Source organism: Pongo pygmaeus, chromosome 15, assembly GCF_028885625.2.
Source record: "Pongo pygmaeus isolate AG05252 chromosome 15, NHGRI_mPonPyg2-v2.0_pri, whole genome shotgun sequence".
Taxonomy (NCBI): domain Eukaryota; kingdom Metazoa; phylum Chordata; class Mammalia; order Primates; family Hominidae; genus Pongo; species Pongo pygmaeus.
This window is the reverse complement of record NC_072388.2, coordinates 87,447,396-87,562,012: the sequence shown is the minus strand read 5'-3', so window position 1 is coordinate 87,562,012 and position 114,617 is coordinate 87,447,396. Positions and strand designations below refer to the sequence as shown.

Below are 114,617 nucleotides of genomic sequence, written 5' to 3'. Positions count from 1 at the left end.
CTCATCTGGAGGCTTGACTGAGGAAGAATCTATGTTCAGGCTCATTCAGGTTGTTAGCAAGAATTCATTTCCGGCTGAGTGCGGTGGCTCATGCCTGTAATCCCAGCAGTTTGGGAGGCTGAGGCTGGCGGATCACTTGAGACCAGGAGTTCGTGACCAGCCTGGGCAACATGGCAAAAACATGTCTCTTCAAAAGTACAAAAAATTAGCTGGGCGTGGTAGCATGCACTTCTAGTCTCAGCTAGTTGGGAAGCTGAGAGGGGAGGATTGCTTGAGCCTGGGAGGCAGAGGTTGCAGTGAGCCAAGATCATGCCACTATACTCCAGCCTTGATGACAGAGTGAGACCCTGTCTCAAAAAAAAAAAAAAAAAAAAAATTAATTTCCTTGTGGCTTTATGAGTAAGGACCCAGATTTTTTTCTGGCTATCATCTGGAAGCCACCCTCAAGTTATAGAGGCTGCCCACAGTTCTTTGCCAAAGGGTTCACTAACATGTCTGTTCACTTAAGCCAGTAAAGGCCAGGCACAGTGGCTCATGCCTGTAATTTCAACTCAGTGAAGTAGAGGTGGGAGGATCACTTGAGGTCAGAAGTTTGAGACCAGCCAAGGGCTTTCATTTAATTAAGTTAGGCCCACCCAGGACCTGACCCCAAAATCAGCTGATTCACGACCTCAATTACATCTGCCAAACCTCTTATTTTTGCCATGATCCACACTAGGGGTCAGGAGTGGGTTGTGGGGACAGCAGGAGCAGGAGTTGTGGGGCTACCTAGGGTCTGTCATATGGTCCTTTAATAATCTCATATAATCCTTTCTTGTGAATTCCTATGACATCTATATGGAAGCTATTAGTATAATAATATGTTCTGTGCAATGTTATTTCGTGTGTGTGTGTCTTCTCTAACAAAATTATAAACTCTCTGTAGGGCTTTATATTTCTCCAACCTTTCAGGATGCTGGACACATAGTAAGCACTCATTAAATATTTATAGGGTAAAAGAAATTAAAGACCTAATTTACAAAAGCATTCCTCAAGGATAAATCCAGTGATCATACACTCATTCAACATTGATGACAGGCAGCAGAGCAGAATGACACAGAACAAGGGCACTGCAGCCAGACCGTCTGGGTCTGAATCCTGGCTCTGCCACTCCCTCTGAGACCTTTGGCAAATTGCTTCTCATCTCTGTGCCTCAGTTTCCTTACCTGTGATATAGGTATGATACTAGTTTTACCTACAAAGGGTTACTATAAAGATGAAATAAGTTAATATTTGTGAAGCATATTGAACTGTGCCTGGCTTATAGCAGTACTATGCTTGCTGATTAAAAATTAAGTACCTACACTGGGATACAGTGCTAGGAGCCAGAGCGCAAGGAGGAGCAAGACCAACTCCCTGCTTTCATGACACTCAATCCAAAAGACAGATGAATTACTTTTATTCCTTTACCAACCATTTCAGAACTAAGAACAAAAACATGTTTTACCATTACTGGGTACCCAATTCTCAGTCAATATTTACATAATATTGAAAATAACATTTAATAAAAAGTAATGTTTTCATTAAAACACATTCAGAGTAGGGAAACTTATTAAAATATATTCAAGAAAGCGTTAACTTTTAGGACAATGAGCTAACTTTTAGGACAACTATGGAAAAGAGACTAAAAGACTGCTTGAGACCTCCCACCTTTAGATCTAAGATGTTACGATGTCTAGATCACAGGAGGGGCAAACCCGCTAAACCAATGGTTCATTTGGTGTTCCAGTGCAGTTCCAGGCACTTCCCTGTAAACTGCAGCTTCACAAACTACATCACATCTCGAAGAAGATGTTCATGATCATGCCCTAAGAGAAGCCATTAGAGGGAGTAGGAGTGCTGGGCTTGAAAAAGACTATACTGGACAGTTTTTTTGTTTTGTTTTTTTTTTTTGGGTTTTTTTTCCCCAGCTTGGAAATGTTCTCTGATTCAGGGGAAACAACATGTTTTCCTCTAGTGATAGTGTGAAGACCAGATTTCAACAAACCCAAAGTGCCAGCTAAGAGGGCTCTGGGCTGTCTTCCAAAAAGAGAAGATGACTGAAAAGAGCATTGGCTTTGAAGTCAGAAGGGCTGAGTACCAACCCCATCTCCATGGAGCCATGAGTCTTCTAACATTGCCCCCCAACCATGTCTGCAATCTCTTCTCAGGTTGTATTTCAGCTGGATGTTGCACATCCTTTGCACGTGTGCGCCTGTGTGTGAGTGTGTAGAAGCACTAGGGGGTGGGGGTGGGGGTGTCCTCCTGCTTGAAAAGCTTTTCTTTCTTTTTTTTTTTTGAGACAGAATCTGGCGCTTGTCCCCCAGGCTGGAGTGCAATGGCGCGATCTCGGCTCACTGCAACCTCCACCTCCCAGGTTCAGGCGATTCTCCTGCTTCAGCCTCCCAAGTAGCTGGGACCCTCCACCACGCCCGACTAAATTTTGTATTTTTAGTAGAGACAGGGTTTCATCATGTTGGCCAGGCTGGTCTCAAACTCCTGACCTCGTGATCCGCCCACCTCGGCCTCCCAAAGTGCTGGGATTACAGGCATGAGCCACCGCGCCCGGCCACACATTTCTAGTTCTAGCCCTCACTGTCCCCTTCCTCAGGGATCATTATCTTTTTTTTTTTTTTTTTTTTTTTTGAGACAGAGTCTCACTCTATCGCCCAGGCTGGAGTGCAGTGGTGCGATCTCGGCTCACTGCAACCTCCGCCTCCCGGGTTCAAGCGATTCTCCTGCCTCAGCCTCCTGAGTAGCTGGGACTACAGGCATGTGCCACCTGCCCGGCTAATTTTTTTTTTTTTTTTGAGACGGAGTCTCGCTCTGTCGCCCAGGCTGGAGTGCAGTGGTGCGATCTCCGCTCACTGCAAGCTCTGCCTCCTGGGTTCACGCCATTCTCTTGCCTCAGCCTCCCAAGTAGCTGGGACTACAGGCGCCCACCACCATGCCTGGCTGATTTTTTATATTTTTAGTAGAGGCGGGGTTTCACCGTGTTAGCCAGCATGGTCTCAATCTCCTGACCTTGTGATCCGCCCACCTCGGCCTCTCAAAGTGCTGGAATTACAGGTGTGAGTCACCGTGCCGGGCGTAATTTTTGTATTTTTTTAGTAGAGACGGGGTTTCATCATATTGGCCAGACTGGTCCCAAACTCCTGACCTTGTAATCCACCCACCTCGGCCTCCCAAAGTGCTGGGATTGCAGGCGTGAGCCACCATGCCGGGCATGATTTTTGTATTTTTTTAGTAGAGACGGGGTTTCACCATTTTGGCCAGGCTGGTCCCGAACTCCTGACCTCGTGATCCACCCGCCTCGGCCTCCCAAAGTGCTGGGATTACAGGCGTTAGCCATCGCGCCCAGCCAGGAATCATTATCTTTGCGTGGCAGGGCATTCATTCAATTTGGATTTTTGCAGATGATGATAATTTATACAGTGGGTATTCACCATGCTATCAAAACAGATTAACTTTTGAACTTCTAAGAAAACACTAGTCAGTGCACCCACCAAACCACAATTTCCTTTCCTTTTTTTTTCGAGACAGAGTCTTGCTCTGTCACCCAGGCTGGAGTGCAGTGGCGTGATCTTGGCTCGCCACAACCTGTGCCTCCTGCGCTCAAGCGATTCTCATGCCTCAACCTCCCCAGTAGCTGGGACTACAGGCATGCTCTACCATGCCCAGCTAATTTTTGTATTTTTAGTAGAGACGGGGTTTCTTCATGTTGGCTAGGCTGATCTCGAAATCCTGACCTCAGGTGATCTGCCCTCCTAGGCTTCCCAAAGTGCTGGAATTACAGGCGTAAGCTACTGCGCGCGGCCTCCTTTCATCTTTTTGTCTTTCATCATTTTATGTGCTGGGCTTTCTTTTTACATTTTATTTATTTTAGTAAGAAATAACTTCCAGTGTAAAAGTATGTGTAAGTATGCCACCTTCTGGATAACAAGAGGGGGTAAAGATACTTGTATGTAGTTGCTTGTAACTCTGCAGAACATCTCTGTAAGGATACAGAGGAATGAGGGAACACTGGTTACCCGCCAGGAGAAGAGCTGGGTGTCTAGCAGGCAGGGTGAGAAGGGGACTTTTTACTTACACCCTTTTGTATCTTTGGGGGTGGCACCATATAAATTATCTCACTTCCTTAGATATGCAACACAAGCTAATAATTTTATGTCTAATATTTTGAAGGCGTTATTCAAGTGCCTTCCCATGAATGTTCCTGCCAAATTAACATAGCTGAGGGAAAATAGGGCTTAGGTACTTGGTCAGTAAATGACATCTGTGGACTGTGAGGGAGGAAGTTCAACTCAGTTGTCTAACATCTCTTGGGTTTTACGGTCATTTTCTATTTTTAAAATTCTTTTATTTTCTTCCTGATTCAATTAACAAGTTTTTATTTAGTGCCTACTCTTTGCCCAGTACTGTCCTAGGAATCCTAGGAGATATAAAAGAAGCCGTCATGAAACAACTTTTACAGTTCTTGCCAAGTGTGGAGATCACTGTGGAATGGTGTGGCTAGAAAGTCATCCTGGAAGCAGAGTCTTACTTGCAGAGAAGCAGAAGGCTTAGACAAGTGGAAGGAGGGCAGAAGGGGCTGCTGACCAGGGGCAAAGCTTGACAGGGGCAGAAAGCGATATGGGTGGTCAGAGAGGCCCATCTGGAAAGTCCCTATAGGTCAGGCAGAAGAACTTAACCTTGGGAGTCCATTAGGAGTGATAAGAGAAGGAAGCCTGGTATTAGCAAGGAAATAAGAGAGAACTGAGAAACCAGATGCCAGGAGACCACCCTTGTTGCAATAATCCGGATGTAAAATGATGAGGGTTTGGATTTAGAATGTTCCAGGGGGAACAGAAACAAAGAATTCATGAGACATTTCAAAGGAGGAAATACCAGGTCTTGATGACAGGCTGGAGATGATAATGGGAGAAGTCACACATGATTCCAATTTTTCTACCTTGGGAAGCCAGCAAAGTGACTTCTTTTTAGATCTCTTTTCTTTCCTCACACACAAATTGACCCCCTCATAGAGTTCAGTTGAAATCTCAATTACAAACAGAATTGATCCTTTTTTTTTCCCTTAGAAACACAGGTAATCTTATTTGCCTTTAGCTAAACGACCCAAGATGCACCTTGCTGGGCTTTGCTCTTGGATAGCACTCATACCTCTATGACAATGCTCCCCACTTTGGCCTTGTACTGCGTGTGTGGTGTGCAGGTGCGTTTATCACCCACTAAACCAAAAGTCCGTGTTGTGCAGGGACCACATCTCATGCATAGTTAAGTATTCAAAAGTTTTTGTTAATTGTTTAAGAAAATGAGATTTACATGAAACAATACTTTAAAAAGCTTTCCAGAAACAACAGCATTAAAACAAAATCACTGAAATTAAAATTTACATAAATTAAAAGGTTCTCTGTTCCACATGCCAAGATCTGACACTATTGTAATAGTGGTAGGGTCACACAGTTTTATTCCTCAGCTTAAGTGCTGCAATACAGTAATAATAATGCAGTACAAGAATACTGTGTAATAAATGTTAAACGAAACACTTCCTATATACTTTACACAAGTTATCGGATATTTCTTAGTATTTATTTCCCCCACCCCTGCGGTGCAAAGATATTAATATCCCTGTTTTATAGGAGAGGAAACAGGTAAAGAGAAGTTAAGAAATTTGCACAAGATCATCCAGCTAGTAAATGTTGGAGCTGGGATTTGAACCCAGACAACTTTGTCAAGTCTCCATCCTTAACAGTTCTGCTCTGTATTGCATAAGCAGACAGCTCCCTTTTGGGGATTGACAGGTTATTTGAGGCATATGAACCATTTTTGGTGGGGGGGCTTTCCCACCCAGTACTGGAAGTGTCCAGTTATATGGGGCATAACCTTAGGAGCAAGCAGGAAAAGAAGAAATGTATTCCAGTAGTGTTCAGAAATATACCAGAATAAACGAATAACCATCAATAACAGCATTTTACAGCCTACCTAATAACACAAGAATAAAACCCTTTATCTGGAACCTAAATAATACCCCCTCCACTCATTTTATTAAAAGCCTTGCTTTATTTGGAAACTCTTAAAATAAGTGATCATACGATTAAAAAAAGCAGCGGCGCGCCCCCTCCCCGGCGGCCGGGCGCAGCTGTCCGCGCCTCCCCCGCGCGGCTGCCCGCATTCCAACTCTCTGAGGTCACGGGCCGCCGCCGCCTCCCCGGATCCGCCCGCCCGGCTCAGGGGGAGGGACGCCCGGGCCCGGCCGCCCCGCTGCTCCGGCCGCGCGTCCCGCGTCGGTCCGACGGTCTGTCTGTCCTCCTGCCACCCCCCGCCCCCACGGGGCTTCTTTGTGCGGCGCTCCTCGCCGGCCGGTCCCACCTGCAGGCCTCGCCCCTCGCCATCGCCACTGCCGGACTCTGCCCAGGGGAATGGTCTGCGAGCCGGGTTTTTGGAGACAGGAAGTGAGGCGTGCGAGCCCCATGAACGCGCCGCGGCCCGGGCTGGCGTGCGGGTGCGGCTGCGGCGGCCGCGCGGCGGGGCCCCGGGAGGCGGGTCGCTGAGCGGGGCGCGCGGCCCCGAGGATGCGGGAGCGGGAGCAGGTGAGGGCGAGGTCCCCGGCCGGCGGGAGGGGCGGGCGCCGGCCCGAGCGGTGGGGTGTGTGCGCTCGCCCGGACCCCGGAGCGCGCCCGTGGCCCCGGAGTCCCGGAGAATGGGGCGCGGCGGCCAGACCCGTAGCGGGAGCGTAACAAAGAGAAAAGTCTTGCTTTTCCAGGTTCGCTCTCATGTACTTGAGTAATTTCTAAAAGGAGTCTTGAACTTCTATTCTGAACGCTCTGGCCGATTGTTGCGGGTTAATTCTGGATCAGGGTTTTAAATGTGTTAGGCATATTTGTGCCTCTCAGAATATGTAAACGTGAAATTCGCCAGATAACTTTGGCGAGAAGGGGCGCAGGGAAGGACTGTTTGGTAACGCCTGGGTTTGTTTTTGGAGCAGAGTATTTACTCTGGAAACAAGAATTCTTGGATCTGCAAATTCCGACTTGTGATTTCTGCAAATCCTGATTAGATTGGACGCTCTTGGCATGCTCCTCCTATTTTCTTTTTTGCTGAGAAAGCCTTATAATAATAGCGTATGCTCACAAACACATTCAAAACATTCGTGTGCTCCAAGTGACAACTGCTGTATGCCTAATAGTTGCTGACAGTTTATTTATTTATTTTTTTAAGTTTGGGACACGACAGTAATTTTACTCTCAATATAGCCCGTTTTGTTTCTAGGGCATTTTATTCTGGAGCATCTATGCACAGATGTTTTCTCCGTGAGAAACATGGGTTTAATGCTATAGCTATAGATATTACTCTAAAAATGTCACATACTCTCTCCTTTTAGTGCTTATTTTATTTTAAAGCAACGTTGGCAACATTACATGTGGTGAGGACCTTAATAGGAAGGGGGAAACGCTGTAAGATTGAGAGGTAAAGTGTATTTGAGGAACTTTTGGAAAGGGATGTAGAGAGGGAAAATTAAAATGAATTCACAAATAGTTCAGACTGCCTTTTGTAAACTTGTACTGAAGCAGAATCTAGTATGTATCTGTTTACTTACCACAAAACGGAAAGATTTTGTAGAGAAATAATTATCTCCTAGTTTTCCTTTAATAGCTATTTATAAATTATGTTTACTTTAGTAAATTATAATTCCAGACCCAATCACTTTCATATTATTGCGTATTATTTTATACCTGAAACAGACCTCCCCAAAGAACTCTTAAATTTCTACTCATCTTGGTTTTATTATCTTCAGACATTCATAATTGTATTACACCATTTGGCAACAAATACTGCATATTACTGAAAATTAAGATGTGTAAATCATTGATACATTTGTAAATTATTAAACAAAATCATTGTTTTAACAGTGGGTTTTATATAAATAAGCAAAAAGCAAGCCATTCTTATGGATAGATCTTGGGGGGATGCACCATGTACACACACACTGCAACTTTTTCAATTTCATCTACCAAAATAAGAGATAACTTTGACTTTTCCTTTATCCCTAATGCAGTAATACATTTCAAGTCTCTGGGACAATTGAAAGTTTTACTGAGTTTGCTTAATCAGAGCTTAAGTTAATAATTAAGTTATACAGTGTAGTATCTATTGCTTTCAAGGCATAGTTCTATGTAGTGAAAAGACTACCATATTTGAATGGCACCTAATACAAATATTTATCTTTCCTCTACACATATGCAATATCTTGTCTGTTCGTCTACACTACTTAATCCGCCCAGTTTCCAGTTACCATAATTTTTATATAAAATTGAAACCCACCATCTGTTCTCATGAAAGGGTGTTTAGTATGCATATTTATAATCCTTAAATATTTACACTCTTGGTTTATCAATTTTCTAGTTAAAAGCTTATTAAAGTTGTCATTTGCTAATTTTTTTTCCATCTTGCTTTACTTATTTAGTTTATACCCCTGAAACAGCAAAGAGCATTGAAAACTACTGGAAGTGGAAACCATATCTTTTAATATTTATTTTCTGTTTCCCTCCATAGTATGGTGCTTTTACCTACAGAAGGCACTCAGCAAATGCTGTTAATTAACACAGTACTTTAGGTAGTTGCAGCGTTGTTTTTTTCTTCTGGCCTTCCCCTATCCCTTGTTTTTAATATTTTGATTTTCCTGGCTATGGGGAATAACCAGAGCTCAAAACAAACAAAAAAACTAGCCAGATAAAACCGTGGTTGGGTCCTTATTAGAGATACAGCTCTGTATGTAATTATAGCATGGTTGTAATCTCTTTAAAGACAGCGACGGCTTAGGGATTCGTCGTAGATTTCTCATGATGCTCATTACGCTGTCTTGTTCCCAGAGACGCAATACACATTTGTGGAATGGAATTTCAAAATGTTAAGTTTGGCAAAGCCGAGGGTAGTAGCGGAACCCTTTTCTCCAGGTCTGCCATTCCCTAACCCTGAGTGCCCCATCACCTCTGGGCCTGAGACGCAGTCAGGAGAGCAGGACCCAGCAGAGGACTGGGAGTATGGAATTTGGGATCGATTCCCAGCTCAGCCCATCCTAGCGTGAAACTGCGAAAGCCGCTTCTCTTCCTGAAGCCTGGGTTCTGTCTGCCAGATGAGAGGGTCGGGAGTAGATCCTGCCTCTACGCGCGGTCCCGGGCCGGAACTCAGCGTAGCCAGCTATGGCTGGGTCTCGCTAAGCGATTCATCCCCAACAGGCAATCTCTGCGGAAGGTAGGGAACCATCTCAGGACCCTGGAAATGTCCGGGATTTTGTAGACTCGTTTAGGGGGAAAAAACTAATCCAGCTGATATAAAAATCCCCAGCTGGTGCTCGCCCCCATTTGCCTCGGCCCAGAAGTTACCATCAACAGGTCTGGTTAAAAACTGTTAGAGCCTGGCTTGGTGGCGCGCACCTGTGGTCCCAGCTACTCGGGAGGCTGAGGCGGGAGGATCGCTTGAGCCCAGGTGTTCGAGGCTGCGGTGAGCTACGATGGCGCCACTGCACTTCAGCCTGGGTGGCATAGCGAGACCTCGCTCATATAAAACACGTTGTAAGGAGCGTATTTTGAGGTCCTATGGCTCCAAAGCGGGCATCCTATGGGGCCCGCCCAACCTCTCCACCGCCAGTAGGGCTCGCGCTGGTCCCTTTAAATGTTCCCTTCGTGAGCCGAGGGACCGGTCCTTTTAGAGCGCGTCCGTCCAGAAACGCGGCTGCAGAAAGAGGGTTCCGGGGCTTCCGAGTCTACTGGTTGGCCTGGCAACGCCGCGTGCTCTTCCCAAGGGGAGGACGCGGGAGAAGTCGGGGCCTGAGTGCTCCAAGGCCCCGTGGGCTTCTTGGGTTTGTTGCCTCCGGCCGCTCATTAACTCAGGATGGCGTGGAAGGCCTCGCCCGCCTCCCCTTCTGGGCCGCGGCTCCGCTTAAGTGAAGGCCTGTTTGGGCGTCCCCACCCTGGAGAGGGGCCGGGGTCTGGATTTTCATAACTGCCACTCTTCTAGTGGTAAATGGATAACGATAAATCGGTCTTTTATGATGTTTATCAGTAAATCAATTTGATGACGTAAATACTTCCACAAGCGCTTGTTAGGCACCTCACCGCGTTTGAACCACACACCTGCCATTCTTAGTGGGGATTATTCCTCCCGTTTGCCTTCAGGGTTAATTTTCTAAAGGGATTGGGACTGAAACCTAGCTCTTTTGGGGGTATTTTGCACTTTTCTCACTTAAGGACTGAAGAACTCTGACATTTGGAGTATTACAACCTGAAAGAGTTACTATGAAAAAACAACACCTTATCCAAAGTAGGAAGAGGATCACAAATACTAACTACAAAATTTGGGATTATAGTAGTGCTGGCTATTATCTCATTTAATCCTGACGATGGCCCAGTTTGCTATCCCTATTTGTAGGATACAGTGAAGGGTGGAGTCTGACCCTGAGCCTAGCACAACTCTGAGATAAAATTCCACCCTGCCTCCCGGGTCCTGTTAGTGCCTTTTTTCCAGCGGAGAGGGGCGGCTTGTTCTTTGGACACAGCTTGACTGGCTTTTCTTTATATAAGCAAAGCCCAGCTTTACCTTTGCTTAACTAACGGGCGTTCCTCTTTCCCCAGCGCTGGCGTCGATGCTCCCTTCCTCGGGCCCTTGGAGACTCCGTTGCTTTTTAATGGCGGCAGCGGCTGCTGGGTGAGCAGCTGGAGGCCGGACAGTGTTCGTCCCATCCGGAGAGGATCGCTTTCTCCTGGCGTCACCAGCGCTGGGTTGGTGGGGGTAGCTTTTCCCTCTTTGCTCCTCCATTCTTGAAGAAAGAAGAAGATGCCACTGCCATTTGGGTTGAAACTGAAACGCACCCGGCGCTACACGGTGTCCAGCAAGAGTTGCCTGGTTGCCCGGATCCAACTGCTTAATAACGAGTTTGTGGAGTTCACCCTGTCCGTGGAGAGCACTGGCCAGGAAAGCCTCGAGGCCGTGGCCCAGAGGCTGGAGCTGCGGGAGGTAAGCCACCTAAAGACACTGCAGGCCGGGCACGGGTGGCTCACGCCTGTAATCCCAGCACTTTGAGAGGCCGAGGCTGGTGGATCATCTGAAGTCAAGAGTTCGAGACTAGCTTGGCCAATATGGTGAAACCCTGTCTCTACTAAAAATAGAAGGCCGGGCGCGGTGGCTCACGCCTGTAATCCCAGCACTTTGGGAGGCCGAGGCCGGCGAATCACAAGGTCAGGAGTTCGAGACCATCCTGGCCAATATGGTGAAACCCCATCTCTACTAAAAATACAAAAACTAGCCGGACGTGGTGGTGGGCGCCTGTAGGGTGTGGTGGCGGGCACCTGTAGTCCTAGCTACTCGGGAGGCTGAGGCAGGAGAATCGCTTGAATGTGGGAGGCAGAGGCTGCAGTGAGCTGAGATCGCTCCACTGCACTCCAGCCTGGGCTACAGAGCGAGACACCAGCTCAAAAAAAAAAAAAAAAAAAAAAAATTGGCTGGGCGTGGCGGTGGGCGCCTGTAATCCCAGCTACTGGGGAGGCTGAGGCAGGAGAATCACTTGTACCCAGGAGGTGGAGGTGCAGTGAGCTGAGATCACACCACTGCACTCCAGCCTGGGCAACAAACTCTGTCTCAAAAAAATTAAAAATAAATAAATAAATAAAACACAGCAGGCTTCTCTGGCCCGCGTGCTGGCTGTGTGTTCTGGCCCACTGGCCACTCACTGTGTGTCCCTGGCTGGGATGTCTGAGTTGAGCCTGTAGTCCCCTCCTCATGAAGCAGGAATAGATTAGAGCAAGAAGTCTTCCCTTGGGGTACCCTATAAGAACTAATGGTTCTTATTTTGAATATGTTTATATTCCCCCCCAAGGTAATCCAGAATCAAATGTGAATACACTTTGGGTTGTTCAAATTTCCATTTTCTAATATACCCCCAAGGGTCATCCTGATCTCTAGTACAGTTTACTGACTTCATTCTTTCTTTTTTGTTCATTTTAATTTTTTTAGAGACAAGGTCTAGCTATGTTGCCCAGGTTGGTCTCAAATTCCTAGGCTCAAGCGATCCTCCCGCGATAGGCATGTGCCACCATGTCCGGCTCTTGACTTCATTCTTTCAACATTCATTGAGTAAAATTCACTGACTATATTCTTACAGGCCAGATCAAGGTTCTAGAAACATATTGCCTGAACTCAGTTTGAGTTCTAGTTTCCTCACCATCTGCTTCTGTTACCTTGGGCAAGTTATGTGATATCTCTGAGCCCCAGTTCTCCATCTGAACCATGGGGATGACTGTGACACCTAATTCTCAGAGTAGCATAAGGTCGTAAGCTCTGCTAACTAGTCTATTAGAGTACCGATTGGGAGGTTTGCTCAGGAAACCCCTAATCTAGTTGGTAGGAAGTTATGGAGTACTCATGTATCCATACAATGTCTTAAATTTAAAATGTTATGCAAGGCCTGTGAAGAAAGGTCTCTAATTAAACCTAGGACCCTCCCTACCTTTGGCTACCTGGTTCTGGGGTAAGAGAAAGTTAGAGAAACTGGTTATTCCACCTAAAAAGTCAGGAATAGATGAACTTTGCTCATGGTGACCATCCAGTCACTTATATGATCACTCAGTATTGAAGATGCGTAAGTGCCAAGCACATACTTACTTGGAAGCTCACCCTAGTGTTGTTGCCAGTAAGAAAACAGGCATGATGCATGCTGTGATAAGGGAAGTAGAGGGTGTGCTATAGGCCAGAGGGAGGTGCAGCAAAGGGAAGGCTGCTCAGGGAAGTTGATTCTGAGCTGTGACCTGAGGATGGGGCAAGGGAGTCCTATCAAGGGCTGGAGGAATTCCAACAAAGAGAACTGCACAGGGCCAAAGATGCAGAGGCAGCTGGTCTGCCTGAAACCTGAAGTGCGTGGAGGAAAGGCTGACTGTAAGGGCCACACAATGACGATTTTTTGTGAAAGGATTTGGATTTATCCTGAGGGTAGTGGGGAAGTTAATGAAGGGTGTAAACAGGTGTGGTATGATTGTTTCTGTGAAGAGTGAGCCCTTTGGAGAATGATTTGAGGGGAGTGGTTCAGGTACAGATGGTAGCCACCTGGAGTTGGATAGGGTTGGAGAGAGGTGGTTGGAATCTGGAGATATTCAGGACCTACCGAGTAATAGAGAAGGGTTAGTATGGGTCCTGGTTGATATTCAGGTTTTCAGTAGATGGTGGGGCTATAACAGAGAGGAAACGTGAAAGGAAGTGCAGATCTATTAGGGGCAAGGAGGAGCGTGTGGTGAGTTCGGTTTTAGAAATACTGAGTTTGACGTGCCAGTTGGAGGTTTTGAATAGACAGATGGATCTGCTGATCTGGAGTTCAGGCATGAGATCCAGGTTGGAGGGAAGATATTGGGAAGTATCAGCCTAAGTGAGTTCATTAAAGCCAGAAGATGGTATGAGGCTCTCCAGGGGAGAAAAAGAGGACATCACAGACCCCTCATGGTAGATTAGAGGAGGAGAAAGTGTTGGAAGGAAACTGAGATGAAACTGCCCAAGAAGAAGAAAGAAAACCAGAACAGCAGGCCTCAGTAACCAGTCCCTGCTTACTTGCATTTATTCTTTTTTAGGGATGGGGTCTCACTCCATCACCCAGGCTGGAGTACAGTGGCACCGTCATAGCTCAATGCATCCTCAAACACCTAGGCTCAAGTGATCCTTTTGCCTTAGCCTGCCAAGAGCTGGGACTACAGGTACACTCCACCACACCCAGCTAATTTTTTTTTTAACTTGTATTTTTGAGATGGAGTCTTGCTATGTTGCCCAGGCTGGTCTGGTAGTTGTTTCCTCTAGTTATCTTCCTGCCTTAACCTCGTGAGTAGGTGGGATTACAGGCGTGTGCCACCTTGCCTGGCTTAGTGGCTTATATTCTATTTATTTATTTATTTACTTTGGTTGCTTTGACTTTTTTTTTTTCCTATTATGGTTTCTTCTTCCTGTAATTGTCTTCCTCGTGCACCAGGTCTGTCTATAACGCCTAGAGAGTCAGCTTCTTGAGGAACTGTGGTTTATTTATTTTTATACCAGGTGTGGAATGTGTTCAGTAAATACAGGGAGAACTGAACCCACAGGCATTGCCTTCATTCTGTTAATAAGTCCAGGGAAATTGCCATCCCTTGTTAGAAGTTATCAGTCTCAGGGAACAAGTAACTTTATATAGCTGTGGGTATATTTTGAGCCTGATTTTTAACAGAAGAGGAAACAGGCATGGTCCCTAGAAAATGTTTTGCCTTTGGAGAGTCTGTCCCACAATTTCCGACATAAATGTAACAGGCATGGGTAGAAAGTTTGTATAGCAAACTTTTCCTCTGAAAGCCCCAGGAGCTCTGCTCTGTAGCATATAAACATATGGCTCAGGCATCAGGCCTAATCTTAACAAATGACTGTTCAGAAATAATCTGAGTGGGGTCACACCTGTTTCTAGTTTGTACATATAGTCTCTGTGTGATTCATACCAAGAAATATCGGTATGTTGGTTTCTTGCACTGTTCTCCCACTAAGCAAATCTGGAATTATCGCATATAGATTTGGGTGAAAAACTTTGCTACTGTCCAAATATAAATGGAGGGAAAATCTTTACTCTTGCTTAATTGAATACCATTTCACTTCTATAATGACTTTTTTTTCTTTTTTTTTTTTTGAGATGGAGTTTCACTCTTTTGCCCAGGCTGGAGTGCAATGGCGCGATCTCGGTTCACTGCAACCTCTGCCTCCCAGGTCCAAGCGATTCTCCTGCCTCAGCCTCCCCAGTAGCTGGGATTACAGGTGCCTACCACCATGCCCGGCTAATTTTTGTTATTTTTGTATTTTTTTTTTTAAGTAGAGACGGGGTTTTATCATGTTGGCCAGACTGGTCTTGAACTCCTGACCTCAGGTGATCTGTCCACCTTGGCCTCCCAAAGTGCTGGGATTACAGGAGTGAGCCACCGTGCCCGGGCCTATAATGACAGTTACAAGGGCCACACAATAGTATAACACTATACCCAGGGGTTTCAGCTATATCAGTAGTGTTTCTTACACTGGGTATATGGGTATTTTTTTTTTGTTTGTGTTTTTAGCTGTCATATTTTTACAAGTGTCTAAGATATTTTATATTAAATTAAAAGCAACATGGTTAATATACATGTATCCAATGTAGTTAACTTAGGTTGCTAACTTTCTTCTAAATTCACCATATTTGAACTACAGAAAGTAACTTCTTTTTTTTTTTTTTTTTTGAGACAGAGTCTCACTCTGTCGCCCAGGCTGGAGTGCAGTGGCATGATCTCGGCTCACTGCAACCTCCGTCTCCCAGGTTCATGCCATTCTCCTATCTCAGTCTGCCAGGTTCATGCCATTCTCCTGTCTCAGTCTCCCAGGTTCATGCCATTCTCCTGTCTCAGCCTCCCAAGTAACTGGGACTACAGGCGCACGCCACCACGCCCGGCTAATTTTTTGTATTTTTAGTAGAGACGGGGTTTCACCGTGTTAGCCAGGATGGTCTCGATCTCCTGACCTCGTGATCCGTCTGCCTCGGCCTCCCAAAGTGCTGGGAATACAGGCGTGAGCCAAAGTAACTTTTAAAAATGGGAAAATGAATTATTCCCTTAGGAAAATATTGCTGTTCGTTATAGCAGTAGTTTCTCAAAGCTGTTGAAATTCCCTGCCTATCATTCTTCTGAGTTTCAAAACATTTTTTCAAGAGAGGCTGTGAGTCCTTATGGAATTTAAGGGGAGCTAGAAAATTCTCTCCAATTTTAAAAGTATATGCTGTAGAGGCTTGAAGGAGGTGGTGAGACAAGTGGACACCTGGGCATGGCCACTGCCTGGGGCATCACCTTGATGGAATCAGCACAGTCCAGAGTGCAAGAGTCAGGCTCAAAAATCTCATGTCATGGGAAGACCTGATTTAATCTAGCTCGCTAAAAATGATGTGTAAAACCAGGACCCAAGTTTAGTAATTTATAAGCAGTAAGGAACTGCCAAGGGTCCCAGGTATGTGTGCCCTCTGCCTAGGCCAAGATTTTCCTATAGTTAGGGCACATGGGAACCAGAACAAACCAGAAATTTCTTGGTGAACATGGAATTAGAAGAGGTGTTGCCTTGAAAAAGTAGATATTTTCATAAGTCGGCCAGGCGCGGTGGCTCACGCGTGTAATCCCAGCACTTTGGGAGGCCGAGGTGGGCAGATCACCTGAGGTCAGGAGTTCAAGACCAGCCTGGCCTGGCCAACATGGTGAAACCCCATCTCTACTAAAAATACAAAAAAATTACCCAGGCGTGGTGGTGTATGCCTGTAGTCCCAACTACTTAGGAGGCTGAGACAGGAGGATCACTTGAATCTGAGAGACGGAGGTTGCAATGAGCCGAGACTGCGCCACTGTACTCCAGCCTGGGCGACAGAGTGAGACTCTGTCTCAAAAAAAAAAAGAAAAGAAAAGAAAAAGTACGTATTTTTATAAGCAGAGAATTGCTGCCTCCAGGACCAGACAAATACCTTTGAGTCAGGGCACCCTTTCCTCTGGGCGGTGCTTCAGTGGTGCTTCAGTGCCTGTCTGCCTCTTGAGATGGCTGCTTAGTAAAGTGGTTAAGACAGTCTGCAGTAGTCAGAAACACCTAGGTTGCATCCAAGTGCTGTCATTTAAGTAATTATTAAATCACTTAATTTCCCAAGTCCATTGATTTTTCATTTGTAAGTTGGGGATAATAATAGTACCTACTTGATAGTGGTTATGAGGATTCGGTGTTAAATGTAAAACATTTAGCAAAGGACCTGGTATTTGGGAAACTCTCAATAAGCATTCTTCTTTATTACCATTGTTGTTGATGTTATATTATTGTTATTAGTGACTACTATCCCCGTGTTGTAGTAACTGACCAAATTCTCTTCATAGGAATTCTTTTCTTTTCTTTTTTTTTGGTGAGATGGAGTCTTGCTCTGTTGCCCAGGCTGGAGTGCAAATGGCACGATCTCGGCTCACTGCAACTTCCGCCTCCCGGGTTCAAGCGATTCTCTCACCTCAGCCTCCCAAGTAGCTGGGATTACAGGCACCTGCCACCACTCCTGGCTAATTTTTGTATTCTTAGTAGAGATGGGGTTTCATTATGTTGGCCAAGCTGGTCTTGAACTCCTGACCTCAGGTGATCCACCCACCTTGGCCTCCCAAAGTGCTGGGATTGCAGGCAGGAGCCACCGCACCTGGCCTAAAAAGTTTTTTAATCCTCAGGATATGGGGAAGTTCTGAAACCATGGAAGTCTCTTCAAGGTTATTTTTTTCATGTTTGCTATGGTGTATTGTGTTAGTTTTATAACTTAGAGGACAGTTTTCTTTCACCTGTTTCTGAGGGGGGTGTGTGCATGCTGGGGCGTCTTTATTGTTGTTCCCGTATATGGCCTTCATACATAACTATTGTTTTGAAGTTGAGTTAAATACTGAGCCACTGCTAAAAATTATCTCCAGGGTATTTTGTTGAAGATGAAAGTCCAGCAAAATGTATATAGTGGCCTCTCATTTCTTAATTGTAGGCTTTGGTTTATCATAGATCTTTATGAAATGTTTTTTAAATTGTGTGTTTAGTGTGTTACACACAATGTCAAGTTTTTGTTCCATAGAATGTAAGCTCCATCAAAGTAGGACTCTTGTTGACTGGAGCATTGCCAGGGTCTGGGATAGCACCTTGCACCTTACAGTATGTTGTTGCTGAATAAATGTTTACTTAGTTTAAAAATTAAGAGTTTAGTTTTGAATTTAGATTGATAAAAATGGACAGCAGTACAATTAAGTCAGCCTTTGTTTGCTGTGATTTTATTTCCTGGAGAGAGTTAAACATTTCCAAAGTTTTGTATACAGATAGAAAAGCACCATTTTCTTTAGACTCTTCCTTTTCACTTTGGGGCTTCTTCTGAAACACTTAGAAAGTGATCTAGTTGTAGTGGCTCCCTGATGTAAGATTGCTGTGTCAAGGGAGTGTCAGCTTCCTCACTGGACTTTGAACAGATACTTCTTATAGCACCTTATGGTAGATGGGGATTTTTTTTGCTAGGGGATTTGTTAGAATAGAGAGGAATCAAGCATATAACGCAAACCGTAACCCTCAAGCACAACTTTAGAAAGTGTTCTTGGCCATCAAAGTGTTTTATTTTAAATTAGTGTCTTAGGTATTCCAAATATCCACTGACCTTATCTTGACTGTTATCTGAGTAGACATCAAGAATTTCATGCTTATTTCCTTGTGTACTAGCTGTTTTCATTTGGACTCTAAAAATAGCTGATATATTTGTAAAGTAAAAGTCTAGTACCCAGAAACTTTTTTACCTTTTGGGCCAAGTAGTTATTCATTTAGTATGTATGTTATAAAACAAGTAAGACTGAGGTAGAGACAAGAATCTGTGAATATTTTCAGTTAGAGCTATTGGACCATCTGAAGTGAATATAATGTTAGGTTGGTTGGCCTCTCACCTAGATAGAGAAAGCTTTCCCAATTCTAACACCAATTATAAATGATCAGGGATTTTTCTTGATGTTTAGGTTTTCTGTTACTTTTCTTCTTTGGTCTAGGTAATTAAGAATTAGCCATATAAATAAGTATGGAAATTACACTTACAAACATGGAGGATATGCATTTTAAAGTCTATTCTATAATCACAAGTTATTGCAGAATTTGGAAACCTGTTTATTTGAAGAATGGAGTATTATTCAACCTAGACTTGGTGCCTAATAAACTTAAAGGCTAATAACCTAAGATGTTTTCCTTTCAGTATTGGATTTTTCCCTTGAGATACCAGGTGTCCTTATTTTCTTACCATCAGTCTGTCATAGTAGTGTAGTCTCAGGACCATGTGGAATTAAGCATGAATTTACTCATTCGAGATTTGTAAGGTGAGTTACACAATGGTGGACATGAGGGAACTGATGGTGTTTTGGGGGCTGTAAGTGCTGTCACTGTCTTTGGTGTACAGAATCAGATTCCATTCCTTCTAATATCTCTAGAAGCTTTGACTTTCTGCGGTCTCCATTTGGGTAAATGAGCATTATTGTGCTGGAAGCTTAATTTGCCTCATTTAATCTTCACAATGAGTTAGGCGTTGCATTATCTTTTCCATTTTCAAATTAGGAAACTAAACTTATGAAAAGTTTGAGTGATTACATAGCTAATAAGCAAAAGACCCAGGATTTGAGATTTTATGTCAGACTTCTGCTTGAACTTTGACCTTTAAATTTATGGTGGTCATGGACCCCTTTGAGATCTGATGAAAACACAGAATTTTGTATACAATTTCAGGTGGTTCATAGCCACTCTCTCCCCCAAGTCCATCCATGGGCCTAGGCTGTGGGCCTGGAGGCTTCCTGGCGGTCTTTCCCTTTCTCTCCCCTTGTCACAGAGCAGGATCTTTATTCCCTGGTCTTCTACTTCCCAGAGTGAAAGATGCTGGAAGGATGGAATATTTGTGAACAATTCAAGACCTTCATAATTAAAAAATAATAATTTGCCTCTGAATATAGTTCCTCCCCTTGCTGACCCTTCTACTACAAATCCCCTTTTTTTCTTTGGCCTTAATCTTTAGGTCTCAGGAAGGGCCATTCATTCCTCGGTGGGACAACTTACTATTAAGGAAAAAGCCCCTCTCAGGGGGACAGAGGGGAGGTCATGAGTGGGAATTTCCCCACTGTCCTGCTGATGGTAGATCCATGTCTGTCTTCCCTGCTAGGCAGCAGGTATGTGATGCATCTTCAGGAATTGAATGGATGATTCATTCTTCCTTTATACATTAATCAAGTTCCCAGGCCAATTGTTGAGTCCTCTGTATCATTCTTCTTGTCAGATACACACCTTATGTGAATATGGCATTTTCTTTTCTATTAACAAGGATTCATCGTTCTTTTAACAGTATGCCAATTTAGCAAATATTTTCCTATTCAGTTCTCTGAGCAATTTGTTCATAAACAAATGTCACTTAGATTTCCTTTATCTTTTAATGAATTGACAGAACATACAGAGGCAATTTAAATTTTTGCCTAAGATGCTAACATTACTAGAAGAAACTACGTATGTCACAAATCCTTCATGAGGATTGGCAGCATGTAGTAGAAATAACTTCCTATCAAGGGTTTTTACCACTTTCTATAGTAGATTACCAAAATATGATCATTAAAAGGTATATAGTGTTGAGATTTATATATGGGACAGAATAGTTTTGTTATTTTAAATAAGTTTTGACCTATTTAGCCTACTCAGGCTAAGAAAATATACGGGTAATCTCATGCTGAGTGGCAAGCTCATGTGAATCTAAAAACAATTTATTGGCCAGGCAAGGTGGCTCATGCCTGTAATCATAGCACTTTGACAGGCTGAGGCAGTAAGATTTCTTCAGTCCAGGAGTTCAAAAAATTAGCTGGGCATGGTGTCATACACCTGTAGTTCCAGCTACTCTAGAGGCTGAGGTGGGAGGATCACTTGAGCCCAGGAAGGCAAGGCTGCAGTGAGCCCTGATCATGCCACTGCAATCTAACCTGGGTGGCAGAGCAAGACCCTGTCTCCAGAAAAAATAAAAATAAAAACAACTTGTTATGTTACAGTTACTTAGATGGCTCAGACTTCGTTGACTTTTCAAATGAACCTCAATGTCATCAGCACATTGAACTTTATACCATTCGATTCAACTACATTTGGCAAAGTGGGATTTTGGAAGCAAAGAGGTAAAGTTTTGGTGCTCAGTGGACTTGGGTTCAAATCCCTGCAGACTACCTGTGTGAACTAAGGAAACCAACTTCCCTGGGATTTGTTTCTTTTGTATGTGATATGGCTGCATGTAATAGTAAGAATGATAGCTATGCATTGGGTACTGACCATATGCCATGCCCTATGCTTGTTGCTTTACGTATGTTTAACCCTGTGTATAATCAACTTTGTTTCCTCCCACCGTCTCGTTGACGGAGTGGACCAAAGACCAATAGCATCCATAGGACACTCATTAACTGGCAGCTCTTTTTTAGTATTCTTTAGCCATTTCCACTTTCTGTTTCATCATGTAAATTTGTTAGTTGGAATAATATACGGAGGGATAATAACGGGTTGGAGAAAAATCACTGGAGAGGTATTATTGTTAAGTCAGGTAACTGAGTTCAGAGCTACACTGCTGAGAATTAAGATATTCACCATAACATCCTTTCTCTTCCTGCAAGTTTGGTATGAAATATTTAGAAAATAACCTTCTCAGTCCCTTGTATTTTGCACTTAGAAATAATATGTAGACACTTGCATACTTGACTCGCCTGTGTTTTTATGATTGACACCTATTTTGAAGTCAAATTTATGTTTAGTTACTTAAGGAAATAACACTTAAACTATACAGTATGATAACAGAAAAATGAAGCATGTTTAATAGTGAATATGTCTAAAATTGTATTATTATTATTTGTATAATGTCTGCCACCCTTCAACAGAATGCAGATTTCTCTGTATGATGCTATACAACTAATGCCTGGCTAGGGCAGCCAGTTGGTGACAGCCTCCTGCTAGAATTCAGGTATTCCAGCTCTTGTTTTAGCACTTTTCTCTCAATATACTGCTTTTCAATGGAGCCATTGCCATTTTCCTAAAAGAAAAGCAATCCAAGTGTTGATATTGTCTATTTACTTTAAAAGGAAATAAAGGGAAAGAACGCCAGGCGTGGTGGCTCATGCCTGTAATCCCAGCACTTTGGGAGGCCAAGGTGGGCAGATCACTTGAGGTCGGGAATTCGAGACCAGCCTGACCAACATGGAGAAACCCCGTCTCTACTAAAAATACAATATTGCTGGCCATGGTGGTGCATGCCTGTAATCCCAGCTACTTAGGAGGCTGAGGCAGGAGAATCACTTGAACCTGGGAGGCGGAGGTTACAGTGAGTAAAGATCATGCCATTGCACTCCAGCCTGGGCAACAAGAGCAAAACTCTGTCTAAAAAAAAAAAAAAAAAAAATTAACCGGGCGTGGTGGCAGTCGCCTGTAATCTCAGCTACTCGGGAAGCTGAGGCAGGAGAATTGCTTGAACCCAGGAGGTGAAGGTTGCAGTGAGCTGAGATTGTGCCATTGCACTCCAGCCTCGGCAATAGAGTGAGACTCCATCTCAAAAAAAAAAAAAAGGAAAGAAAAGGAAAAGTTCCCAAAGATAGAATCCTATTAGTGAAGGAAGTATTTAAGTGTAGAATCTCCTCTACTAAATAAATGTAATATGAAATTTTATACTGTTTAAAGGGACTAGAAAACCATGATAAGAAGATCTCATATTACTTGAGCACTTGTTTGCATGAGACATTTTTGTAAGTGCTTTAAATGTTTTTGCTTATTTTGATTTTCACAAAAATCCTGTATATGAGGCACTGTTATGCTCATCTCTATTTTACTGATGGGAAAACTGAGACATAAAGGTATTAAGTGACTTGCTCACGGTTACATGGCGGAAACCGCAGCTAGAGTAGTTCTGACTCCGTGAACAGCATCTTTCTTCCTGGTTTATAACCTTTGACAAGTGACAGGTGGCCTGCTCTGGAACTCATGCCGTTAATGACAGCCTGACTCAGAGTGGCCTCCTAAATGTGACAGTAGTTTTTGTAAGTACTCTGGAGATATTTGTTATCATTTAATTTTTTTATTTTTACAATTATCTTGCTTAAGATAGGTTTTTGCACTCACGTCAGGCAAAGAAAGGTAAGCATGGGAAGGAACATGAGTGTCATTAGGCCAGCAAGACACTGTTGGGGAATCCCCAAGGTGTTTAGGGCAGAGCTATTTGATGAGAAGCCTTTGGTGAGCTTGTTCCCTGGCAGAGTTGGAAGTATCAGACTGATGAAATACATCCCAAGAGTGTTCTCTGCTGAGATATTTTCCAAAGCAATATCTGCTTGCACTACTGTTAGATAAATTTGGTGGGCTTCTAGATTCAGATTCTTCATCCAAGCAAGGAGAAAGGTAGAGGCAGTGAGTCCATTGAAGTGCCGGCTGCCTTTCTTGATGAGCCCAGGCTGTGATTGAAGAATAAGAAGTTCTGGTTTATCTTTGGTTATGTGGGTCATAAACTAAACAACCTTTTATATGGTAGCACATAAAGCACGTTAGCTTTTGCCTGTATTGAAACTTTGTGCAGTAACATCTCAATTATCCCTGTCATTCTTGTTGGATATATATATATACATATATATATATACACACACACACACATACAGTCATGTGCTGCATATGACATTTTTGGTCAATGACAGACTGCTTGTAAGATGGTGGTCCCATAAGATTATAATACTGTATTTTTACTGTACCTTTCCTATGTTTACGTAAGTGTAGATACACAAATACCATTGTGTTTCAGTTGCCTACAATATTCACTACAGTAACATGCTGTACAGGTTTGTAGCCTAGCAGCAATAGGCTATGTCACATGCCCTAAATGTGTAGGAGGCTATACCATCTAGGTTTGTGTAAGTACACTCCATAATATTCACACAATGAAATAGCCTAATGATGCATTCCCACATCGTTAAGGGACACGTGACTACTAAAATTTCCCCTTTAATCCTAGTTTACTCTTTAAAAACATGTTGATATTGTCTTAATCTTATAATTCAAGATCTTTCTCCATAGTACTTATCAGTATCTGGCATAATATATATTTTGCTTATTGGTCTGTTTTTCCCTATTGGAATTAAGTTACGTGAGGGCAGGAATTTTGTTCTCTTGTTCAATGCTGTATTCCTAGTTCCAAGAACAGTGATTGACATGTAGTAGGTATTCAGTCAATATTCATTGAATGAATAGATGAATCTTTCTAAACATTAGTCCAGTTAAAAATAGAGTATATTTATTTGTGTTTCAGAGGCATCATATTCATAGCATCTCATTGTCCAGGATAGTAAATAGAAAAGAGATAAGCAGTTCATCCACGGGGACAGTGATCTCAGTTTGTGCCTCCTACTGTCTTTCAATCCTGAAATTGGCTTATCATTTGACTTTTCCTGAAAGTTAAATGCTACAGCAACAACAAAAATCTAGCCACACGAGGAGTTCAGTTACTTGGACTTCAGTATAATTTCAGAATAATTTAGAAGGTCAAGATGTACTCTTGATTATTTTCTTGAGTCTTCATTTAGTTGTAATAGAGTATAATGATATTGCATATTACCACTTTGGCTGTAAAATATATATTATTTGATCAAGTATAGAAGAAAACTGATTAAAATTAAACAGAAAAGGAAGAAATGCTGCCTGCTTTGAGGCAATGTGACCGCCACTGTCTGTCACGAGGAAGAAGTACGATACTTCATTATTTATGGCAGACTCTGTAAAGGTAAGCTCCAGGCTTGAATTAGGTTAATACTTGTTAACTACCCTTGTTAGATGATCTCTTCCTGGGATAGACTTTATCTAGTGCTATCTTCTGTCATCTCTTTCCTGATGAAAAGTCTTCTGACTTCTGCCTAGTCTAAGAAAGGCATCAGGATAAAATTATATTTGCAATTTTAGATGGGATTAACTTTTATCAACCCAATGCATCAGTGGCTTTAAAAACCCTTCAGCTAATTTGTGTCCCTCTGCTCTACTTTAAAAATAGTACAACCAAAAAGACTCTTAAAATAATTAGACGAGAAATGACTTAGGGATTAGGAAAGGGTTTACATTCTGACAGGATTTGGACCTGCTTTTAATAGCTGACGTCTCCTTAGAGGACTGTGATTTGGGTGCTGCACATTTTTTCCCCAGCTCAAATTTGTAAACTCTCTTTTGCTTTGAACAAAAAACTTGGTTATCAAATCACTTTGTTCTCAGTCAACATCAGTTCATGTAAAGTAAGTCAACCATACTGTGCTGAAAAGAAGCCAAGTTTGTTTTAACTTTTATTTTTACTGTAGTTTACAAAGCAGGCACAGTTATTTGTACAATTTTAGAAGAGTAGCTATGAAAAAATTTTAAACAACTATGAAGAAATCATTGAATAACTTTTTGAAAACTATCCTGATATGTTTGTTCATAACAAAATAGGAAAGGAAGGGAGAATGTAAACACACCTGACAAAGTTTCACAAAATTCTCTGCAGTGACCATTGAGAATGATCTAGGGGATGCTAGAAGATTCAGTGATTTAACAACTTCTGCTGGAATGAGTTTCCCACAGGTCAAGTCAATTTGCTGTGATCACCAGTGAGAGTGGATGCAGCTGTGGAGAAAGAGAAGCCACGTGGATGTAAAGTTTCTTATCAGGAAAAGCACTGGGAAGTTATATAACAAAGTGTGGCAGGAGTCATGAACTGAACGCCAATAACTAAAGGCTAGTCTGCTGGAAAACTTCTGTTATAATTAAACGAACTCCATTAACAGGACATGCATAGTCCAGAAGATTTGGACTCAAGGAAGAGAGGATGTGTGCTTCTGGGAAGATATCCTAGACCAAGGCAGTAGTTGAAATTTCAGGCAAAGTTTTTGCCTTTCTTTTAGTAAAAGTCCTGGTGTATTCAGACTTTAAAGGAAGAAATTAGTTTGACTGTTATTTGAATAGTGATATTTTCAAGGAAGAAGCATACTTGATTCAAGTTTTATTCTATTTTCTATCATACCTGAAGCGATCCTATCTGCTAAATGTATGTACCGTGACAAAGATAAGAGTGCTTTTCAGCATTATCAGTATGATTAGAACTTACAAAGTTCTTCACCACAATTTTGAGGAAGGAAGGGTACATGTTAAATTCCCTATTAAGAAACAGACTCAGGAAGTGAGATACTCCAGAGCTGGCGAGTGGTAAAGCCAGGACTCAAAGGCTGAGCCTTTTGCCTGCAAATCTAGTGCTCTTTGTACCACACCATGCTAGTGGCAGCTATTGGAATCTCAGGCATTGTCACCCGGAGGAAATACAGCCATGTGTCACTTAAGGACAGGGAAATGTTCTAAGAAATTCGTTAGGCAATTTCATTGTTGTGTGAACATCACAGGGAGTACTTAAACCTACATGGTATAGCCTACTGCACACCTGCTATATGCTGTGGCCTAGTCCTGGTAGGCTATAAACCTGTCCAACATACTGTACTGAATACTGTAGGTAATTATAACAATGGTGAGTATTTGTGTACTTAAACATATCTAAGCGTAGAAAAGGTGCAGTAAAAATGTGATGTAAAAGATTAAAAAGATACACCTGTATAGGGTACTTACCGTGAATGGCGCTTGCAGAACTGAAAGTTGCTCTGGGTGAGTCAGTGAATATGAAGGCCTAGGAAGTTGCACTATAGTAGTAGGACACTATTGTAGCCTCTAGAAACACTGTACAGCTAGGCTACATTAAATATATCACAATTTTTAAATTTTTTTTTTTTTTTCTTAAGACAGAGTCTCACTCTGTTGCCCAGGTTGGAGTGCAGTGATGCAATCATGGCTCACTGCAGCCTCGACTTCCAGGCTCAAGCATTCTCCCGAGTAGCCTCAGCCTCCCAAGTAGCTGGAATTATAGGCATGCACCACCACACCTGGCTAATTTTTGTAGTTTTAGTAGAGATGGGGTTTCAACGTGTTGGCCAGGCTTGTCTTGAACTCCTGACCTCAGGTGATCCTCCCACCTCAGCCTCCTAAAGTGCTGGGATTACAGGCATGAGCCACCACACCTGGCCTTCGATAATAAATTAACCTTAGCTTACTATAACGTTTTTGCTTTACAAACTTTTAAATTTTTAACTTTTGACTCTTATAATAACGTAGTTTAAAACACAGACACATTTACAGCTATACAAAAATATTTATATCCTTACCCTATAAGCTTTTTTCTATTTTAAAGTGTTTTTTTGTTTTTTACTTTTTAAACTGTTTTTTTTTTTCTTTTGAGACAGTCTTACTTTGTTGCCCGGGCTGGGGTACAGTTGTGTGATCTTGGCTTACTGCAACCTCCGTGTCCTGGGTTCAAGCCATTTTTGTGCTTCAGCCTCCCAAGTAGCTGGGATTACAGATGTGCACCACCAAGCGCCCCCCGCTTTTTTTTTTTTTTTTAAATTTTTTAGCAGAGGTGGGTTTTTGCCGTGTTGGCCAGGCTGATCTTGAACTCTCCTCCCCACAAGTGATCCACTCACCTTGGCCTCCCAAAATGCTGAGATTACAGGTGTGAGCCACCGTGCCTGGCCACTTTTTAAACTTCTGTGTTAAAAACTAAGACACACATATTAGCCTAGTCCTAAACAGGGTCAGGATCATCAATATCACTTTCTTTCACCTCCACATCTTGTCCTCCCGGACAGTTTTCAGGGGCAGTAACATGCATGGCTCTGTCATCTCCTATGATAACAATGCCTTCTTGTGGAAACCTCCTGAGGGTGATTTCCAGTTCACTGTTTTTTTTTTTTTGAAAGAGTGTCTCATTCTGTCACCCAGGCTGGAGTGCAGTGGCTCAATCACAGCTCACTGCAGCCTCGAACTTCTGGGCTCAAGCAGTCCTCCTGCCTCAGCCTCCTAGTTAGGTCTACACCACCACACCTGGCTGATTTTTGTATTTTTTGTTGTGATGGGGGTCTCACTGTGTTGCCCAGGCTGTTCTTGAACTCCTTGGCTCAAGTGATCCTCCGGCCTCAGTCTCCCAAAGCGCTGGGATTACAGGTGGGAGCTACCGCACCTGGCCTACAGTTAACTTTTTTATAAATAGGAGTACACTCTAAATAAAAAGTATAATAAATGCATAAATCAGTAACATAGTCATTTATTATCATCCAGTGTTATGTACTGTACATAGTTGTATGTGCTGTGCTTTTGTACAATTGGTAGCACGATAGGTTTGTTTATACCAGCATCACTACAGACATGTGAGTAATGCATTGCACTGCAACTTAACAACTACAACATCACTATGTGATAGGAATTTTTCAGCTCTGTTACAGTCTTAGGGGACCACCATCGCATTTGTGGTCTGTCGTTGACTAAAACATTGTTATGTGGCACATGACTGTAATTAGCTTCTATGCTACTAGTTAAACCTTTCAAAAAACAAATAACAGCAGGTACCAAAACAGCAGAAATGGAAACAGCTTTCATATTTGGCTTTGGAAAATATGCTTGTACTTGTAAGTGAAGTAATGAAACCACAATTAAATTGGCTAGAGTACTGTAAAGCTTTATATAAAATAAGTTATTTTCCAATTATCTTTGGGAAATGAAGCACTTCATAACTAACTTTGCCTGATAAACAAGGCTGACTCCTTTGTCCAAACTATTTGGAGTGCTAAGTTTTGGAAACAATTTATAAACTTCTATCTGTCTTAAATAAAGGATACTAACTCTGCTTTTAGGAACAGTGATTGTTGTTGAATACATGACTAATTAATGTTTGGAGTTATTTGTTTCTTTAGTAAGTAACTCCAGACTCCCATATATTTGTAATTCTTTGTAAATTCTATTTAAGGGGTTTTTGTTTGTATGTACGCGTTCTCCTTTGCTAAAAAGAATGTTGCCCATCACTTCCCTCTACTGCCAACTTGCTATTATTAAATAAGCCCTTTTCCTTTAATTTGTCATCTTTTAATCTGCTTTGGATTGGATTACCAAATCGCTGAACTCATTAAAAGTATGTATAAAATAAGAAAAAAAATCCATAAAAGAGGAGAAATTTCTTCTTTGTCAAGGGCATACACTTTATAACATTGACTTTAACATGTATTTTTGATTGCTCAAACACATTTTTCCCTATTCTCTGTTCTTCAATTATGTTCACATGAGGTTGCCAGTTAACTGTCAAACGGCACAAAATCTTGACGTAAGTATAGATATTAGAAAATAGAAATTGTAATGAACTCATAGTTAGGCTCGACTATTTCTGGCTCATTTTTTTCCTTAGAATTAATGAACTGAATTTGTTGTATTTAAACATTTTAAAATAGAGCTGAAAATATCTGTACTTGTTATGTCCTTTCCTGGTTTTGGTATTAGGGTAATGCTGGCTTCATAGAATGATTTAGGGAGGATTCCCTCTTTATCTTTTGGAATAGTTTCAGTAGGATTAGTACCAATTCTTCTTTGAATGTGTGATAGAATTCAGCTGTGAATCCATCTGGTCCTGGACTTGTTTTTTGTTAGCAGTTTTTTTTTTATTACCGTTTCAGCCTCAATACTTGTTATTGGTCTGTCCACAGTTTCTGTTTCTTCCTGGTTTAATCTAGGAGAGTTGTCTATTTCCAGAATTTTATCCATCTCCCTTAGGTTTTCTAGTTTATGCGCGCAAAGGCGTTCATAGTAGACTTGAATGATCTTTTGTATTTCTGTGGTATTGGTGGTAATATCTCCCAGTTCATTTCTAATTGAGCTTACTTAGATATTCTCTTTTCTTGGTTAATCTCGCTAATGGTCAATCAATTTTGTTTATCTTTTCAAGGAACCAGCTTTTTGTTTGTTTTTGTTTTGTTTTGTTTCAATTTCATTTGGTTCTGCTCTGATCTTTGTTATTTCTTTTCTTCTGCTGGGTTTGGGTTTGGTTGGTTCTTGTTTCTCTAGTTCCTTGAGGTGTGAGCATAGATTGTCTGTTTGTGTGCTCTTTCAGACTTTTTGATATAGGCATTTAATGCTATGAATTAATATATATTTAATGGTCTTAGAGCTGCTTTTGCTGTATCACAGAGGTTTTTTGTTTATTTGTTTGTTTTTTTGAGATGGAGTCTCACTCTGTTGTCCAGGCTGGAGTGCAGTGGCGCAATCTCGGCTTACCACAACCCCCGTCTCCCTGGTTTAAGCAATTCTCCTGCCTCAGCCTCCCGAGTAGCTGGGACTACAGGCATGCACCACCATGCCTGGCTAATTTTTGTAATTTTAGTAGAGATGGGGTTTCACTATGTTGGCCAGGCTGGTCTTGAACTCCTGATCTCGTGATCTGCCAGCCTCAGCCTCCCAAAATGTTGGGATTACAGGCGTGAGCCACCGTGCCCGGCCGTATCCCGGAGGCTTTATAGGTTGTGTCACTATTATCGTTCAGTTCAAAGAAGTTTTGAATTTCCGTCTTTATTTTGTTGTTGATTCAAAATTATTCAGGAGCATATTATTTAATTTCCATTTATTTGTATAGTTTTGAGGGTTACTTTTGGAGTTAATTTCCAGTTTTATTCCATTGAGGTCTGAGAGAGTACTTGATGTAATTTTGATTTTTTAAAAATTTGTTGAGCCTTGTTTTGTGGCCTATCATATGGTCTATCTTGGAGAATGTTCCATGTTTTGATGAAAATAATGTATATCCTGCAGTTGTTGGGTAGAATGTTCTGTAAATATCTGTTAAGTCCATTTGTTCTAGGGTATAGTTTAAGTCCATTGTTTCTTTGTTGACTTTCTGTCTTGATGACCTGTCTACTGCTGTCAGTGGAGTATTGAAGTCCCCCACTATTACTGTGTTGCCATCTATCTCATTTTTTTGGTCTAGTAGTAATTGTTTTGTAAATTTGGGAACTCCAGTGTTAGGTGCATATATATCTAGGATGGTGATATTTTCCTGTTGGACTAGACCGTTTATTATTCCATAATGTCCCTCTTTGTCTTTTTTAAGTGTCATTGCTTTAAAGCCCGATTTGCCCAATATAAGAATAGCTACTCCTGCTTGCTTTTGGTTTCCATTTACATGGAGTATCTTTCCACTCCTTTACCTTAAGTTTATGTGAGTTCTTATGTGTTAGATGAATCTCTTGAACACAGCAGATACTTGGTTGGTGGATTTTTATCCATTCTGCCATTCTGTATCTTTTAAGGGGAGCATTTAGGACCATCTACATTCAAGGTTAGTACTGAGATGTGAGGTACTGCTCTATTCATCGTGCTAGTTCTGAATAATTTGTTTTTTTTCCCCCATTGTGTTACTGTTTTATAGGCCCTGTGAGATTTATGCTTTAAGGAGGTTCTATTTTGGTGTATTTTGAGGTTTTGTTTCAAGATTAAGAGCTCCTTTCAGCAATTTTTGTAGTGCTGGCTTGGTAGTGGCAAATTGTTTCAGCATTTGTTTGTCTGAAAAAGACTTTATCTCTCCTTCATTTATGAAGCTTGGTTTTGCTGGGTACAAAATTCTTGGCTGATAATTGTTTTGTTTAAGGAGGCTAGTATAGGACCCCAATCCCTTCTGGCTTGTAGAGTTTCTGCTGAGAAATCTGCTGTTAATCTGATAGGTTTTCCTTTATAGGTTACCTGGTGCTTTTGCCTCACAGCTCTTAAGATTCTTCTTTTTCTTTTTTTTTTTTTTTCTTGAGATGGTGTCTGACTCTGTTGCCCAGACTGAAGTGTATGGCGTGATTTTGGCTCACTGCAACCTCCACCTCCTGGGTTCAAGCAATTCTCTGGCCTCAGCCTTCCAAGTAGCTGGGATTATAGGTTCCTGCCACCATGCCCGGCTGATTTTTATATTTTTGGTAGAGGTGGGGCTTCACCATGTTGGCCAGGCTGGTCTCAAACTCCTTGCCTCAAGTGATCTGCCCACCTTGGCCTCCTAAAGTGCTGGGATTACAGGAGTGAGCCACCGCACCTGACCTTTAAGATTCTTTCCTCTGTCTTGACTTTAGATAATCTGATGACTGTGTGCCTAGGGGATGATCTTTTTGTGATATATTTCCTGGGTGTTCTTTGAGCTTCTTGTATTTGGATGTCTAAATCCCTAGCAAGACCAGGGAAATTTTTCTTGATTATTCCCTGAAATAAGTTTCCCCAACTTTTAGATTTCTCTTCTTCCTCAGGAATACCAATTATTCTTATGTTTGGTCATTTAACATAATCTAAAATTTCTTGGAGGCTTTGTTCCAAAAAAGGCTACAGACCAGTATCCCTGATGAACATAGATGCAAAAATTCTCAACAAAATACTAGCTATTTGAATCTAACACCATATCAAAAAGATAATACACCATGATCAAGTGGGTTTCATACCAGGGATGTAGGGTTGGTTTAATATCCTCAAGTCAATAAATGTGATAGACCACAAAAACAGGATTAAAAACAATATGATCATCTCAGTAGATGCAGAAAAGGCATTTAACAAAATCCAGCATTCCTTTATGCTTAAAACCCTCAGTAAAATTGGCATAGAAGGGACATACCTTAAGGTAATAAAAGCCATCTATGACAAACCCACAGCTAACATTATACTGAATGGGGAAAAGTTGAAAGCATTCCCCCTGAAAACTGGAACAAGACAAGGATGTCAACTTTCACCACTTCTCTTCAACGTAGTACTGGAAGTCCTATCCAGAGCAATCAGACAAGAGAAAGAAAGGGCATCCAGATCGGTAAAGAGGAAGTCAAACTGTCGCTATTCACTGATGATATGAACGTATACCTAGAAAACCCCTAAGACTCATCCAAAAAACTCCTAGATCGATAAATGAATTCAGTAAATGTTTTAGTCTGTTTTCACGCTGCTGATAGTCATAGCCGAGACTGGGCAACTTACAAAAGAAAGATTTAATGGACTTACAGTTCCACATGGTTGGGAAGGCCTCACAATCATGGTGGAAGATGAAAGGCACGTCTCACATGGTGGCAGACAAGAGAAGAGAGTTTGTGTAGGGGAACTCCCATTTTTAAAACCATCAGACCTCATGAGACTTATTCACTATCACCAGAAAGAGCTGCCCCCATGATTCAGTTACCTCTCACCAGGTCCCTCCTACAACATGTGGGAATTCAAGATGAGATTTGGGTGAGGACACAGCCAAACCATATCAGTAAAGTTTTAGGATACAAAATTCATGTACACAAATCAGTAGCACTGCTATACACCAACAGTGATGAGGCTGAGAATGAAATCAAGAACTCAACTTCTTTTATAACAGCTGGAAAAAGAATTAAAATACTTAGGAATATACCCAGCCAAGGAGGTGAAAGATCTCTACAAGGAAAACTACAAAACACTGCTGAAAGAAATAATAGATAACAGAAACAAATAGAAACACATCCCATGCTCAGGGATGGGTAGAATCAGTATTGTGAAAATGACCATATTGCCAAAAGCAATATATAAATTCAATGCAATTCCCATCAAAATACCATCATCTTTCTTCACAGAACTAGAAAAAACAGTCCTAAAATTTATATGGAACCAAAAAAGAGCCCCCATAGCCAAAGCAAGACTAAGTAGAAAGAACAAATCTGGAGGCATCACATTACCCGACTTCCAACTGGACTACAAGCCTATAGTTACCAAAACAGCATGGTACTGGTATAAAAACATAGGTCAATGGAACAGAATAGAGAACCCAGAAATAAAGCCAAATACTCACAGCCAACTGATCTTTAGCAAAGGAAACAAAAACATAAAGTGGGGAAAGGACACCCTATTCAGCAAATTGTGCTGGGATAATTGACAAGCCACATGTAGAATAATGAAACTGGATCCTCATTTCTCACCTTATACAAAAATCAACTCAAGTGGGATCAAAGACTTATACCTAAGACCAGAAACTATTAAAATTCTAAATGATAACATCAGAAAAATCCTTCTAGACATTGGCCTGGGCAAAGAGTTTGTGACCAAAAACCCAAAAACAAATGCAACAAAAACAAAAATAGATGAGATTTAATTAAACTAAAAGGCTTCTGCACAGCAAAAGAAGTAATCAGTAGAGTAAACAGACATCCCACAGAGTGGGAGAAAATACTTGCAAACGATGCATCTGACAAAGGACTAATATCCAGAATCCACAAGGAACTCAGACAAAGCAGTGAGAAAAGAACAAATAATCACATCAAAACATGGGCTAAAGACATGAGTAGACAATTCTCAAAAGAAGATGTACAAATGGCCAAGAAACGTATGGAAAACTGCTCAACATCACTAATTATGAGGAAAATGCAAATCAAACCACAATGCTATACCACCTTACTCCTGCAATAATGGCCATAATAAAAAAATCAAAGAATAATAGATGTTGATGTAAATGTGGTGAGAAGGGAACACTTTTACACTGCTGGTGGGAATGTAAACTAGTACAACCACTATGGAAAAACAATGTGGAGCTTCCTTAAAGAACTAAAAGTAGAACTACCATTTGATCCAGCAATCCCACTACTGGGTATCTACTAGGAGGAAAAGAAGTCATTGTATGAAAAAGACATTTGCACACCCATGTTTATAGTAGCACAATTCACAATTGCAAAAATATGGAACCAGCCTAAATGTCCATTAACCAACTAGTGGATAAGGAAAATGTGACACACACAAACACACACACACCATGGAATACTACTCAGGAATGAAATAATGGCATTTGCAGCAACCGAGATGGAGTTGGAGACCATTATTCTAAGTGAATAACTCAGGAATGGAAAATCAAACATCGTATGTTCTCGTTTATAAGTGGGAGCTAAGCTGTGGGGATGCAAAGGCATGAGAATGATGTAATGGACTTTGGGGTTTCCAGGGGAAGGATGGGAATGGGGTGAGTGATAAAAGACTACATATTGGGTACAGTGTACACTACTCACGTGATGGGTGCACCAAAATCTTAGAAATCACCACTAAAGAATTTATTCATGTAACCAAACACCACCTGTTCCCCAAAAATTATTGTAATAAAAATAAAATTATTTACTTTATTATGAATATTTCTGATCTTTAAAAACATTTTTTTACTGAGATGAAATTCACATAATGTACAACTAACCATTTTTTTTTTTTTTTTTTTTGAGATCATCTCGCTCTATTGCCCAGGCTGAAGGGCAGTGGTGTGATCTTGGCTCACTGCAACCTCTGCCTCCCAGGTTCAAGCGATTCTCCTGCCTCAGCCTCCCGAGTAGCTGGGATTACAGGTGCACACCACCATGCCCAGCTAATTTTTTTGTATTTTTAGTAGAAATGGGGTTTCACCATGTTGGTCAGGCTGGTCTTGAACTCCTGACCTCATGATCTGCCTGCCTCAGCCTCCCAAAGTGCTGGGATTACAGATGTGAGCCACTGCGCCTGGCCACAACTAACCATTTTAAAGTAAACAACTCATTGGCATTTAGTATGTTTACCATACTATCTATTTCTAAAACATTTTCATCACCCCCAAAGGAAATTCTGTATCCCATAGGCAGTCATTCTCTATTCTTCCCTGCCCCTAGCAACCACCAATTTACTTTCTGTCTGTCTCTGTGGATTTATATATTCTAGTCTTGAACTCCTGGCCTCAAGCAATTCTCCCACCTTGGCCTTCCAGTGCCTTGGGATTACAGGTATGAGCCACCACACCTCTGGGACTTATTCAGATGTTTCATATAAACAGAATTATACAATATTTGACCTTTTGTCTTCTGGCTGCTTTTGCTTAGCATAATATTTTTGAATGTCATCCATATTGTAGCATGAACCAGTACATCATTGTGTTTTATGGCTGAATATTCATTGTATGTATACACCACAAACTTGTTTATCCATTCATCTATTGATGGACATTTGGCTTGTTTCCACCTTTTGGTTATTTCAGATAGTCCTGCTGTGCATATGCATATACATGTGTTTCTTGAGCACCTGTTTTACAGTTCTTTTGGGTATGTACCTAGAAGTGGAATTGCTGGATGATATGGTGATTCTATATTTAGTGTTTTGAGGATCCACCAAACTTTTCCACAGCAGCTGAACCATTTTCTGCTTCTACTAGCAATGTATAAGGGTTCCAATTTCTCCTCACCAATGTTTACTTCCTATTTTTTAAATTATAGCCATCCTAGTTGGTGTGAAGTGGTATCTCTTTATGGTTCTGAGTTGCATTTCCCTAATGACTAATAATGTTGAGCATCTTTTCATGTGCTTGTTAGCCATTCATATCTTTTTTTCAAAAAGTGTGTAAGTCCTTTGCCCATTTTAATATTGGGTTGTTTCTTTTTGTATGTAAGAGTCATTTTATACGTTTCAAATAGTAGACCTTTATCAGATACATAATTTGCAAATATTTCCTCCTTTTCTTCTGTTCTGTAGGTTGTTTTTTTACTTTCTTCATTTATTATTATTATTTTTTGAGACAGGGTCTTGCTCTGTTGCCCAGGTTGAAGTGCAGTGGCACAATCATGGCTCACTGCAGCCTTGATCTGTTGGGCTTAAAGTGATCCTTCCACCTCAGCCACCTGAATAGCTGGGGCTACAGGTGTGTGCCACTGTACTCAGCTAATTTTATTTTTTTGTAGAGGCAAAGTTTCACTATGTTGTCCAGGATTGTCTCAAACTTCTGAGCTCAAGCAATCCTCCTGCCTCAGCCTCCCAAAATGTTAGGTTTACAGCTGTAAGTGACCATTCCTATCCTGATACGGTTTTTTTGCATGAAAGTTCTAAATTTTGTGCGTGTGTGTGTGTGTGTGTGTGTGTGTGTGTTTAAGAGGGTCTTGCTCTGTCGCCCAGGCTGGAATGCAGTGGTACAATTATAGCTCACTGAAGCCTTGGTCTCCTGTGCCCAAGTGAGCCTCCCACTTTAGCCTCTTGAGTAGCTGGGACTACAGGTGTGTGCCACCACACCCAGCTAACTTTAAAATTTTTTGTAAAGACAGGGTCTTGCTTTGTTGCCCAGGCTGGTCTTGAACTCTTGGCCTCAAGTTTCTCCCACTTTGGCCTCCTAAAGTGCTAGGATTACAGGCATCAGCCACTGTGCCTGGCAAGTTTTGTAATTTTGAAATAAGTTTATCTATTTTTTTCTTTGTTGCTCATATTTTTGGTGTTATATTCAAGCATTTATTCCCAAATTCAGGATCACAGAGATTTACCCTAATGTTTTCTTCTAAACTATTTTACAGGTCGCTTCTTATATTTACTTAATTTTTATATATGTTATGGAGTAGGGATCCAACTTCATTCTTTCGTATGTGGATCTTCAGTTGCCCCAGCACCATTTGCTGAAGAGAGTATTCTTTTCCCCACTAACTGGTCTTGGCACCCTTATTTAAAATCAGTTGACTGTAGATGCATAGGTTCATTTCTGGACTCTCTATTCTATTTGTCTATATGTCTCTCCTTATGCCAGTACCACACTGTTTGGATTACTATACTCTTGTAATAAGTTTTGAAACAAGGAAGTGTGAGTCTTCCAATTTTGTTATTCTTTTTCAGTATTATTTTGGCTATTTGGAGCCCCTTGCAGGCCCATGTGAATTTGAGGACTGGCTTTTCATCTCTATGAAAAAGCATATTGGGATTGTGATAGGTATTGCATTTGAATTTGAAGATTACTTTGGGTAGTACTGCACCTTAACAATATTAAGTATTTCAGTCTATGAACATGGGATATCTTCCTATTTATTTAGATTTTCCTTAATTTCTTTTAGCACTGTTGAGTTGTGTTCAGCATATGCCTTTTCACCTTCTTGGTCAAATTTATTCCTACATATTTTATTCTTTTGGATATTACCATAAATGGAATTGTTTTCTTTTTTTGACATGTACATTGCTGGTATATAGCAGCTGATTTTTGCATGTTGATCTTGTACCCTGCAAACTTCACTGAATGTATTACCTCGAGTAGGGGTGTGTGTGTGTGTGTGTGTGTGTGTGTGTGTGTCACGGTTGGGGGGCGGATTTGGAGGATTTTCTATGTCTAGGATTATGTCATCTGTGCATAGAGATAGTTTTACTACTTCTTTCCAGTTTAAATGTCTTTTATTTTTCTTGCCTAATTGCTCTGGTTAGAACCTTCAGTACAATGTCAAATGGCAGTGGTGAACATGGGCATCCTTGTCTTGTTACTGATCTTAGGGGGAAAGCTTTCAGTCTTTCTCCATGGAGTATGATATTAGCTGTGGGTTTTTCCTAAATGTTCATTGTCATGTTAAGAAGCTCTTCTCTATTCTTCTATTCCTAGTTTTCTAGGTGTTTTTTATCATTAAGGATGTTGAATTTTGTCAAATGCTTTTTCTGCATCAATTGAGATGATCATGTGTGTTTTTTTTCTTTTGTCTTAGTAATATGGTATAATGATTTTGGGGGGTATGTTTTACCACCCTTGCAGTCCTGGGATGAATCCCACTTAGTCGTGGTGTATAATCCTTTTAGTGTGCTGTCAGACTCAGTTTTTTAATATTTGCTTAGGATTCTTGCATCTATATTTATAAGGGATGTCGATCTATAGTTTTCTTGTGGTTATCTTTTGTCTGGCTTTGGTATTGGGGTAATGCTGGCCTATAGATTGAGTTAGAAAGTATTCTCTCCTTTTCCTTGGTTTTTGTGCTCACTCCCCACCTTGTTTGTTTTTTGAGTGGATTTTAAATTATTTTGGAAAGTTAATTATTCACATTCTTAAGGTTGTTATTCAAGACGAGCCAAAAAAAAAAAAAAAAAGGTCTTACCCAGGAAAAATCTTTGCCTGATGAGAATTTAATCACAATACTTTGTTGCTCAAGCTCCACCTACCTATTTTAGAAACAGATGATATTGTAGTCATAAAATCTCATGGAATCAGATGTTGTAACTTGATTATGTATGTGTAGAAATTCTAAGAGAGCATTCAATCCCAGGATTATAATGTTACAATAATTTAGTTACCCATATGTATATAAACATTTCTAGCAGCAATTTTAGAAATATAATACCTCCTTGGAGGTATTTAAGAAGATATAAATTTGATTTTTGGCTAGCTTTCACTACTTCTTAAGATAAAACTTGAACATTGGGGCAGGTCCCAAAGCAAATACTTTAACTACAATAGTTATGCACGAGAAAGTCATGTAAACAATCTATCCTTGACAAGCTACAAAGTCAATATTCAGATGTCCCAAATCTTAGACTCCTTTATTTAAAAGAGCTAACCAACAAATAATTTACTAAGCCCACCATTCTTTTTTTTTTTTTTTTTTGGAGACAGTTTTGCTCTGTCGCCCAGGCTGGAGTGCAGTGGTACAGTGGCATGCTTTCGGCTCACTTCCGCCTCCTGGGTTCAAGCAATTCTCTTGTCTCAGCCTCCTGAATAGCTGGGATTACAGGCACCCTCCATCATACCCGGCTAATTTTTTGTATTTTTAGTAGAGATGGAGTTTCACCATGTTGGCCAGGCCAGTCTCGAACTCCTGACCTCAAGTGATCCGATGGCCTCAACCTCCCAAAGTGCTGGGATTACAGGCACAATCCACCATGCCCGGCCTAAGCCCACCATTCTTTTCAGCTGTTTGTACCTTTAGATAAATTTCTTGCTACTCTCTTCTATGGTCTATAATTTGTGAAAAACTAATTATGATGCAGTTTCAACAAATGTATTTGTTCAGTTCTATTTGATTTTCTAATTCATGTTGCATGAGTAATAGATGCACTGATAAAGTTAGCATATTTTAAGTTTTCCTTTTAGAATGTGCTTTTTAACAGAATGCTAGCAGATTGTTCAGCTGTTATTTTTTTAAATTATATTATAGTCCATTCACAAAAGGTACAACCACAAATTATACAATAAACCAGAAATTTTATAATTCTGTTTTTGTATTTGGAACAGTCTACAGTCCAACTGTATTTAAAGGGAAAGTTAATGTATTCAAAGGGTATTTTTAAGACCTTTTCGTTTTGGTTATAGTCCATTCACAAAAGGTACAACCACAAATTATACAATAAACCAGAAATTTTATAATTCTGTTTTTGTATTTGGAACAGTCTACAGTCCAACTGTATTTAAAGGGAAAGTTAATGTATTCAAAGGGTATTTTTAAGACCTTTTCATTTTGGTTAAAAGTGATGACATACAGCCAGGCTCAGTGGCTCACGCCTGTAATCCCAACACTTTGGGAGGCCGAGGCGGGCAGATCATGAAGTCAGGAGTTCGAGACCAACCTAGCCAACATGGTGAAACCCTGTCTCTACTAAAAAATGCAAAAAAAAAAAAAAAAGTTGGGCGTGGGCGGGCGCCTGTAATCCTAGCTACTTGGGAGGCTGAGGCAGGAGAATCGCTTGAAACTGGAAGGCAGAGGTTGCAGTGAGCTGAGATCGCACCATTGCACTGTAGCCTGGGCAACAGGAGTGAAACTCCGTCTCAAAAAAAAAAATGACATACCGTTAACTACCAAAACAGTTTTAGATCCTAAAGGATTCCTAATCTGCCGTTATAGACCAAATGTGGTACATTCAGTCCAAAACTTGTGTTCTAAGATGGAACAGAAAACAACATAGTAACAGAAATGTATTTTGTTGTAATCAAATACATGTAGGTAATTTTAAAAGTCTTTTGAGGGGAGGAGACAATAATTGATTTTGTTGGTGGAGAGAATGGGTGAAACTAAATAATATTTTTAAAAATATAGTGGTTTTCAGGCTGGCACAATGGCACACTCCTGTAATCCCAGCACTTTGGGAAGCTGAGATGGGAAGATCACTTGAAGCCAGTTTAAGATCAGCCTGGGCAACATAGTGAGACCCTCTCTTGACCAAAAAAAAAAAAAAAAAAAAAAAATAGCCTGGTGTGGTGGCATGCACCTGTTGTCTAGCTACTTAGGAGGTTGGGGCGGAAGGATCACTTGAGCCTGGGAGTTCGAAGTCTCAGTGAGCTGTGATCATGTCAGTATACTCCCGCCTGAGTGATAGAATGAGACTCTCTCTCAAAAAATAAAATATAATGGTTTTCTAATAGGAAAATGTAATTACGTAGTTTTCCCTTATCCAGTCCTCATGATAGGATTGTGAGGGAGGTATTACTTTATTTTACACTTGAGAAAACCAAATTAGATTGATTGACTTTACGGTTTCACTCCTAGTAAGTAACTGTTGGGAATCAAACTCAGAACTTTGGACTTAAGCATCAAGCTCTTTCTATTAAACCAGATTTTTGTTTTCTATAAGTTGCAATTTAAAAAAAGAAAAGAACAGTACTTGTTTTCTATAAATGTATGATACATATTCTATGCTTACAGATAATAAGCAATTCATTTTAAAATGTCATAACCTCAGAATATAATTAACAATGGGACTTGGCCTTTCAGATATATTACAGTGTGCTTGGATTTTCAAAAATTTTATTTGCATGCAGCTTGTCAAGGATTTTTTTTTTTAAGGCAGGGTCTCACTTTGTTACCCAGGCTGGAGTGCAGTGGTGCAGTCTTAGCTGACTGCAGCCTCTGTCTACCTCCTGGGTTCAAGTGATCAGCCTGCCAAGTAGATGAGACTACAGGTGCACGCTACCACGTCTGGCTAATTTTTTGTATTTTTTGCAGAGACAGTGTTTCGCCGTGTTGCCCAGATTGGTCTCAAACTCCTGGGCTCAAGAAATCTTCCCACTTCAGCCTCCTAAAATGCTGGCATTCCGAGTGTGTGCCACCACACCCAGCCAAAGATAAGGTTTTATATAACTTTCTCTTGCATAACTTTGGAGGAGCAGTGTAGTGTAGTGCAGAGTTATCAAACTTTAAAGGACACAAGAAATACCTAGGAGATAAATAGCTTTTTAGGGCCCAAGAAACCCTCTAGGTACTTCTGGTAGAGGTAGTCCAGGGACAATACTTGGGGGAAACACTGGCTTTGAGGTTTTACACAGATAAAAATACCTACTTCATAAATTAGTGATGGTGATTTAATTTATGGTATCTCTACAGTTCTTGGAATAGAACCTGGTACATAGGAAATGTTCAGAATATTCCATTCTTGTGTGATGACTTGGGTGGCAACTAAGAAGCAAGAGAATATTCCTTCTTTACATTCAACAAAATTTATTGAATTCCAGCAGTATTCTATGGATTTGTGGATATAGGGGAAAATGGGCACATTCTTCACTCTTGTTGAATTTATTTGATGAACTCATTTTAAAGGTATAATTCTTACCTTGTTAAAAAATAATAAAATGACTATTGAGCGCATGTTTGCATAATCTTTTCCCTTGCAAATTAAAGTTTTATTTTTTACTTGAATGAGAATTGCAGGTCAAAGAAATGGCCTATTATTTCTCAGTTTTCTTGTTGCTTTAAATGTATACTATCCAATACACTAGCCACTAGATACTTGCAGCTATTTAAGTCAATTAAAATTGTATAATATTAAAAATACAGCTCCTCGGTGGCACTACCACATTTCAAGTACTCAGTAGCCACATGTGGCTAGTGGCTGCTTTATTGGACAATGCAGATGTAGATCATTTCCATCATCACACTAAGTTCTGTTGGGACAGTGTTATTCTGGAGTGTACAACTACAAAGCAGTGATTTTCCAATTGTCTTAATCTGTAGATTGATTTTGAGGCAAGTATTAGCAGTGGCTTGAGGCTGTCATTTCAGCTCATAAGTGCATTAATATCCTTTCAGGCTGACCAGGCCCAGGGCAAGTATTGATTTATCTTAACAGTTTCATTTCACAGCAAGTGAGATCTAAATGCTAAGACATCCGGGCATTTTCTTTAAACTTCTGAGTAATATGCTAACGTTATTTTACTGCATTAGTCATAGCTTTTCTCCTGCACTCTGTGTGTGTGTGTGTGTGTGTGTGTGTGTTTGTGGAGAGAGAGAGAGAATTCACCTTCACAGCATTATAATTGTTTTAAATGTGCATCTAATGAAATTTTGGAGACAAAGGGATAAAGAAGAGTTGGAATTGCATCTGAATACTAGAATTCATGGTACTTACATGAAATAATTTCTTTTATAGAAACCAAAACTAAGAGTAGTGAAAAGTTGGTTTAACACTGCTTACTCAGCATTCTACTGGGTAGAACCCCAGTTATGATTATTTAAAAATATTAATTATGAGGCTGGGTGTGGTGGCTCATGCCTATAATCCTAGCACTTTGGGAGGCCGAGGTGGGCGGATCAGCTGAGGTCAGGAGTTCGAGACCAGCCTGACCAACATGGTAAAACCCTGTCCCTACTAAAAATGCAAAAAATTAGCTGGGTGTGGTGGTGCATGCTATAATCTTGGCTACTCTGGAGGCTGAGGCAGGAGAATGACTTGAACCTGGGAGGCGGAGGTTGCAGTGAGCTGAGATTGCGCCACTGCACTGTAGCCTGGGCAACAGAGTGAGAATCTATCTCAAAAAAAAAAAAAAAATATATATATATATATATATATATATATACACGTGTATATGTACGTATATATACACATACACACACATATGTATATATACATATATACGTACATATATACATATGTGTGTGTATGTGTATATATACGTACATACACACGTGTATATATACATATATGATAAACTTAGTGTTTTAGTAATTGAAAAACCAAGGATAAATTCTTCTGTATTTTTGTTGTTGTTAAAATCTGCATATAAAATTGAGTAGCACCCACTACATTCCAGTGTCTAGGTCGTGAATGTATTTTTTTGGTTCAGAGTTCAGTAAATGATATGCAAGTGCAATTGAGTTTTTGCCTCTGTTTCCTGAATATGAGTAGCTAGTTACAGATAGGTCTTACCTCCTTTTTTTCCTTCAGTTTTTGCTGTTGTTCTTCTCTGAGAAGAAAGGCAATAAGAGACTGCTGTCATTTGGTCACAGGTCAGGGATTAGTGCAACTGAAGTCACTGAAATCCTTTTGTATGTTATTGCCTCCTTCAGTGACCTTCTGTCTTTCCAGGTCACTTACTTCAGCCTCTGGTACTACAACAAGCAAAATCAGCGCCGGTGGGTAGATTTGGAAAAACCTTTGAAGAAGCAGCTGGATAAATATGCATTGGAACCTACTGTCTATTTTGGAGTGGTGTTTTATGTGCCTTCAGTTTCTCAGCTGCAGCAGGAGATTACCAGGTGAGAAATTACATGCCGTTTGTTTTTAGGAAATAGTCTAGTGAGATGTAAAAAGTGAAACTAAGGTTGAAGTCAGAAGATAAGTTTGAAACTTTGCCCTCTCGCTGCACATTTTTAGCCATGGTACTACAAAGAGATTCTCATATGTGGCCTGTCAGAGTGTTTTACTGCATGTTGGGTACCTTATGGGTTCACTAGGCACAAAGGAATAATTAAAGGGAAAAATGATGGATTTACCCTATCTGTGAACTCTTCTTGTAGTGATGTTACCTTTAATGTTTTTGTTGTTTTGTTTCTGATCTTTTGTAACAAGGAAAGGAGAGAAGAGATTTTAGAAAATTAGTTACAAAATCTGTCTTCATTCCTCAAGGAAATGTGCTGAAAGGCTCCTAGAATTCTCTGCCTCTAGCTATATTCTGTAGACAGGTTGGGGAGGGAGTACAGAGGAGAGGGAGGGAAGTGTTTAAGATCAGGAAATTTTGGCCAATAAGTGCACTTAATACGGACAAAAGTAGAAAGGGAAGATGATATTAAGGAGCAGAATAGAGGAACTAAGTGTTCTTATTCTTTTTCCCCCTGAAGACAATGAAAAAAGGAATAAAATTTGAGTTCTTGAGCCTGCCTTTCAAAGTTCTCTGAATCCCATCACTACCTTACCTTTTTAACCCTATTTAATGTTACTTTTGAATGTTAAATATGTTCAAAAATGAAGTAGCTGTGTAGCATTAAATATGTTCAAAAATGAAATATGTTTCAAGGGCCCGAAACATGCTGCATGCCCTTTCATATTTGTGTCCTAGATCTTTCTCTCACATGTATTTACTGGAATCCTGTTTGCCTCCTGAGTTGGGTTCAGAAGGTACCTCCTCCATGAAGCATCTATCACCCCAGGATAGAATGAGTTTTGGCTTACCACCTAGAATTTGATTCTACTTGTGTTAAGATGGTAATTGTCATACCCTGTTATTAGGATTGTGTGTGTATCTGTTTCCTAGGTTTTAAGCCCATGTTTTCTTTAGCTTTACTTAATGATATCTTACACAGTGCCTTGAGGATAGTAAGAACCTGGTACTGTCCCATGTTTGTGGAGTGCTGTTTGAGTCTGCCAGTTAATGATTAGGAGAGAATGGAAAGTCAAAGCAGTAGGATCCAGTGGTAGAATAAACGCAAACTGACTGTAAAAGTCTGAGATAGAAATATTGAAGAGAAAAGTGGAAGCCAAAAGGAAAAAGCCTGAACTGATCACTTTAACTCATTTAAACATTTACTGAAGATATGCTCTAAGAATTGTGTTGAATAGAGTGGGAGGTGAATATGCTTTAATCCCACCCTGGAGGAGCTGCTCACAGTCTGGTGGAATTGGCAGTGCATATAAATAGTTACAGTATCCTATGATAATAAATGCTTTAATTAAAGCTGTGGATTCCTAGGGGTGGGGCAAGGGGAACTTGAACAGGAAAGGTAGAGAGACTGACTTTTAAATTGACTTTAGAAATGTTCTAGAGGGAATAGTTTTTGCAAAGCAGGGGGAATAATCAAAATGATTACATATCTTCAGGAAGTTTCAGGTATTACCTAGAAAGGAGGTTTTAAAAATAGGCATTAGCAATAAAGTCATGGTACAATGAGGAAGAGATTTTCAAATTTAATGGAATCATTAAATTTACATTTTACAAAGATCACCCATCATAGAAGGTAGATCAGAGATGGCAAGACTATAGGCAGGACACCAGTTTAGGAATACCTGTGCCATAATCTAGGCATAGGTTTACAATATAGAGCTGAACAGAAAGGCATTAGCTGGATTGAGAGAGAATGGGCCTATTAGAGTCAATCAATAGGATTGCTCATTGATTAGGTATAGGAGCACCTGATAGAGAAGTTGTATCAGTAAGGATTAAGTATAGCTCTATATAACAAAAACCCTAAATATCATTGACTTCTGTGAGAGAAGTTCAGAAGTCAGCCTTGCAGAGCTTGTCTGACAGCTCCACAGAGTCTTCAAGGATGCTCGCTCTTTCTGTTAGTGCTCCAGCATCCTCAGCGCATCCTTCCCATGCACTAGGTTACCTCTTGGTCCAAGATATCCAGAGTTCTGTCTATCACATCCATAGTCAGAAAGCAGATGAATGGTTTCCTAGGAATGAGGTAGGAATTGGAGAGAAAGATTATGAGGGGTGCAAGGAAACTTTTGCAGTTGGTCAGTATGTTCCTCATCTTATAATGATGGTTTCATGGATATATGCATGTGTCCAAATTGTACACTTGAAATTTGAACAGCTAATTTGTATGCCAATTATGCCTCAAAAATGGTGTTCTAAAAAAACTCACTCAAAGCTATTGGAAGAAAACAAAGGGGGAGGGCCAGGCATGGTGGCTCACACCTGTAATCCCAGCACTTTGGGAGGCCGAGGGGGCCAGATCACCTGAGGTCGGTAGTTTGAGATCAGCCTGATCAACATGCAGAAACCCCATCTCTATTAAAAATACAAAATTAGCCAGGTGTGGTGGCGCATGCCTGTAATCCCAACTACTCGGGAGGCTGAGGCAGGAGAATTGCTTGAACTTGGGAGGCAGAGGTTGCAGCCAGCCGAGATGGTACCGCTGCACTCCAGCCTGGGCAACAAGAGTGAAACTCTGTCTCAAAAAAAAAAGAAAAAAGAAAACAAAGGGGGAGAACAACAATCTGAATAATAAATCTTCAGAAAGTGCAGACTTAACAGAAAAATATGACCATAAAGCAGCAGAAAACTGCCACCTGATACTACAAAATGAACTTAAAAAATTAAGAAAATAACATGATATGAAAGAACCATTTAAATCTGAATTAGAAAAGCTTGAGAATAATTCGTCTGTGTAACAGGTGAATATGAAAATAGCTGCAAAAACAATTAGAAATTTTGAAATGATGGAAACTATAAAAGTGTAGAAGACCAGATAAAAAATAGATGTAATAGGATTCCCTAAAGGAAAAAGCCAAAACATTCTTCTAACAGTATGATCTAAGGCAAAACATTGGCAAAGAACAAATTCCAAAAACTATATAACAAATTCTATATTCTAGCTATAACACATTCTAAAAACTTCCTTGAAAGGAAAATGACTTGAAGCTCCCTATTGAAAAGGCATACTGTGTACCTGGTATGGTCAGTCCAGAGCAATCAGCGCCAACACATTCTGGAAAGTCACCGGAAAATGGGCATCCAGACTAAAACTGTTATAAAATTAAGAAAATAAGATTGGTATCAGACTTCTGGAAAAACATTTCATGCCAACAGACAAAAAAGTAACATTTAACATCCTCAAGGAAAGGAAATATGAGGCAATGATTATATATCTAGCAAAAACGACCTGCAAATATATCTTAGCATGGGCTGCCATAACAAAATATTATAAACTGGGTAGCTGATGTATTTTCTCAGTTTGGAGATCTGAGCGTGGTTGAGGTCTCATGAGGGTTCCCTTCCTGGCTTGCAGAACTTCTGGCTGGGTCCTCACATGGCAGAGCGAGCAAACACTTTGGTGCCTGGAGTTTTTACTTGCAAAAGAGGAAATTTTGTTTCAGTTGTCGATAATCGTGCCTCAGATAAACCTCACTGGCTATGATACTGCCACTGCACAAAGCTTGGAAATTTTGACCATCATAAAGAATACAACTGGGCTGGGCACAGTGGCTCACGCCTGTAATCCCAGCACTTTGGGAGGCCAAGGTGGGTGGATCACTTGAAGTCAGGAGTTTGAAACCAGCCTAGCCAACATGGTGAAACCCCGTCTCTACTAAAAATACAAAAATGAGCCAAGTGTGGTGGCACACGCCTGTAATCCCAGCTGCTCAGGAGGCTGAGGCAGGAGAATCCCTTGAACCTGGGAGGCGGAGGTTGCAGTGAGCTGAGATCGCGCTACTGCACTCCAGCCTGGGCAATGGTGAGAGCCCATCTCAAACAAAACAAAACAAAAAAAAGAATACAACTGCATGGATTAAAACATATCAAATATATCTTAAAATTCACAAATTCATAATACTTTAAAAAAAAACCTCATTGGTCACCTTTGAAAGTTACTAGAGTACAATTCATTACTCTGAATGGCAGTAAGTTTATCCTATCTTTTCTTTATAGACTATATAAAGAGGTAACAATCATCAGTATTGGCTAAAACCTTTGGGTAAAGGGAACAGGCTGGCATCATCTGAACTCAGTGGGCAATGTCAGCATCACTGTAAGTGGGACAACCAAATACCATTTCTTCTGATGTGATGCATCAGGAAGTACCAGGCACCACCAATGAAAATGGCTAAAATGAACTGGTATCGAAGCAAGCTTCTTGTCTGCACTGTTCAATAAGGTAGTTGTTAGCTACATGTGGCTATTTAAAGTTAATTAAAATTAATACAATTAAAAATTTTCTTGCACTAGCTACAGTTCAGGTACTGAATAGCCACATGTGGCTAATGGCTACTATATTGGGCAGTGCAGATATAGATAATTTCTATCACTGCAGAATGTTCTATTAGACAGTGCTGCTCTAAATCTAATGATTAGTTTTCAGGAAAGATGTGAGAACATGCAAACTTGCCAAATGACCCCATGAGACTACAATCAGAAAAGTCCAGAAGGCAGGAAATTCTACATGACAAATGGCTCCATTTCTGTTAATAACATGAAAATAAAAGGTAATAAAAACTTTCTTTTTTATAGCAAGAGAGATTTAGAAACATCCATTAAGTGTAATCTGTAGACCTTGTTTGGATTCTAATTTAAGAAAATTGTAAAAATGCATTTTTGAGGCAATCATGAAAATTGCATATGAATCAGATATTGGGTAGTATGAAGATGTTCATTTTGTTGGGTGTGATAAAAATGTAGTCACAGTTTTAAAAGATAAAGCTTACCTTTTAGGGATATGTACCGAAGTACTTACAGGTGGCACGATCTCTGGGATTTGCTGTAAAACACTGGCGGTGGAGGGGGCAAAGGACAGGATGGATGGAGAAACGTGGTAGGCATAAGGTTGATGGGTGAGGCACCATGATAAGGAGATGGGGTGACTATACTTAATGTCTATACATATGTTTCAGAATTTCCAAAATAAAACTTAAAAAATAAAAATGCTGATGCCTACACATTGCCTTCTATTACTAGTCTAAGAAAAACAGATGAAGAGAAAAGGCTGCCTCTTCATACATTATTTGGAATTTCTGTTGTGCAAAATGGGGTCACCTAATTTATTATATAATTATTGTCATATATTGTATGAAATATTTTATATTGGAAAGTTGATCAGTAACTTGATACAGATTTAGATAAAATATTTAATCAGCGTATTTTGACTTTCGGGCAAGTTTATGGAATACTTGCTTTTGAGTTAAAACTTGCAATTTCTTTTATTCCTTGGCTGACAGTTTTGAATTCAGGTCTGCATGTTACATTTCATTACTGCTTTGTTTTTTTCCTATTATTTCATTCTTCTTGTTGCTTGGTTGCCAGGCTGGAGTGCAGTGGCGCTATCTTGGCTCACTGCAACGTCTGACTCCCGGGTTCAAGCAATTCTCCTGCCTCAGCCTCCAAAGTAGCTGGGATTACAGGTGCCCACCACCATGCCCGGCTAATTTTTGTATTTTTTAGTGGAGATGGGGTTTCACCATGTTGGCTAGGATGGTCTCGACCTCCTGACCTCATGATCCACCTGCCTCGGCCTCCCAAAGTGCTGGGATTACAGGCATGAGCCACCGTACCCGGCCTGCAAAAATATTGAAATAACATATTTATAAGCCATCTTCAGCCCCACCAATATATAGAAATTTTAGCAAAAAGTGTTTTTTTTATCACTTTAGCAGAAAGTGATTATGTCATTGAAGTGTAATTTCTTGGCCATCTGCTCCTACAGTAAATACTTCTTTAAGAAAAACATACTTATGGCTGGGTGTGGTGGCTCATGCCTATAATCCCAGCACTTTGGGTGGCCGAGGTAGGAGGATCGCTTGAGCTCAGGAGTTTGAGACCAGCCCAGGCAACATAGAGAGACCCTGTTTCTACAAAAAATTAAAAACAATTTAGCTAGGTGTGGTGGTGTACACCTGTGGTCCCAACTACTCAGAAGGCTGAGGCTCGAGGATCACTTGAGTCCAGGAGGTTGAGGCTGTAGTGAGCCATGATTACGCCATTGCACTCCAGCCTGGACTATAGAGCAAGACCCTGTCTCAGAAAAAAAAAAATCTATCTGTGTATCCATCCATCCATCTATCCATCCATTCATCCATCCCTAGTTGCTTCCATTAAAGGATTTGAGGGATAATACAATAACATATAATAACAACCACATGTTTTTTACTGTATATTAGACACTGTCCCAAGTACTTTATTAATTTAATTCTCATAACAAATCCTATGATGTAGGTGCTATTATCTCTATTTTGTAGATGAGAAAACCAAGACACAGAAGGGTTGAACACCTTGCCCAAGGTCACACTGCTAGTATGTACTGGATCTGGGACTCAAGCAGGCTGGCTCCTGAGTCCTTGCTCTCAACCATTGTGTTTTGTGGACTGTCATGTAAAATACCAAATGATTAAAAATACTAGAAATATCTATAACTGTAGATTTGTCATGGTTAAGAACAAGACCTTTGGGTCATTCAGACCTGGGGATTCAAACTCCAGCTCAGTCTGGCTCTGTGCATTTGAGCATGTTGCTTAATCTCTGAGCTCCAGCTCTTCATCACTTAAAGGTAACTATTATTAAATAGTGGAGAAAGCAATTAAGAGGGATAATAATGAGTGTGATTATGCCTGGATTTTAGCTGTGAGCTTAATGGCAGCCAAAGCAAAAGAAGAAACATGAGTTCCGTCATTCATTATGTAACACAAAGAAGCATACCTGTTTGCAAGCATGACACATTTTCCTGGTGTGTCATTTAAACAGAAACTTTCAGGTGTGATTTTTATATAAGACATTGAACCAGAAATGAAAAAGTTAGAGCAAATATGGAAGAATCAATTCTCATAACAGTATAATGTAAGGCAAAAATATTTTTGTGGAAGGCTACATTAATTGGGTCCAAGTATGTTGCTTTTTCATGTTTTTTGTTTTGAGACAGAGTCTCTCTGTGATGCCCAGGCTGGAGTGCAATGGCACCATCTCAGCTCACTGCAACCTCTGCTTCCTGGGTTCAAGCGATTCTCCTGCCTCAGCCTCTCAAGTAGCTGGGACTACAGGCATGTGCCACCACGCCTGGCTAATTTTTGTATTTTTAGTAGAGATGGGGTTTCACCATGTTGGCCAGCCTGGTCTCCAACTTCTGACCTCAAGTGATCCGCCCGCCTTGGCCTCCCAAAATGCTGGGATTACAGGCATGAGCCGCCGCACCCAGCCCTTTCTAGTGTTTTTGATTTAAGGAAAAGGCCTAGAATATTTAGAATGGAATATGTGAATAGCATGTTCAATAGATAGACTTCCCTAAACACGCTCTCCCTCAGATAAGCTTCTGAAAGGAGCTGCAGTATAGAAAATCTCAAGTTTTTCTCTTTGGTGGATCCCAGAACTGCCAGCATCCCATTAGCTATAGAGGGAAATCCATGGGTTTGGCTGTTAGCAGGTGGAAGGAGAAAAGCTGGATCCAAATTCTTCTTACTTAAATGGATGGTGTTTTGGTTAGGTTCTTCGGTAATAAAGAACAGAGGTTTACATGTCTGTGGCTGAAATAAGATGATAAAGACTCATATGAAATGATTAAAGGGGTGGGCTGTCAGAGGAATTCAAACATGAACTGTAACTGGGCTGCACTTCACAGGCACCAAATACGGAGGACAGTTTGGATTCCAGATGGCTCCATAGACTGCACTGGCAGAGTGTCTGTGATTTCCATTTAGTACGGTATCCCCAGCATCTAGAATAATGCTTAACATATAATAGACCTCAGTAATTACCTGTTGAGCAAATAAATAAAAGGAAGTAGTAAATATTCACTCTAGAGCTTTATCAAAATGGAGAAGTGAGTGGCTTCAAGTACGTGATTGATAACAGCTGCTGTTAGCCGGCTATGCTCTTAGTCCTTCACATATATTGTTATTTGAGTATGTTCAGTCCTGTGAAGGGGTGATGGTACCCTCATTTTACTGGTGATAGAATTTAAATTCACCAGATTATGACTTGCCCAAGTTCGTGCAGAATACTAATTTGGAGAGTTCAGGTCTACTTGACTCTAAACCTTGTTCTGGTAATTGATGCCCTGTATATTGAAAGTACAAACAGGGTGGTATACAGAAGTCAACCCACATTACCAGATATTAAGAAAGTATCTTAACAGCTGTTTTGAGGGATTTTATCAGAAACATTTTAATATCAGCCTGGTCTGAAATATCAGAAACATTTTTCTCTGGCTTTACTTTCCAGTGCTAGGGAACTTCTACCAAACAAGGTAAGCAAACTCTTATATTACTAAGTTACTAGTCAGAGTTTTTAAAGTAAAGATTAGCCACTGGCTTTCCATTTCTCCAACTAAAAAGAAATTGTAGGGACTGTTTTACAGGGCATGAAGCAGATGACTAATTGTCTTATAGGATCGTTTTAATTTTGAAATAACTATAATCTAGGATAAGTAACTCATTAGATTGATTAAAGTATATGTGTAAGTGTCATGTGGTTGAGGACTTTCTCATCCTTGTTTGAAACCATCTAGGGGCTCTGTGTGGTGATTCATGTCCGTAGTCCCAACATTTTGAATCCAAGCACTAGGATTGCTTGAGCCCAGGAGTTCAAGAACAGCCTGGGCAACATGGTGAAACTCCCATCTCTATAAAAAATAGAAAAATTTGTCAGGCATAGTGGTGTGCACCTGTAGTCCCAGCTACTCAGGAGGCTGAGGTGGGAGGATCACCTAAGCTTAGGGAGGTCGAGGCTACAGTAAGCAGTAATCATGCCACTGCACTCAATCCTAGGCAACAAAGGGAGACCCTATCTAAAAAAAAAAAACAAAAAAACAAAAAAACACATGTGGGATTAAGGTTTTATTTCACTGGTTTATGCTTCTCTACCAAATTATGGTTAAATGCATTGTGTCTCAATGAGATAATATTGACATTGACCTTATACAACTGACATTTTTTATAGGTATCAGTATTATCTGCAACTGAAGAAAGATATCTTGGAAGGAAGTATTCCTTGTACCTTAGAACAAGCAATTCAGCTAGCAGGCTTAGCTGTTCAAGGTAAATAAGATCAATTCATAATGAAATGGTTCTATCAGATTAAAATGTGTTGCAACAAAATAGCAAGGGATTTTTAAGTTAACTGTCTGTATACATCTTTAGTAGTGTTTATATATTAGTGAAATATTCTGTTATCTAAGGGGCTTCCTTTTGGGAAAAAATGAACTTGGAATACCTCAATGAAATATGAGACTTCTGGAAGTTAATCATGTTATAGGTCAACAGAGCAAACAGTACGATAAATAGAAGTATGTATATATGTGTGTATACACACATATATGTGCAATCATATGCCGAATGACATTTCGTTCAACAAAAGACCTCATACAGGACAGTGGTCCCATAAAATTATAACACTATATTTTTAGTGTGCCTTTTCTGTGTTTAGATACACAAATACCATTGTGTTACAGTTGCCTACAGTATTCAGTACAGTAACATGCTGTATAGGCTTCTATGAGCAATAGGTTATACAATATAGCCTAGATGTGTAGTAGGCTACACCACCTAGGTTTGTGTAAGTATACTCTGATGTTTGCACAGTGACAAAATCTAATGATGCCTTTCTCAACACATTCCCATCCTTAAGTGACACATGACTATATACATATGCATTTATTAATACTATGCTATGTATTCATCTAGTTCAAAGACTTTATCTGCTAATAGGTCATATTTTAAGAAGAAAGATATGCCAGTCAGTGAGTTTGATGAGGTTATATTCACTTACAGTTTAAGTATACTTCATATGTTTGGTTTCTTTTTATTTATTTCAATAGGTTTTTGGGGAACAGGTGGTGTTTGCTTACATGAATAAGTTCTTATTTATTTAGTTACTTTTTTTTTGAGATGGAGTCTCGCTCTATGGACCAGGCTGGAGTGCAGTGGCATGATCTCAGCTCACTGCAACCTCCTCCGCCTCCTGGGTTCAAGCGATTCTCCTGCCTCAGCCTCCCGAGTACCTGGGATTACAGATACCTGCCACCACACAGACCCAACTAATTTTTGTATTTTTAGTAAAGATGGGGTTTCACCATGTTGGCCAGGCTGGTCTCAAACTCCTGACCTCAGGTGATCCACCTGCCTCAGCCTTCCAAAGTGCTGGGATTATAGATGTGAGCCACCGTGGCTGGCCATGGTTACATGAATAAGTTCTTTAGTGGTGATTTCTGAGATTTGGATGTACCCATCACCTGAGCAGTGTACCCTGTACCCCATGTATAGTCTTTTATCCCTCACCCCACTCCCACTTTTTTGGTTTCTTAAATGGTTGTCCTGAATTATGCAGTAATATCATCAATCATAATAGATAAAGATGGCTGGGTGCGGTGTCTCACGCCTCTAATCCCAGCACTTTGGGAGGCCAATGTGGGAGGATTGCTTGAGTCCAGGAGTTCGAGACCAGCCTGGGCAACATAGCAAGAGCTCATCTTTAAAATGTACATATATAAATAAAGATTCTGCATTTCACCAGCATTTTTGAATTGTTTATTTTTTTCATTTTTACATATCTGATATACATGTATTTACATGTATGTGTGTATTTTCTTTTTTTTGGAGACAGTCTTACTCTGTTGCCCAGGCTCGAGTGCAGTGATGTGATTGTGGCGCACTGCAGCCACAACCTACTGTGCTCAAGTGATCCTCCCACCCGAGCCTCCCAAGTAGCTGTGACTACAGGTGTGCGCTACCATGCCTGGCTAATTTTTAAAATTTTTTGTAGAGATAGGGTCTTGCTATGTTGCTAGGCTGGTCTCAGACTCTTTGGCTCAAGCTATCCTCCCTCCTTGGCTTACTGAAGTGCTGGGATTATAGTTGTGAGCCACTGTGCCTGGCTGGGAAGATTTCTGATGGGACATTATTTCAAATAATAACTGGCTTAATCAGAATAATTATTAATAAAACTCCTTCAGCTATAAGCAGGCATGGAGACATGTATCATTTTTAAACAAATGCCTGATGCACATGGAGCCACATTCCTTTTCAAGGTACTTTAGATTTTCTTAAGTATCATTTTTGGCTTTAAGAATTACTTTTTCATAAGCATTTTGCTGAATTGTCAATTTTTAAAAAAGATTAAAAATTTCAAAACAAATATATCATGCTGTAATATATTCAAGTAGTCTAAGTCCATTCCCCAGAGGTCATCAGTACTGTTGACAATTTGGTTTCTCCTTGACATTTTCCTGTACATAAGCAAGCATATATGATTACAGGGTAGGTTTTGTTTGCATTTTAACTATAAAATGAGATCATATTACATACAGCTTGCAACTTGTTTTTTTATTTAATTCGTAGGCATTTTTCCAAGCCAAGACTCATATCTACCTAATTAACATTTTTAAAAAGATACTTTTAAAATATACTTTTTATAGCTATAACAGATTTGACTTCTGAAATATTAGCATACCATCTAGATATACTGCATATTGAATTTTGTTGTGCATATTTTGCAATGCAATTTAAATATAATTAACGTGAATATTTGTCATTCTATATAGCGGATTTTGGTGACTTTGATCAGTATGAATCCCAGGACTTTCTTCAGAAATTTGCCTTGTTTCCTGTGGTAAGACTTCTTTTGACACTGGGCCTTTTAAAAGAAACAGTTTATTCCTGTACCCTTAATAATCCCTGAAATGAAATCCGTATGATAGACTTACTGTCAGGAATAGGATTATAAAAAAAAATTTCCTCTTATAAACATCTCAAGTGTGACTGCTTTCCCTGTTGTAGTCATCTTGGTCCTTGTGAACCCACAGAAACTGAAGGGTCCGTAGTCACTGCATTGTGCCTGGAGACATTTGTTTTCTATTTGAATGTGAGTTTTAAAAGAAGGATTCATTTTCAGCTTCTCAGGAAGCATGCACAGGTTTTGCTTTTAACTGAAGGTTTGAAACCTTACAAAATTATATTGAGGAATGAATGTTGCTTCTCATCAGCAATTTAAAAAGTAGATGACAAAGACACTGCCTTCTACTTTTATAAAGTCATTACTGACGGAAGGGACATGGAAACTGCATTGCAACAACTAAGGAAGGTGTGGTATGCTCTTCTGAGTGTCTACACAGCCAGCCAGAGAACGCACAAGATGTTTTTATCTTGCTGGGCTCAGGACTGGCTGACTACTATCACCAACTTGAAATAACTCAGCTGAAACTTTCCCTGGGATGAATTGAGAAGGTGGGGCAAGTTTTGTTTTTTTTTTTTGGTTCTTGTGAGAAGCCACTTAATTCCTTAGAAAGATGATTACCTATGTAAGCAAAGCTCCCATATAGTAACAATAGTCATAATTTTGCCTGATAGTGACGAGAGTCATTCACAGTCAATGGCCATGATTCCTTCTAAGAAATTGGGGTGAATTGTCACATACTTACCACTGTGTGTTTTCTTCAGGGATGGTTACAAGATGAAAAAGTACTGGAAGAAGCAACCCAAAAAGTGGCCTTACTACATCAGAAATACAGGTAACTCTAAGAAATAAGACATGGAAATAGCATAGAACCAATGTCTGCTTGAATTTGAAATATTCAATTAAATATTTAATTTACATGATTAATATTTATTTGCCCAGCTAAATTTGGAACATTACTGCTGCTGCTATTACAAGTAGCCAACATTTATATAGCACTCACTATGTGCCATGTGCTGTTCTAAGTAAGCACTTACCCATATTACTCATTTATTGTCCATGTTTTACCAGTGAGGACACTGAGGAAGTTGAAAGCAGCCAGTCATTGAAGGGTGCCCATTGTTTACTGCATATAGTAAAGGTTTGTTTGATAACCCCATCCTGTGTAGGTTAATGTAAAATTAGGATGATTTGTTTTCTTTTATGATACAGCTTAGCAAGTACAGGGTTACTTCCCTCTCTATACCTATGGAAGCTGTGTCTGTCACCTGGGGAGCTATGCTAAGAGCTATGGTGCTTATTACTCTGAACTATGCTTCTGCATACCTTTGTATACTTGTACATATTGACGTTCTTTCATGATGAATCTCTGTGTTGCCTGTAAGAAAAAATACTCTTCTAGATAATGCTAGGTCTTATTCTAAACCAACTACCACACAGTTCCACATACAGATGCTCCTTGACTTATGATGGGCTTAAGTCCTGATAAACCCATAGTAAGTTGAAAATACTCTAAGTCGAGATGTATTTAATACACCAGTCCTGCTGAACATCATAGCTTAGCCTAGCCTACCCTACCTGTTCTCAGAACACTTACATTAGCATACGGTTGGGCAAAATCATCTAACACAAAGCCTGTAATATATTTTATAATGTTGAATATCTCATATAATTTGTTGAATACTGTACTGAAAGTGAAAAACAGAATAGTTATGTGGGTCCTCAAAGTACAAATTCAGTGTGGGTCCTACTGAATTTGTACCACCTTTGTACCATTGTAAAGTTGAAAGTCATTCAGTTGAACCATCATAAGTTGAGGACTGTCTGTACTCTATCATTAAATTTTTATAACTACTCATTAAGATAAACATTATTGTCTCCATCTTACCAGATGGGGAAACCAAGCTCAAAAAGATTTAGTTATCTCTGGCCGGGAGCAGTGGCTCACGCCTGTAATCCCAGCACTTTGGGAGGCTGAGGTGGCAGATCACAAGGTCAGGAGATCGAGACCATCCTGGCAAACATGGTGAAACCCTGTCTCCACTAAAATTCAAAAACTTAGCCAGGTGTGGTGGCGCACACTGGTAGCCTCAGCTACTCAGAAGGCTGAGGCAGGGGATTCGCTTGAACCTGGGAGGCGGAGGTTGCAGTGAGCTGAGATCGTGCCACTGCACTCAGCCTGGCGACAGAGCCAAAAAAAAAAAAAAAAAAAAGATTTAGTTACCTCTACATGTGGTAGAGGTGGGAATTGAAAGCAGATCAGTTTCAGTAGAACCTATTGCTTATCCCCTTCCAAATAAAATAAACTTTTGCCTCTAGTCTCTCTCCACTCAAATCCACACAGTGACTCACAAAAGATTAATCTCCCTAGAATATCACTTTCTTCTTACCTCTCTCCTTCTCCTTCCACGTGCTCATGGGTATTTTCATGCTGTCTACTAGCACAAGTTCATTACCCTGGGATAAAAGGCCTCCCACAAGTTGGTTAAATCCTGCCTTCCCAGCTTTACCTTCTGCTGGACAGCAGAACCACATGAACCATTTCTTTTCTAGCTTAATTGGTGCCTCAGGCACACATTGCCCTGCCTTTTGTCACTTCCATTTATTCATTTATGCATTTCCTTAAAAGATAGCTTAGTGTTCTTATTCTGCATTAGGCAGAGTAAGAGTGCTGGATGCTATGGCACAAAGATAAATAGAATAATTTCTTCTAAGAGTGCATTCCCAGCCCTGCAATATGAGGGCTGGCAGGACAACCCACTATAGTAATTATAATACATATAAGAAGATAATGAGTGCAGTTAGAGGGGTATGGGCGGAATGTGTTGGGACTGCATGGAGCTGCGGCACTGGGGAATCCCAGAAGGTGACCCAGAGGAAATGATGCATAGACGGAATCTTGAAGGATATTAGGGATTGGCCGGGTCCACAAGTGAGTCACAGGCACACCAAGAAGAGGGATTCTCATGTGCAAAAGCCCAGAGGGGCTAGGGAACATATTCTGTCTGAAGAGATGCAGAGTTTGGGATGGCTGCAGTGTGGGTGCCTTGAGGACAGGGAGGAGCATCGGAAGATGAGGCTGGAGATGCAAGTCTGCATGCACTTGGGCACTCCTCCTTTACCCACACTGCCTTCCTACCCATCCTAGTAGTGCTGCGCTCACCTGAGTGAAGAGGGGTTTTCATGTAGCCTCCTCATACCCTTATTCCCTGCGTTCGACATTTAGCACATAATTCTCAGTAATGCCTGATATTTTGTTGTTTTTATTTTTGTTTTTTTGTTGTTGTTGTTGTTTTTGCCCAGACTGGCGTGCAGTGGAGCGATCATAGCTCACTGCATCCTTGAACTCCTGGGCTCAAGCAGTCCTCCCACCTCCGCCTTCCAAGCAGCTGGGACTATAGATGTGCACCACCATGCCTGGCTAATTTAAAACATTTTTTTTTTTTTTTTGTAGTGACAAGGTTTCACTATGTTGCCCAGGCTGGTCTCAAACTGCTGGCCTCAGGTGGTCCTTTCTCCTTGGCTTCCCAAGGTGCTGCGGTTACAGGCATGAGTCACCATGCCCAGCCCTGATATTTGGGATAATAAGCAATTACTTGGTGGTTTAAGAAAAGTTCAAGATTTCACCCTAAGATTTTTTAGGGAGTTGTTTTATCCCCCACCTTCCCGCTCATCTGCCTTAAGTATAGAGAGCAGGATCTCATGTGATACCCTCAGCATTCAGCACAGTGCTTTGCACATACTGGTTTTCAGTAAATATCAATAGATTGATATAACCAATTATAGATGCTTAGAAACGTGAAATGTTTATAATGTCTTATGCTAAATTGACATATAGGTTTTAAGAAAAGCTTTATTTTAAACCATTTTAAGCTTGCTTTGTGAACAATCTTGCTTCTTTTGGGTTGCAGAGGGCTCACAGCTCCTGATGCTGAAATGCTGTACATGCAGGAGGTAGAGAGAATGGATGGCTATGGAGAAGAGAGCTACCCTGCTAAGGTAAGTGTGGCTTGGCAGCTGGGGCTCTTTAAAGTTAGGCTCACAAATTTGAGAAAATCATGGGGAAATCCAAGGATGTCCTTATGTGCAAAGGCTGAGGACATGCAACACTCTGGAAACTTAAAAGCTGAGGTCCTGGTGACCAAAGTTTTGTGGTAAAACACATTCCCATTTTGTGGTTCATACTTTGAAATGGTCTTGAAATAGAGTTCCTAAGGAGGGCCAAACTTTTTCAATTTTTATACTTACCTATAAGATCATAGATCTCATTCAGACTTTTGTCTTCCTGAATAGTTACTCTGTAGGTCTTCGGAACTTTCTACATCTGGGAAACCAGTCCAGGGAACTCTAGCAGCAGTTCCTCTGCATCTGCTTCCTGGGTGTTTCTTCTTCTGCTTTCTCCTTGTAGGATAGCCAAGGAAGTGACATATCCATTGGAGCGTGTCTTGAAGGTATCTTTGTGAAACACAAGAATGGAAGGCATCCTGTGGTATTTAGGTATTTTTCTTACCTCTTTTTGTATGTTTTCTATGGCTCCTGTTGGTGATATATTTTTTAGTACTTACAGCAGTTAAATTGTTCACAAGTCTATACCAAGGTCTCATTAAAAAATAGAAATAATTCCCTTGCTAGGAAAAAAATGCCATCTGAATGCAACAGTCCTTTTCAATAAGCCACTTTGTTCAAAACTGAATGTCCAGAGTATAAGACCTATAATGACAGCCTATTATAAAATGCTTAAAAATGTGTGACCCTTTTTGTGCTATATGGAGGCCATTCTTTGCTTTGATATGAATGTTTAATTTGAGCTCTGGTTTCCAAGGCTATTTATTGGTTAATTTATTTATTGTGAGGCAAGGTCTCACTCTGTTGCCCAGGCTAGAGTGCAGTGGTACAGTCACCACTCACTGCAGCCTTGACCTCCCAGGCTGAAGTGATCCTCCCATCCCAGCTTCCTGAGTGGCTAGGACTACAGGCTAATGCCACCATGCCTGGCTAATTTTTGTATTTTTTGTAGAGGCAGTTTTACCATGTTGCCCAGGCTAGTCTTAAACTCTTGGGCTCAAGCTATCTGCCTGCCTCCCAGAGTGCTGGGATTCCAGGTGTGAGCCCACTGTGCCCAGCCTGTAGGGCTATTTCCTATGAAAAATATAGAGCTTTGTTTTGACTATAGTTTTGTACCAAAATTCCTAAAATACCAGTATCTAAGGAAATTTCTATTATTTTTTATAATGTTGGTTTTTGTTGCTGATATAAAAAAAGATACTATTCATTTGTGGAAATCTTGGAATGTGAAGAAAGTTGGAAAGAATATATAGCGACGTGCTAATAGTAACTGACTCTGAACAATGAAACTATAGGTGATTTTAATTTCCTTTATAGTATTCTGCGTTCTAATTTGTATCTTAAAGATAGTAAGTTGCACCATATTGTACAATCCCTACCTTTAATTCCTTAAAATCTGTAATCTGGAAAATCCAAAGTTCATGTCCAACCAAAAGCTTATATTGTTTTTATAAGGCAGGAAAACATATTCTATCACTTCTGTTTTTTGGTTCCTTTGTGTCTACCATTTGTTGAGTGCTTATCATGAGTCAGATAAACTATGCTGAGCATTTTTTGTGAATTTTTTAAGTGTAATCTTCATAACACTCTCAGCAGTAGGTATTACCACCACTTTGCACATGTGATAATTGAGGCTTAGAAAAGTTGTGATTTGTCCATGGTCACCCGGTTATTAACTGGCATAACTAGGACTAGAACTTGGATCCTCCACTTTATGCGTGGGCTCTTAATCGCTGTATTAAACAGCTTTTATTCTCTCCACCCCCTACTCACTGCCCGCCCCACAACACACACACTACTCAAGCTTTCTAAACCACTCCTACCATTTCTTCTTGAGAACTAGTTTGGCCTTTGAAGAGCTTTTTCTCTAAACTGACATCTCCTCCCTCACTTCCTTTGCTTTACTGCCTCTTGAGCCATGAATTCTCCATGGTGATTATGACCTCAGAGAGTATGCATCACTTGGGGAGCAGAACCCCATTCCTAGAATGCACTGCCCTGGGCTGGGTGGCTCCCCTTTGGCAGTTGCTCTCTCGTCCCCAAGCCACTTATATTAACCCTTCCCAACATGCTGAGCTGGGGGTCAGGGAGAGGAGAGGAAAATGGATCTGTGGCTTCACCTGAAGAGCAGGGCTCTGATGGTGCCCAAAGTGTCACATGGAAACTTGAGGCATCTGCCTGGCTTCCTTTATCACTAGATAGGAATTTTCACAGTTGCCTTAATGTAATGCTAATAATCTTTAGATTTAACAAACACGGAATCAGTACTAAGTTGATTTTATTTTAATACATTTAAAATAAATAAATCTAATGGAGAAGGATAAAATTTTTTCTTCCGTAATTTTTTCTTTTTATAAAATTCTGATTATGTAATAAAATCAAATATTAACATATAAAAGCTAATACGATAAAATTAGAAAGTATAAGATTTTGAATCCTAGTGATCACTTCCAGAATAGTTCACTCTTTGAGTTCCTGGCATTTCAAATTTATCTTCACCCTGAAGCTTTTCAGAGCACACTTCCCCCACTTTTGTGCCTTATTTTAATACCTGCAGCACTTAAAAGTTCTTGTTTGCTTCTGTGTTCTTTCTCCCACCTTTCCCTCCAACTGTGCTAATTTGAGGGAAGCACTGTAACTCACTAATCTTAGTGTCCCTAGGACCTGCTGCGATTTCTGGCATTGTTATAATAGGTGTCTTTTATTTTGTTGAATGAATAAATGGGGCATTGGCAATCAGCTAAGAGAGGGATCTTCCATCAAGCAAATCTGACGCATGAGAATGATACATTTTACATCTTTTAAATTCTCTTTTCCCTCATTTATTATACATGAGTTTACTTTTTCAACTAGCTGCTGTTACTTCAATTAGAACATTCAGGCTAGCTGATTAAAACCACTGTTTTTTGTTTTTTTTTTTCTGTTTTGGTTTTTTTTGAGACAGTCTCGTTCTGTTGCCCAGGCTGGCATGCAGTGGCACAATCTTGGTTCACTGCAACTTCTGCCTCCCAGGTTCAGACGATTCTTCTGCCTCAGCCTCCCAAGTAGCTGGGATTACAGGTGCCTGCCACCTCGCCTGGCCTAGTTTTTGTAATTTTTTTTTTTTTTTAGACAGAGTTTCATTTTTGTTGCCCACACTGGAGTGCGATGGTGCTGTCTCAGCTCACTGCAACCTCCGCCTCCTGAGTTCAAGCGATTCTCCTGCCTCAGCCTCCCAAGTAGCTGGGATTGCAGGTGCCCACCACCACGCCCAGCTAATTTTTTTTGTATTCTTAGTAGAGACAGGGTTTCACCATGTTGGCCAGGAGTCTGAAACTCCTGACCTCAGGTGATCCACCTGCCTCGGCCTCCCAAAGTGCTCGGATTACAGGCGTGAGCCACCAAGCCTAACCTAGTTTTTGTTTGTTTTTTTTTTTTTTGGTTTTTTTTTTTTGAGACGGCGTCTCGCTCTGTCGCCCAGGTTGGAGTGCAGTGGTGCAATCTCGGCTCACTGCAAGCTCTGCCTCCCGGGTTCACACCGTTCTCCCGCCTCAGCCTCCCAAGTAGCTGGGCCTACAGGTACCTGCTACCATGCCTGGTGAGGTTTTTTTTTTTTTTTTTTGTATTTTTAGTAGAGATGGGGTTTCACCGTGTTAGCCAGGATGGTCTCCATCTCCTGACCTCGTGATCCGCCCACCTTGGCCTCCCAAAGTGCCGAGATTACAGGCGTGAGCCACCGCCCCCGGCCTAGTTTTTGTATTTTTAATAGAGACAGGGTTTCACCATATTGGCCAGGCTGGTCTCGTGTTTTTTCTTTTTTGTTTTTCTCAAAAATGTTACCAAATGCTAACTTACACGTCAGGCTTAGGGAAAACTTGTGTATTCTATCTCCTTGTTTCCCCCATGGGCACTCACATTGCCAATTCTCTATTTGCCATTCTTTAGGTGGCATGACATTGCCAACATGTCCCACAACAAGTCCTTTTTTGCATTAGAGCTGGCAAATAAAGAGGAGACCATCCAGTTTCAAACTGTGAGTAAACATTAGGGGTCTGCATGGAATGTTTTTCCTAAAAGTTAACAAGTTCTACTTCTGCGTGCCTGTATGTGTTTGGAGGCAGGGCAGCATTAAAATGATAATATTTCATAATTGTATAAAACATGCAGTTTTATCATATAGCATTTTGCAAAATGGCAGTTAGCAAAAAATGGCTGCTCAGTAAATGCTGAGTGAATGAGTCTTTGGATAACTACTGTCTGATCATGATAACCTTTAAATTAAACTTCAGGGATTGTGTGGGGGAGAAAGTAAGCACTGATATCTTGAATTTCATTGATAAATGAATAGCTCTGAAGAAATGTTATTTAACAGTTACTTGCTTTTGCTCTCTTGACAAAGGCAATATTGAGTTACTGAGTCATATTTTTGTTTAAAAATGTCTTTGAGTATATTTGGCAAGAATAAAAGTTGGTATTTTTATAGTTTTTAGATTCCCAAGTCATTTTGAAACTGTTTAATATGAGAATCACACTGTTAGAACAGATTGTTTTGTCTTCATAAATTAAATCCTACTTGTGGTATTCATATCATGGGCCCAGTGTTGGAAAATGAAAGGCTTATAGTGTTCTGAAAGTGACTTTGTCATATGATGTCACCCATTATGTCTTTTGACAAACTCTGCATTAAACGTATCAAGTTGTATGTGTGCTTTCATATTGCTTTATGCCTGTTTTGTTTGCTAGGAAGACATGGAAACAGCAAAATACATTTGGAGACTCTGTGTTGCGCGACACAAGTTTTACAGACTAAACCATTGTAACCTGTAAGTATGTCCTGCTCATGGAAATTATCAAAAATAATGAATTTAGAAATTGTAATCTTGAGTATACTGTATCATCAAGAAAGACATTTTATCAGTTGACATCTTTTTTTGATCCTATAGCTGTTTTCCTCATTTTAGCTTTGGACCAACTTCTAATAACTACATTGTATGCCTCTAAGATTTATTTCAACTAGTTACAAGAACCATTGTAATTCTTGAAAGGTAAAAAGGGAATAATATCCTTTATTTGTTTAAATCAATCCTCTGGTCAGTATTTTGAGTCATTAAAGATTATTCAGCTTTCCCAGCCATCTGAAGAATTTTTGCCCCTCCTTCCTGGTGTGCATTTTTCTTAGCTCACATGGGCTTCTTACTGTCTGCCAGATCAATAAAGCACATGGTGATACTGCACATGTAAAATATTGTCCTTCATCTATACTCCCCTCCAGCCTCTGCACCATATCTCTGCTTTCCTTAATGGCAGGTTTCCTCAAGAGAGTTGTGTATGCTTGTTTGTTTCCTTCCTTCCATCCTGTTTTCCCTAAGCCTCCACGTTACTGACGCTGCTTGTTGTGGTCAGGTGACTTTCATCCAGTGATCATTTTATGAGTTCTCTTACTTGACCGCTCCGCAGTACTGATCCTCCAACAGCTCCTTCCATCCTTCCGGAATCCTGCTCTTCTTTGGCTGCCAGGACACTACCACCTGCTCGGCTTGCTCTTTCTAGGCTGTTTCTTCTCAGTCACCTTTGCTGGTTTGGTCCTGAGGCCTTTTCTCCAAATCTGTTCCTCTAGGGGGCTTCTCCTGACCTGTCCTCCCCCTGAGCTCCCAGTTCAAGTGATTCTCCTGCCTCAGCCTCCCGAGTAGCTAGGATTACAGGCATGCGCCACCACACCCCACTAATTTTGTATTTTTAGTAGAGACAGGGTTTCTCCTTGTTGTTCAGGCTGGTCTTGAACTTCTGACTTCAGGTGATCTGCCTGCCTTGGCCTCCCAAAGTGCTGGGATTACAGGCATGAGCCACCGTGCCCAGCCGTCCTTGAGCTCTTGACTTCTGCATCCTACCACAAGCATTTAGTTTGCTTAGTCCTCAATACCATTCTGAAAGTTGTGGTGAATATATACTACTGCCTGTATATTCTGAAGGTAGAGCTGGCAGAACTTGCTGATGAATTGGATGTGGTATGAAACCCAACCATTTTTACCACTTGTGCTAACAGCTTAGTGCTAGCTGCCACTACTTCTCATCAGAATATTGAGGTATCCTTCTGACTTTCCTGTTTCTGTGCCTTCGCTGCCTGTAGCTTGTAGCTTATTTTCCATATGTCAGCCAGAATGATCTTAGTTTAACCGGAATCAGATCCTGACACTCTTTTTTTTTTTTTTTTTTTTTTTTTTTTTTTTGGGAGATAGAGTCTCGCTCTGTCACCCAGGCCGGAGTGCAGTGGCACGATCTTGGCTCACTGCAACCTCCGCCTCCCGGGTTCAAGTGATTCTCCTGCCTCAGCCTCTTGAGTAGCTGGGACTACAGGCACACGCCACCACGCCCAGCTAATTTTTTGTATTTTTAGTAGAGATGGGGTTTCACCATGTTGGCCAGGATGGTCTTGATTTCCTGACCTCGTGATCCACCCGCCTCGGCCTCCCAAAGTGCTGGGATTACAGGCTTGAGCCACCGCGCCCTGCCCAGATCCTTTCACTCTTCTTAACCCTCCTTTGGCATTCCACTTCTTTTTTTAAGTAATTTTTTTAGTTTGTTTTTGAGACAGCTCTATCACCCAGGCTGAGTACAGTGGCATGATCACAGCTCACAGCAGCCTCTCAACCTCCCTGGGCTCACGTGATCCTCCCACCTCAGCCTCCTGAGTAGCTGGTACCACAGGTGTGTACCTGGTTAATTTTTTGATGTTTTTTATAGAGGCAGGATCTCCTTATGTTACCCAGACCAGTCTCAAACTTCTGGACTTGAAGGATCCTCCTGCCCTGGCCTCCCAAAGTGCTGGACAGGTGTGAGCCACCACGCCTGGCCCCATTTTACTTCTAATAAAAGTACGAGGCCATACACAGTGTGGTCCTTACCTGGTTCCAACCTTATGTCTTTTATCCTCCTCCCTACTTGCTCTGTTCCAGCCACAGTGGTATCCTGGCTAGGCCGCAGATGTGCCTCACCCTAGGGGATGCTGTCCTTGCTCTTTTCCCAGGTCTCCACCTGCCTTGCTCCCTCATTGCAGCCTGCTGTCTGGTCAGATATGACCCTCTTCAGAGGCTGTCCCTGATTGTCCTATGGTGCCCCCCTTCCACTACGATCTGTCTCTTTACCCTCTAACTTTTTTTTGTTCTTTATAGCACTTAGCACCACGTGAATTTCTGTATTTGTTTGTTTGCTTGTTTGCCTGTATCCCCTGCCAGCAGGTAAGCTCTAGAGCAGTGCTTGAGGACAGACAGTCTTCCCTGCCTTCAGTGCTATTTTCCCCGTGCCAAGCAAGGGCCTGGCTCACTGTCGGCCTTAATGAATTTGTTAAACTAATCTATAGATAGAAGTGTTAAGAGCTCTGATTCGAGATGTCTTGGTGTGCTGTAAGATCCCTTAGGAAAACGGTACATCACCCAGAACTGCCAAGATAGGAAAGGCTACCCAGCCAAGTGATATATAAGCTGAGACCTGAAATGTTTCACTCAATTCCCACAATCTTTCTTTAAGCTGTCCTCTTGTCCCTGGTCCATTTCTGGAGGTGCCTCCTGGAGCTGCTTCCCACTTGGCCCCCCATGCCCTATCTCATCTGTCTGCAGTCAGTCTTCTGGATAGATAAGCAAAATATGTAGCACTGTATGTAGCACTGCTCTTGAAGTTACATGTCAGGAACAAATCTGAGCATGTGCCTCTCACCCACCCCGTCCTGGGTACAGGATTAAGGGCAGACTCCTGAGGTTCTTCTCTGGACTTAGCTGCCCCAGCCCATTTGGCCTTGGAGTCTGACTCCAGGAAGGCGTCTTTCCTTATCATGTGAATGCCCCCAGCCCAGGCCTTTGCTAAAATGTCCTTCCTTCCCTTCTCTGACAGACTCTTAGTCATTCTTCAAGATTGAGTTTAAAATACAGCCCCCGTAGACACCACCAAGCATTCAGTTTGCTTAGTCCTCAATACCACTCTGAAAGTTGTTTTTTCTACCTCTTTTATAACAATGACCTGAATAATTCATAACAATAATTTAGTAAATGTTTGCTCCATGTCAAGCATTATACTGAGAGCTTTTATTTTCTTTAATCCTTACAGTAACCCTGTTGGGCACAATTATTACTATCCCATTATTGATGAAGGTATGGAGACTTAGAGAAGTGAAATGTCTTGCCCTGCCACACAACTAGTAAGTGGAGCAGCAAGACTAGAGCCTGTGCTCTTAGCTGCTGTGCTAGCCTGTTAAGAGTAGTTCCTGCCTGCTCTTTTCATATTGACAGATATCAGTTGACAGATCATTTTCATTTGATCTGTCTCTCTTGTTTGATGAAGCTCCATGAGGGCAGGGTCTCCTCTTCCTCATCTTCATGTCCCCTGTCTGGCAAGGTGCCCGGTGCGTAAGGGCTTAATGAACGATGGGAGCCGGAGTGTGGCAGTGATGGGAGTCACAGGGGAGAAGAGCACTTTTGCTCCTTTGTCTTTTCCTTTTATTACAGATTGTAAATGAGGCATGGGGTGGAGGCAACGTCTAACAAGGGCATTTTGTCCCTTAGCACCAGGAAGGAAGGAGAAAGGCTGTGGAAGTGCCTTCTGTCTTGCAGGGTGTGAGAGAAACTCTGGGCAGGAGCAGCAGTGTAAAGATAACATGCGGGGATGCCCACCCGGATGGGGAGCTGCCCAGTGGTTTGCATGTATGGCCCAGTCCCTGTGTCTTCTCTGCCATCCCCTGCACCATGTTTGCATGAGTCCCCACCGCTGGTCTGGTGATGGGATTTTCGTAAGCACTGACAGGGAGGAGGAACCTGCTTTCTTTGTAAATATGGGAAGCGGTTTCCGCTAGGGGCCTGGGTGTATTTGCATATGAAAGTGTTCCCCCTGGTGGTGATATTCAGTAGTGCTACTTGCCTTTGGGGTTCCCTGGGGCTGGCCTGGTTATCCAGCCATATGTGGCATGATTTCTACGCAGAAGTAAGTTCTAAGATTCAAGCAGTAGATAATGCAGTCTGTTGGACCACAGCATTTTCATTTTAAAGACTTTAATAAGTTAAGTGTTCATAATATTGAGCCATTATTACCTCAGTTCATTTCTTCTCTGGAAAATAGTGGAGAATCTACATTTTGAATAAACCATAAAACATAATCCCTTTCCATGAGGCATCCATATTGGTTGGTGGTTAGTGCTTGTTTTTTTTTTTTTTTTCTTGCAAATTAACAACTTGTAATAAGTAAAAGAGGGAAGAGGGAAAAGCAACAAATGATTGATTATGGTGAATGATTGAGTCTTAGAAATTCAGCTCTAGTTTTTGGAATATTGCTATTTATTGGCAAGTGTGAACAAAACTACATTAATGTCATCAGTTGCATATATTATACCTAAATAAGGAACACCTGATTCTTTTTAAAATGGAATAGTTATGTTTAAAGGGCTGTTTTCCAAAATTTGCTTTCAATCTCTATATATCCAATAGATTGTGGCAGTTGATTTCCATGAGCTATTCCTATGTAATTACTTATGATTCATTCTGTAGGGAACTAATATATTTCATTTTGAGCGTTTGTTTCCCACATAAAGTAAATGAAGCTTTTAATATTAGCTTTTAAAATTTTGCTTGATAATAAAATGAAAAGAACTTTAATTGTTATGGCCATGTTTTAAAGGCTCTCAATATAGACCATTTAGTCATGTTCCAATATTATGATTCTGCAGTATTGGTAGACTTGCTGTCATGGGCCAGATGGGTAAACTAAAGCGTGACAGGCATTTAACAAAACTGCCCCTGGCCTGGAACTGGACAGTGGCTTCGGGACATCTGGTTTGGGCTGGGGTGACTGGTGGCCCAGGAGATAGACTCGACTTGCACAGAAGGGAACTGTAATCCCAGGGTGTCCCCTTCACCCCCAGTCCTGACCTATAGTTTATTGCTGCTTGGGATGGCCTTATGTGACTCATCTAATCTTGACCCAGATAACTATATTTTAGTATTTATACAATGGCATAATCCAACAGCCTTCCCCCTCCACCCCCTAACAAAGTGCATTAGATAACAGAATGATCGTTATCCAAACCTTAAAAATGTTAGATGGACAACAATCTGTCTTTTTAAAATTATAAAGTGAGGATATTGAGACTTTTATACTTAATATTCCTTTAGGGTTGAATTGGGAATTAAATGACATAATAATGTCAACCTGTTAGGTCAGAAATTTGCTTCAAACCCACTGTCTCTCACTCTAAGCCCCAGAACTGGTCATGCTGTAATCACCCTCCCTGATTTATATAAGGAAAATGCTGGGAGAGTTGGGGAGTCGTGAGAGGCCCCTTGGTGTAGGTGGCTCCCCTGTCCTTTTCTGTGAGGGAAAGGGAGGATGGTATCCTTGCACCTGCAAAGCCAAGTGATAGAGGGTTCAAGAGACTTTCTCCAGAAGGGAAACTTGTATTTCAGACTGCAGCAGGCCACTTGCTGAGCGCAGTGAGATGGCTGGTGAGTGCTCCCTGTAGCTCAGGGGTGTCGGTGAACATAGCAGCCAGTGTCCACCTTGGTTCCGGAGACTTTTGTAATCAGGAGACTGACTAGACTAGGCCCTGCCTGGAAAGGGAAAGGGTTTACCCCGTCTTCTTCTTGGCCTACTGCAGGGCTTGAAGAGGCTATAGGAAGTCTGGAAGAAGATGGAGCAGCCCCTATCCCATTCCAGTCCCCTGAGCCCCGGAAGTGTAGAGAAGACCCAGTAGTTCCCATGGATCCATGTGAAAGAGCAGGGCAGGAAGAGGTGGGAGGGGAGAGGAGGAGCAGCCACAAGGCCAAACAATGGGACCTCTGGGTATGGGGACATGGACCCCTGGTGGAGCCGAGGAGAGGCAGCGGCTTTTTCTGAGTGGGTTCTTATATGGATAAAGGTCAGTGTCACCCTGGAAAACCACACGTTGGCCGGTCGCGGTGGCTCATGCCTGTAATCCCAGCACTTTGAGAGGCTGAGGCAGGTGGATTATCTGAGGCCAGGAGTTCAAGACTAGCCTGGCCAACATGGTGAAACCCCGTCTCTACTAAAAATGCAAAACTTAGCCTGGCATGGTGGTAGGCGCCTATAATCCCAGCTGCTCGGAAGGCTGAGGCAGGAGAATCGCTTGAGCCTGGGAGGTGGAGGTTGCAGTGAGCCAGGATCACACCACTGCACTTCAGCCTGGGCGACAGAGCAAGACTTCGTCTCCAAAAAAAAAAAACAGAAAACCACACATGTCATAGGGCTGGAGTGACACTAGGGCCTCTCCCTCCATCAGTATTCCTTCCCAGTTACCTGAGATGGTCTCTGCTGGCTTTGTTCCTCTCCCTTCCCACAGTGCCAGGAAGCTACACCTAAGGTGGGGTTTGGTAAGGGGGTGAACAGTAGGAGCAGGCATCTCAGAGCCAAGTCAGTGACCTGTAAGAAGCTTGGATGCAGCCCTGGTCTACCCAAGTGTAGGCTGGGAGGAGAGCATTTATTCTTCCTTACCCTTACTATAGTGAGCTCAAAAGGTAAGTCATTGAGACAAACATTTGCTAGGTATTTCCACCATCTAACACTTTTTTTTTTTTTTTTTTTTTAAAGAGACAGGGTCTTGCTCTGTCTTCCAGGCTGGAGTGCAATGGTGTGATCATAGCTCACTGTAACCTCAGACTCCTGGGCTTAAGGGATCCACTGGCCTCAGCCCTCAGCTTCTGAAGTAGCCAGGATTATAAGCATGTGCCACCATGCCTGGCTAATTTTTTTGTTTGTTTTTTAGAGATGGGGTCTTGCTATGTTGCCCAGGCTGGTCTTAAACCCCTGGCCTCAAGCGATCCTCACATCTCAGCCTCCTAAGTACCTGGGATTACAGGAAGGAATCTATTCCTTGAACTATCTATTAGTGCATGAGCTATCAATGGCATTTTTTTGTTTGTCAAAATCTTAACTCCCTTACCTTGTATAAGAAAGGAAACTTACAAAGCAAAATTTAGACGAGGCTTAGAAATACAAGCTCAGCTATAAATGCTTAGTAATAAGCATCACTTCAGTCCTCACTTGTTAGTCATTCATTTGCTCAGCAAAGGCACCAGGGATACCACATCTTGCCTCCACGGAGCTTACAGATTAGTTGGGGTTGGGGAGCAGGTTGGACACATGATTGTTAGACACATACACTCAGGAATCTGACAGACCTGCTGGTTCAAATGCCAGTTCTGCTACTTGTTTGCCATGTGACCAGGAGCAACTTACTGAACCTATGTATCACTTTTCTTATCTGTAAAATCAGGATAATAACTGGACCTCCCTTATGGGTTTGGTGTTCACATTCCATGAGATAATCACGTACAGTCCTTAGCACAGTTTCAATAAATAATATTGATTTTACTTGGGCTGGCAGCCTTTTTTCTTTTTTTTAAAGACACCAGGTCCTACTGTCCCAGTTTCCCAGGTGGAATATGGTGGGAATTCGCAGATGGGATCGTAGTGCACTACAGCCACGAACTCCTGGATTCAAGGGATCCTCCTACCTCAGCCTCCCAAGTCGCTGGGACTACACAGGCATGCGCCACCACGCCTGGCTCAGCCTTTTTAATTTTTATTTTGTCTTCTTTGGCGCACAGATTCTAGTGATTTCTTCTCAGTTATTTAGCAGCACCCATCAACATAGTAACTGCCCAAAAAGTTTGGAAACCACAGCCAACAGTTACATGGTTTTCTCTTGTATGCCAAGTTGAGGATAGCTGGTCTCAGAGTAAACTGCATTTATAAGAACAATGCCAAGAAGAAAGAGAAGGTTAGACTATTAGAACTGATGGCTTGGCTGCCTGGGTCAAGCACTTTGGCAGGTACACGCTTTTGTAGTTTGTTTTGTTAGCAGAGCCGGCTACTACAGTGGGCAGTGTTTGCCTCCACACTGGGTGCTGCGGCAAGAGCGCCAAGATAGCTGTCAGTGTGGGAGGGCCGCCCATGTGCTGAAGCTCTGCATCCTTGGGTTTTGTGTTTTATTTTTGCCCCAGGCTGGGCAACTATGGACATGTTGTTGGAGTTTGTTGACAGAGAATTCTGTTGGCAATCCTTGTGAATTCATAGTACTTTAAAAGTTTAAGTTCAGTCCATCTAGACAGTGAGTCTCTGCTAGACTGAACACAGGGTTCACAGGACCCAGTTTGCCTAAACCTAGTCCTGACAATGAAGAATAACCAGAGACAAAGTAAATTTCGAGGCTGCAAAAATGCAGCGTCTTCAAATTCTGGGCACTATTTTTATTTTTTTTATTTTTTGAGATGGAGTCTCACTCTGTCGCCCAGGCTGGAGTGCAGTGGCGTGATCTCGGCTCACTGCAACCTCCGCCCCCTTGGCTCAAGTGATTCTCCTGCCTCAGCGTCCTGAGTAGCTGGGATTACAGGCGCCTGCCACCGCGCCTGGCTAATTTGTGGGCACTAATTTTAAGGAATATATTAATGTGCAGTTAAGGAGTATTTTTTTTTTTAAACCCAGACACGCCATGCAGACTTGTCTCACCAAAATAAATACTGGAAGAATGGAATATCTTTTGGAAAAGAGACATTTATTTTTCATTAACAGCTTGAATACTTTCCAGTAACAAAGAAATGAAATTATTTATAAAAGCTAGTAAAAGCAGTTGTAATCACCTGATGTTAAAACTAGTATGTACTAGTTTTCTTTTTGTCTCAAGAGTCTTATAAAAATAAGCTAATATTCAGGGTTTTTGAATATAAGATACTAGTTTTCAGAGTGCTAAGAGTAATATTAATTTATGAGACATGAGGCTTGATATTATGGTAAATTTGCTTAAATGGATTGAATATTCACTTTGTCATGATGGATTTTCTAGTAATTAGTCCTTAGAACACTGTAACCAAAGGTCACAAAATATTTTTGTAATCAGTGATTATGTGTTATATAAGTACATGAACCAGGAATAGGTGGTAAAAGGTCTAAGAAAAATTGCTTTGACAAAACTACATGTCATCAACAAAGCCAAGAATCCAGTGTGTTTAGGTTCCTAGATCTTGCAGTAAAACTGACCACACAGAAGAAAAAAAAAATATTGCCTTTATTTAAAAACAATAGTTACAAATGGGCTTTTCTGTTTCTGCTTCCTTTTTTTACCTTATTGTTTTTTTAAAGATAGAACTTGCTGTGTGAATAGTTTAAAATCTCACATTATCACATTAGTATTTGTCAGCACTCCCTAATACGTTTAGGTACTTTTTTTTTTTTTTTTTTTTTTGAGACTAGCGTCTCGCTCTTGTTGCCCAGGCTGGAGTGCAATGGCGCAATCTCGGCTCACTGCAACCTCTGCCTCCCGGGTTCAAGTGACTCCCCTGCCTCAGACTCCTGAGTAGCTGGGATTATAGGCATCCACCACCATGCCCAGCTAGTTTTTGTATTTTCAGTAGAGATGAGGTTTCACCATGTTGGCCAGGTGGTCTCGAACTCCTGACTTCAGGTGATCCACCCACCTTGGCCTCTGAAAGTTTGGGATTACAGGTGTGAGCCACTGCGCCTGGCCTTAGGTGTTTTTTAAAAAGTATATTCAAAACAAATCAGAAATTTCTTGCAAAGAAAGGTAAATGGGTTTACCATTGGCTCACTGAACCAAATTTTGTGCTTTGCTTTCCCTTGGTTCCTTGGAGGAAATGTAGATTTAAAAAATATGTATGTGTGAAATTTTTTTATATTTGAGTGTTTTAAAAGATGGGGTCTCGCTATGTTGTCTAGGCCGGTCTTGAACTCCTGGGCCCAAGATGCTCCCAAGAGGCTGGGTCTACAGGAGCATGCTTACTGCACTTGGAAATGTAGATTCTTGTCACTAAAATTATAAATTCATTTCTTCATTATGTTTGTAGTCTGTGGTTAACAGACTTTTAATTAAAGGCAGTTCTTACTGCTTGAGGCTTCTGGGTTGACAGTGGATGGTCCCCCGGGAGGAAGGTTAGTGGAGGGACCCAGGGCTTCCCCAGCGCATAGGAGAAACACATTTGCATTTGCACTGAATCCAGCTTCTCCTGCGACAAGTGTGTGGGTGATGTAGCCGTGTCTCTTTCCCCACTGCTTAAGGCTAATCCAAAGGTTTATTGGATGGGCCTGGGAAAGATGCTCTGATCCCTTTGTGGGTCCAGGCGATGATGCTGTGTGGAGAGCCTGAAACCACAGGGCAGGTTGAGGGGTTGGGGCAGCAGGAAAGGGCTGAGGCCCCACGGGCCAACAGGGAACCTCCCTTCTTTTCTTTGACTTCATGACTTAGATAGCTTGTCTTTTTTTTTGCCTTAGAAGATTTATTATTTTACGTTCCTATATCTTGTTTTGGTAGAATTTAAGAGAGAGTGTGTATGTGCTCTTCTCAGAGACATCCTATTTTATAGGCAAACTCAGACTGTCACAGTGAACCCAATCAGGAGGAGGTCTTCTTCAAGGATGTCTCTGGTAAGAAACAAGGAAAATATGATTGCTTTTATATTTTAGTGATGTTTTTCCTTAATAAAATTGCTTTCAATACTGTTAATTTTTAGTTTGAACCATAAAAATGTATTGATATTTCATCATTTTTAACCAAAGAAATGGTAATTTTTTTCCCATAGGTCCAACCTAATATTTATATTATTATATTATACATATTTGAATATTAGGTCTGACCTTAATATTAATAATTTAGACTATGGGCCAAGAGTAATCCTAAGTTGGTATATATTTAAAATACTAGATGACTTTAATAAGATTGACTATAATACATATAAGCTTCTTATGTTCAAATGTTTATACAAGGAAATCTGTATCTATTCCTTCTTGCTCTTAGCTTTTTAGATGCAGATTTTCTTGTGGAGCCTGATGTCCTTGGTATCAGTCATAGGGCTTGACATTGCCATTTGGGGAAACAGAAATGCTAGATATGTTAAGAACTACTGTGTCTTCATGTTGATTTTCCATATATAATATATTTAATTCCTTTAGAAGTTTTTTTTTTTTAACAGAAAGAATCCAGTGGATAATAACTTTACCTGTATTACATAAGCAATGTGTTTCAACCCTGTGTCAAACTCTCCATTTCTTAGCCTAAACCCCAGCCCTACGTGATGCCTCCCCCACCGCAGCTGCACTATAATGGACATTATACAGAACCATATGCTTCTTCTCAAGGTAAAGTACACTTTTTCTGCCATGCCTTACATAGTTATTACTATGGATAAATCTGTGAATGCTTGGAGATTGTGAAGCCTGGACAGTTTTTGGCTGAAGTTGCACCCCAAATTGCATCATGATAATAGCTATCCTGGATTCATAAAAGAAGCCAATATATTGTTTGGGTTTTTTTTTTTTTTTTTTTTGGAGACAGAGTCTCAATGTGTCACCCAGGCTAGAGTGCAGTGGCGTGTCTCAGCTCACTGCAACATCCACCTCCCAGATTCAAGCAATTCGTGTGCCTCAGCTTCTCAAGTAGCTGGGACTACAGGCATGCCACCACACCTGGCTAATTTTTGTATTTTTTGGTAGACACGGGGTTTCACCATGTTGGCCAGACTGGTCTCAAACTCCTGACCTCAGATGATCCACGTATATTTGGGTTCTTGAATATATGTAAAAACGTGCAGTATCAAATTTTGATGCTCCACTGATCTCAAATTTGGCCAATGGGAAACTATCAAGCTGGTTCCTATGTCCTTTTACCACCACCCTATTAGCTTTTAAGTGCTTCTTTGCTATCTGACAAAGAATTCCCAGGGTTACTTTTCTTTCCCTGCCAGAGGCTTTCCTATTGTGAAAGTTAAACACGTGACTACTGCAGTTTTCACATGGGAAGTATAAGGAATTATATTTATAACAAATCCCCAAGCTGAAGTTTAAGCAGTCAATTAACATTTACTCTATACTCTCTCTCTGTATGGGGCTATACCAAATGCTAAGGAGGTTTATGCAGATGAGTATTTCCACATCTTAAGAAGTTTATCTTCAGCCTGGACCACAGGGCCAGACCCTGTCTCTACCAAAAAAAAAAAATAGCTGGGCATAGTGGTATGTGCCTCTAGTCCCAGCTACTCAGGAGGCTGAGGTGGGAGGATTGCTTAAGCCCAAGGTGGGGGTGGAGGTTGCAGTGAGCCAAGATTGTGCTACTGCACTCCAGCCTGGATGACAAAGGGAGACTATCTCAAAAAAAAAAAAAAAAAAAACACACACCTTAGAATCTAATAGTTGAAGATAAGACAGGTGCACAGATAACTTTGTCTTTCTCCCCTGAACCCCTTTTTCATGGAGAATGGGGTCTTGCTATATTGCTCAGGGTGGTCTCAATCTCCTGGGCCCAAGCTATCCTCCTGCCTCTGCCTTTCTAACTGCTGGGATTATAGGCCTGAGCCACCACTCCTGACACAAATAACGAATATGATAGTTTTTCTGAGACAGCATGTGCAATTACCATGCTCCTCAATGGAAGAGAGACTCATCACATCGGGGAGATTGAGAAGAACTTTCTGTATCTGAAAAGATGGGTGGATTTCGGCAGGTAGAAAGGCAGGAACTTGACCGGGGTTGCTGTTCCGAGTTTTGGGGATAGTGAACGCCATGCACAGAATGAAGCAGGGTGTGTTTGGAGAGTAGAGTGGTCCAGGTTTCCTCTCAGGTAAGGAACTGGTAGGGAGTGATGCATGAAGGGACCAGAAGGTGGGATGTGACTGTATTGTTTGTGTCGGCCCTGGTGTAAAGATCAGGGTTTTCATGCAGTGAGGTGGGTAGTAGAGAGCAGGGCTTTGGGTGTAGAGCCCGAGAGCGTCCCGCTCGCCATGTTCTTGTATTTCCTCCCTCTTGCACCCTGCCCTTGTCTGGTACTTGCAATCCCGGCCCCTCCCACTTCCAGGACCTGGCTGTCCTCTGCATTGTTAGTCTCACTTCGCCACTCATTCTCTTCCCTCTGTCTATAAACATCTTAATATTGTTCGTTCTCCTCCCTTTAAGTGATGGTTTGAGTGATCTGCTTTCTCTTCTCACTGACTTCTTTTTTTTTTTTTTTTGGAGACGGAGTCTCACACTGTTGCCCAGGCTGGAGTGAAGTGGCGCAATCTCGGCTCACTGCAAGCCCTGCTTCCTGGGTTCACGCCATTCTCCTGCCTCAGCCTCCTGAGTAGCTGGGACTACAGGCACCTGCCACCACGCCCAGCTAATTTTTTGTATTTTTAGTAGAGACGGGATTTCACCATGTTAGCCAGGATGGTCTCGCTCTCCTAACCTCGTGATCCGCCTGTCTTGGCCTCCCAAAGTGGGGATTACAGGCATGAGCCACCGCGCCCGGCCCTTTCTCACTGACTTATAAGAGTACTCTCTGTGTGCTGCTTCTGCTTGCTGGTTACCCACCCACTCCTCTGTCTTTGCCACTCTGTTAAAGCAGCCCTCTGGGAGGCTCCCAGCACCCCCACATCCCCTCACCATCACATTCAAGCCTTTGTACCTTCTGGAAACTCTCCTGGCATGCTAGGTTTTTCCCTCCTCCTTCCCATCAGTATTGTTTGGTGTGCTCTGCAGGTCTGTCCTGTGGCTTCTTCCCTCCGTCTGTGAGCTTCCCAGGGGTCTCATCTACATTTAACATTTCTTTTCTTTTCTTTTGAGATGGAGTTTCACTTTTGTTGTCCAGGCTGGAGTGCAATGGCATGATTTTAGCTCACTGCAACCTCTGCCTCCTGGGTTCAAGTGATTCTCCTGCCTCAGCCTCCCAAGTAGCTGGGATTACAGGCATGCGCCACCACGCCCAGCTAATTTTGTATTTTTAGTAGAGATAGGGTCTCTCCATGTTGGTCAGGCTGGTCTCGAACTCCCGACCTTGGGTGATCTGCCCACCTTGGCCTCCCAAAGTGCTAGTGTTACAGGCGTGAGCCACTGCACACGGCTGTGTGCAGGATCATTCTTTTGCCTGGTGTTCGAGACTCCACACAATATTCCCTGAGCCTGCCCTTCCAACCTTACTTCCCAAGTTATTTTACTCCTCTGTAGCTATCTGACACTCCAGCCACCCCAGCTTGCCCAGGGTTACACCCTGGCTTTGCCAGTGCTGCTCTGCACCCTCAGGTGCCCTTACCCCATGCACTCTTCCATTCACATGCTGCCATGCAGACCAGATAGGCAGGGCTATGCTGTGCTGACAAAATACTCCGTTCCAAACTCTCAGGGAAGTAACAGTAAAGGTCACCGGTCCGTTGCACACTGCACTAGCAGGAGGGCTCTGCCCTGTCTGAGTCTGCCGTAGGGGCTTGAGCTGGAGAGGCTCTTCTCTCTGGAATGTTGTTGGTCAGTATTGCAGTTGGAAGAGAGCCTGGAAGCTAGCTTTTAACCCTCTGTGCATTTTCCCTTGACCATTACTAGTTGCATTGCTGTGCCTGATATCAAGGGGTGAGAGGGCGTAACCCTGCGTGCTCTGAGAGGTCGAGAGACCTCACTTCTGATGGAAGCTGGACATGCCCACCCCACCCACTTACCCTTCAAGTCCCCTTAACTGCCATATCTTCTGCGAGTTGGTTCTTGGTTCTCTCTTCCTTGTCCCCATCAACCCAACCCAGGCTGGAAATAAGCATTTCTTCCTCTGGACTCCTGTAACCCTTTATCTCTTCTCCCTTCCTTGAATTATGGTGATTTCATGCATACCTTTCCCCTTTTCTTGCCTGTATTCCAACCATCTTTTCCTCCTCCTATTCTTAGTATTGCCTTTTCCACATAACAGTCTCATAAATGGCTAGATGGTTTGTGGGGTGCAGAAGCAGGGAGACTAGGTGTATACAGAGCTAGTTCAGACAAGCTGGGGTAGGGGCCCGAGCTGTGGCAGCAGTGAGGAAAGGGGGATTGCAGAGATGGAGCCATGACCAAGCTTTGCATAGATGAGGAAAGCACAGCGACATGGAAGTGCTGTGTGTGTCAGCAGAAGAATACTGTGGAGATTTGAGTGCTGTTTCCTCACAGCTGCATGTGCCACCAGAATAAAGTGTACCCACTGGATTGTGGTGTATTACTTAAGTATCACCATGATCACATAAATCAACCATGGAGCTTTTGAAGCACAAAAAGAATGCCTTTCAGAGGAAATTGTTATTTGAAGGAGTTGGCTGCTGAGTGTTAGAAATCATCCTCAGTAACAGAGGGCAGGTGAGCTACAAATTGACTAGAAGAAACATGGCCCCTGTCATCCCTGGGCAGGGACACATGCATAGCTATTGTAAGATGAGGTTAAACTGATTCTGTTAGCTGCAGGTCTGGATCTTCCTGAAACATGGGGGCCAGGGCAGGGGGCAGCTGCAGCTGTTTAATGTGGCTCCTCTTGGCTTCTGGACACTTTATGGGCTGTGTGGCTGCTGGTGACACTGTTGGACCAGAGAAGTTCAGATCCTGCTATACCATTACCCTTTTACAGTCGAAACTCTCATATTCATTTGGGAAGAACAATAAAAAATTCCAGTTAAGGAAATGCTTACAGACAGTTGGTGCTTGAACTAGCTCAGCAGCAGCAAGGCCGCATCCCTACCCAGGGAAGAAAGGCAGAGTCCCCAGCCCAGTGCCTTGAATGGTATCTCTGCCTCAACTTCCCCAGAGTTCCAAAAAGTCTGCTAGTCTGCTGTGGGTGTGGTTTAAGACAGGGTCTCACTTTGTCACCCAATGAATGCCACCCCTTAAGTACGCAGAGCCATGCCCATCCTATACATGAGGAAGCCGAAGCTCCCAGGGTCACTCAGATAGTGTGGCTAAAGCTAGGTCATTTTAGCAGGGATTTTTACAAGCTGTGTTAAAAATGTCATCAGAGGTAAGGGCCGATCTCAGTATTTGGTTGGAGTAATTAGTCCATTTAAAAAAATCTCATTTTTAACTCATTTTTTCTAGATAATCTCTTTGTGCCCAACCAGAACGGATACTACTGTCACTCTCAGACAAGCTTGGATAGAGCCCAGATTGACCTCAACGGTCGGATCCGTAACGGCAGTGTCTACAGCGCACACAGCACCAACTCCTTAAATAATCCTCAGCCCTACTTGCAGCCCTCGCCGATGTCATCCAACCCTAGCATCACCGGGAGTGACGTCATGAGGCCTGACTATCTCCCGTCCCATCGGCACAGCGCCCTGATACCCCCGTCCTACCGCCCCACCCCAGACTATGAGACTGTGATGAAGCAGCTCAACAGGGGCCTGGTGCATGCGGAACGGCAGAGCCACTCGCTGCGAAACCTCAACATCGGCAGCTCGTACGCCTACAGCAGGCCCGCGGCGCTAGTCTACAGCCAGCCCGAGATCCGCGAGCACGCACAGCTCCCCTCGCCGCCGGCCGCGCCCTGCCCGTTCAGCCTGAGCTACAGCTTCCACAGCCCGTCTCCCTACCCCTACCCTGTCGAGCGGCGGCCCGTGGTGGGCGCGGTCAGCGTGCCCGAGCTGACCAACGCGCAGCTGCAGGCGCAGGACTACCCGGCCCCCAACATCATGCGGACGCAGGTGTACCGGCCACCCCCACCCTACCCGCCCCCCAGGCCCGCCAACAGCACGCCAGACCTGTCCCGCCACCTTTACATCAGCAGCAGCAACCCCGACCTCATCACGCGACGCGTGCACCACTCGGTGCAGACGTTCCAGGAGGACAGCCTGCCCGTGGCGCACTCGCTGCAGGAGGTCAGCGAGCCCCTCACCGCCGCGCGCCACGCGCAGCTGCACAAACGGAACAGCATCGAGGTGGCCGGGCTCAGCCACGGCCTGGAGGGCCTGCGGCTCAAGGAGCGGACCCTGTCCGCGTCGGCGGCAGAGGTGGTGCCGCGAGCCGTCTCGGCGGGCTCCCAGCCCAGCGTTTTCACCGAGAGGACACAGCGGGAAGGGCCGGAGGAGGCGGAGGGCTTGAGATACGGCCATAAGAAGTCCCTGTCGGACGCCACCATGCTAATCCACAGCAGCGAGGAGGAGGAGGACGAGGACTTCGAGGAGCAGAGGGGGCCCCGGGCGCCCCCTGCACGTGCGTGCAAGCCTCGGCCCGGCCTGGCCCAGGACCCACCTGGCTGCCCTCGTGCCCTGCTCGCCGGGCCCCTGCACATCCTGGAGCCCAAGGTCCACGTCCCGGACGCGGAGAAGAGGATGATAGACAGCAGCCCCGTCCGCACGACCGCAGAGGCCCAGTGGCCCTGGAGAGACGGGCTGCTGATGCCCTCCATGTCGGAGTCCGACCTCACCACGTCGGGCCGCTACCGAGCCCGGAGGGACTCTCTGAAGAAGAGGCCGGTGTCGGACCTCCTCTCTGGGAAGAAGAACATCGTGGAAGGGCTCCCGCCTCTGGGGGTAAGCCACGCGGCGAGCAGTGCCTGGCCAGGGGACCGCGTGTTCGCCCTGGCGGTTCTTTCACTCATCACGTCCCGTGTTTTTCAGCTCTTCTTGTTCTTTTAACGTTCTTCATTCCCCTACGTCACTCTCTTTTTGTCTAATTTTGAACACATTTAAATTTATGGAAATCATGGGGATCCACGTGAATTTTAGTGGTTTTACTGGAGATAATTATTATAGATGAAGTGAAAAAGTAAATTCACAGGGCTTTGTCGAAAGGAATGGAAAAGATGAATGAAATGTTTTAGTTATGCAATGTTAAGGGAAAGACAGTTAAGATTTCATGACTTTAGCCACGATTGCTTTAGCCACCCATTAAAAATACTGTGGGTGATGCGGCACCCCAGGGGTGCATTTATTTAGTTTGCTCAAGAGATATCTGAAAAAAGCATCCAGGAAAGTGTACCCAATCCTAATATAATTCTCCAGGTTGGAGTATGTGTGGATACAGCTTACATATCTTGGCCGTGATTCTCCAGAGTGATTCTGGAGTTGGGAAGGTGGCACTTTGTTAAGGCAAATCCTGAGACGTCCAGGTTTCTTAAATTTAAAAGAAAGATGAATTCAACTGAGAATCTAAGGAAAGTCCCCGGTAGAAGATGCAGTTCTTTAATATTCAGCCTAATAAATAAATATGAATTAAGCACTTTTTACCTACTTTGAAGCAAAATATAAAAAAGCATAATAGCATCATCTCTAGCTGCCATCCTTGGAGCATTTGCCATGGACCAAGCATTTCCTCTACTTTTGTGGCCTATTTACAGTAAGCCTATTGTTATGCCTGTTTTACAGATGAAGAAACAGACTTAGATATTAACTAACTTTTCCAGGGTCACATGACTAGTGAGTGACTGAACTGGAATTTTAAACCCATACTTAGCAGCCCATTCTGTTATCATCTATATTGTAGATGTATGTTCTGCATTGAAGTATACTGTATATGTTCTATTAAGTCATAATTGCTTGTTGAAGCCTTGCTAGTCTTTCACTGAGACTTTTAAACTCAGTCCTCAACCTGGGACTAAGCATTTGCGGCCTTGTCATGAAGTGTGTCCACCGAAGTGATTTTGTTGTAGTGCTCAGGCTTCCAGCTCTTCCTGGCCCACATCTCCACTCCTCATGCCCTGCACTTGAGCCAGGCTAACTTGATTAGGGCCTCCATCCTATCTCCTGTTGGCTTCCAGTGTCCTGGCAACTAGGGTTCTCCTCCCCCCATCGCTGCTAAACTGCAAACTCAGACAGGAGGGCTCATCTCAAGTGTGGTTCTGGCCTAGTGTATGAGATCCTTTAAGATGCTACAAACATCTTGCTAAACAGGAAAAAATCCACACTATTATAGTACTTATGAAAGAGATTAATGTACATAGACAAAAACTACTTAACAAAAAAAGTACCATAGATTTAAATTTGCTTTTTATTTATTTATTTATTTTTTGAGAACAGTCTTGCTCTGTTGCCCAGGCTGGAGTGCAGTGGTGCGATCTCAGCTCACTGCAACCTCTGCCTCCTGGGTTCAAGCGATATCCCTGCCCTCAGCCTCCTGAGTAGCTGGGACTACAGGCGCTTGCCACCACGCCCAGCTAATTTTTTGTATTTTTAGTAGAGACGGGGTTTCACCATGTTAGCCAGGATGGTCTCCCTCTCCTGACCTCGTGATCTGGCCGCCTCAGCCTCCCAAAGTGCTGGGATTACAGGTATGAGCCACCACACCTGGCCTAAATTTGCTTTCTTTTAATAAGTTTTGGGTTTGAATTTTAAGTTCATTTTTAAATTTTTCACAAGTGTGCAACATAACTCACGTACCTGAACAGTAAAGGCCAATGCCTTCAGTGGACACAGATTTAAGAGTGTAGGGAGCAGTGATTCAGGGATAAGGTGTGGGTAGATTTTCCAAAGTAACTCTACCTGAATCCCTGAGCCAGCTGGACAGGGTCCTTTTATAGTTAACACCCTTCCCATTGCATTAAGAACGGTCTGTTTTTATGTGTGACTCACGTACTTTCCCCAAATGCTATTTGAGTACAGCTCAGTACTCAGACCTTTTTTATCCCTGTATGTTTTGAATGGGGTCTGGTAGGTTCAGTTAAATCTGAGGACTTTGATGAATTTGGTTCTCTTAAAAGAACTTTTCTCTCCCATTGACTTTTAAGACCACAGCAGTAGTAAAATTATGTGATTGGATTATGTTTTTGGTCCTTTTTGCTTAAAGGATTCTACTTAAAGAATGGGTATGGCAGCTGTGCTCACGAGGAAAGAGCAAAGGTCCTACGAGTTAAGAACATTGGGGCTGAGTCTAGAGCCTGCCATTTGTTAGTTCTCTGTGACCACGGTCAGGACCCTTCATGCGTCAGAACCTCAGCTTCCACATCAAGATAACCTCAGATCACGAGGGCGGTCATTCCTGCACTGCCTGCTTCGTGGCATTATGTCCCACATGCAGTTAGGCATGAAAAAATGCCTCCTGAATTATATGATTCGGCATAACTGATTTTAACCAAAGATTTGCTTTTATTTGTTTTGACACTGATTACCTTGTAAAAGAGGCAGCCATGTGACCTCAGACAAGCTGTTTAATCTCTCTGTGACTCAGTGTTTACATTTGTAAATGAGAGGACCCCAGTTGTTGGGGGGATAAAAATGAGGTTCTGGCACATTGAAAGAGCTTAGTCAATATTATCATTACTGTGAGGTGGCATCATACATTTAACTTAATGGCTTTCAAGAGTGGAAGAGGCCGATTCCTATTGTACCCTCTGACCTTTCATAGTAACATGAGGTTGCCATTATCTTAATCGTTACAAATTTCCTAATGCGAATTAAGGTTATGGAGGTTTAGTATTAAAAACAGTGAAATAAACTGTAGACAAGTAGGAATGATTTTAGAATTCTCCACCCATCTCCACCTCCAGTGACCTGATTGTTATCTTAAAGGCAGACTGGTTTGGGTGCTCATACATCTACATAAAGATTTTCTTTTTGTTGTACCCTTTAGTGCAGTGGTTCTCACATAAGAAATCACTGTGCAGGGTATGCATTAAAATCCTGTGCTTATATTCTAAGGGCTAATTAAGGCATATTCAAGGCTAGTTTTGACTACATACAACATTCTTCCAATACTGGCTTTTGAACTGACCTCACAGCCAATCAACTTTACCCAGCGTGTCCCAGTGTGGGATATTTTGAGTCATTTTCAGGCAGAGAAGTGCCAGAGCTAGCTCATATTGATAGGCAAGAGCCGACTTAAATTTTCAGGAATCTTGTGAGCCAATTGATGTGACATTAACAGTTTGAAATTGGCTGTGATGGGAGTATTTACACCATGGATATGGGCAAACACCAATCAAAACTTCCTTCCAAGAGCCAGTTGTTAAATATTACCAGCACATCACTGTTTTCTGCACGTTAGAATCATTAAATTTCAGCCTAAGCAGGAAGTTTTTAGTCTGTATGCCTGTGTCTGGGTGTATGTGTCTCTTTCTGTCTAGGTGAGGCTTACAGAGGAGAAGTGACTTGCCTGAAAGAAGTTGGTCAGTTAGAGGCCAGATGTGAACCCAGGCCTCTGCTGTTTCTAGTCTAGACTGCATTATATGGGGAGCTCATGATCAAATATTAATTATGAAATTAAAAATTAATCCACTTAGCTTTTTGAGTTAGGTACCAGTCATAGTCTCCAATTACAGCAGCAATCTTTTAGGATTTTTTTCCTCTCTTACCAAGATGCCTTTTCCCTCTGTTCTTGCACCATTATCTTGGGGCTTTGCGGCCTGTTACAGGCTGAGAGAGCTGGAATAACACTGATTTTGTTTACAGGGCAGAACCATTTTTTTCCAGTTGGGGCTACTCATTATATTGATGTCATCCAAGGAATTGTAGTGTATCCAACGAAACTTAGCGTTCTTTTTTTTTTTTTTTTTCAGATGGAGTTTCACTCTGCCCCCAGGCTGGAATGCAGTGGCACAATCTCAGCTGACTGTAATCTCTGCCTCCCGGGTTCAAGCCATTCTCCTGCCTCAGCCTCCCAAGTAGCTGGGATTACAGGCATGCGCCACCACACCCAGCTAATTTTTGTATTTTTAGTAGAGACGGGGTTTCACCATTGGCCAGGATAGTCTCAATCTCCTGACCTCATGATCCGCTTGCCTCGGCCTCCCAAAGTGCTAGGATTACAGGCATGAGCCCCCGCCCCTGGTCAACTTAGTGTTCTTATGCTTATTATTCTCAGAGAGGAAAATCATGCTCTAATAATAACTTTAGGAAACACTTGATTTCAGGAGACAAGATTTTGTTGATGCTTTCTCTTCTGTCCTCCTGGTGTCATGATGGAGATTTTAGCCCTGTTTTATTTTCCTTGTTTAAAAATGTGGCCATTCTGAGAGGTAGCGTGATCTAACCCGGGTCATCTAAGTCTGCACTAGAATGCAGAGTAGCATATGAGGAGGGAGCTTCAACACACAAAGGGGGCTGCTGCAGAAAGCATTTAATTTTTTCAGAATGACTTAAAGAATTTATATATTTAAAAAATTATAAAAGCTGGCCAGGCATGGTGGCACACGCCTGTAATCTCAAGCACTTTGGGAGGCCAACACACGAGGATGCTTAAGTTAGTTCAGGAGTTTGAGACCAGCCTGGGCAACATAGTGAGACCCCATCTCTACAAAACGCACAAAGATTAGTTGGGCATGGTGGCATGTGCTGGTAGTCCCAGGTACTCGGGAGGTTCAGGTGGGATTGCTTGAGACTGGAGGTTGAGGCTGCAGTGAGCTATGATGGTGCCACTGCATTCCATCCAGCCTGGATGACAGAGTGAGACCCTCAAAAAAAAAATTTATAAAAGCTTATTATAGTCAAGTGATTGCATTTAAAGCTTTTTTTTTTTTTTTTTGTACTTCAGCTGATTTTTTACGTCTGTCTTGTTTTAAAAGGAATGCAGTCTGCCTGGAGCCTCACCTTTCATTACAACAGAACTTTGTAACCAATCGTGTTTCAAAACCTTCTATCTGGAAGACTTTATCAGGGCTCTGGCCTTGAAAGGAATGTCTTCCTTCTAATGTTTGTTAAACAAGTGGTGTGTGAAGGAGTGTAATCTTTCTGGGTTTATTGGCAAAGGAGAACACTCCGTGTTCCTGGTCTTCAGTGCATTGAAACTTCTTTTCACAGGGGTTGTATTTGTGTATATTTCATATATACATATAAATCCTTTTACAGGGAATGAAAAAGACTCGAGTAGATGCAAAAAAAATTGGTCCTCTTAAACTGGCTGCCCTAAATGGACTCTCCTTATCTCGAGTGCCTCTGCCTGATGAAGAAAAGGAAGTGGCTACCAGAGCAACGAATGATGAAAGGGTATGTATGGGACACACAGGGCTTTGTGCCTTCTCTGGAACAACCGGTAAATACTACGCAAATGCCTTCATGAGATTTTGGTGAATTTTCTAACACAATTTAATAACAAATGAGTGTTAAGGAATTTTGTAATATGGGCCTCAAAATTGGGCCAAATGTATAGCTAATGTCTTAATAGATAATTTCAGGTTTGAATGCTGATTTTCTGTTTGTTTGTTTCTCAGTGTTCTTTTTTACCTTCTCCTGGCCTTTTGGGGCAGTCTTGATTTTGATGGCCTTATAAAGTGAGAAGAAATCTACAAAAATACAGGAGCATACATAGGAAAGGCAGCAGACATTGACTTTTATTATATTGAAAGTTTATCTCGAGAGTAGTTTCTCAATTTTTTCAAAACTTCCTTTGTGCCTGAGGTGTATTTTCTATGAGGTTTTATTACATCAAAATCAGATAGGCATACATTTGCTTTACAACAGGATCCTGGAGGCAGTTTCCTACTGCTTTAGTCTTTTATATATCGTATGATATAAAATGGAAACATTTGTTCATAGCTGTTGGAACTCGTTATCCGTCCCCTAGATTTACTGTTCCCCAGGAGAATTCCATCTATTAGGGGTCACAAAATTGACCACAGATCTAGAGAAAATGAATTCAACAAATTCCTTTAGGCCAATTTTCAACTTTAAACAAAAGTTTGCATTATATTTCTCACCAAAATGATTGTCTTTTGTTCTTTTAACTCTTGTTGTTGTGGCTTTTTAAAATTTTAACTTTGTTTTCACCTAGAATTTTTTTTGGTTTTTTTTTTGTTTTTTTTGAGATAGGGTCTCACGGTTCACTGCAGCCTCAACCTCCTGGACTCAAGCAATCCTCCTGCCTCATCCTCCCAAGTAGATGGGACCACAGGCATGCACCACCACACCTGGCTCGTTTTTTAATTTTTTGCAGAGACGGGGTCTCACTGTGTTTCTCAGGCTGGTCCTGAACTCCTAGGCTCAAGTGATCCTCCCTCCTTGGCCTCCCAAAGTGCTGGGATTACAGGCATGACATACCGTGCCCAACCTAGAATTTTCAATATTATACAGTGCTAGATTTGAAGCAGAAAACAAGATTTCAAATATACAGTCATAAGGTAGCCATGACATGTGGCCGTATTCATGTTATTCCACATATTCTGTTTTATAGTGTAAAATTCTGGAACAACGATTAGAACAAGGAATGGTATTCACAGAATATGAAAGAATTCTTAAGAAACGGCTAGTTGATGGGGAGTGCTCAACAGCACGACTCCCTGAAAATGCAGAAAGAAATCGATTCCAAGATGTTCTTCCTTATGATGATGCGAGAGTGGAGTTGGTCCCAACTAAAGAAAACAACACTGGTTACATCAACGCATCACATATTAAGGTGAGAGGAACGCCTCAAGTAATAAACAGCACATGCAGTTTCAGTTAAGTTACAAGAATGGTAAGAATTGTATTCATGTCTGTTTAGAATTCAGATATTTTAAAATTTATTTTTATTTTATTGTTTTAGATAAACACCCTAGTTTTGAACATTTGTGACAAACTGTACTACAAGCTGGGAAATCCACACACCAGTGCTAGATAAAAAGTGTCTATCAGACAGAGCCAAAGTCATGTCTACTCACCATGTGCGAAACCACTCTGCCCCCAACACTGTTACGAGGACTCAGAGCGCACTTATTTGCCTGGCTTTTTTTTTCTTTTGCCTTTTTTGAGATAGAGTCTTGCTCTGTCGCCCAGACTGGTAGAGTGCAGTGGTGTGATCATGGCTCCCTACAGCCTTGACCTTCTGTTGCCTGGCTTTAGAACTTTGTCCTTCTAAATCTGAAGACCTCTTTTTAGCTCATAAATTCTTCTGGGAGCCACTGAATTGCTAGTTTTTCCTCATCGCATACCGACATGCATTTTTATGTAACAAAAGTGTCTGGGCTTTTTGATGGTGTTCACAAAAGCTTTCAACTTACCAAGGTGCCATCTGTTCTCTTTACATACTCTTTATAATAATTTTTAAGTATCATTTTGTTCTTTGAAGAAGTGCTTTTTTCCTGGAACCAGTATAATGCCATTAAACTGGGGTAATGTTTAATGGCATTATACTGGTTCCAGGAAAAAAACTGGAGATAGGGGGTCCAGTTTTACTTTTCTGCTTATGGATATCCAGTTTTCCCAGCCCCATGTATTGAAAAGGCTGTCCTTCCCCAGTGGATGTTTTTGGCACCTTATCTGGGGTAATATCACTTCCATGAAAATGGACAAAATGATGATTCACAACACGTGATGGAATAAAGCCAGATGTTCCATTTTCCTCACTGTACCCTTTGTTCATGCTGGCCACATTCAATTCTTTATTTTGGGAAGGAGAAATCTCATGGTGAATGAATGAGTAAGTGTGGACAGGTGGTGGTTTTTTTCTTTAGTTTGCAAGTATTATTTGAGAAGGGAACAAGCTGACAGCAAGGCTTTCTGGAGACTGGCAGTCTGCCTGTGAATGCCAGTACCCCTTGATGGCTTTTGGGAATCTATGCACATACTATTTTGTTTTTAAATATAATATCAGCATAATTTACTTAAAAACCGAGCATTTCTTTGAAATAACTCATCCAGTCTCTCATGACTAGATGGATAAGAATGAATGATACTGTAGTTCTGTAGTGATATTTCAAAATCTTTAGCAGCCACTTGCAGAATAGAGGAAAGAATTTGATAGACCTGGGTCTGACTCCTAGATCTAAAATGAGGTGGGACCTCATCTTACTTGTATGGAAATAAATAAATGATGACACCTACCCTGCCAGCTTCTCACAAGTCCCCTCCTCCTTCCTAGTGCTTATTCACTGTTATAACCTGGTACTCATCCACTCAGCCACTGGGTGCTCAGTGAGACAATGTGGAGCGGTGACTAGGGGGCTGGCAGCCCTGAGTGAGAGTGCGTGTGGCACAAGGCTTGGCCCTGGGTTTTATGTTTAGTGAGTGTTTGGAGACAGTTATTGTCGTCACTCAGTATTGATGAAGCCAAGATTTTTTTTTTTAACTCTCCAATACAGTTTAATTTGACATCAGAATTTTTATCATGCTATAGAAGCAAAAGCTATAATTTCTGGAACATTGTAAATATTGACTTTAAAAAACAAAAATGTTATTTCTCTTTTAAAATGTATTTACTTGTGTGTAAATACTATTACAAAGTGTTAACTCCCATCATCCATTAAAACAATAATAAACATGTATTGTTTAACAGTTGGATGTTTTACATCATTCTTCTATCCCCTTGAACTAAAATTTACATGATACTTTTCTCATCTGTCAAAATATGTAGATAAACATGCCTAATATTTTAATTTCCTGTGGACCATTAGGCTTCGAGTGTTATAAAATGTGTTCTGCATTGATTTACTATCATAATTATTATCAGGACACAATATCAAAACATCACAAAGTTATTATAGATTTTGATAAATCATTAATAATTAAGTAAAACTATTGGAAGTCTAAATCTTAATGAGATGAGTGGAACTTTGAAAAAATGCTATCGAATGTAATTATAATATTGTTGCTAACATATTCAACACCAATTCATCTCCTATTTTCCACTTTAATGACATTAACTGAAAAATCTTGCTCACCTAAGTCAGTAGATAAGAATGAAAAAGGCTTTGTTTGAATGTCACTCAATTTTGGATATTCTTTCGGCATTATCTGCTTACGATGATATGGTGATCTATTGTCAAAAATTATTTATAATGGTTTGTAAACTGAGAATTTGATCAGGTTACTCCCAATGTTATTGAAAGTAAAGAAAAAGAAATATTATAGAATAATTTTGCAAAAGATTTATTTCTCAGTCAGTAGTTATTTGCTTTCTCAAAGGTATACCAAAAAGTGTTCTAATAAGGCTTATCAAATGATTATGATTTACACCTGCTACTTTCTACACTTGCAAAGTAACTTGATCAGCTCATTATTCTCAGCATAAATTGAGAAAATAAAATATTATTAATGTTAGCATACCCTTTTGACAGATGCTTTTATTGATCACAGCTGTCAATATTTTTAGTCAGCCTTGGAGCTGGCAGTTTCACATGTTCAACTTATAAAAAATGTTTGGTGTATATAGCTCAATTGGCAAAGTCAGTCAAATTTGACTTTCAAAATTTAAATCATATGTTAATACATACTTTGAGACATATTAAAGCAATCATTAATAATGAGCAGAATGCACAATGAAGGTATATTTCTAAAAGCAGCCAATATGCAAATAATATAGGTATGGTTAATCTATTTTATTCATTTTATAGCATTATAAAAGGAAGAATAAGCTTTTTGGTTTTTAATCACTTAATATGTAATGATAGTTATGTAAAAAATGAATAAAATAGAACTGTATGTAATAACATGGATGAATATTAGCAATGCAAAATAAAAAAATAAGCCCAAGAAGATCACATATCTTATAATTGCTGTTTAAAATTTCTTTCTTTTTCTTTTTTTTTTTTTGAGACGGAATCTCGCTCTGTCGCCCAGGCTGGAGTGCAGTGGCAGGTTCTCGGCTCACTGCAAGCTCCGCCTCCCGGGTTCTTTTACCCAGGTCTCTTAACTACAAATCTAGTAATTACTGTTGTATTAGACTGCTCTCAAGAAAGTTAAATCTTAAGTGGAAACTTAATTTATTGTGGAGAGTGACCTTGACTCAAGTTCAGAGGTGAGACTATCCTAAGTAGGAAGTTTTTTTTAAAGAAGAGGCACCATGGCTGCAATAACAGCTACTTATTGAGTTAGTGTGCCAGGTACCATAGATACTGACTCAGTCCTCACAACGACCCTATGACGGTAGGCAGTATTTTTATTTTATAAATGAGAACTGAGATTCAGCAAGGTTAAGCAGGCTGCATAGATATTATGTATATTCACAGTACCTAAGTTTATAAAAATGTCAGTAATGCAAATTGTATTCACAAGGGAAAAGATAAAAGTCTTTCCTTATTCTGCTGAATAATCCAGTTTACTACTTTTTTACTTTTTACTTTTTTAAAAAAACTGTTTTAGTACTACCATGAATGCATGCATACATACCTATGTATATTATCCACACATCAATGTGTTTAACCTTTTCTAATCCCAGGTCTCTGTCAGTGGAATCGAATGGGATTATATTGCCACACAGGGACCATTACAGAATACCTGTCAAGATTTTTGGCAGATGGTATGGGAACAGGGAATTGCAATTATAGCAATGGTGACAGCAGAAGAGGTAGGTACTCATTTCTCTTAAGTGATTTTCTCAGCCTCTGAAGAACAGTTAATGTTAATCATCTAGAATCCTGACCTGTGGAGAAAAAGGCAGGGTAGGGTTGTGGTTCTGTTTCAGATGTGCCATCTGTGTGAGAAAGGCATCCATTGCCGGGTCTCAAGTCATTTAACCATGCTTATCTTTAACAGGAGGGTGGAAGGGAGAAGAGCTTTAGGTATTGGCCACGACTTGGTTCCAGGCACAACACTGTCACCTATGGAAGGTTTAAGATCACGACCCGGTTCCGCACAGACTCTGGCTGCTATGCCACCACGGGCCTGAAGATGAAGCACCTCCTTACCGGGCAAGAAAGGACCGTCTGGCACCTTCAATACACAGACTGGCCTGAACATGGCTGTCCAGAAGACCTCAAGGGATTTTTATGTGAGTGACTTTAACTTTGTTCCCAGGACAGCTGCCTCTGGAGCTGTTAAACAGAGAGGAACATTTATGTTTCTGAAATATTTCCTTTATGTTCTCTCATATAAGCTTCGGACTTGTTTTAACATAAAGAATACAAGTGTTTTGGGGAAGGTTAACAAGAGGTTTATAAATTATGATTTGGTAATGAGTAGAATGCCGCAGCTGACTCAGTGTCTCCCTCATTTCATTTTGTAGATCAGAAAGTGGGCAGAGGTAGTGACTTGCTCAAGGTCTTACTGTCCTTTGGTGGTTGAGTTTGGTTCATTGGCACCCAGTGCTCTTTATCTGCAGTCCTCTTAATCAGTGGAGAGAATATGAAGATTGAGTCGACAATGTGATACGCCTTGATCCTTGAGTACTTTTCTATTTCATTTATTTTCCACAGCATATCTTGAAGAGATCCAGTCTGTTCGACGCCATACAAATAGCACAAGTGATCCCCAAAGCCCCAACCCTCCATTGTTGGTTCACTGCAGTGCTGGGGTAGGAAGGACTGGTGTGGTGATTTTGTCGGAGATCCTGATCGCCTGCCTGGAACACAATGAGGTGATGGCGCTTATGATCGCCTGGCCTTTTTGGGTGGAAACAAGGCTGGGGAAGAGAGGGACATAGTGACTTAATAGCTCTTTTTGCGCACATTTCCTTGGACTGTGGTGGCCTCAAGATGTTACTAATGTTCCCCGCAAAAGGCTGTGTCTTGGAGAGTCTCAGTACCAATTAGCATATTAAAGACTGAGAAGTCATACGATAAATAAAGCTGTTTAATTTTGTTTTACTTGCCCAGGGTTTTTCAAATTTGAGCTCAGAACTCTTTTTCTGTTTACATTTCAAGGATGATTCATGCTGCCCAGAGCCGTTGAGGGAAATAGGTAGATATTGATAGCACTTAGCACACTATGTTTTTGTAGAATCTTGGTATTTAGTGAGACATGGTAATTATGTCCAACCATACAAAGTCAGTGAGCTACACATGGGGAATGTTGAAGAAATAGTCTGCATGGACATTCTATTTATAGTTAAAACTAATCAGAAAATCAGAAGTAGGCAATCATGGCTTATTTCTAGAAGACGCTAAGGTGGAAAAGAGACTGTCCATCTCCTAACCAGGTTTCTGCCAGGACACTAGTGTCCTCCCATCCTTTCTGTCTCCCCAGAACACATTATCTTCATTACCGTTTCTCTCAACCTAGGTGCTGGACATCCCAAGAGTGCTGGACACGTTGAGGCAACAGAGAATGATGCTGGTGCAGACTCTCTGCCAGTACACGTTTGTGTACAGAGTCCTCATCCAGTTCCTGAAAAGCTCCAGGCTCATCTAAGCTCCCACATTTCTTACGGGGCCAGTCATGTGAAGCGTTTACAGCTTAAAAAAAAAGCGCTTGCCTAACTCATACTTTCCCGTTAACACTTGATCCACGCAGCGCGGCACTGGGACGTAAGTGGCGCAGTCTGAATGGCAGCGCGCTGAAGGAAATGTGCGAAGCACAGGCTGAAGAGGGGTTTCTAATCTGGGAAAGGTGCTCAAGGAGGACTTGGTTTCAAGGGCCTTGCCCTGCCCCGGTCTGTCCGGTTTGCAGTACTTGCACACATTTTGGAGATTGTATTTTCTAGACAATTCTCTATTTTACTGAAGCTATGCTGGGCAATTCTGGCAATCATTAAAGCGCATAGATTTCTATCTTAAACTAAGTTTTGATAATGGAGTTTTTATTTTATGACAAATATTTAGGGATTTTCTAGTGAGAAACAACTTTGTGTAAGGATGATCCACAGATATGAGTTGCTCCTATATAACTTTGTATTTAAAAATCATGTTATTATCTTTTGTTATTTTTTAAAAACCTTGAGTACTTAATGGTTTAGTTACCAAACTGAAAACTATACTGAGAATCTATAAGTGTTATTTTGAAACATCAAAAGGATTTTTCTATCCAGAACATTTTTTATCCTAAAAATTCTATATAGTTGTACCTTCTCTATTTTTCAAATGAGAGCTCAACTCATTTAGATACTGAAATGAGTCAGTTAATGTAAAGTTGGGGATGAAGGCACATTATTTAAAATGTAAGAGAATAAGCATTATTTTTTCAGTATTATTCATAGATCTAAATGAATTTGATTTTATTGGTTGAAAATGAAGTGAAAAACAATTGCCTAGGGTGGTTTTAAGCACTTTTTTGTTAAAAACAAATCTGAGTTTTAATATATGTGTTGCTTTGTAGATGACACAATAGCAATGGGCGCTGAGAAGCGTTTTGGGAGAGATTAAGGACTAAGAGTATGTAAGATGACTAGGACAAGAGTAGGTGGAGTGTGATGGTAAATGCAGGATGCCTTCGTCTTTACAAAAATACAGTATTATCTATACTCAAACTGAGGTGCTGGGATGGCAAGCAGGGGCTTGGAGTCTAGGGGCTGACCCCACAGCACTGTCCCCAGGGAATTCAAGTCCTGTCACAGCCAGTGACTTACTCTGTTTTCTTGGGGCTTTTCCCACCTCAACCTGTATTGTTTCTTTTTCATAGATAAATTCAGCATTATAGTATCATTAAAAGAAGCCTTAAAGAGGCGTATTTTTCCTTTTGGTTGAAGGAAGGGAATAGTTAATAATAGTTTTCACCTCTTCTCCCAAAAAGTACAGTCCAAATTTGTGCACAGAGATTGCTGTGGTATTCAAGAGGTACTTGCATTTTAGCTCCTTAATTCCCTGGTCAGTGTTAGCTGTTTAGTGTCCCCCTCGCTCATCCCGTTTAGGCACATCCCAATAGACAGAGCCAGGCTGAGTTACAGGGGGAGAGTGTCATCTGTGGCCCAGATTAAGATGGCCTTGTCACAGTGACCGCTGAGTAGGTATGGATGAATGGGATATTTAGCCGAGGAATCCTTTCCCTTTTCCTTCTTTTTGGGGTCTCTTCTTACAATGAAAAGCTTCCAAAATGTCAAATCTAGGGCTGTTTCCCAAATTACACTATTCTAGGCATCATTTTGATTTCCATGTCACTCCTTAACTCACTTCTTTGAGCACTACATGTATGTTGTCAGCCACGAGACAGGACTTCCTAAATAGTGTGTGCACCAGCCTAACTCTGCCTTACCCAAAAACCAACCACCTAAGAGGAAAACTCAGAAGATATTAATGAAAACTAATTGAAAGTACGCACACTTCTCATGTAGGAACAAAATTAAAATTTTACATTTTTATTTTACAAAATTAAAAAATTTTTTAATTTTACAAAATTAAAAAATTACATTTTGTAGGAACATTTTGTAAATACAAAATTCTTTTTAAAGTCCTGTTTAAAGAACAGTAGAACTAAGTGAAAATATTCAGAACGAGCTCCTTAGAAGAAAGGAGTAAGAACTTTTTACTGGGACTATTTTTCATCTCTAGAAAAAGTGCTTCTTCCCCTCCCCCTCCCCCCTCCCTCTCCATGGTACGTTTTTGTGAAAATGCTCTTCTATCAGGTTTAAACAGTTTGACATAGCTCGTTGACAAGAACATATTGTAAAACAAATCTAATTAAAGAGTAATATATGATCTATTTGTGTTCCTGTTGTAATAATTTGATAAGTAAACTTCTGAGGGCAAAATTACTGTTTAAATCGAGTACTCTTAAAATGTTGCATGTTTGACGTCGTTCCTAAGAGCCATGTAATTTTAAACTTTTAATTGCAGTTAGTGAATATGAAAGGATTTCTGAATAAAAATCTATCCACATTACTGAGCTTTGAAATAGTATGATTTTCAAGAGCAAACCAGAACATTGAGGGTTCACAGGTTTACTGCCTCTGAAATGAGTATATTAATGTCTGCCAAACTTACACAGTGCTTCATGTATCTTAGTGTCCTTTAATACAAATTATCGAAATGTGCACTTCCCCAAAATGTAGAGTTATAAACCAATGTTTTCCACTGATCAATTTTGGTATCTCTGGCATCAGTTTTCCTGATTAGTGGGGTCTTTTGATGAAATAGTTTAGTTGATAGTTTTGAGCACAGAAAGCACTCATTTTATTTTTTATTTTTGAGACGGAGTCTTGCTCTATTGCCCAGGCTACAATGCAGTGGCACGATCTTGGCTCACTGCAACCTCTGCCTCCTGGATTTGAGTGATTCTCCTGCCTCAGCCTCCTGAGTAGCTGGGATTACAGGCATGCACCACTATGCCCGGCTAATTTCTGTATTTTTAGTGGAGATGGGGTTTCACCATTTTGGCCAGGCTGGTCTCCAACTCCTGACCTCAAGTGATCTGTCTGCCTCAGCCTCCCAAAGTGCTGAGATTACAGGCGTGAGCCACTGTGTCCAGCCAGAAAGTCCTCATTTTAGAATATCATTTGGAATGCTTATTATAGTCATTCATTATTAATTTCTTCTGGAACATCTACTGTGAAGCATTCAGAAAATGCTAGAATTTAGTCTTTAAAACCCTTTGGTCGATTTAGAAGCTGGGCCTGTGCTTCCTTAGAAACGTCCAGAAAGCAATGTCTAGCCAGAAACACAGGAGGGAGGAGAGTGTGGTGTTGTGGGACTGAGTGACGACAGCATGACGTGGCCAGCTTTTCTGTGAAGCTTTCACCATCAGAAGAGAACAGTCATTTCAGATGAGTTGAGATGTTAAATGTTCACAATATTAAGAAAATTTAAATATACAACTATGTTCAGTAAAATAAACTGGAGATTAGCTGCAACTTGCCAAGAGCAGGTTTATTATTTGAGATTTGCATGAAGAAATGGAAACAGGAATTATTATTGTAAATAAGACTTTTTTTTTCTTTTTTGAGACGGAGTTTCGCTGTGTCACCCAGGCTGGAGTGCAATGGCACGATCTCGGCTCACTGAAACCTCCGCCTTCTGGGTTCAAGCAATTCTCCTGCCTTGGCCTCCCAAGTAGCTGGGATTACAGATGTGCGCTGTTACGCCCAGCTAATTTTTTATTTTTAGTAGAGATGGAGTTTCACCATGTTGGCCAGGCTGGTCTCGAACTCCTGACCTCAGGGGATCTGCCCGGGATTACAGGCATGAGCCACTACGCCTGACTGTAAGTCAGACTTTTTAAAGGAACTCTTTTGGATAGAAATGTAGTTGAATTTGCTTATCAGCAAGATTTCATGTGGAACAAGCTAAAACTATCCCTTTCCAGTTTAAACTTAATTTTTTTAAAAAAATCTAAATTGCAGGGTGCTTTCTTTTGAGCTGAGGGATGGACATTTCAAAAGTAGAGGAATAGCTGCATTAGAAATTTGCCTGGGAAAACGTTTCTCAAAGGAATATGTGCTTTTCAAATTCCTGGAAATAAGAACTCCATTTACCCTACTATCTAAAATTATTTATAGAAAAATGAGGAAGGCCGGTCGTGGTGGCTCACCCCTGTAAATCCCACCACTTTGGGAGGCCGAGGCGGGTGGATCACGATGTTAGGAGTTCCAAGACCAGCCTGGCCAACATGGTGAAACCCCGTCTCTACTAAAAATACAAAACTTAGCAGGGCATGGTGGCACGTGTCTGTAATCCCAGCTACTCGGGGAGGCTGAGGCAGGAGAATTGCTTGGTTGCAGTGAGCCGAGATCTTGCCTCTGCACTCCAGCCTGGGTGACAGGTCAAGACTGTCTCAAAAAACAAAACAAAAACAAAAAGAAAAATGAGGAAACGTCAGAAATTCAGATCAAAGTTTGCATGTCTACTTGGGTAGAGAGAGTTTTAGAAAACATTTGAAGTCCTTGGATTGTTAAGAGTGGTGGCATAGTTTTCTGGGTATTTCAGGTAGTTCCCAAATAAAAAATATGCTCTAAAAGTTCACTTGTATGTTGACTTTTAGTAATATTTACCCATGCAAACAATACTCTTGGTGTTAACCTTCTTAGTTTGTGCCCCCAAAGCTTACTGAAACCACAGGGGCCCTGAAAGGTAAGCAGTGGTACAGAACCAAACCATATCTGTATGTGTTCTGTACTCCCAAGAAATTATAGGGCAACTTTTCTCCCTACTGCACCCTGCTGGTGAGATCAGAGAATAAATTCTCACTCCTGTCGGGCAGTGGCAACTGAGACTCAGAAAGCAACTGAAGTTAAACTGGTCAGTGTTTTATGGGGAAACTTTACAGAACATATGCCAGTGTTTGTTGCAGAAACTTGAGCTGTGCATGGGTAAGGAACAGAATGGGGCTTATAATGTGAGCAGGGATGTTGCTAATGAAACTGTCTGAAGTGGGGCAAGGGGTGAAGGAGGGTGAATTGGCAAAACTGTCCCCTACCTTTCCTGTTGCCACTTATATGTCCTCCTTAGCATTACTGGTTTGAAATGGGAAGTAAGGGATGGCCCAAGAAGGAAGGTGAAGGTCTTCAGCACCCAGCTGAAGGAGCAGCAGTTCCAAGGCAAATGCTGTTATATAGAGGGTATCCCTAGGTCACATACAAGTAAAATTAAGTCTGTCTGCACATCATATTTCCAAAAATGTTGACATTACCCATGTGTATTCTAAAAAGTACTTAATTTTCAAAAATCTAAAGAACATCTAAACACCTTCCAACATTTTATGGGTTACTAAAGGGATAGTAACCATATACTTTTGAGTTATGCTTTAATATTATAAATAGGGACAAACGGATGACAAGAAAGGAATCATTGTGTTTGAACTTCTGTAGAACTTCAGTAATAGTACGGCTCGCATACTGTTCCAAATTTCTGAAAATTACTTATTAACTAGATAAATGTTTCGATCATTATTCCTTAACTTTCATTAAATGACTTTGTGGTGTGTCAGATAAACGCACTTTAAAATCTATAAAATCCCTTGGCTCTGAATTGACAATGTGGTGTAGCGGCACTGGATATAGCAGTACACAAGTGACATAATTTCAGTGTTAATAGACCTACAATTTTAACTTAACTGGTAGGTGGTTTTTAAAGTATGTACAAAGACTACTACTTAATTTCAGTTGTCAAATGTGAAACTATTGACATTTAAGTGTGCGTGTGTAATTTAAATTCACACTCTAAAAACTTGGTAAAACAAACATCTTTAGTATTCACTCTTAAAAACATGTCCATTGCCAAAGAAATTCAGAAGGTTGGATGATTATCTGGGTTAAACAGGATATGAGTCTGTCAGGCCTCAATTTTTTTAGTAGGTTGATGAGACTAGTACAGATTCAATAACTAGTTTTCATTTCTGTCTGCTCATCAGCTGAGAAAAACTGAACAAATGAACAGGGAATATAAACGTATTCATTTTTCATAAGATACAGATATTACAGGTCAGACTGTGACCATATGCTGAGACGGTCCAAATTTTTTTATCCTGGAAGTTTATTAGAAATCACTTGAAATTAATGGACCATTGAATGAGACAAATATTTTGTTACTTACAGTGATTAATATTTATTGAACTGTAATTTAATCTTAGAGTTAAGTGTCCTGAAAGGATTTTGGTAAGGTTTTGTAGTTTTACTGAAATAATACCAGTGCAACGCTGGTTCAGAGCAACAAATAGGTTGAAAAAACTGAATATTCTCCAGAGACAACAAGTTTTTTTCTAGAACAGGTTTAATAAAAACAAGATAATACAGAATACTGAAACCCCTGTAAGTCAAACAAAAAGGTAAAGGAAAAAATGTAAGAAAAACATACTGTTTGTGGTTCCAAGATAGTCGAATAGGAACAGCCCCAGTCTACAGCTCCCAGTGCAAGCGACGCAGAAGACAGGTGATTCCTGCATTTCCAACTGAGGTACCGGGTTCATCTCACTGGGGCTTGTCGGACAGTGGGGGCAGGACAGTGGGTGCAGCCCACTGAGCGTAAGCCGAAGCAGGGTGAGGTATCGCCTCACCTGGGAAGTGCAAGGGGTCAGGGAATTCCCTTTCCTAGCCAAGGGAAATGGTGACGGATGGCACCTGGAAAATCAGGTCACTCCCACCCAAATACTGAGCTTTTCCAATGGTCTTAGCAAACGGCACACCAGGAGATTATATCCCACACCTGGCTCGGAGGGTCCCACGCCCACAGATACTCACTCATTGCTAGCACAGCGGTCTGAGATCCATCTGCAAGATGGCAGCAAGGCTGGGGGAGGGGTGTCCACCATTGCTGAGGCTTGAGTAGGTAAACAAAGCAGCCAGGAAGCTCGAACTGGATGGAGCCCACCGCAGCTCAAGGAGGCCTGCCTGCCTCTGTAGACTCCACCTCTGGGGGCAGGGCATAGCCGAACAAAAGGCAGCAGAAACCTCTGCAGACTTAAATGTCCCTGTCTGACAGCTTTGAAGTGAGTAGTGGTTCTCCCAGCAAGGAGTCTGCGATCTGAGAATGGACAGACTGCCCCCTCAAGTGGGTCCCTGATCCCCGAGTAGCCTGAGAGGCACCTCCCAGTAGGGGCAGACAGACACCTCACATGGCCGGGTGCCCCTCTGAGATGAAGCTTCCAGAGGAACGATCAGGCAGCAACATTTGCTGTTCAGCAATATGCGCTGTTCTGCCGCCTCTGCTGCTGATACCCAGGCAAACAGGGTCTGGAGTGGACCTCCAGCAAACTCCAACAGACCTGCAGCTGAGGGTCCTGACTGTTAGAAGGAAAACTAACAAACAGAAAGGACATCCAAATCAAAACCCCATCTGTACGTCACCATCATCAAAGACCAAAGGTAGATAAAACCACAAAGATGGGGAAAAAACAGAGCAGAAAAGCTGAAAATTCTAAAAATCAGAGTGCCTCGCTCCCTCCAAAGGAACGCAGCTCCTTGCCAGCAACAGAACAAAGCTGGATGGAGAATGACTTTGACGAGTTGAGAGAAGGCTTCAGACGATCAAACTTCTCTGAGCTAAAGGAGGAAGTTCAAACCCACTGCAAAGAAGCTAAAAACCTTGAAAAACGATTAGATGAATGGCGAACTAGCATAAACAGTGCAGAGAAGTCCTTAAATGACCTGATGGAGCTGAAAAACATGGCAAGAGAACTACGTGACGAATGCACACACTTCAGTAGTCAATTCGATTAACTGGAAGAAAGGTTATCAGTGATTGAAGATCAAATGAATGAAATGAAGCGAGGAGAGAAGTTTACAGAAAAAAAGAGTAAAAGGAAATGAACAAAGCCTCCAAGAAATATGGGACTATGTAAAAAGACCAAATCTACGTCTGATTGGTGTACCTGAAAGTGACAGGGAGAATGGAACCAAGTTGGAAAACACTCTGCAGGATATTATCCAGGAGAACTTCCCCAACCTAGCAAGGCAGGCCAACATTCAAATTCAGGAAATACAGAGAATGCCACAGAGATACTCCTCGAGAAGAACAACTCCAAGACACATAATTGTCAGATTCACTAAAGTTGAAATGAAGGAAAAAATATTAAAGGCAGCCAGAGAGAAAGGTCGGGTTACCCACAAAGGGAAGCCCATCAGACTAACAGCGAATCTCTCGGCAGAAACTCTACAAGCCAGAAGAGAGTGGGGGCCAATATTCAACATTCTTAAAGAAATGAATTTTCAACCAAGAATTTCATATTCAGCCAAACTAAGCTTCATAAGTGAAGGAGAAATAAAATCCTTTACAGATAAGCAAATGCTGAGGGATTTTATCACCACGAGGCCTGCCCTATAAGAGCTCCTGAAAGAAGCACTAAACATGGAAAGGAACAACCGGTATCAGCCACTGCAAAATCATGCCAAATTGTAAAGACCATTGATGCTAGGAAGAAACTGCATCAACTAATGAGCAAAACAACCAGCTAACATCATAATGACAGGATCAAATTCACACATAACAATATTAACCTTAAATGTAAATGGGCTAAATGCTTCAATTAAAAGACACACACTGGCAAATTGGATAAAGAGTCAAGACCCATCAGTGTGCTGTATTCAGGAGACCCATCTCACGTGCAGAGACACACATAGGCTCAAAATAAAGGGATGGAGGAAGATCTACCAAGCAAATGGAAAAGGCAGGGGTTGCAATCCTAGTCTCTGATAAAACAGACTTTAAACCAACAAAGATCAAAAGAGACAAAGAAGGCCATTACACAATGGTTAAAGGGATCAATTCAACAAGAAGAGCTAATTATCTGAAACATATATGCACCCAACACAGGAGCACCCAGATTCATAAAGCAAGTCCTTAGAGACTTACAAAGAGACTTAGACTCCCACACAATAATAATGGGAGACTTTAACACCCCACTGTCAACCTTAGACAGATCAACGAGAGAAAAAGTTAACAAGGATATCTAGGAATTGAACTCAGCTCTGCACCAAGCAGACCTAATAGACATCTACAGAACTCTCCACCACAAATCAACAGAATATACATTCTTCTCAGCACCACATCGCCCTTATTCCAAAATTGACCACATAGTTGGAAGTAAAGCTCTCCTCAGCAAATGTAAAAGAACAGAAATTGTAACAAACTGTCTCTCAGACCACAGTGCAATCAAACTAGAACTCAGGATTGAGAAACTCACTCAAAACCGCTCAACTACATGGAAACTGAACAACCTGCTCCTGAATGACTACTGGGTGCATAATGAAATGAAAGCAGAAATAAAGAGTTCTTTGAAACCAGTGAGAACAAAGACACAACATACCAGAATCTCTGGGATACATTTAAAGCAGTGTGCAGAGGGAAATTTATAGCACTAAATGCCCACAAGAGAAAGCAGGAAAGATCTAAAATTGACACCCTAACATCACAATTAAAAGAACTAGAGAAGCAAGAGCAAACACATTCAAAAGCTAGCAGAAGGCAAGAAATAACTAAGATCAGAGCAGAACTGAAGGAGATACACAAAAAACCCTTCAAAAAATCAATGAATCCAGGAGCTGATTTTTTGAAAAGATCAACAAAATTGATAGACTGCTAGCAAGACTAATAAAGAAGAAAAGAGGAAAGAATCAAATAGGTGCAATAAAAAAATGATGAAGGGGATATCACCACTGATCCCACAGAAATACAAACTACCATCAGAGAATACTATAAACACCTCTAAGCAAATAAACTAGAAAATCTAGAAGAAATGGATAAATTCCTCGACACATACACTCTTCCAAGACCAAACCAGGAAGAAGTTGAATCTCTGAGTAGACCAATAATAGGCTCTGAAATTGAGGCAATAATTAATAGCCTACCAACAAAAAAAAGTCCAGGACCAGATGGATTCACAGCCGAATTCCACCAGAGGTACAAGGAGGAGCTGGTACCATTCCTTCTGAAACTATTTCAATCCATAAAAAAAGAGGGAATCCTCCCTAACTCATTTTATGAGGCCAGCATCATCCTGATACCAAAGCCTGACAAAGACACAACAAAACGAGAATTTTAGACCAATATCCCTGATGAACATTGATGCAAAAATCCTCAATAAAATACTGGCAAACCGAATCCAGCAGCACATCAAAAAGCTTATCTACCATGATCAAGTGGGCTTCATCCCTGGGATGCAAGGCTGGTTCAACATATGCAAATCAATAAACGTAATCCAACATATAAACAGAACCAAAGACAAAAACCACATGATTATCTCAATAGATGCAGAAAAGGCCTTTGACAAAATTCAACAGCCCTTCATGCTAAAAACTCTCAATAAATTACGTATTGATGGGATGTATCTCAAAATAATAAGAGCTATTTATGACAAACCCACAGCCAATATCATACTGAATGGGCAAAACCTGGAAGCATTCCCTTTGAAAACCAGCACAAGACAAAGATGCCGTCTCTCACCACTGCAATTCAACATAGTGTTGGAAGTTCTGGCCAGGGCAATCAGGCAGGAGAAAGAAATAAAGGGTATTCAATTAGGAAAAGAGGAAGTCAAATTGTCCCTGTTTGCAAATGACATGATTGTATATTTAGAAAACCCCATCGTCTCAGCCCAAAATCTCCTTAACCTGATAAGCAACTTCAGCAAAGTCTCAGGATACAAAATCAATGTGCAAAAAATCACAAGCATTCTTATACACAAATAACACAAAAAGAGAGCCAAATCATGAGTGAACTCCCATTCACAATTGCTTCAAAGAGATAAAATACCTAGGAATCCAACTTACAAGGGATGTGAAGAACCTCTTCAAGAACTACAAACCACTGCTCAATGAAATAAAAGAAGACACAAACAAATGGAAGAACATTCCATGCCCATGGATAGGAAGAGTCAATATCATGAAAATGGCCATAGTGCCCAAGGTAATTTATAGATTCAATGCCATCCCCATCAAGCTACCAATGACTTTCTTCACGGAATTGGAAAAAACTACTTTAAAGTTCATATGGAACCAAAAAAGGGCCCGCATTGCCAAGACAATCCTAAGCCAAAAGAACAAAGCTGGAGGCATCATGTTACCTGACTTCAAATTATATTACAAGGCTATACAACCAAAACAGCATGGTACTGGTACCAAAACAGAGATATAGACCAATGGAACAGAACAGAGCCCTCAGAAATAATACCGCACATCTACAGCCATCTGATCTTTGACAAACCTGACAAAAACAAGAAATGGGGAAAGGATTCCCTATTTAATAAATGGTGCTGGGAAAACTGGCTAGCCATATGGAGAAAGCTGAAACTGGATCCCTTCCTTACACCTTATACAAAAATTAATTCAAGATGGATTAAAGACTTAAATATTAGACCTAAAACCATAAAAACCCTAGAAGAAAACCTAGGCAATACCATTCAGGGCATAGGCATGGGCAAGGACTTCATGTCTAAAACACCAAAAGCAATGGCAACAAAAGCCAAAATTGACAAATGGGATCTAATTAAACTAAAGAGCTTCTGCACAGCAAAAGAAACTACCATCAGAGTGAACAGGCAACCTACAAAATGGGAGAAAATTTTTGCAATCTACTCATCTGACAAAGGGCTAATATCCAGAATCTACAAAGAACTCAAACAAATTTACAAGAAAAAAACAACTCCATCAAAAAGTGGGCGAAGGATATGAACAGACACTTCTCAAAACAAGACATTTATGCAGCCAACAGACACATGAAAAAATGCTATCACTGGCCATCAGAAAAATGCAAATCAAAACCACAATGAGATACCATCTCACACCAGTTAGAATGGCAATCATTAAAAAGTCAGGAAACAACAGGTGCTGGAGAGGATGTGGAGAAATAGGAACACTTTTACACTGTTGGTGGGATTGTAAACTAGTTCAACTATTGTGGAAGTCCGTGTGGCAATTCCTCAGGGATCTTGAACTAGAAATACCATTTGACCCAGCCATCCCATTACTGGGTATATACCCAAAGGATTATAAATCATTTTGCTATAAAGACACATGCACACGTATGTTTATTGCGGCACTATTCACAATAGCAAAGACTTGGAACCAACCCAAATGTCCATCAATGATAGACTTGACCATCAATGATAGACTTGATTAAGAAAATGTGGCACATATACACCATGGAATACTATGCAGCCATAAAAAATGATGAGTTCATGTCCTTTGTAGGGACATGGATGAAGCTGGAAACCATCATTCTCAGCAAACTCTCGCAAAGACAAAAAACCAAACACTGCATGTTCTCACTCATAGGTGGGAATTGAACAATGAGAACACTTGGACACAGGAAGGGGAACATCACACACCGGGGCCTGTCATGGGGTGGGGGGAGGGGAGAGGGACAGCATTAGGAGAGATACCTAATGTAAATGATGAGTTAATGGGTGCAGCACACCAACATGGCACGTGTATACATATGTAACAAACGTGCACGGTGTGCACATGTACCGTAGAACTTAAAGTATAATAATAATAATAAAAAAGAAAAACATACTATTTAATTTGCAACCACTTATTTTTACTTCTTTGAGGCAGGGTCTCACTCACTCAGGCTGGAGTGCAGTGGCACAAGCACAGCTCACTGCAAATCCTTGAATGACAGGTGCACATCACCACACCTGGCTAATTTAAATTTTTTTTTTTTTGTAGAGATGGGGTCTTGCTTTGTTGCTCAGGCTTGTCTCAAACTCCTGAGCTCAAATGACCCTCCTGCCTTGGGACAACAGGCATGAGCCACTGTGACTAGCCTGCAACCACTTGTAGGTTGGTAGAGCTCTAACGGGTTTTATTTGAGTAGTTTGGTTTTTGTGGTACAACAGAGAAATTAAAGTAGTTGTGTAGGGATGATTCTTGATGTTTTTGAAAAATTTCTTTAATATGATCAGTTTAGACCCTCTTAATATGAGATTTTTTAGAATTCCATATGAAAAGAAGCTTAGTTTCTAGTAGAATTTAGCTATTACCTATTAGTATACTCAATTTCTAAGCAACACATTGAAAATAGGAGAAAAATTTAAAAATTGTCATTGTATCAAGCCTTTTTTGAAAAAACTCAGATTTACAGTCATTCCTTACTCAAAGGACTGGCACTGGAATGACATATTTTTGCTTTTTACTGTATTCTCCAGTAGTTTTTTACATCTTAAAACATTTTTATCAGGCAAATGTTAATATGTTACATGTTAATTGAATATTTTCTATGCAGTCACCACAATGTTTTAATTTATTGTATTTAACAGAGGGAAATATTCTGATTTATAACAAAGCTCTTTAATTCACATAAAGAATTGCCCTGTAACCAGAAATTTGTTGTATATTTTTGTGTTGTACTATCTGCTTAAAAATTGGAGCAATCCAGCCAGGTGCAGTGGCTCACACCTGTAATCCCAGCACTTTGGGAGGCCGAGGTGGGCAGATCATGAGTTCAGGAGATTGAGACCATCCCAGCTAAGATGGTGAAACCCCATCTCTACTAAAAATACAAAAAATTAGCCGGAGTGGTGGCGGGCACCTGTAGTCCCGGCTACTCAGGAGGCTAAGGCAGGAGAATGGTGTGAACCCAGGAGGCGGAGCTTGCAGTGAGTCAAGAATGCGCCACTGCACTCCAGCCTGGGCGACAGAGCGAGACTCCATCTCAAAAAAAAAAAAATTTGAAGCAATCCAAACCCTAATCATAACACATTTAGCAAAGCATAGTTTTAAAATATATAAACAGCAAAGCTATTTAAATAAAAATTCCAAGAGATGTTATTATGATTTAATACGCCTGACAAATGTAAAACCAAAATTCGGATAAAACTTATATAAAATACATTTTCTTAGAAACCTGCTCTATAATTCAAGCAATGCACTGGGAATTCTACCTTTTCAAAATGGCAGTATAAATAATTGTCTGGTATTTTCTAGTTTAAAAAGCAATTTTTGAACTCAAACAAATTTACAAGAAAAAAACAAACAACCCCATCAAAAAGTGGGTGAAGGATATGAACAGACACTTCTCAAAAGAAGACATTTATGCAGCCAAAAGACACATGAAAAAATGCTCATCATCACTGGCCATCAGAGAAATGCAAATCAAAACCACAATGAGATACCATCTCACACCAGTTAGAATGGCAATCATTAAAAAGTCAGGAAACAACAGGTGCTGGAGAGGATGTGGAGAAATAGGAACACTTTTACACTGTTGGTGGGACTGTAAACTAGTTCAACCATTGTGGAAGTCAGTGTGGTGAATCCTCAGGGATCTAGAACTAGAAATATCATTTGACCCAGCCATCCCATTACTGGGTATATACCCAAAGTCTTATAAATCATGCTGCTATAAAGACACATGCACACATATGTTTATTGTGGCACTATTCACAATAGCAAAGACTTGGAACCAACCCAAATGTCCATCAATGATAGACTGGATTAAGAAAATGTGGCACATATACACCATGGAATACTATGCAGCCATAAAAAATGATGAGTTCATGTCCTTTGTAGGGACATGGATGAAGCTGGAAACCATCATTCTCAGCAAACTATCGCAAAGACAAAAAACCAAACACTGCATGTTCTCACTCATAGGTGGGAATTGAACAATGAGAACACTTGGACACAGGAAGGGGAACATCACACACCGGGGCCTGTCGTGAGGTGGGGGGAGGGGGGAGGGATAGCATTAGGAGATATACCTAATATTAAATGACGAGTTAATGGGTGCAGCACACCAACATGGCACATGTATACATATGTAACTAACCTGCACGTTGTGCACATGTACCCTAAAACTTAAAGTATAATAAAATAAAATGGGATAAATGGAGTTTTCATGAAGCACAAATAAAATTATTCATGTAAAATACTAAAAAGCAATTTTATGTGCTACTGTCTGATCAATAATGTAAAAGTGTATAATCATAAGAGTTTAATTCTTCTAAACTGTTATTGGTTTGTAAAGGTGTGTACATTTAATGGGCAAAAAGGCTTGAAGGGTTAAATGTAATATATTTGAAATGAATATATGGTCTATTTTTGCCATAAAACTGTTTGAAGCAAGATATGATTTGTGTGTGAACATTATAGTGCAATTAAAGCTACTGCCTCTATTTTTCAACTGTGGATCTTACTGCATAAAGGCATGTAATTAAATTAGTCCTATTTCCCCACTGGATTATTTTTAATAATGTACCAGACAAGAGATGTTTCTTTTAGTAGGTGCCAATCTGTCATCACACATCTCCACAGTAATCAATCACTTTAAGAGTTAGAATGCATCTTGCCAAACTAGCCAGCCTCATTAATCAGGATATTTGTGGGTCAATTAATACACTTAAATAAAGATTTGCTATCAATTTCACAGTGGGCTGGCAGAGCTCCTCATGTGGCCATCCCTATAGTAGAACATATGCTATTTGTTGTGTCCACTTTATTCATCTTCCAGTGGGGTTGTTTTCGGACCAGTAGTAGCAGCGTCTGGAATCTGTTAGAAATGCAAATTCTTGCGCCTTGACCCAGATCTAAATATTCTGAGTCAGAAGCTATGGGGATGGGGCCCAGAAATCACTTTAGTTTTCCAGGTGATTTTGACACGCATTAAAGTTTGAGAACCACTGCTTTAGTAATTAAAAATCAATGGACGTTTAATATAGGTCCTAATTTGGGACTCATTGTATAGCCAAGCTATAATTAATACAAACTAAAGTCTATTTAGGCTTTTTTTTTTTCTTTTTGAGATAGGGTCTTGCTCTGTCACCCGGGATGGAGTGCAGTGGCTTGATCACAACTCACTGCATCTCCTGAACTCAGGTGATTCTCTTGCCTTAGCCTCCCAATTAGCTAGGACTACAGGTGTGTGCCACCACACCCGGCTAATTTGTGTGTGTGTGTGTGTGTGTGTAGATGGGGTCTCACTCTGTTGACCAGGCTGGTCGGTCTTGAACTCTTGAGCTCAAGTGATCCTCCCATTTTGGCCTCCCAAAGTCCTGGGATTATAGGCGAGCCACCACACCCAGCTAATTTAGGCCATTTTTATTAGGTTAATGATATTTATAGTTGTGGCAGGCTGAATAGCCACTCCCCACATATGTCCATGTCCTAATCCCCTGAAGTTATAAATTTTACATGGCAAAAGGGACTGTGCAGATGTGACTAAATTAAGCATTTTTGAGTTGGGGGATTATCCTGGATTATCCAGGTGGACACAAGTAATCACCAGGGTCTTTAGTAAAGAGATTTAAAGATGCTCCACAGTTGATTAGAACATGGAGGAAGATGCCACAAGTGAAGGAATGCAGGCAGCCTCTGCAAGCTGGTAAATGCAAGGAAACAGATTCTCCCCTAGAGCCTCCAGGAGGAATGCAGCCCCAGCAATAGCTTGATTTTAGGACTTGAGTTCCAGAACTTTAAGATATGTTTTTTAATGTTTGTGGTAACTTGTTACAGCAGCAATAGGAAACTTATACGATGGTATATTCTTTCTCTCGGGAGAAACTTGAGGGTCTGTTGGGTTGGAAAAACTAGGTGAGTATGGAGGCCTCATGTCCCAAACTGCTAGGTGTGTGTTTTTGCCTCAAAATTTGAATATGAGCACAAAGCAGAATGCACAAGGCAACAAGCTTAGCCTTGGTGCAAAACTTTCCTTACTCCAACCCCAAAAATCTTCCTCTCAGTCTTTAAACATGGATTTGTTCTTTTAGGATATGCTATTCCTTATTGGTTCCATCTGGCTACTGGGGAAAGTAACTCAGGGTGGCATCCTCTATCACTGAAGTATGAATCAGTTTAGCAGACTGATTTCCAATACTACACCAGCACATGAAGTGTGAAGAGGTGTTTCTACTTCAAATATAAATTATTTCCATTTTAATTTCTACAGACCTTAAGAATTAAAGTAGAACTAATTTTGGTAACAAAAAGAAATCTTTGGATCATTTAGTCCGAGCTCTTTAAAACCAAGGCCCTTCATCCCCGTGAGGTCTGAGAAAACAAAAACACACAAGGTCTGGGATAAAGTAATTCACTGGTGACCATACAGCTAATTAGTTCACTTGGCAAAGTATAGTCTTGCCCACAAAAGCTGCTCTGATCTTTACTTATTGACTTCCTAGAGACCATGTGACTTTTTAAAGCCAGCCTTCTAATGATGATGTTAATTTATATTTTACACCATTTAAAATGTGAGCAAATACATTTTCATGTAGCTTAGCAATCTGCTACATTCTTCTTTGTACACTGGGGAACTTGAACTTTGTGAGTATAAAGAGAAGAGGAAATATCCTTTTCTCCCTATAACCTTATCTGAAGCTAAACCTCCCATTAAGCTCAAACTATCTTCCTCCATGAACAAATGTATTCATTGTCAAGCTGGGTATCCAAAGAGAAACAGGTCCTTCCTCTTGAGAATCTTACAGTCTAGAGACAAATTGGGTAAACAGTATTATAAAACTCATGTAGTAAGACAGATTTCAGATCACAGAGCTGGGGTAGGAGGGACAAATGTTAAGGCAATCCCTCAAGGTTTCACAGGAGGTGTTATATTCAGTCTGGGCTATAAATGAAGACTCCAGGGTGCCAAAGAGAGGAAATGATACCCTGAGCAGATACATGAAGAGAGAGGACCTCTATGTGTGAAGAACAAGCGAGTAGGTGTGATTGACACAGGGTGCTTTGGAGAGGATGGCAGGAGATGAACTAGGAAGGAAAATATAACATAGAAGATGCCAAAGGGCCTGGGCTTTATTGTGTTAGCAAGTGCAAACTCTCACAGGTGTTTTAAAGCAGAGAGTGGCATGGTTTGTTTAAAAATAGTAGCAGCAGGGGGTATACTAGAGGGAAGATGGTGGATAGGAGGCAGGACTAATTTGCAGCTCCCACTCAGATGGACAGAGCAGTGTGTGGAAACCCACATTGTGAACTTTTGCTCCAAGAACTACTGCAGGAATATACCAGGAAAGCCAAGAGAATTCAGCAGAGAAAAGGAGATGGACTGCTGCTGTAGGCTCTGTGGGACAGCAGAGGAACTCCAGAAAAAAAAAGCACATAATCTCTTGGGAGCTCTATGGCCCCACCCACAGTGTGATTTTCCCTATAATACCACAGCCGATGCACTCTTGAAAGGCGCCACCTCCTGGCTGGAGGCCAACCAACACAAAACCAGTGCACTTAACAAAAATACAACCAAGGACCCTCACACGGTCCACTTCACTCTCCTGCTACCTCCACTTGAGCAGGTACTGGTATCCATGGCTGAAAGACCTGAAGATGAATCACATCTCAGGACTCTTTGCAGACACTCCCCAATACCAGCCCAGAGCCTGGTAGCTCTGCTGGGTGACTAGATCCAGAAGAGAAATAACAATCACTGCAGTTTGGCTCTCAGGACATGCCATCCCTAGGGAAAAGGGGAGAGCACCACACCAAAGGGGCATCCCATGGGACAAAAGATTCTGAACAGCAGCCCTTGAGTCCCAGATCTTCCCTCACATACTCTACCCAAATGAGAAGGAACCAGAAAAACAATTCTGGTAATATGACAAAACAAGGTTCTTTAATACCCCAAAAGATCACACTAGCTCACCAACAGTGGATCCAAACCAAGACAAAAATGTCTAAACTGCCAGCAAAAAGAATTCAGAAGGTCAACTGTTAAGTCAATCAAAGAGGCACCAGAGAAAGGTGAAGTCTAACTTAAAGAAATAAAAAAAATGATATAGGGCCAGGTGTGGTGGCTCACACCTGTAACCCCAACACTTTGGGAGGCTGAAGTGGGTGGATCACTTGAGGTCAGGAAATCAAGATCAGCCTGGCCAACATGGCAAAACCCTGTCTCTACTAAAAATACAAAAATTAGCTGGGCATGGTGGTGGGCGCCTATAATCCCAGCTACTGGGGAGGCTGAAGCAGGAGAATTGCTTGAACCTAGAGAGGCGGAGGTTGCAGTGAGCCGAGATTGTGCCACTGCACTCCAGCCTGGGTGACAGAGCAAGACTCCTTTTCAAAGAAAAAAAAAAAAAAGATATAGGATATGAATGGAAAAATATCCAGTGAAATAGCATAAGTAAAAAACAATCACGGCCGGGAGCGGTGGCTCACGCCTGCAATTCCAGCCGTTTGGGAGGCTCAGGCAGGTGGATCACCTGAGGTCAGGAGTTCAAAACCAGCCTGGCCAACGTGGTGAACGCTGTCTCTACTAAAAATACAAAAATTAACCAGCTGTGGTGGCAGACGCCTGTAATCCCAGCTACTCGGGAGGCTGAGATAGGAGATTCGCTTGAACCCAGGAGGCAGAGGTTTCAGGTAGCTAAGATTGCGCCATTGCACTCCAGTCTGGGCGACAAGAGTGAATCTCCATCTCAAAACAAAACAAAAAGCACAGCTTCTAGAAATGAAGAACACACTTAGAGAAATGCAAAATGCATTGGAAGGTTTCAGCAATAGAATTGAACAAGTGGAAGAAAGAAACTTCACAGCTCAAAGACAAGGCTTTCAAATTAGCCCAATCTGACAAAGACAAAGAAAGAATTTTTTAAAATTATCAAAACCTCCAAGAAGTTTTGGATTATGTTAAATGACCAAACCTAAGAATAATTGGTGTTCCTGAGGAAGAAGAGAAATCTAAAAGTTTGGAAAACATATTTGAGGGAATAATTGAAGACAACTTCCTTAGCTCTGCTAGAGATCTAGACATCCACATACAAGAATTTCAAAGAACACCTGGGAAATTCATCACAAAAAGATCATTGCCTAGGCACATAGTCATCAGGTTATCTAAAGTCAAGAAAAAGGAAAGACTCTGAAGAGCTATGAGGCAAAAGCATCTGGTAACCTATAAAAGATAACCTATCAGATTAACAGCAGATTTCTCAGCAGAAACTCTACAAGCTAAAAGGGATTAGGGTCCTATCTTTAGCTTCCTTAAACAAAGCAATTATCAGCCAAGAATTTTGTATCCAGCAAAATTAAGCTTCATAAATGAAGGAAAGATACGGTCTTCTTCAGACAAACACATGCTGAGAGAATTTGCCACTACCAAGCCAGCACTAAAAGAACTGCTAAAAGGAGCTCTAAATCTTAAATCCTCAAAATCATCAAAATAGAATATCCTTAAAGCATAAATCTCACAGGACCTATAATTTTTCACTGTAACACAATGAAAAAAAAAAACCTGAGGTATTCAGGCAACAAACAGTATGATGAATAGAATAGTACCTCACATCTCAATACTAACGTTGAATGTAAATGGCCTAAATGCTCCACCTAAAAGATACAAAATGGCAGAATGGATAAGAATTCATCAACCAAGTATATTCTATCTTCAAGAGACCCACCTGACACATAATGACTCACATAAACTTAGGTAAAGGGGTGGAACAGCTACTCCTGCTTGCTTTTG

At 41.2% G+C, this 114,617-nt stretch overlaps 1 protein-coding gene across 3 annotated transcripts; it reads left to right on the top strand.

Moving 5' to 3' along the window:
* The first annotated feature begins 6,237 nt into the window (after positions 1-6,237).
* PTPN21 (protein tyrosine phosphatase non-receptor type 21) lies at positions 6,238-96,671 on the top strand. 3 transcript variants are annotated; one of them, XM_063651957.1, is made up of 19 exons: positions 6,238-6,608; positions 10,650-11,031; positions 43,495-43,664; positions 52,772-52,869; positions 55,371-55,438; positions 56,266-56,336; positions 59,413-59,500; positions 59,910-59,998; positions 63,491-63,578; positions 64,289-64,368; positions 74,917-74,977; positions 75,604-75,688; positions 80,399-81,831; positions 87,079-87,216; positions 88,400-88,621; positions 92,360-92,488; positions 92,677-92,911; positions 93,336-93,496; positions 94,141-96,671. In XM_063651957.1, exons 2-19 carry the CDS (start codon positions 10,852-10,854, stop codon positions 94,267-94,269), a joined length of 3,525 nt encoding a protein of 1,174 aa, XP_063508027.1. In that variant the 5' UTR covers positions 6,238-6,608; positions 10,650-10,851; the 3' UTR covers positions 94,270-96,671. The 3 variants fall into 3 exon arrangements, with proteins under 3 accessions (XP_063508027.1, XP_054303712.2, XP_063508028.1); XM_054447737.2 differs by lacking the exon at positions 6,238-6,608 and adding an exon at positions 8,529-10,037; XM_063651958.1 differs by lacking the exons at positions 6,238-6,608; positions 10,650-11,031 and adding an exon at positions 48,206-48,336 and having other exon boundaries at positions 43,535-43,664.
* Positions 96,672-114,617: the final 17,946 nt, after the last annotated feature.

Excerpts from the sequence above, each read along its gene's own strand:
- PTPN21 (XM_063651957.1), top strand. The coding sequence starts at position 10,852 with ATGCCACTGCCATTTGGGTTGAAACTGAAACGCACCCGGCGCTACACG. Across the intron at positions 11,032-43,494 it reads AGAGGCTGGAGCTGCGGGAG|GTCACTTACTTCAGCCTCTG; the intron begins GTAAGCCACCTA and ends CTGTCTTTCCAG. Across the intron at positions 43,665-52,771 it reads CTGCAGCAGGAGATTACCAG|GTATCAGTATTATCTGCAAC; the intron begins GTGAGAAATTAC and ends CATTTTTTATAG.